Genomic DNA, 144,179 nt, shown 5'->3' on the forward strand with positions numbered 1-144,179 from the left:
AATATATTCATGTTTGTTATTTGTTCTGTTAAAGTCTCAATAAAGCATTTTTTAATTAATTTATCATATATATAAATTCATTTGATTATTATTGACAAGGTTATCACAATAATCTTCATTTGTTTTTATCTAAGGAATCACGGCTTCAACGTTGATCCTATATTTATAATTATACAAATTGAGATTTAACATATGGATATATCTTGCTGTTCATATGATTAAAATGTTCTATAGATTTGATGACTTTGAAAGCAAGGTATTTACATTATACTAAATTATTTCTTTAGAGTAATTACATGTTTTCCTTAATTATATCTTCTCTTTTTATTTTAATTACGTTGTTGGGATATTACTCACTAGAAAACTATTTTGCTCTCAGATAGTGTAGTTGGTTGTGGACTTCGAGTTGGCCATTAAGAGGCTATCCTTTGACTTGAAGTGAAAAAGGTTGTCACGCCTAAAAAATAGAGGATGACCAATACAGGATGTGAACCACATCACACATTCCTATAAGCCACATGTAACATCCCAGGAATTTTAGAATATATATATATATAATAAAAACTTCATGATAAGGTATTTTGAGTACATTTTTATAAATTTTGGAGTAGGCTTAATAAGATATATTTTTGGTTTAGTAGGAGTGCTCTTGGTGTCAATTTTCTTTTAGCCTTTGGGTTTGAAACCTCATGGAGGGAAGGAGAGGAGTTTTATTTTTGTTGTAGCCTTGGAAATATTATTGTAATGCCCCTCTAAATAACATAAAAAATGGGAGATATTTTTCTCTCTCCCATTTTTAATATATTGAAAGCGTCTGGAGAGAGAGAGAGAGTTTTGACTTTTAAAACCCTTCTTTACTCTATTCCTATTTCTATTTAAGAAAAATCTACATAAGGTGGGGAGAGCTTGTCTGATTCATCACTCGTGGGTGATTGTGGATGCTTCTATGACATTATTGGACGTTGCATCATAAGATTTTCTCCCCTTCCCATTTCCATCGATGTGTCTATTACCAAGAGAGAGGGAGGGTGGGAGGGAGGGAGGGGGAGAGAGAAAGCTCATGTCGTTTTTGTTCTCCCACCATTCTTCCCATTCTCATCATTGTTGGTGGGTGTGTATGGAGTGAGGTCCGCCGCTACTTGAGGAAGTTGACTAGATCATGACCTCTTCCTCTTCCCTTGTTCACTTTATCAAATTCTTCTTCCTCTTCATCTGCTTTGTCTAATGGTGTGCTTTATTGCTATGAATGAGAGAGCTTCAGTTTCTTCCCCTCACTTTTTTATTTTGTTGGTAAGTGATGTTTAATCCCCTTCTTTCCTTTACATCAAATTTGTGTCTATGATGATTCTCTATTTTTTTATATATTTTGAAGAGTTTTATTGATATTTTAAAGAGTCATCTAGTTATTTTTGTTTATTTGTCATGTGTTTAGTGTTTATTTTAGTGTTAGTTAGCTTGTCTTGTAAATATTATGTTTAGATTTTGTGTTAAAGTATTTTGTTTTGTTAATTATAGTTATTTTGAATTTTAGCAAACTCTACAAGAGTTTGTAAGAGGTAGAGAAGGAGAATATAAAGAATTTAATGAAGAAATTGAATTGTAATGATCACCTGCCACAGCAACTACCACAACGAGTCTGTAGTGTTATTATTTCCTTCGTTTCTATCACATGTTGAGCAATTCGAGGCAGATTTTGGAATTGATTTTTTTTCTTGGATATACACACACATAATCAGATTCAGATATAGGGCGATTGATCTTCTTTGACTTCTCCACCTAAATTTTCAGCTTCATATAATTTGTTCTTATTCTCTCTTTCAAAGAAGTCCATATCTCTCACTTTATTTCCTAATCTTCACAAAAAAAATTATGTGACTGTAATATAAATAAAGGGGAGTGAAATCATCAAAAGAGGGAGGCTCTACATTCACTTTTTCATCTTGCTCTCCCCATCTCTGACCTTCTCATCATCATTCTCTCTCCCGTGTCTCATTCCTCCATTAATGGCTGAATCATTTTGCACCTTTAGAGCTGGAATTAATGTTGCAATGAGGAGTGGCTAGGAGCTTCTTAATTCCTAAGGGAGTGATGGATTGAAGATTGAATTCATGGACTTCAATGGCTAAGTATTTCTAGACTCTAGTTGCTCTTGATTTTTTTTTTACTTGAATTTTTCTTTTCATAGTTGAATTAGTGAAGTTGTAATGTTGCACTCAAAGTGTTTGATCAAATGCCTTTGTCAATTTAGATGAGGATACTTGTTATTGGATTGATTGGTTGTAGGAATTGTTAATTTTTAATTTCAATGGTTTAATGCATAGTTTTGATGAATTATTGAGTGTTCTTGGCATTAGTAATTGTATAGTTACATTGTGTGGCCTCGAAAATTCTAATTAAGGTTAATTTGGAATTAATTCTTCATTAGGCATTGTTTTAGGTATTGTTCTAAGCCAATTAATCGATCAATAACACATTGAGAGCTTAATGATGCTAATTTAGCTCACTATATGAGTAATAATGGTTAGATTTGCACGTGTGACTTTGTTAGCTATGTTTGGGATAGTCTTGAACTACATTTGGCCAATGAGAGTAGTTCCTTAGCAATTTAATTGTTGAATGAGGATTTCTTCACCATCATACTCCTAGGGATCACTTCCATTCATTGTTGCAAACACATTTTCATTGGTTCACTATTTTCTCTTAAAACCAAAAATTGCATAAACACTAGTTAGAATTTTACTTTCATTTTAGAAAATTAATCAAACCAATTTCCATTCTCATTTATAGCACATTTGATAGTCATTCTTAATCAATTTTTAATCCAACTTGCTAGGGGATTCGACCTAGGTTGTGCCCTATACACATTAGGGAATCCACTTAGTTTAATTTGGTGCATATGTGACTAGTGTATTTCAAAAGGCCAGTTTAAAATTCAGTACCCCCCCTTTTCAAGTAAACGCAAGTCCTACAAAGTCCAAATCTATGATATCCATATCCTCATCACATTTTTCAAAAGCTTTATCACATGGGGTCTTCAAAACAGTTGCTGAAGTTTGTTCACAATCAAGGAGGGGTGCATTGAAATCACGTCCAATGACCCAAGCACCTTGAGTGCTTAACATTAACCATCTTAGCTCATCCTAACAGCATTGTCAGCTTGCATAATTTAGACTGGCATAGATGATAGTTAGGAACTAGCTCTCATTGTTAAAGTTTTGATACTAAGTTGCATGAATTGGCGATGTTTTTGCAGTGCCTCAACTTTGTTGTACTAGCTAGTATCCCATAAGCACCATATCCCTCCACTATAACATTCAGCGTCAACATAATCAAAAAATTGAAAACTCAACTTCCAATTAAATATGTAGTCTTCCTAGTAGAAGCACGAGTCTCCAGAATTGCTAGAAAATCCAACGCATAATATTTCTTTAAATCACATACAAGGTGAAAGAAAGACCTATGACTGCATACCTTTAGAATTCCATGTTATGTTATTTGGCATGTGAGAAGTTGTTTGGGTGAAAAAATAAGATGGAAATGCATGCTAAAAGTGCTTTGAGAGTCCTATTGAAAGTAGATTTAGTGGATGTAAGAAGATGGAGCTTTTGAAAAGTAGATTTACAAAATAAGATGTTATTTGACTATGATGCCCCAAATTTAATTTATTATTCTTTTATTTACAAAATATTGTTAATTCATTAAAATTATAATCATCATTTAAATAACAACAACAACAACAACAACAACAACTAGAGATCAAGTTTTTAGCATTATAAATTGAATAATTAATTATATTAATTTTTAGAATTAATGTATATTCAACTATTTATAAGAATTTTTGTCCAATCAAATTTTATATTTTATACTTTTATTATTTAATATTTCAAATTATGTTATTTAAAATTTTTAAAATTTTTATTAACCAATAAATGTTTGTCCAATTGGTTAAAGTTTTTTGAATAAAAAATTTATCATATATATTTTTTAATCATATTAATTTTTAATATTAATGTATGTTAAACTATTTATTATATGATTTTTTTTCAATATATCAAACTTTATATTTATTTTACTTTTATTATTTAACATATCAAATTTTGTGTTATTTAAAATTTTTTACTTTTTTTAAATATTTCAAATACATTACATTTTTGTAATAAAAATTATAAATCATTATAAAATCAATGTTTTTTTTAATAATTATATATTAAAAAATACATTTCACTATCATAATCTAAACAACTTTTTAAACTGATTTTTTTAAAAAATGTATTTATAGATACAAATTTTGTTACAATAACTGACTTCATTAAACTAACTTTTGTCAAATAAACTATTGTAAATTCACTTTTGACTAATGGAAAACCAAACATGCATGTAATTCATGAGGAAAGCATATTATCAAGGAGTGTTTGCCCTTCAAAAAAGAATTGGTTTCTCTATCCATAGGTTTATCACTACTCATGCGTTTCAGTTCTTGTAAGTTAACACCACCGTTATGCAAGTCCATACCAATTTGATGCATTCTCAATGTCCATACCACCATCACAGTGACCTGGGCCTTCTTTGGTATTGATCATTTGATGGTCCAAAAAATTTGGGACTTCTAAGTTCAAAACCAAAAAAAGGTTTTTGCACCATGGGCCGACTATTAGAGCCCATAACCTCTTCTTTGTTATTCTTTTTTGGTCTAAAATAAATATTTTCTTTCTTTGTTGGCCTTATTCTTAGATCTTCTTTGCATTTTGATGCCACTAGGACCCATTATTCATTTCTCTTTTTTTTAATAATTTTATTTTCTATTCATTCCTTCCTTCAATCAACCCTATCACAAACATCTATTATTTTAGAAGCCCTCTTTCCATAATCAGTCCCTTCCACACCTTTTTAAAAAATTCTTGCATGAAATTGATGCACCACATCATCTATATTCTATCCAATAAAAACATACTATGTTATCGCCAATTCAATTAAATAAAATCTTATTGTGCTTATTTTTAATAACTTTATTTTTGGAATTTCTTTTCCTGTCTTTCTCTCCCTTTCATCATCAATGACAGAAGAAATTTATATTTACAAACATACGATATAGCATATTTTTATTGGACAAACCACAAATGACATAGTATACCGAGTCCATGCAAGAATATGGGCTTTTCCACTATATCACATGTTTTCTGCCTAGCTAATTTCTTTCCCATTAAAGTCCTGCTGATTTCTTGATTTAATACATTTTTTAGAGCACTTCAAATCCTCCTTATTAAATCGCTTTGAATCTGCCTTATTAAAATGCTTGTGAAAATCTTAGTCGACCAAATTAGCTGGTCCCAAATATCAAAATTCCTCTCATAACCTTCGCTCCATCAATCATCGGAGCCACCGATACCACCATTGATTGTCGTGGGGCACTTCAACCTTCCCTCCCAAATTATCTTTATTGTTGTTTCATTACTATGAACTGATTGTTACCTAAAAATATTTTTTCTCAAATCACATAATTATTTAATTTTTAATTTTGGTTAACTTTTATGTGAAATAATTAATGTTAATTTTATCACAGTAATAAAATACAATCATAAATAAAAATTATTTAAAAATGACAATGACTATTTTATTTTTGAGAAAGACTCTGTATTATATATTGTGCCCCTTCCTCTATGTCATGGTATATATGAATTGACTTAACTTGGAAACATATGAATGCAAGTAGAAAGATGAGATGAGATTCCTTTTCTTTAGTCTCATCATGTAAAATGTTGAGGGAATTTCCTCAATTATAAGACCTAAATAGTGTAATTTTTGTTACCATACAAGCATATAAAATGATACTAAGCAGTATTTATTCTGTCTTATTATGGTAGTAGTTCTTTGATAAAATTTCTGGAGAATATTATGAGTCTTTTAGAATTTCAAAAAAAAATATTTAATAAAATTTTTTATTTTACCTCATTTAATTCAACAATTTAACTAATTTATTTAATATAACTATAATTTTTAAATGAGGGGAAAATTCAATAAAGTATGCCATATTTTTGCATATTTATTATATTTTCAATCTATGTATTACAACTTTATAAAAATACCAATATAATAAAGTAGAGAACGTATAACAAGTAAATTAAGTAAATTAAGTACTAGAAAATGAAACGAAAGCTATTAAATGAAAATATCTTTTCATCTAAATTAGCAGAAAAATTCTTGTGGGGTTTTGATTGGGTGTAACTAATAATTACATTGTTTCTAAAATTAACAAAATATTTTGTTTCATACAACCTCATTGTATAAGCAATTAAGTATCGAAATTTATTTGTAATTTAAATATTTAGTTTTATTAATTTTTTTATAGGATATCTATTTATAATTTTTTAAGTCTTTTTGTATACTTTTTGAGAGTTTTGTCATTTTTTGAATTAACTAACAGTTGAAGTTATGATTTATTAATGGTAAAAGCAACATTACATTGTCTTCAGATATCAAAGGGGGACTATTACCCTACAAAAGAAGTTTAAAATACCTTTATGGTTCTATGCAAACAACCGAGGGGCAAAAATGTTTTTAATCATTATCATCATATTTTCTATGCTATTTTATTACAAAGGTGTTCAGAGAATGCATATCGATGGTGTCACGTATTTTCTCCACTTATTATTGTAGTCATGGAAGGGGGCAATTCATCTTTTACTCTAGTTCATGTTTTTATTAGTCAAGTGTCAACTCAAATATTTATGCTACGATAAAAGACGTAGTCAAGGACCTTCTTTAGTTAAAAAAACGTAGTGCCCAGTTTGTTAATTAGAGGGAAAATTCTGCTGAAATTTTCACAAAATGTTTAACACTTTACAAACCTTATATATATATATATAAGATAGATTTATTGATTAGTATAAACTATCTATCGCTATTATAACTTAACTTTTGGATAATTAGAGCTCATGAAACATGAATTCACATTTGTATTCCTTGTCAGTCACACCCTTAATACCCAAGGTGTGACATTATCCCTCTATTCATGTCAATTTCTTGTACGATGTGCCCTGGCTTTTGTAATAGAAAGGTTATAATTTTTTATAGGGTTATAAAACCACTTATTTTAAGGTGTGCAAAATTTAGGTTTAGGCTGCTATTAGAAGAAATCAAGAGGTTGCTATAATTGACTAAGGAATGTATAAGGCACATTTAAGTATTTAACAAAGAATTTAGGTCTCTTTTGCTTGTTGGAAAGGAATTGAATGGATTGAAAAAAAGGGGAGAATCACATCTCAAGAATTGTGAAGAATGTTATTCAAAGAAAAGAGGAACAATGATAAGTCATTTTTCAAGGAAAAAAAACAAGTTCATATTCCCTTTTAACTAAAGTCCATTCTATCTTGGTACTTGTTTGTGAATAACTTTCTCGAAAGGTCCTTAGATGTAATTTTCCCTTAAAAAAAGATAAAAATATAATGATCATGACAAATAGAAGAGATTGAAAGTTCAACCAAGAGGGGGTGAATTGAGCTTTATGAGAATTTGGCTAAAAATTAAAGAGATGAGTTTAGAATGATATCACCAATCACAGAGAGTAAATAAGAGAAGCTTACATAGATGTTTATCTTGGTTCAGCTCCAACTACTTGAGTCTATATCCAATTCTTACGTATCACTTGAGGTTTTCTCCACTAACTTCACTAAGATTAGTCCTGACTCTTGGTAGCTTTAGTACAATCCCAGACTCATTAGAGTTTTAATCACTCTCCTTTACAAAAGTAATGAAATAATCTTCTTAAACTTTTCGAGTTTAAGATCCTCTATTACAAGATAGAAAGACAGAGATGAACAAAGTAAGTTTAAGAATGAATTATTAACATTAAATACTCTCTTTAAGAGTTGATATAATCAATAAAGATCATTTGTAATGAATGTAAACTCAAAAAGTTGATAAACAATAAATGAGAATAACTCATGTGCTTGTTCATGTGTGTCCTTGTTCACCATCTTCATAAATTCTCTAATTTATAGTTGAGCTTTATAAATGATTTGTTAGACTCATGAATATATACTAGTATAAAAAACACCTTTTACACTTATTTTTTACACCAATTCCGCACATAACCAGTGTAAAAACTACTTTTTACACTAGTTGTCTAATGAATTGGTATACAAAGTTGGGTATTATTTTTTAATATAAAAATTAAAAAATATGTACTTTCTATACCAGGTATTTTAAATACGTGTAGAAATTTTTCAGTTTTAAATAAATTATTGACTATCCACGCCAGTTGTTTATAATTGGTTTAGAAAGATTAAAATAAATTTTAAAATTTAATATTTTTAAAAATTAATAATTTTTCTACAGCGGGCTTTTACATTTAACAGTGTAAAAACATTAAACCTTAAACTCACCAGCTCCCTTTCTTCTTCTTGAAAGCATATATTATTTTTTAAGGAACATTAAACAAATATTTATTCTAAAAACACTACCCCTAGTGAAAAAGCAAAACCCCATCACCTTCGAAATCTCTTAGCTCCATGTATCGTGCCCCCTGCCACCCTTTGGTTCTTCCTATTCCACTTCAAAACCCCATCTCCAACTCTCCTTTCCCAAATCCGTGGTCGTCCCTCATATTCTTAGCATCATCCATTGTCTACATTGCCGTGGGTTCATCTCTCTTCTCTTGGATTATAGTGGGTTTGTAGATCCTTGAGTGCTATGGTGCAAGTTTTAGATTCTAGATTTTAGATTGGGTTGACCTTTTTGGAGCTCCTAAGATTGGGTTTGATTTGGTTAATGAAATATCTATTTTCCTTTTTCCTTTTTTAACGCCTCAACCCAATATTGATTTCAAAACTTGGTTTGATGTATTGATTACTTCTTCCTTCTGTTTTCCTATTTGACTTTTGAGGTTGCGAGTCTCTCCCATGATTTAGATTTAAAAAAAAAACATAAACAAAAAACAAAAGCAATGTTCAAAACTCAATACCCCACTTCTTTATCTATGTATCTGTAAATATATATTATGAAACAAGTAAGTGGGTTCGGTGAACACTTGTTTTCTTTGGATACACCTAGCTGAATTTTTGTTTCCGGTAAAAAGTTGATCAACTTTATATGAAAAGGAATATTGTGAAGGTTGATTTTAAAATAAATTTATTTAATGGGTATTGGTGCAATTCATAACACTAATTTGAGTTGTTAATGGCGAAAATAGGAAGAGTTGTGAGAATGAGTTAAAATGATTAAATCAAGTGCTAATGCACATTAATATCGTGGATTGAAAATATAACTCATAAAATTAGTCAATTTACTAAACTGATATTATTTGTAGGAGCAGCATGAAGGGAAACAACTCTATTTGAAATCTTGTGAAATCAATTTCCATGAGATTGTAGTAAGCTTACCTGGTAAGTTAATTTCAGTAAAATTTATCTTCTACATGTTTATTGATACGGATTTGAAAAAAACATTTATTTTAGCTATTATGTTTAACTATAAAGTTTGAGGGACTTTGGATAAGTTAGCTATAACTAGCTGGTTAGCTGTATAGTGTGGCCATGTAGCGTGTTGATCCTTTATTCCAAAAAAATAAATAAATAAATAAATAAAACCTCTAAGTCTATCCATACCATTCCCACTTAACCAAGATGATCCATTCTTTATACTGTATTTGCATAAGTGACCGGTGTTGTAATATGTAAGTTATAGTACTACTATGTATGTGATTTATGAACAAAATTTCTTATATTATTTTACCATGGTAAGTATAAGAAACTTTATAGAGAGAGAACATAATTAAAACTCAAATGCGAGTGCAATATTATTTATGATGAGTCATAATGTCATAAATGTGATTTGTGTACATATCAAAATCATATTTTAAATTGCATAACCAGATCACAAATTTAAGGCCTAGTTAATCAAATTCGTAAATTTTTTTTGCCCCTCTCAGTGCTACCAAGTGAATTTCACTTTTTTCCTTTTGTTTTATTGGTGTTATATTTATATACTCAAACTATTTAAGGCATTGATCTCCTTGACCTAATCCTTAAATCATTAAAGAGTTTTCTAAAAGCCTAGCAGCGCTATAGCCCAGCTTAATGGTCTAAGCTCATTAATGTTTCTAGCCTAATAACACACATGTTAATTTAGCGTATATATATTTTATACGAAGTGGGTAAAGTACTCATAAGTTGTAATAAAATGGGTCCAAATAAGACAAATGAAACTTTTTTATCAAAAAATTAAAAAAACAAAATAAAATTGATGGAAGTGAACATAAACCTGTTTTTTTTTTTTTTAAAACTTCTAATAATAATATGATTGATATACTCATGGCATGGCACAAAATGGGACAATGAGAGATGAAATTGTAATTTGCATAGAATAAGTTTTAATTGCTTATTCTGTTATAGTCATTGCCATAAAAAAAAAAGTAATTATTGCTGAAACTAAAGTAATCATAGATATTTATAACACTTGGATTTCAATGAATCAAAAATTTGTACAAGTTATAATTACTTGTTTCATTCAAGTCATTTCTAGAAGAAAATTAGTTATTATTTAAACTAAAATAGTCACCCATATTTACTTTTTTAAAATTGGGATATTTTAGTCATTTCTCCAAAAATCATTAATGTAAAAGAGGTCTCTATGAACTTGAGAAGAATTGTAACATTTCGCAGGACTTCATTATCATTTGCATATTTCAAAGAGATTTTTATTTCATTTTTCCAAATTTTTTCTACTAATTAATAAATCATTTTGGATAACATAAAACTCAGAAAAAAAAAATGTAAAGACACCGGCATAAAACACATTGTCATTATTCTTCTTCTTCTTGTTTTTTTTTTTTTTCGATGAAACGAAAGCACATAGGGTAGTTGGCCCTTAAATTATAAGCTATCAACTCATAAATACGTTCTAGAGGACTTGTGAAGATCAGAGCTCCATCGGCATGGCTGAGAGCCTCCTTAGCAAACTTGTCAGCAATGGTGTTAGCATCAGGACTGCACCATAGCACATTCACCCTCCTGTCTCTATGCATCATACTTTTTTGTAATTAAAAAAAAATATAGGAGGTAAGCCATCATTAAATTTAAAAAATTAAAGATAAAGAAAATAAAAAACATTAATTAAGGGAGGAAAATACATGCTTGTTGAGATACTAGAATTATTCATTAATAATATTATCAACAAGCAAATACCGTGTGAGAATGTTATTTAATGAGGTATGGATTTAGCGTTCTACACCAAGCTAACAACTCTCTTGTACTTGTAACTTTAGTTGTTGTTTATTATTATTATTATTATTTATTATTATTATTATTATTATTTCAATTCCTAGGACTCGGCATTGGTATCAATATGTAAGCACCATTATACACTCTTTTAAATTTAATCAAAGTTGAGATCCACATTATATCATAAGTCCTATTTGTTATTATATTTTTTTTAAATATAACAATGACCGACCTCCTATCTATTTTGTTTTAATTACAAAAATTTAATTGAAAAAATGCATCTGCTCAACTGCTAAGTAATTGTTAAATTATATTTTTGTAAATACGTCTATAAGTACTATTTGAGCTTGGATGCATGTCATGGTCCTAGTGAGCCATTGAGCCCCAACTCGCCTAAACCTTTTTTTTTCCCTCAAAAATTACACTTTTAAAAGATTATAAATGGTGGTTATATTCCTATAGTGTAACTCATATCAATTCATATACTAATGCACAAAGAAAATGTCACAATGATATGTCAATGGAATAAAAATAATTTACATATACTAATTTTAAAGATTTCATTGAAAATGTGGAGGTTCTTGTCTTTTTACAGGACTTTTTAATATGGCCAAAGGGAAAAGAAATCATGAAATGGCGACAATGCATATTTAACTCAATACAACTCATATATCTATATTGTGGAAAAAACAATACTCAATGATGTAGATTTTTTTTTATTAGGATTTAACTATGCCACACATTATTCTCTCATGATTCTTATAATAAAATTTGATTTTATAATCAATCAATGGTGTGTTTTCAAGTCAAGTAAACTCATGAGTCATTACCATGGAGGTAGTGGGACAACAATATATGTCTTTATCAATGTTTGATTGTAATTCATATGTCAAAGTAAACTCATTTGTGGTTATCTTTTAATTAGTGTAATTCATATCAATTCATATACTTAATGCATAAAGCAGGAGCAGAACCAACTTTTGAACTTAAGGGGGCCAATTATATTTTTGAGATCAATATATAGTGTTAATTAAAGTTTTTTATAACTTAAAAAAACCATAAAAAAATAAAATTTTTAATCTTATATATACAATTCATATTTTGTTCAGAAGAAACATATGATTTTTTAACCCGTCACTTGATCTATGACTCTCTCTTATCATTAATATTTTCTATTTTTAATTTAAAATCCAATTTCACTTATTTGATTGTAAAAATACACTAAATACATAAATTTAATACCTAGGCTTCTTCTATAATAAATAATGTAAAATTATGAACCTTTAGATATTGGTGATTTGGGGGAATATGATAAATATTGAAATTTTATAAACAAATTAAATCAATATATATGATGAAAATTCAATAACAATATTTGGCATACATAGAATAAACTTAATTAATATTATATGCAAATTAAATAACAGAAAAATTCTATATTAATTCAAATTGTTAATTTTTATAATAATTAATATTTTTTATATAATTTACTTAAAATAAAAAGAAAAACACTCATAATTATATATAAATATTAAGTATCATCTTTTTTATTAATAAAAATTTAATGTTAATTAACAAAAAAATATTTTAATGAACAAATGGATTAAATATTTTTAAAATGTGTAGAAGAATTATATAGTTTATAATATTTTTGCATTGGTGTTTTTATTTCTTATAATACGTATAATACATAATATTGTTGGAAGCAAAAAAATATTGAACATAAAATTTGGAACCACTAGATATTGATGATTTGGGAGGAGTAACAAATATTGAACATGCATAAACAAATTATATCAATATATATATTATGCAAATTTTAAAAAAATATTTGGCGTACTTAGAATAATCTTAATTAATATTTTATGAAAATTAAATAACAAAACAATTCTATGTTTTTGCAAATGATAATATTTTATAATAACTAATTTTTTAAAATAATTTACTTAAATAAAAAGAAAAAAGGCTTTTATCCGTATGCAAATTAAATTACAAATAAATTCCATATTAGTGCAAATGATAAATTTTTATAATAATTAATATTTTTTAGAATAATTTACTTAAAATAAAAAAAAAGCTTTTATTCATGCGCAAATTACATCACAAAGTAATTCTATATTAATGCAAATGATACATTTTTATAATAATTAATTTTTTTAGAATAATTTACTTAAAATAAAAATAAAAAAGGCTTTTATGTATAAAAAAAATTCAGTATCATTGTTCTTTTAATGATGTAAAGTTTATGTTAATTTACAAAAATTATTTTAATAAATTAATAAATCATATATCTTTATAATATCCAGAAGAATTATATAGTGTCCGTATATATATATATATGTATATTAATTAATATAATATGTATAGTACATAAGGAATGGGTCACCATGGGATGGAGGGTGCCAAACTAAAGAAAAAATTAATGGGAACAAGTTGTAGAGGCCTAATTACATATAACTAGGTCTGCACTTAGCGTGAAGAGAATGGCACAATGTTGGGTCAATGGAATAAAAGTAATTTCTAAATATTTATTTTAGTCATTTCATTGATAATATGGAGGTTCTATGAATTGGGGTGTTTTTTTGTCTTTCTACACAACTCATTAATATGGCCAAAGAGAAAAAGAAGTCATGAATGGCAACAATTATTTAATTTTATGAATAATTCCCCTAGTCAAGACAATTCATATACCTATATTATGGAAAAACATAACACAATGATGTAGATTTTTATTTTGATGAATTTGACTATGACGCTTATTAGTCTCTCTATACAATTCTTAGAATAAATTAGATTTTAGAATTAAAGAGTGTTGTATTTCCAAGTCAAGTAAACTCATTTCCTTGGCATATATAGAGGAATTGGGACAATATGTTTGTTGAAATTAGAGTTGTCCGTAAGATTTCTACATTTGAGTGTCATGGTTCTTTCAAGACAACAGGTCTCCCACTTGTCACGGGTTGGAATTGACATTGAGAAAGGAGAAGAAAATACGTTTATTAATTTCACATACAAATTAAAATAAATAAATAAATAAATAATTGCTCATCGAGAGATTTGTTCGCTCCAAATGTAATTTTGTAATAATTTCAATGCTCTAAAGTCAATTAATATTATTTAAATGTTACTTTTTTATTTATATATTAATGATAGACAACACCAAGGATGAATAGAAGCCACGAAAGAACCAAATTTTGAAGGGCATTTTGGTCCCATGCATATGATTTAAGGGTCAAATAACGATTGAGTGATTGAAAATGAAATACTAAAAGTTGAAGGGAGGTTTGTGTTTGGTTGTTATTAATTCTATAAGAGGTTTGTATAGGTTTAAAAGATAAAAGTGAGGTATTTGTAATAAAAGATAAAATAGAAGGAAGGTCGGTGTATTTTACCTTTTTTTATAATGAAAAATATTGAGATTCTATAATTGATGAAATTTTCTAGACATTTCCCACTCATTGACGTAGCCCTAGAAAAAGGAATTCCATCTTAGCTTCCTATAATCATGATTGAACTCAAGTCAACTTGAATATCTTTAGAGTAGAGCATGGGACACAATAATTCCCGTCTTACTTGAAAAATACCTTAGTAATTTATTATTCATTTTATTCTTTCAGTTCTCTTTCTCTTAATTTTTAATTTCTTTTTTCTACCTTTTTGTAGAAAAATTGTAGAATGAGAAATAAAGTAAGAAGTATCTTGAAAAAAACAAAAACGACACAATATTGGGGATTTTGTTTTTGGCCAACTAATATATACAGTAGATTCTACTTAGTACGGGTGTTTATAAAATAATTTCAAAATTTTCAAAGATTTACTAATTTTTAATTTCTTTTATGATCAGAGGAACATCTGAGAAATTTTTAATTTTACTTTATCAAATATACATGTTTTAATAATATATTAACACACACCAATATTAAAATAGGGTTTTTTAGAAAAAATCCATATGTCTTACAAATAAAATAAACAATTTCCCTCTGTGTAGAATGATATATTAGAAACTGAATATTAGCTAAATTATTTTTTCCAAGTTCAAATATTTAAAATATGATTTTATAAACAGGGCAAAATAAGTGTTATTTTTTGACACACGTACATACATATTTTGGATACTTACGATAGGAAAATGTTTATTTTGATTTAGGCAGTACATCATAGCATAATTGTGTAAATTTCACCTTGATTTCGGTTATTTAGTACCTTGTGGAAATATATTCTTGTACGAATAATTTTGGTTTGAGAATCAATTTATTAAAGTCACTTTCTGACCCATAGAAGAAGGAAATTTGATAACAAGAAATCAATGTTATTGCCTGGGAAAGTATGGGCTCATTTATTTCGAATTAAAACTTCCCGTTCATAATATTGATAAATGTTATTTCACCTACTACAATCAACTATAATTGAATTAAAAAATTATATTTGGATTTATTTCTGCACTAAATATAATTTTCTTTATCATGTATACATGTATCCTCGTAGTCAGCCAAGGATGGACCCATGTGTGTAAGGTAGTGAGGCAATTTTTTCCACAAGTCAAGGAGAAAATTACATGTAGTGACCATAAATATTTCATTTGCCTCCATTAAAAAATTTTGATTACCCCCACCCACTAAGAAAAGAAATGAAAATTCATGTGACCCCATAAAAATTTAACTTATTCCCTAAAAATTTATTTGACCAAAATCTTATATGTGTTATCAAGAGTTTTAGAAAGAAGGAAGAAATAATTTAAAAAAATATTTTAAAAAATTTTTAAATTGAAAATTCTATGACAAAATTTCTATACTATACAAAAGAAGTAAAGTAAGTTTTATGAAGTAAAATGAAATGTAAGATACTAATAGATATAAATTTAATGTTTTATGAATAATTATTTAGTAGTATTTAATTTTAATAAAGTTTATATTTAATATAATTTAATAAATATTCAAAATTAATTTAATAAAAATATTAATATTTCTACTAACTACACATATTGCTCCCACTAATTAATATTTTTGGGTTCACCACTGCGGTCAAGTACGAAATATGAGTTCTTCTTGTTAGACTCAACATCATGTGTCATTAAACATAATTTATATGGCTAGAAAGTATGTGCCCATTTAGTAAATCAAGTCATTTCCTTGACAGCAAGCTGAAGGTTCTATCTTTTGACTAGCGGCACAATGATACAAGTTTGTTTTTTGGACAAGCTGCACGATTAGTCAACAACAATATTTGTATATTTCTGTCAATTCATTTTGAAGATTAAGGTTGCGTAGACAAAATGGCAAAATTCTATATTTCACAGTTTATAATTAATAGAGTAAAGTATTATATATGATTTAAATTTTCTTATGAATTATTGATCAAATTAATTTTATATAACTTTATTATTTAAAATTTTTATATGAAATATTTTTTAGGTCATAGTATCCCAGATCTTTGACCTTGACGAATTTGGATTAATGAGCACCTCTTTGGGAAGTATGCTTACCACTAAGAATTTAATTGGCTCTAGATATTTAGGCCTGGAACTTGAGACCTCTGGTTAAGGTAAAACAACCCCTTGCCAGTTTATTTAAGCATCTAGTGGTGTTTTTATATGAATTATTGAAATAACCCTTTTTAACTTTGATAATCCATCAATGTTTTAAGTCACAAAAATCCCATGTTATATTCTTTTGGTAAAAATAATGGATAAATTAAAGGGAAAATGATAAATAAAACTCAGTTAAATAAATAAAACGATAAAATAGAAGGATAAAATAGAGTAGTTGTTTTAAAATCCATAAAAACTTATATTAATTGTTTTGGGCAAACATTTATAAAATGACCATGATGCCTTCAAAAATAAATAAATGATGACTTCATAGTAACAAATGACTACTTTCCAATATATTAATATAAGGGCAAATTTAATAATGTAATCAACGTTTTAATGTATATTTTTTAAATTTATGTTATTAAACAGAGGGAATGGTTGAAACTTCACTCTCCAATCCACTAATATATGCTGCCAAAACTTTCCCCAACTTTTTAATCTAAAAATCAATCGCTTTATTAGGCATAGTAATCCGTAAGAAAAATAAAAAAATAATGAAAAATAAATCTAAAACTATCAGAAAAACAATTTTATGGAAATTTTAAGTGTTTTTATGTTTTTAATTATTCGAGGACACCTTGTATTTGTCAGAAATTTAGTAGCCTATGGGTGTGGATATTTTTTGTTTTGGAATCCTCATTTAAAATATAATTTTTATAATTGGAGTCAAATTAGTATCATTTCACGTAAAAATCAACCCAAATTAAAATAAGAATCAATATGTGTATTTTTTATTATATTAAGCCTTTACAAACAAAACTATAGCTTCTGGCCAACCAAAAAAAAAAACAAAACAAAATAAAACTATAGCTTGTATAGAATATATAGATATGAAGATTTCTAAGTATACTCTCTCCATCTATACATAAAAGATTTTTTTTTAATCAAATCGCACTTACTAATAAAAGTTTGTTATTTGGTTAAGAGCTACATGTGAAGTTAATCAAATCGCACTTTCTAAGCATAAATGGTAAGAGCTCTCATCTAGAGTTAATTATAAATATAGAAATTTAGTTGGGAGAGATCTACATGTGAAGCTTACTTGTGCTTTAAAATAATAATGATGATTATTGATGAATAATAAATAACCATTATTGTGAAATTTTGTGTATCTAGTTGTTGCCACGTCTTTTCACAATTTATTGACATAGTAGAAGAGACAAAGGATTTATGAATGGGCATTCTTATATTTATTTTTTATCGTCTCTATAATTTTTGGCTTTTGCTAATGAAATTAAATATTTTCCCACAAAAGAAAAACATACACGGGGGCAATTAGGTAATTCTAATCCATGTATGTGGAGCCAGTAAATGCAATAAGCTGTTTTGCAGATAGGACATCTCGTGCCAACGTCCTTCATATGCACTTGGGACATGGCCTTCACTAGAGACACATTACATGACAATAAATCTATCCAATAAATTCTTGGTAGAGATGAAATGAAACAAGTCCTTTCTTTTCTTTTTTGCCAACGAAACTAGTGCTTTCTTTCTTGACCCTGTCAAAAGAAAATTAACGTGTAAAGAATTACAATTTATGTGTGTTTTAATTTCTTGTTTGGAGTAAAGAAATTTCTTGGAGATGAGAATAAGAAATGACGTTGTGTGTGTTTGGTTGGCAGCAATTTGATAAAGTTAACTTAATTAGTTTATTATTTCACCAAAATAATTAGATTTTTAATAGATAATGCATATATAGATATATTATTTTGTCATTTTTCTTTATTATATCAAAATATATTGAGGTTCTATAATTGATGAAATTTCCTAGACATTTTCCATATCATTGATGTAGCCCTAGAAAAGAAATTTCCTCTTATTTTTCTATACCAACGCTTTAAATCAAGTCAACTTGAATATCTTTAGCGTTGAGAAAGGGCCAGAATAATTCCAATCTTACATAAAAATATTTCTGTAATTTATTATTCATTTTATTCTTTATGTTCTCTCCCTTAATTTCTGATTCCTTTTATTCCGTTTTTTAGAAAATTTATAGAAAGAGAAATATAGGTGAATTTTATAATAAAATTTCCCATTTAATCCTGCAATTGAATATAAAAAGAAAAATTTAGAACACTTGTTTTAATCAGAAAATTTTATTGGCTCCCTTTTTTTGGCTCTAATTGTATGGACCTACTTTCATTTCATGAATAGGATCTCTCTTAGTATTCCACTTTTAATTGCACTCTCTACTAAAAAAGATTACATTTAATTATTGGACTGAATTTGAATAGTCCACTTCTTTTCCAGCCATAAATATGAATACTTTTATTAGATTCACAATTTATTCCACTTTTATTATTATTGAAGTTATTATTGAAGACCAGTACTAGCTTATCAATATATATATATATATAGCATGACCTTCTTGACTATCCACTTCAATGTTAGAGGCCTTGAACCAATTCATGATGGCGAACCTTTGGTTTCATTTTTCCTTCTCCATGTTCTCATTGCTTTGCTATCTCATGGTCTGTCCAACTTTATGTCACACCAATTTCGCCAAAAACGATGAATTGGCACTTCTTGCTCTCAAAATTTCTGTGAGAGACCCATTCAACCACTTGTCTAATTGGTCAAACTCTTCCTCCATTTGCAATTGGGTTGGGGTTACTTGTGATTCTAAAGGTGAGAGAGTAAGTGTATTGAATCTTGCTCACATGAGTCTCATGGGCACCTTGCCGCCACAAGTGGGGAATTTGTCCTCCCTTGTTGAACTTGACCTTCATAATAACAACCTTCATGGTGAGTTACCGAAGGAGCTGCTGCAGTTACACAAGTTGAAAATTCTCAACCTTAGCTATAATGAATTTGATGGGAAAATTCCAGCTTGGATTGGAAGTTTATTCGCTCTTCAACACCTGATCTTTCAAAATAATAGTTTTCAGGTTGTTATTCCTCCAAATGTATTGAATTTGTCGAAGTTAGAGACATTGGATTGGAATAACAATTTCATCCATGGATCTATTCCACTTGAGATTGGAAGGCTTCAACATTTAAATATTTTATGTATAGCAGGGAACAATCTTTCAGGAAATATACCTCCAACTATTTCTGGCTTATCCTCACTTGAGCTGATGTCTTTGTCATTCAACTCTTTAAAAGGTATGCCTTTCATAATATCAGATAAATTTATACTTGCTCCAAGTCATCTCAAACAATTTTGTGTTGGTGTTAGTGCATCTTAGGATAAGCTATTAATTACAATCTCGTTCAACCTTCGTTTGCCCAATTTTGTTCATTATTCAAAAAGAATACACAAACACACATATACATACATACATACATACATACATATATATATATATAAAGCAAATAGATATATCATAGGAGTGAAGGGAAGCTCCACTAAAGAATAATGATAATGTTTGGATTGATGGATTTGAATTTAAATTTAGATTTAAAATCTTGTATTTCAAATCTCTCATTTAAAATTCATGTAATTAAAATCCTTAGTTTGGGTAGTTTAAAAAAAATCAAATGAGAGATTAAAAAAAAAAGATATGAGAGTCATTGAGACAGACATCAATAGTGAAAACACAAAAAGAACAATATGTTTGAAGTGGTTGAAATTTCAAATGACTAGAATGTAGAGGAAATTTGAAATTGCAAAGGAAATATAAAAAACATAGATTTGGATCCACAAATTTTTGTATGTCTAAATAAGGAATTTGATCCAAATCTAAATTCTTGTTAATCCAAACACAACATAAAATAAGAGTTCTATAAAAAATCAATGGAAACGGAGAAACATGTATTGAGTGTAAATTTTTAGGTGAATTCTGTGTTTTTTCTTATTGACTATAAACATCATTGTAATTTTAACTGAGATGCATAAACAGGTGTAAGGCACAGAATTACCAGCTTCTGATTGGATGGCGACTAATGTTTAAGATGAACCACCTTTGGATCTTATAATTAACTAATGTATAAAAAGTTGTAGGTTTGTGAGCTGTATAGATTGATTAGTGTGTGGCAGTAAATCAAACATGACGCATAGGTATAAATTAACTAAAATTAAATATTAATTATGGGTTTCCAAGCTTGTGTTTTTCGGTTCCCTGAGTTAAAATTTACTATCTATCCCCCAATAGTCCTTATCATTCTGACCATGTCCAATTGACAACTCTTCGCACGCAAGAATTTTATGGATAGGGTGGAAAAAAACATTTTCAAAAGTAACCACATTTTTAGGCTATGTTCATATAAACTAGTGCAGCAATTAAAATCAAAGAAGGGTGGGAGATTTTTTTTTTTTAATATATAGATGTATACATCAACTATGGTATTTGAATTTTCATTTTTAATTTTTATTATCAATATTTTAAAAAATTTAGTTTATGATTTGAGAGAAATGTTGTTGGATATCTGATGATGTATAATAATGTAAAAATTAAAAATGCAACATATAAAAATATAATACATTAACTTTACAAAAGTACTTCAATATAAAAAACTATGTAAAGAATTTGATCATATATTAAGCATGATTGCCTTCAATGGGAAAATATTCGTGAGTAATAAAAAAACTATGTGAAGAATATAAAAACAATTAACATTTTATCCGTATTTTTTACAATATTATATATATATAATACACTGTTTTCACCCATTTTTTGTGTTATAGTTATTGTTAAAAATTCTAAATTTGTTCATATATGTTTTGTAAGTTTTGATATCTATTGTTAAAAACTTTTCATATTATTTATGATTTATTTTTAGAGTAAAATACATTAAGCTGCACAGCTTTGGCTTTTTGGTTAGTGTACTGTATTATATATATCCAACCAAAAAGTTGGAGGTTCGTACTAGCATCAAAGAGAAGAATAAAATATATTCATTTTTCTTTAATTTTCTTAATATTAATGAAGCCAGCCTATACTTTTCAAAATATACACTTTAGTTTCATTTTTTTTTTACTCTGTTGAAAGTAATTTATCAAAGATTGTCAAAGGTGAATCATGGCAATTTAAACTTACTAGCATACCCTTCATCCAAACCATTAATTCCATTCCTAACCATAACAGTCTCCCTTGCCGTTGCACGAAACAACGCATGCAACGCACGACATAATGATGCGCTTTTTTTTTTTATTTTATCCAATCATTTGGGCACCATAATAAATATTATAGCTCCAGCACACCAAAAAAAAGTACACTTCCAAAATTTATCTATTTATGGTAATGAAATTTTTGGTCCAATAATATTTGGTTACAAATTAATTAAAAAAGAGCTCAAATTAGCGGCTACACATAAAATAATTTGTTTGGTTTAAGAGCTTTATCATTGTCCTATTTTTTAAATACAAAGTCAGTAATGATAATATTTTGATCAAAATAACCCTAAAAGAATGCATTCATAAGATTATTATTGTTACTCAGTTTTCTTTTTTATCATAATCATTTTGTACATGAGAACTCATAATAATGTGGTTTTCTCATTATCATATTGCAGGAGATATTCCCAAAACAATTGGTGCTCTCACAAACATGAAAGTTATATACCTAGAGATTAACAAGTTGTCTGGGCAAATGCCAAGAAGTATTGGAAACTTGACTATGCTTCAGGAATTATATCTCAATGACAATAACTTAGAAGGTAAGCTTTCAACCAATCGTAATGTCTAGCTTTTCATCAATTTTGTGTTATTTTTGTGTGTTGTTATTGATCACGCCGTCCATCCGTCAACTATATTTGTCTAATATTTTTTCGAAATATTACTCTATTTACCTCTATTTTTCTGTTAAAAACAGAGATGAGCATATAATATTGTTATTGATTTTGCAAAGATTTGCAATTTCAATTCCATGTACAATATGGGTATTCAAATTATCAAAATTAGCACAATTTATTTAAATTAACTTCCCCTGAGAAAGTTAATGTTTGATAATCCCTAAACTACTGTTACTTTTCAAGGAAATATACTAAGATGCATTGGAAATTTGATTTTGCTTTTAAAATTTGATCTCGGTCTCAATAATTTACAAGGTATACTATTTGTAAATTGTAATTTGGTATCATCAATTTTTTGTTTCCTTTTTGTTGTTGTTTTGTCTTTTGAGACTTAATAATTATCAACTTAAATGCTAATAGCTTTCTAGTCAAAATACCATTAATTACGTGTAATATTAGAGTTGAAACATATTCATTTGAGTGATAATGTTAATATGGAGTACATCAATATTAAAATATAAAGTCTCCACATCCGTTGTTTCTCTCAAATTGTAAATAAGAAGTAAAAAATTGAAAAAAATATAAAACTTGAAACCCTATAGTTTTACCAAATTCTAAGAATCAGTCTAGAGCAAATAATGAATTATGATTCTATTTATCTCTATTTTAAGAGCTAAAAACAGAGGTAAATATATACGGCTATACACAGTGCCAAATTTTATTTATTTATATTTAAGGTGTTGGGCAAAGGTGCAAGAAAGAGAAAGAGACTTGGAAATTTCATTATTGATTTTTTTTTCTTAATAATGGTTAATAGTTCACCACGTCATCTATCATATAAGAATTCATTTGCAATATTATCACTTGCCTGGTATTTCATAGGTTCTATCAGCAAGGCCGTGTGTAACACTAGTCCATTAAGGATGTCATCTTATGCCTAAAAAATGTTCACTTATATCCTATATAATCAGTCATTCTTTTTCTTATTAAGCATTAATGTTAATTATATATCTTCATTAAGAGTTTATTACTTACTTTTATCTTGGATAACCAATAATTAATTTTTTACTAAGCATTAATGTTAATCATATCTCTTCTTTAAAAATATATGGTCGCATATACTCTGCCACAACCACTTTGTCATTTCATCTCTTCTTTTCTCTCACCCAAATCATTTCTTGCTCTACCATTATTTTCTTATTAAAAAAAATAGCTCTTGCTTAGTCGTTTCCATGGCGTGGCTTGATTGATAACTTGATTTCTCATTTGTCATTATGAAATCAACAAATCCTTTTATTTGTTCATAGGAGTTTTGCACTTCTAATAAAAGAATAAAGAAATCCAATCGTAGATGGCCATATATATTAGGTGTGTTTTTTCCTCTTTTACCCTTTATTTGTGATTGTTTTAATTTTTATAGAATTTGAAGTGGCAAAATAACAATACATTCGACCTCTAAAATAATTTCACCTCAATCTCTAAAACTCCTTCAGATGTCCCTGTCTTTGAGTGTTTCGTTTTGAAGGTTGTAGAGGACTGAACCAAGAGCCAATTCCTAATGTAATAGGTGGAATTGGATGGCCCAATCTGTTTAGAAAACCATGACTTTTCTTGTGGTTATGTCGTCATTAGTGGCTATTGGTGCCAAATATGTCCAAATTAGAGTCCTTGGACTGGAATTTTAGTTCTATCCATGGATCTATTCCACTAGAGATTGGAAGGCTTCAATGTTTAAAGATTTTATGTTTAGCAAGGAATGACATTTCAGGAAAAATACCTCTAGCTATTCCTAGCTTATCCTCACTTGAATTGATGTCATGCAACTGCTTAATAGGCATGTCTTTAATAATATCAGATAAATTCATATATTTCTATAAATCATTTCAAAAAATTTAATATGTGTTAGAATGTCTTAGAATAAACTATTTACAATATCATATTCAACATTGATTTTCTTGGAGAGGGGAATGGGATATATATATATATATATTGATTATGTTGAGTAGAGGCAATAAATGAATCCACAAATTATATATAATTTTAATTTGTTGTGATATTGGTAACTCCTTTACCATGCTTTCAACACAACATAGTGTATTAACATCATTTAGTATTCTTTGCACTGTCAGGAACAAATATTTTGCATGCTTTTGTTAGTTTTTGTCCCTTTCATTTTGCTTCTTGGAGCCATAGTGCAAGAGATACTTTTTTAATGGTTTTTAAATTTATATGATTTTTTATACGACATATGTTGTCCATGATCATCTCCATAAAGTTATATTGTATTTGTATTTCTATGATTTTCTATAATATATACAAAAGCACTCATATCAGTGTTTTTATTTGTTATTGCAATAATGCAGGAGATATTCCAAATGAAATTGCCAATCTTACTAATCGTAAAATTATGCACTTGGCTCAAAATCAACTCATTGGCTACATACCTAGAAGCATTGGAAGTTTGGTTTTGCTTCAGGAATTAGGTCTTGGTTCCAATAATTTACAAGGTATAATTTTTATGCAAATTATAATTCACTGTAGATTATTTTTTTGTTCTTACTTCGTTTCTCTTGCAACTTGAAATTATGAACTTAGATGCTAATAGGTTTCATCAAAATTCTATTAATTATATCTCCCAAAATGTATAAGTCTAGAATAAACATTTTTTTTCACAAAACAAAAATTGGATTATATTTTTATACATGATTTGCAATATTTTATAATGTCATTGAGAACTCAACATGTTATAAAGATTTCAAATATAAAAGGGGATAATTTCTGTTAGGTCTCTTGCAAGGAAACTTCCATTAAATTTCAAAGGACTTTTTTTTCTCCAACTGCTAATACATTCCTAAGGCAAATAAGCTAGTACAGTACAACTGAAACCGCAAACGACAACAAATCAACAAAACAAGGAAAGCAAGAAGGCAAAAACAGAATCAGCAACAAAATAAGAGGGATCAGCCAAATAATTTTAAGCAGTAGATGAGACAAAGGAAGTGATAATGAGGACACCCATCCTATTAGAACCAGCAACAATATGCTTGATTTTTAATTTCAAAGGACTTTAATGATATTAAAATTCAAGCATATTTACTAAATCCAATTTTAATAAAGGAAGGGTATTTTGTTAAAAAAGATAAGTATTTTTGTAAGTTTTAATTTTTAATTTTATAAAACTTTTTGGGATTTAAATGAAAATTTTATAATTTAAATTTAATTTAAAAATCAAATACAAATAATTTTAACTAAATATTGGTCCGTGTCTCTTTTTTAACTTTCCCACCCTAATATCTCTTCAAATACATACAAAAATGATACTGTACATTAGGTAATAGAAGCATAAGCCCATCACCAAGTCTATCATTCATAGATGTAACTTTTAGACCTATATATCAACACTTGTAGTATTGTACTTTTTATTTTGTTATATTGATACACACATATAATTATATAAAAAATTAATTGATAACTTTTGAAATTTTGTTGATATTTTTTCGTCACAATTGCAGTCTTACCTTTTTCTAAAAAAGGTTCTACTTACTATAACCCCCATAAATCTCAATAATAAAATATATTTAGATTAAATATTTTAAAGTATATCATATTTTATAATTAAATTTTTGGTTAAATATTTAGATTAAATATTTTAAAGTATATCATAGTTTTATATATCCAAACTATTTACTCTTTTTTGTTGTTTTCACTTAGTTAATTATAAGAATTTTAAGAGATAAATGGATAATTTGTTTCAGCTTATTTTATGAAAAAATTACTTTTTTAAAAAAATATTTTATGATTTTATCAAAGTTCGTTTAAATTTTTGAAAATAGTAAGAATAGAAAAGTAAATTTTTTATTATTTTAAGAAACTAATTTGAGAGAGAATGTTTTAAAAATGTGAGATACAAGAAGGTATGCTAAGATTTTAAAATAACTAAATAATAAATTATTTCTATAAAACAAAAACAAAGAAAGATATTATAAAATTTAAAAATAAAAAACTAATAATTACTTTTTTATTATTGTAACCAAGTATAAAATAATATCTTCTTTTTATAAAATTTCTACAAAATAATTCTTTTATAAAATCCATAAATCATAAAACTTATAAATATGTTGTTAGTGGGTAATCTATAAGTAATTTTTGAGCTTGGAGGCCTGTACTAGCCTGGGTGAGCCACTAGACCCAATTCACCTAAACTTTCTGAAAGAAAATATAAAACTTATAAATAAAAATATATAAAAATAAAACATATTAACAACATATTAACATGGAAAAATGATAATAAAATCCCCTTGAAATATAAACAGACAACCATGTCCCTCAAAAATGCCATAATTCCTTTAGAATCCCTGGGTACCTTTTTGAAATTAATGATTTCTGTTTAGCAAAGAAAAATTTGTAAACTTTATATGATATAAATTTTGGCAGTGATGAAATCTATTTAGCTATTTAAAAAATAAAAGAAAAAAATTTTACTCTTTATGGGTAAGTATGTTGCATATATCCAACACATTTTTTCCGTGTTATTGATTTTTTTTTTGAAGATTTGCCTTTCCAACTTCATGCCCTCCTCTGCGGGTATTCAAATTAATAAAGTTAGCTCGTTTTGTGCATTGATGAGAACAACTTTGCAAAAGTTTGCTTGTTCAAATTAATTTCCCCTGAGAAAGTTAATGTTCGGTAATTTTGTAACTGTTATTTTTCAGTGACATATTGATGATAATAATTTTTTTAATTTGGTAAAGATAAAATAATCCAATGTTCTTTGTAATCCTCTTTTAGCTAGCCAGACAATTTGTCACTTTAGATGATTTGTCGCAATCATATGTTCTAATCAATCACTTGTTACCTCCTTTCATCAATCCCGCGTGTTGTTCTTGATTTTCAAGTTGAGCGACTCGCACATTTGAAGAATCTTGACCTTCTTCCCAGTTATTCTGCTACTATTGGTAAGGGTTAAGGGAAAGAGAGAGTTTTTTTTTTCTTTTTTTTTTTAAATCTGAATCATTGTTGACATTGAGAATCTAAGTGACATGTGGCTGCCAAGGATATATTTTTAGTCAAAAAAATTATTTAATGAGCAAGTTAAGTGGGCATTTACATGGATGCTATGTCTACACATGCATGGGACTTAGTCACAAACTTATATTAACATCGGTATGTGACGGCAAGACACAGGTAGTTAAGTTTTTTTATAGTTTGAGAAAGGGAATGAATTAAAAATTGAGTTCATGATATCAGGTGTTCCTAAGTGAATACTTCAAAAACAAAAATGATCCTTAACTCTTTTTATTTTTTAATTATGAATTTCATATTCTAAAGTGACTCTCCCTTCTTTTCACAATGGAATAATTTTATGCCCTATAAAAAATAACTATTTTTTAATGATCTAGTCTTTTATTTTTTGTTTCCTGGCTGCATGTAACTTGTGATATTATATTAAGAGTGCAACATTGAATGCATATAGAACCAAAAAAGGAAAGAAACAAGAAAAAAGAAAAAAATTGCATGCAATTGGCACTGTAGGAGGGATCCACTTCCACGTGTCGCGGGTTATATTTTTAATTTGAAAATTTGGACAGTAATCATCAAATTATTAGTTTATGACTATTTCTCCCTGTTCATGTTTTTTTGTGAATAATAATTATAAACATCATACTTTCATAAGAACATTCCATGAAATATTTTATAAGAATTGAATGATTTGTGAAATTAAATAAAAAATTATAAACTTGAAAGATGATGCCTTACTGAGCATTGGCCTCAATCATCTTATAAAGTCATATTGTATCATTTTAACACATTGATTTAAATTAATTTTATTTATCACAAACTTGATTTTACAAAGACATCTTAATTAATTTTCTTTATTATAATTATTATTAGTAATTCTAAATTTTTTTATATATGTAAGTCTTTATGATCAAAGTGTTTTATGAATTTTGATATATATTGTTAGAAAATTTTCATATTATTTATGATTCACTTTTAGAGTGAAATATATTCATTTATATTTAATTTTATTAATATTACATAAGCCATTACATAATTTTCAGAAGTACACAATTAAATTTAATTTTTAACTCTTTTAAAAAATACTATATTAAATATTCTAAAATACTTTTTCATTTATTAAAAAGAGCATCTTCGCAATTTAAACTTACTTTTTTACTCTTGTTAAACACCATTAATTCCATTCCTAATCTATGTCACTCTCCCTCCTCCACCTTTGCACAGAACAATGCAAGTACGCAACAATGCACCTTTTTTATATTCATCTAAACATTTATGCACTATAATAAAGGAGTATAATTTCAAAATTTGTGTATTTATGCTAATGAATTGTTTTGTCCTATAATATTTTGTTGACAATTAACAATAGAGCTCGAATTAGGGGTTACATATGAAAAAATTTTGTTTGATTTAAGAGCTTCGTTATTTTTTCTGGACTCTAGTTTGTTTTGAATACAAATTCAAGAGTTAATATATCAAAATCACAATAACTTTAAAAAAATCTATTTCTTACATTTTCATTTCAATTAAACTCTTCTCTAACAAATTTATCAATCGCTCCTTGAAACGTTTCCAGAGAATTAATACTGTTTTAAATGTTATATCTTGGTGAGAACCTTTTCTAGCCAGTAACATCTCATGTTTGTGTAAATGTTTATTTAGTCTTAAGGTTATATAATTGCACTTTAATGATTTGGGATTGGTCAATACTATAGAAGAAATATAGAAGATATATTTTTTATTTTCATTGAAATTAAATTCTTCTCTAACAAATTCATCAAATTGCTCCTTGAAACCATTTTAGAGAATTAATATTGTTTTAAATGCTATATATTGAGGAACTTCTTTTCTAGCCAGTAATAACACATGTTTTTATAAATGTTTATTTAATCTTAATATTATCTAAAAGGTTTACATAGTATATAGAGACTTGTCAAAAGTAGATTTTTTTTTTGGGAAAGTTGGATTAAATGAATGATGTATAATATGTGGCTTTGCATAAAGTTTTACTGCACAAGCAATATATTTCAAATAGAGTTACTGCACATTTTCTATTAGATTATGCCACCACTTTGTGTTGTCATGATCAAACTATAGTATTTGGCTTTGGTTTCATTTGTGGCTTCCATTAATTTGTCAATCTAAATCTGTCTATAATTAATTGTTTTTGATACATTACCATATATTGCAAGAATTTCTAAATGTGAGGCAATGTTCAAAATGTGTCCGTATTTAATATTGAAGACACCAAGTGTTAATAAAACCATAATTGATTTTCTTGGTTCAATTGCACTCCACCATAATTTTTTCATTTATACATTGCACTGATCAATTTAGTTGTATAAATTAAATATAATAATAGGCATATCAACAAAGATGGATGCACTAACTAAGTATTTTTATATTAGAAAGACAAGTTAGTAAAATCTCCACTAAATCTGTTTTAGATAGTCATTTGGATGTCATATTTTACTAAAAAAAATCAACAGTATTCAATATGGTTACAAAGTTCAATATAAGTGAAATTTAACTAACACATTCCATCCTTTTTTTTTTTTTTATCATGGAGATAATCGTCCCCATATTCAGAATTTTTTCAGTAATAATTTTTCCAACAAAAGCCTTCCTTATGTCTGTCTTTTTTTGCTTCAAATCTAGTACCATCTCTTTTCCTTTTTTCTTTCCCCTGCTGCTCTATCCAACCTCCATGCCTCCTCACCCCAATCTCTACACAAGCACACTAGCACACAACATACCCACACAGAGATTCACTGGTCCCTCGAAGAAATTTAACAACATACAGAAAACACTTTTTTATTCTAAAAATAAATATCTCACATTCATTTAAGTTATTCTTGTCAATGGAGCGGCTATTTAGAGAAATCATCAACAAAACGACGATAATACCCTGCGAGGGCAAAAAGAAAAGGAAATAAAATAAAATAAAATAAAATCATGAATTTTTTTATGACTGTCATGGGTCGTAGCAAATTCTGTACTACTACCACTTTGCTGGTCCACTCGAATATTGTTCTTAAGAAACATGTCTCAAGAAAATAACTTTATCAAGCCAAAATTCACATTTTAGTTTTTTTTTTTTTTTGCATAAAGTCATTGCTCCTCAATGTTTGCAATACAAATCACAAGTTCTATCCATGCTTCTCTAGGCTCCTTGAATATATCAAAATATGATTAAGGAAAATAATCATAAACTTATTAAGGAATAATCTAAACTCCTGATTTATCAGATCCGTAAATTCTGCAGGTGTACTAGTTAACCGAAATGACATTATAAGAAATTTGTAATGACCACATCAAATTCTAAATGTAGTCTTTGGTATGTCCTCCTTCTTGATCCTTCGCTAAAGATAACCCAACCATAAATCTAATTTTGAAAAAAAAAACTGAAGTCCTTGTAACTAATTAAAGAAATCATCAATCTGCAGTAGCAGATACTATTTATTTATTTTTCACTACCACCTTGTTAAATTGTCGATAATCAATGCAAAGTCTTAGTAACTCATCCTTTTCCTTCACAAAGAACACTAGTGCTTCCTAAGGAGATGTGCTAGATCAGATAAATCCCTTATTCAGTAATTCGTGCAATTAAATCTTCAGTTCTCTTAGCTTAAAAGGTGTCATTTTATAAGGTGGAATAGAATTTAGTTGAATGTTTGGAACCAAGTCAATGGCAAATTCAATTTTTTTAATCAAGTGACAATCTAGGTAATTCTTTTGGAAAATATCAAGAAATTCTCGAACAATTGGGATTTAATCCAAATTAATGGTGGACTTATCCATGTCCTTTTTCCACAACTAAGAACCCTTGACAACCCTTCATCAATAATCGTTGGGTTTTCAAAGCCAAAATAAGGGTCTTTCTACAAAACTCCATTGTAATACAAAAGGAGTTTCTCCTATAACAACAACATTCGAAGCTCTAGTATCCTACCTCGTCATAGCATAAACTCTTAACCTTACACTAAAGAAGACTGTCCTCATTACATTTTTTTCCTTTCAGGTGTATCCTTGCCAATTGAAGTGGAAGTAACCCTAGCAAGTGAAAATGGAGATATAGGTCGGAAGGAGGTTGAATTAATCCATGACTAGACATTCACTGGATATAAGGAAAAATTCTTTCTCAAATGGCCCATCTACTTGCGCTCAAAGTGTGCACCAAACACTCTACGGGACGATCTCAAATGGTATTTCCCACAATTAGCACAAGGAATTCTAGCATAACCTAATTGATTTAGAATTGATTGAGTAGGGGCCTAACATTACTAGAATTAGATCTAAAAGCATGAGTGCTTGCTGATGGTAAACCATATGGTTTAACTCCAGGTTGTATGGTACAAATGTGAGATTGACTTAGAAATCGATAACTGTTAAAGGAAGAACTTGAAAATCTCTCATTGTTCTGTCTTTCTTCTCTCTTTTGCATTTCTTAGAAATTGCTTCTTCTACCTTATAATGATTTTCAATTCTTATAGCACTATTAGCAATTTCAGCATAAGTGACATTGTGACCCTACATAGGGCCATATTATCTCATATATATGTATATATCTACTAACAATCCATGAACAAGCTTGCTAATCCATTCCATTTCAATCGGTACCATGTGGGAGGCAAAAGAAGATAATTTTTCTAAATTTCTGATCGTACTCTACTATTAACATTCCCTAACTGCATTTTTAGAATAAAAAAATCTTCAACTTTTGCATCTTTAGTACTTTGAGATCGATATTCATTCAAAAATATAGTTTTGAACTCTTCCCATGTCAAAGGAACTCTCACAATGGAGAAGAATAACTCACAGCAGAGACAGAATAAAACATAATAATGACACTTTACAAACACTTTTTCAAAACAAAACTATACACTTTCACAAATATCTCTATGTATTTAATCGCTGCTATGATATCATTTCAATTCTCTCTTCATTTAAAGGGCAATATTAGAAAACTATTATTAATAAAACCTTATTTTTTTCAAATTGTTTTATATTTTGGGACACAAAATTCCTCCAAAGCTTTCTTATAAGTTGAGAAGGAGGGAGTATCCTTTAGTAAATTTCATAGAAAACAACATAGTTTTTTGTTTTTTAAAAGTAGTTATCTATCTCCATTTCCAACAGACATTTTTTGTTGGTTTTTATGTATTGTCAATATAACTACCTGTCTTTAATTTTTTTTTTAAGTGCTACTCATTTTTATTTTTACCGTACCTTACCATGCAATTGCAGGACTAAAATTTTTTTTTTTTTTTCCAAGTACCATGCGCATTGCAAGAAATTATGCATGAATGAGATAGATACATTTTTCAATTTCTTTCTAGAAAATTTTTTTTTACCCACCAATCATTACATTTATTTCCAAAAAAAAAATCAATTATGTGTAAGAATAATGCCTTGACTATCATTTGATTAACTGTTGCTGATGCAGATCAAAAAAAATGCCTCAAGAAAGTTTTTAAATGTTTGGAAAACCATTTTTTGAAGAAAAAAATGTAAGAATAATAGTGTGGTGAAGCTATGTCAAAAAAATTTCTCTCTTGTTTTAGTTAAATTCATTTCTAATTTTTTATTGCTTCAAACATAATGACAATCTTAGTTAACCTTAAAGATATATATATATATATATATATGAGTATATTTTTAACTTATGACATTAAAAACTTATATGCTGATTCAATTAACTCCACAAACTTAAATTGGGGTAGGGGTGGGGGAATCTATCTCATAGAGTTATATATTGTACCATCTTAACATGTTGCTTGTAGCTTTACAATTACAAGATCTATATTGCATCCACAAACTTAATATCTTAACTGTCGCTGTCAATGGCGAGAGAGGTGCCCAATAGAGCCTCGAACATGATAACCTCCAATACAATATAACTGTGGGTATCCCAAAAAAATAAAATATTAATTTTTAAATAAAATAAATAAAAGAAATATAAATTTTAGGAATGAATTACAGGAATTAAAAACAAAATAAGATTGCACAAAGTAAAAACTTAAACTCGTGCCAATGGCCTTGTAGCCGAGTGGTAAGTCAGCTTTTCTGCAAGCCAGAGGTGGCAGATTCAATCTAGCTTGTAACCTCAAGCTATTAGTGTCCAGCCTTGTAAGTTAGACATACTTAAAGTCATATTTTACTAATAATATATGAAAAAGAGAAGCCATGAACATGAAGGAATGGGCAGGCGATGCATACAACACCCCCCCCCCCACAGAGGCCAGAGAGAAAAGCTAATGAAGAGCCATCCTTTTCTGACAAATACAATTATAAATTTGCCTCCAAATTTTGTTTTCTAATCTCATGAATAACATTGACTTTCTGGTCAAAATACAATTAATTAATAGATTAGAGTTAAAAAGAACTTATTGAGTAACAATATTAAATTTGCTTTTATCTCACTTGTTCCATTTATAAATGGTAAATGAGTAATAAAAAATAGAAAATATAGAACTCCATTTACCAATTTATATTTTAATATAGCAATAAATACTATCATTACATATTAGTGTAGTGCATAAAACTTTGTTCCTATATAATCATTTTGTATGAGATTAATTCTTTAGTTCACATTCTGTCTATACAAATTTATTGAGAAGGTTCAGCACAAAAGTGCAGTGTTACAACCACACCTCTTTCCCCTTTTCACATCGTTTATTGGATATCATCGCAAACAATTTTGATAACTCTACTAGTTATTACATTACGAATTCATCTCTCTAGTTATTGTTAAATTTTACGACACTGGTGGTTGCATGTGATGTCTTCTCTCATGGAGCATCTAAGTTCATTTTTCTTCAAATTATGATGTTCTAATGAGCAACTTTTGATTTTCATTTTCACTTTCACCTTTTTTATTGTAAGTTTTGGTATTCATGAAAATTCTTTTTCCAATAATTATTTATGCATCAAATAAGTCTTTCGTCATTTTCAATCATAGTAATGCCCAATTGAGCACGTCTTCTCATTTGGGAATCGAATTTTGAGAATTTTTAGGATTTCTATTTTTTATTGTTGTAAGTGTCAATAAAATTTCGAATCATACACAATAAATATTCTCGAAGACTGTCAATTTATCAAAGCTAAATATTTTGTGTCAAACAAATATATTATATTGATTGATTTGCTAAAATTTATGATATTATTATAGATGATTGCTCTGGAATATTGTCCCCTCAACCTCAAATCTACTTGAGCCACATTTATTGCCATATAGGTAGAAATATTGTGTGAGAAACTCTAAAAGATAATCATCTTACAAATGTGAAAATTATATACTTAATTACATGTCTTTATTTTATCTTGCCTCAGCATCGAAGATATTATAAATGCATATTATGATATATTTATCTTATGAAACAAATATATCACAACATGTTATTGTCATATTGTTCAAACAATTTCAATGCATCACTTGAGACAAATTAAGTGGTACATAGACATGTTCATTTTAAAAAGAAAATTTAATCCGTTGCTCCTTGAGTCATTCTTAATTTTTTTTTTTCCTCCGGGCTACAGATCACCTTTTCTTGATGTGTCACCTGTGATTATTAATGAAAGTGGATTCAACGTTAATACCATATTAAAGGCTTATAAAATAAATTTATATATTGGCCAACAAAAGATAATATAAATGCGTGTTAATTTTTTGTTTTTATGCAAGAATAATTATTCAGCTTTAGTTCACAAAACCAGTTTAGAGTACATTAGACTTGTCAAGAGTACTCTCTCTTCCCCCCTCTCCGCTCACAAAGAGAGAAGTACTATTTTCCTTTAGAAAGTTAGTTTTAAAAAGTGAAATAAACAATACTGTATAATAACGTGGAATGTCTAAAATTTATTATTTATTATTAAGTTCAATATCATTTCCAGATAGCATCATTCTAATTTCAGTTGAATGTGGGTAAATGAGTTGTCCACTTATGAATGCTTGTGTCTCTAATAAGCTATACTTGTGTCTTACATGTAAGAAAGTTAGGTAAATTAGTTTTTTTTTAATTTCTTATAGATATTCTCCTGTTGGAGGGAACCATATTTTGAGGTATAGTTAGGCACTAAATGTAAAAATCTCACAAGTGGGGATTCAAACTTTAGTTCACTGCACTGTAAGGTGCTAGCCACTTCCACTAGACCTAGCCCTCATTAGTAGGTAAACCAATTATTTATAAAAACTATATGCCTTTGAAGGAATTACATAGGAAGTGGCAGTTAAATGTTCCACGCATTTGAAAAAATAAAGCAAAACTTACTGCGCAAATTTCAAGGCTTCATTCTCTCTTTTTATCACTACCCACTTGAAATACGGAAAAAAATATAATAATTCAACACCACCAAAATAATATTAGAGATACATTTTTTATGCTTCAAAGCTCATGTGCGATATGTTTTCTTGATTGTTATGTTGCAGGAAATATTCCAAGAAGTGTTGAAAACATGACAATGCTAGAAACGTTGGATCTTTCTCAAAATAACTTGGAAGGTATGCTTTCAACAAATAATAAGTGCTGTTGCCTAAAAGAACAAATAATAAGTGCTCCTCATTTTTCCTTTGATAAGATATTTTATGCATAAACAATCATATAATTGTGTTAGTATATTTTGTTTTGTTGCTATATTGCAAGATGAATTCCTCAATAAAAATAGGAAATGTCACAAAGCGCTGTTTGTTTTTAAATTTTTAAACTTATATCAAGCAGTTTGAAAAAATTAGTATAACTAGATACTAGATTACAAATCCATAAAATATTGTACTTTCAGTATTTAAATCCTATAAAAAAGATGTGACTTAACCAAGATTTATATGTTTTTAAATTTTTACATGTTTTAAATGGATTTTTATATAATCTGAAAATGTATAGAAGATATTTATCCACAGGCCTTTATACACTTTTTTATTTTTAATATTTTTATACATTTTTCAGCTTCCTAGACATTTTTTTTTAATCCTTCAATAGTTTCTTGTATCTTTTATTAATATTCGACGCAAAATAAGCGCAACTTTTTCTTTTTTTGAAGAATAGTTATCTATCTCCGTTCCCTCTCTCTGTTGTTGTTGTTGTTGTTGTTTTTTTTTTTTTTTTTGGGGCCAGCATCTATCTCCATTCTCCAGGAGACATTTTTTGTTGGTTTTTATGTATTGTCAATATAAATACGACGTATCTTTCCAATGTGATATACATAATGTGAAGTAAAATAAAATAATTGTGAAGAGCTGTGTGGACCATCACCATTCAGTCTTAAATATTTTTTGATCTAAGTGAAGCTCAAAAAAATATATAGTGAAAGATTAAAGACAATATATATAACTAAAAGCCATTCTTTTAAGTACTATAGTGAATAAGTATAATATTAAAAAATTAGTTTAGTATTCAACTTGTATGTTATAGAGAAAAAAATATTATTTTTTATGATCTATTCACTTTTATCATTTTTTTTTCTAACTGCAAGTAGTTTATGATATTATATTCAGAGTCTGTTACGTTGAATGCATATAGAACCAAAAAAAAAAACAAAGAAAGAAAGAAAAGAAAGAAAAAAAAAGAAACAAATTGAGTGTAATTGGCACAGTAGGAGGGGATCCACTTTCACGTGTCATGGGTTATATTTTTGTTTCAAAAATTTGGATAGTGCTCAACAAATTATGTGACTATTCTTTTTTTTTTTTTTGCTTTTTAAAATTTTTGTGAATAATTACAAACATGCATCATATTTTTGTAAGCAAATTCCATGAAATATTTTATGAGAAGTGTAGGATTTTTTAAATTAAATAAAAAATTATAAACTTAAAAGATGATGCCTTTCTTAGCATTGGCCTTATAATATATATGACGGATAATTTATTAAAGAAAAACGTAATATATAGCGGATATGCATGCCAAAGACAAGACTATCCTCCTACTTGTATATTCAAATTTTATGTACTTTAATTTATTAAAAACTACATTTTAATTAACTATACATTCAAAACCGAATGTCTTTAAGTGTTAATCCTTCTTTCATATGACAAGAGGCATTGGAAAATTAATTCTGCTTATATATCTTGTGCAAATAAATTCCAATTTCATCAGATTATGATGTGCTAAGTATTTTGTGTGCGCATGCATTGCTTTTCATATCCTTTTCTAAGCAAAGAGCAACATTGCATTTAAACTATATGTTCACACGTAGGCTACATGGAATCTAAGATAAGTCATACTATCCAAAGCTAAACAATGTCCCTGTGTATAAATCAAAACTAACAAAGGATCCAAATGCAACGTTTTTACACATCAACGCTAATAACAATTTTCTAAAAACAATAACGAGTTGCTTCTGACAACTCACAATGCATCACTGTAATATTTTTCAAATGGCTTTTTCTGCTTCATCCGAAACAAATATGTTCCTTTTCTTATATTTTGTTTTTTTTTAAACTATAGTTTTAGTGCGTTTTGTTATTGAACCATGTACCTTTTTCTGCTGTTCTTGGTCCCTACAGCATTTCCTGTTTATAATTTTGGTCCCCCTATATTTAAATACATAGATAGATGATAATGTATCACTAATGGTATTAAATTATCTAGCATATAACAAGCATTATTTCACTACTCGTCAATAGAGTTTAAGTTTTATTCCATTCATTTTTACAAATTTTGAACTCATTTCTTCACCTTTACTTTGGTGTCGTTCACCACATCAAGATATCCTATTTTATTTTTATTTTTCCTGATTTTTAAGCCATTGATTGTAAAATCTTTATTCATGTTGATCTTGAAGTTCATTTTGTCTTTGTGTAGCCAAGCATTATTTTAGTTTTTTTCCAGTTGATCTTTGTTGCTTTGTATTTTGTGATTGCTTTGTCTCTTTCTTTCTTATTTTAACATTCAACGAAATATTTAATACTATAGGGGCCATCATTAGTGCCACATAGTCATCCATCTAGGCATATTTAAAAATAGAGGGACTAACATTGTAGGTTAAAAAACTATAAAGATCTAGAGCAATAAAAACAAAGTACGTAGACTAATAACAAAACAGGATAAAACTACAGGGACCAATTTATCAGCGTTATGCTTTTCCTTGTTTCTTTCATATGGTATTATTGAATCATAACGCCGATAAATATTCTTGAAGAAATTAGTCATTGTTGAGATTTGAAAATTAATAGTTGTTGACAGTATACTGCCTCATCGTGAATTCAACCAATAATACGCATGCTACTTCATGTTCTTGTGCAACATTCATTTACCACATTTTATTTAATGTTTTTCCAAAAAAAAAAATCAACAGCTCAATAGTGTATATATTTGTTAGTATCGTTTTTTTTTTAAATGGTTTTCTTTGCATCCTCCGAAAGAACTATATTTCTGATTTTTTTTCTTCATCATATAAAAGGAGATATTTATAATGAAATTTTGGAGATGTTCAAAAATTAAAAAAATATGATCTTAGATGGTACTTTGGATATCACATATGAGGTCATGGTATAATATTAGGCAGCTTGACTGGGATAGAGACACAAGCCCAATGAGGATTATTTCTCTAAAAATTATTTCTTTGTTATAGAATCATTCCATTAATTACAAGTGATAAAACTACAATCTTTGGACTTTTAACAAAGTTAACGGTGTAATAGTATTTTATTAAAATATGTGAAAGTGTTGCAAATATCTTTAAGAATCGGTGGGAGAATGATTTTTATTATTACATTAAAGGCTATCACTATAAATTTAGTGGCTTGAGTGAATTTTTTTCACATTATTTTAACTAGTAGTAGTCGGGGGATTCTAAGAAAGATCATTTGTATAATGATGATGTAGCATGCATTACGAATACAGGTTTAGGGAAAAATAAAATTTTCAATTATTTTATGCATCATCATTTTGTTATACATCCACATTTGTAAAGTGAACAATGTTTTATTTTTCAATAGAACTAGACAATTTGTGCTGTAACTCATGCATGTGTCCCTTATGACTATAAATGTCCATCTTCTTTCAGGCCATATACCAAAAGGCATTGGCAACTTGTCTAAGCTTCACTTTTTATATCTCCAACAATAACTTGGAAGGTATGGTATATTCAACAAATCATAGCATTGTTATGTTTGTTTTGTTTGCATCTAAGTTTCAAGAAATGTTCCTAATAAAATATGCAATCTTACAAACCTATACTTTGTAGATAAGTTTCAACAGTTTACTGAATTATATATAATTGCTATAAACAAATTTTCAATTTCACATATTTTTTGTGTAGCAACAAAACCAAAATTAATTACGTTTTTTTAGCTCGTTTTTGTTTGTTCCTTATTCCAAAGATAGTTCACAGCAGATTGTGATGTGTGAAATGGACAACTGAAGCTTGTATACATAAGAAGCTTTCTAAATTAAATTTGACGATTAAAACGTGAACCATGTTCTCACCCTTTCTATACATATTCTATCTCACACAATCTTAGTATATTATCATAGTATAAATGCAGTTTAATGAATATAACTAAACAGATGGCAAAAAATAAATAGATAATGGATATTTTTCATACAATATACATGATAGATACTAAGTTGCACATTTATAGAATATTGTTCTTTCAACATATAAATCCTACTAAAAAATGTAAGTGTGACACAGGTTCTTCACAATCATTTCTATGAATTACATGGGAAGTAGTAGTTTCCTTTGCATTTGAAAAAAAAAAAAAACAAGTGAAATTTATTACCCAAATTTTAAGGCTTCATTCTCTCTTTTTGTCACTTCCCACTTGAAATAAAAACCAAAAAAAAAAAATTCAACACCACCAAAATAACATTAGAGAATCCTGATACATTGTTTTTATGCTTCGAATCTCATTTGCAATATATTTTTTTTAACTGTTATGTTGCGGGAAATATTCCAAGGAGCTTCGAAAACTTGACAATGCTAGAAGAGTTGGATCTTTTCCAAAATAACATGGAAGGTATGCTTTCAACAAATATTGAGTACTCTTGGCCAAAAGAACAAATAATAAGTGCTCTTCATTTTTCGTTTGATAAAATATTTTATGCATTAGAAAGCCTATATTTTTGGCTATATCAAAAGGCTTAGAAAATATCATAGTTTAAATGCAGTTTAACACCATAGTTCATTTTAACCCCCGACTGCACCATTTTTCTCTTTTCATACCCAATATTAAAAATATTATAGTGCAAATGCAGTTTGAAAAAATTAATATAACTAGATACTAGATTACAAACCTATAAAATATCCTACTTTCGTTATTTAAATCCTATAAAATAGGTGTGACTCATCCAAGTTTTATAGAATTTTTATATATTTTTTAAACTCTTATATATTTTACTTGGAGTTTTATATAATTCAAATATATTATTCTGCAAGCCTTTATACACTCTTTTATTGTTCAATATTATTCTATCTATTTCACTGGCATTCCTAGACATTTTTTAAGTCCTTCAATATTTTCTCGAATCTTTTAGTAATCTTCGACACAAAACAACCACAACTTTTTCATTTTTTGGAAAATAGTTATCTATCTGCATTCTCAAACAAACATTTTCCGTTGGTTTTTATGCATTGTCAATATAACTCGACTTATCTTTCCAATATGATATACATCATGTGAAGAAAAATAAAATATTTGTGAAGAACCTGTGTGGAACATCACCGTTCAGTCTTAAATATTTTTGCATCTACGTGCTCAATAAAATATATATTGATAGATTAATGACTATATACATAACCCAAAAAAGCCATATTTTCCCTTATTGTTCGATCATTAAGTGTTGAAATAAATAAGTATAATATTAAAAAAATTAGTTTAGCTTTCAACTGGTATATTATAGAGGAAAAGTATCTATTTTCTATGTTCCGTTTTGTTTTATTATTTTTTTCTTGGTGCATGTAGCTTGTAGAATCGTATTAAGAGTGTGTAACGTTGAATGCATATAGAACCAAATAAGAAAAAAGAAAAAAGGAAAAATTGCTTGCAATTGGCACTGTAGATGGGATCCACTTCCATGTGTCATGGGTTATATTTTTATTTCGAAAATTTTAACAATAATCAACAAATTATAATTATATGACTAATTTTTTTTTCACATTTTTTGTGAATAATTACAAACGTCATATTTTTGTAAGCACATTCCATGAAATATTTAATAAGAAGCGGAGGATTTTTTAAATTAAATAAAAAATTATGAACTCGAAAGATGATGTCTAGCTGAGCAATGGCCTTGATTAACTATATTTAAAACTACATTTTCAGTAAGTATATATTCAAAACTGTATGTCTTTAATTGCTAATTCTTTTGTCATATACCAAGCGGCATTGGAAACTTAATTATGCGCTTATGTTGATACGAATAAATTCCAATTTCTTCAAATTATGATGTGCAAGCTATTATTTCTGCACATGCTTTGCTTTTCGTATGCTTTTCTATGCAATACTAGTATGAGCAACATTGCATTTAAAACTAACAGAAAATGTAGGCCTGTCATTACAATTTTTTTTAAACTAAATTTGTTTGGTGAACTTGAAAAAATAAAAAAATATTTTTATTTTAAAAACCATATTTTAACTGCACTTTATATATGTTTTGGGACTAAAAATAAACCATTGCAGTACAACTGAAACCGCAAACAACAAAAGAGCAACAAAACAAGAAGAACAACAGGGCAAAAACAGAATTAGCAACAGCATAAGAGAGATCAGCTAAATAATTTTAACTAGTAGATGAGACAAAAGAAGTGATGGTGACGACACCTAACCTATTAGAACCAGCAATGACACGCTTGATTCTTAATTTCAAAGGACTTTAATGAACTTAAAAATCAAGCATATTTACTAAATCCAATTTTAATATGTAAGGGTGTTTTATTAAAAAAGATGAGTATTTTTGTAATTTTTAATTTTTAATTTTATAAAAATTTCTTGGGATTTAAATGCAAATTTTCTAATTTAAATTTAATTTAAAAATTAAGTACAAATAATTTTAACTAAATATTGGCCCGTGTCTCTTTTTTAACTTTCCCACCCTAATGTCTCTTCAAATACAAACAAAAATGACACTGTACATTAGGTAATAGAAGCATAAGCGCATCACCAAATCTATCATTCATAGCTGCAACTTTTAAACATCTATATCAACACTTCTAGTATTGTACTTTTTTTTTTGTTATATTGACACACACACATAATTATATAAAAAGTTACTCCCTCCATTCAAAAATCTAAGGCATTTTTTGAGGAGTTGGATGTTAAAAAATGTAAGGCATTTTTAGTTTTTTGAGGTGTAATCATTGCCTTTTGTCCAAAAGTGCTCATATTGATAATGACTTTATATTTATTGTAAGGTGTTTAACAAGAATAAATATGAAAAGATAGGATTAGTTTAAAAGTAGGTAACTACTTTATTGGGGGATAAAATTTGCTTAAAAATGCCTTATATTTATGAACAGAAGGAATAGTTTATAACCTTTGAAATTTTGTTGATAATTCTATAGTCACCATTGTAGTCTTACCCTTTTTAAAAGGAATAGTTTAGAAGGAATAGTTTACTTTTTTATTATTGCAACCAAACATAAAAATAATGTATGCTTTTTATAAAATTTCTACAAAATAATTCTTTTATAAAATCCCTAAATTACCTAATAATGACTTATTTTTTAATCTTTAACAAATGAACCGAAAAGATACAAAGAATGCATAATGTTAATACATAAACAGAAAGTAAAATCTGGATGGATCCAACGTCTAATTCAACGTTGGTTTATCCAATTTTGTTTCTTATCAATCACAGTCAATTTTACTTTTATTGGCCATAAACATCATTGGAATTTTAATTAAGAGGAATAAGAGGGTGTGAAATCAAATTCTGATTGGGCTTTATAGAATGATTAGGTGGCAGCATGGCATATATTGGGCTTTATTTGAACAAAAATTAATCTTCGGCATAAAATACCAAAAGAACAAGTTCAAGCTTTATCATATATGGATTCGCCAAACACATGATGACTGATCTTAAAATGTGTAATCAATTTATCTAACTGACAGCTTTTCACTCGCAAGAATTTTATAGATGGCATGAAAAAAAAAAACAATATCTAAAGATAACCAAATCATTAAGCTATCTCCATTATTTTGAATAGGGTCTGAGATGACAGTCAAAAGTGTGTGAGAGATTTTTTAAAAAAAAATATAGATATATACATAAACTGTGATGTATATATTTCAATTTTCATTTTTAAGTTTAGTGTAGATATTTTTAAAAGTAATTTACTAATGTTATGATTTGAGAGAAATGTTATTGGATAATTGATGGTGTATAATAATATAAAACTTCTGAATATATCTAATAATGTTATTGGTGGGCAATCTATAAGTACATCTGTAAGTAATTTTTGAACCTAGAGATTTGTCCTACCCTTGGTGAGCCCCAGACCTAACTTATCTAAACTTTCTAAAAGCAAATATAAAACTTATAATACAAATATATTAACATATTAACTTGGGAAAATGGCAATAAAATCCCATCTAAGTATAAAAATGACAATTAAGTCCCTCGAAATGTCATAATTCTTTTGAAGTCTCTAGGTACCTTTCTAGCATCAATGATTTCTGTTTAACTATGAAAAATTTATAAACTTGATATGACATAGCCGTGATGAAATCTATTTATCTATTTAAAAATAAAAGAAAAAATAATTCACTCTTTTTATGGATAAGTTTATTGCGTATATGCAAAACACATTTTTTTCGTGTTATTGATTTTTTTTTTTAAGATTTGCCTTTCCAACTTTGCGCCCTCCTATACGGCTATTCAAGTTATTAAAGTTAGCTCATTTTGTGCATTGATGGAAACAACTTGGCAAAAGTTTGCTTCCTTGTTCAAATTAATTTCCCCTCAGAAAATTAACCTTTCGTAATTCTGTAACTGTTATTTTTCAATGACATATTGATGATAATAATTTTTTAATTTGGTTAAGATAAAATAATCCAATGTTCTTTGTAATCCTCTTTTCGCCAGCTAGACAATTTGTCACTTTAGTTGATTTATAGAATTTCTTTTGTAGTTACGTTAAAACCATGTAAAATTTTTAAACATTTACAGTGCAATATGTTGCTTATAATTTGCATGTGTTGTTAGACTTGGTAAAAAAGATTCATCATACATGGACACTCGTAGGATTAATACGCCATCTTTTTTTGTCTTTATCACATATGTGGGAAATATTTTCAATAGATATACCTGTGACCAATTCGAATTCAATATCTGTAAGCGTTAATTTATTTTATTTTTTTTGGCAGGTAATATACCAGAAGGCATTGGAAAATTGGATATGCTTCAAGAGCTATATCTTGATTATAATAATTTACAAGGTATTTTTTTTTTCATCAAATTATGATATTCTGGCTACTACAATTTTTCCCTCTCTTTAGTTTTTTTCTCAGTATTACTATGAACAACCATGCTTTTTCTTTTCCTACATTATATTTTCTTAATAAATTTGTGTATGGGTGAAATTTTCTTTTCTAACAATTCTTTAAACATAAAAATAAGTCTGTAGTTCCGGTTGGCCAAAAAATTTTTCTTTCCGAATAAATTTAGAAATGCTGGTCAGGATATCACATGGAGCATTTTGTTTGTTCGGAAAAAAAACAAAGCTCCACTTGGAGCGAGGGAAAAGGATTTGCAATCAAAGTTTGTTATCTAATCTAATAAAAAAACAATGCATTTCTGGTGAAAATACAGTTAATTAATATACTAGAGTTGATTTACATTTATTGAGTGATAATATTAATTTAAACATCAGTTTAAAAATATGACATCTCCATCTCACTTGTTCCTTTAAATTGTAAACTAGAAATAAAAAAAAATGAAAACACGGAACTGCAGTTCCCATAGTTTTACCAATTTTAATTTTAATATGACATTAAATGCTATCATTGTATATTGTCATTGTATATTCTCAATTTTGATCTTTATGCTTTGTCTTCTGCTACTATAACGAGAAGGAGTCAATACCATGAGAAGATTTTAAAATAATTATTTTCGGTTCTACCAATTTTATTATTTTTTAGTTCCTTTTATTCAAAATATATTAAAATAATTATTTTGATACATTTTATTTTAATATTTATAAAAGGAGAATATTATAATTGATGATAATAATTAATTATATTCATGCAAATTAGTTGACGTCAATGATTTTTATCTCAATTGAAACTTGGGGCTTCTATGCATTTTGGGCCTTTGTTCGCAAATTGTTGTTCCCTCAGCATTCTTATCAGCACGTGGCAAAAGAGTGAAGAAAATACCCTATGCCACTTTTTTTTTTTTTTTTTTTTTGAGCACGGATGTGGTCGTGTTGAGGCTATTTGTGCACGGCAGAATCATGATGAGCCAAAATCACCTTTTCATCTGCGAGCGTCCTTCAACATCATCTGCAAGCAATTGACTTCCCTCATGGTTCATCCGTTGCCAGACGTAACCAATGGGAGAATCAAATATGAAACTTTGTTCATTCGCAACTTGCGGTGACTTTCAAAGGTTCATCTGTGTATGAATGAGTGATCTTGATCTGAATTCTCTTTTTTAATTCGTTTTTAGTATTAGAATAAAAAAGAAGTCCCCCATCTAAATATTAGAAGATGGATCATGGATATATAAGCTTAGAAATTATCTAACCGAATGACTTAAACTATTTGATAGAATATACTATTCTTAAGCATACTTAATATAAGAAATATAAAATTTAGGCCCTTTTTCTTCCTTTCATGCATTTTTGGCGTACCATAACTAAGTGAGGCTACATCAACTATTTTATCCTGATTTATTGCAATTACTTAGCATATTTAAATCTAAAAGTCCCCAAAAATCACGTAGATGTGGGTTCATCAATCACTTTTCTGGTGTTTCATCGGTTCTATTAATAGGGCCGTGTGTAACACTAGGCCACCAAGGCCGTCGTCTTATGTGTGAAAAAATGTTCACTTATATCCTACATAATGTGTCATTATTTTTCCTGTTAAGCGTTAATGTTAACAATATATTTTCATTAAGGATTTATTACTTACTTATATCTTATATAACAAGCAATTAATTTTTTAAGCACTAATGTTGATTATATCTCTTCATTAAAAATTTATGGTCCCATATTTTGGTGCGCATATGCCCTGCAACAACCACTTTGTCATTTCATCTCTTCTGCTCTCTCAATCAAATCGTTTCCTTGACTGCCATCAGTTTCTTATTAATAAAATATAGCTCTTGTTTAGCCATTTCCATGGGCACTGTAGCCTGATTAATAACTTGATTTGCCATTTGTCATTGTGAACCTGACGAATCCTTTTATTTGTTTATGGGACTTTTGCATTTCTGTTAAGAGAATAAAGAAAACCAATCATAGAGGGCCATATATATATATATATATATATCAGGTGTGTTTGTTCCTCTTTTACCCTTTATTTTACTTTCTACTTGAAATTGTGATTGTTAGGGAAGTGTGACTAAGACACTAGTACACACAAGAGGGACAAGGCAAGCCAGCGAGATGGCATTCTGTTGTGGCTTTAATTTTTTATAGGATTTAAAGTGGTAAAATAATAATGCATTAGGCTTCTAAAATAATTTTGTGTTAGGCCACAAAACCCCTTCACACGTCCTTGTATCTAAGTGTTCAGTTTTGAAAATTGTAGCGGACTAAACCGAGAGTTAAATCCTAATACAACCGGCGGAATTGGACGGCCCAATCTATTTAGAAAACCATGACTTTTCTTGTGTTTATATCAAATTTAGGAATTAAATCACGTAATTAGATAATATATTTTGGTGTTTTATATTAAGAAATTTTGAACCTGGACAAGTGTTCCACCCTACCTCCATAAAATAATACTTAACCCTTTGTATAGATTTTAGGTTCATCAACAATATCTAAATAATTAAAAACAAATTAATCACCAAATTAATTCAATCTTCCAACACCGCCTCCAGTTTGACTCTCTTGGTGTTCAACTTGCTAACAGAAACTATGAGGGAGGTGAAGTGAATTAAGCCGATGACTAATGACAAATAATGATATTCATCCTCCGAATTACTATATACTTATTTTGAATTAACATGGTGTCTACTTCCAAACTCGAACGAGTAACTTGCGTCTACTATATTAAGACAAGTGATCAATGAGAATAAACTTGATATTCAACTTCATGAAAAACAGGTTCCAGCTTTTGTGACAGGTGAATTTTAGCCAGTGACCCTCAAGTGCAACACCAATTCTTCTTTCTTGGTGCTCTTGACATATAATTGTACAGAAGGTTCCCGAGATGAATGATTGGAACAATGCTGATAACTCTACTAGCTAGTCATTATGTTGTGAATTCATGATTTTAGTTTGCCTTGAGAGCATTATTATTTTTCCATTTTCTTTTAAATAAAAATCCAAGAGTTATTATATCTTGATCGCAATAACTTTAAAACAATCCATTAATAATTAAATTATTTTTGTTACTTATTTTTCTTTTTTATCATAATCATTTTATATGTGAGCACTCATAATAATGTGGTTTTCTCATTACCATATTGCAGGAGAAATTCCCAAAACAATTGGTACACTCATAAACCTAAAAATTATAAGCCTAGGCGTTAACAAATTGTCTGGCCAAATACCAAAAAGTATTGGAAACTTGACTATGCTTCAGGAATTATATCTTGATCACAATAACTTAGAAGGTATTCTTTCAACTAATCATCATGCATAATTTTCCATTAATATTTTGTATTATTATGGGTCATGTGGTGCCTGCCTCAATTGCATCTGCGTGATATATTGTTTGTAAATATATTACCATGTTTACCTTTTTTTTTTTCCGGGCTTAAAAACAAAGGTGAGCGTACAATATTGTTATTGATTATGTGAAGATTTGCATTTCTAACTCCATGTCTTCCTATATGGCATATGTAATCGAATTATCATAGTTAGCACGTCTTATGCATTGCATGAAAACAACTTCCAAAAGTATACTTCCTTATTCAAATTAGCTTCCCCTGAGAAAATTAATGTTTGATAATTCTTTGACTACTGTCATTTTTCAATGATATATTGGTGATAATATATGTTGTAATTTGAGTAAGATAAAATAATCGAATGTTCTTTGCAATTCTCTTTTAGCTGGATAGAAAATGTTTTCTCGTCACATGTTTCATAGAATTCCCTATATAGTTACGTTAAAAGTACGTAAAACTATTCAAACAGTTACTATCTTGATATTTTACTCAATTTGTTTTGCCGTTAGGGTTTTGATTATTAATTGTGTTCTTATTTGGGACTTGATTGTAACTCTCCAAATATCTTACTTTATTAATACCCCTCCCATTCGATATTTTTAACCAAGTTACAGTCTCAATAAGTTTGTTACTTATCTTTAAGTTAATGTTATCTTTTATGTTTGTTCTTATTTAATTAGGGAGTCTCACTTACAAGTTCAGTTGAGTAGTTTATTGAGGGTATTTTTGAAAAAACTCATTAATTACACAATGAAAAAATAAAGATACCTTAGCAAAAATGCCTTATATTTTTTAATGGTGGGAATATATGATATTTTTAATAATTGTCATATACTTGGCACTTATATGCTGCAAATACTTGTATAAGCCGACATTTTTGAGACTAAACATGTACTTGGCACTTGTATGCTGCTAATACGTAGGTTAAAAGTATGCATATTATGTGGGTGAAATTTTTCTTTTACATATAAATGATTATCTAAAAGTAACCCATTAATTATTGTTGTTTAAAGCCATGATGACGTAAGGACGTATCTTATGTTAACCACTTTTCAGTTAATAACTTTTCATGCGTATTCTTTATGTCCTTTAATACTTAACTTTTGTCTTCACCTTTTCATTGGCTACTCTTATTTTTTTCCCTTTCATACTTAATTATTTTCTTCACCTTTCAAGGAAAATACCTTCAACTATTTTTGGCTTATCTTCACTTGAGTACATGTCTTCATCATACAACTCTTTGATAGGTATATCTTTGATTATATCGGATAAATTCATATTTATCCTAATCATTGCAAACAATTTTATAGGTGTTAGTGTGCCTTCAGATAAGTTATTTACAATATGTTATTCAACGTTGATTTTGTTGGAAAATAATTGTGTCCCTTGTAACTTGTCCAACGTGGCACTTACAGTAATTAAAAATATTAAAAATTGATTAGAATATAGATTGATAAAATAAGTATATGGACCAAGTTGCATTGAATTCAAGTATAGAGATTGAGTTACAAACTCTATGAATCTACAGGGACTAAATAATTAATTTCCCCTTATTTATATATGTAAGATTTTATTCCAATTGTTTTGTGAGTTTTGATATATACTGTTAGAAATTTTCATATTATTTATGATTCATTTTTAGAGCAAAATATATTCATTAACCTTTAATTTCATTAATATTCCTGAAACCACACCATAATTTTCAAAATATATTTATTTAATTTTTAATTCTGATGAAAATAAAGATTCTAAAATACTTTTTTTTATTAATTAAAAGGTGCATCATAGCAATTTCAAACTTACTAATATAATGCTTTCACTATAAATGATTCAATTAACTGATGTTGCTCAGAACATGACTCAAGAAGGTTTTTACATGTTTGGAAAAAAAATTGGAAAAAAAAAATATAAGAATACTAGTGCAGTGCAGCTGTGTCAATAAAATTTCTCTTCGTTTTTAGTATTGCTTCAGGCATAATTATGATTTCAGTGACTTGAAAGGTATATATGAGCATATATTTTTTTATTATGACAGTAAAGTATTATATTTTGATTCAATCAAATCCACAAACTTAAATTGAGGGAAAATTAGCAATGGCAATATAAAATATGGATAAAGTGCATAGGGAATTGGAATAATATAGTAAAACAGAAAGTGACCATGTGCAACAACCTTAATCAATTCATTCCCACCCAAAACATCTCTCACTTTCCATGTAGGGTGCCAATTGCGTGAATTGCATGCATCTGCATGCTTTACAATGCATCACCACTCTTAACGATGTGTTTTTTATATTGTCATGTACATCACAAAAGATACTGCTGAAACAATTTGCAATCTTACAAGTATGGAAATAATGGTCTTAGATGTTAATATTTTCTAGCTTTTTAAATAAATTTATCAGTACCTTTATTAGAAACATTTGTTTTTCCTTTTTGTCCTTTTACACTTGGGTCTTTTAATCATGTCCCGAGCATAATTCTAAGGAAATGGGTGATCTTCAAAATTTAAAAAATATGAACCCATTCACAATGGTGCCCATGGTTTTCTTTGCCTTGCTTTCTACCTTTTGGAGTTTTGGTGCTCTTGAGAGCAATATGGAACCATTATTTACATTTAATCCTTACTATCTTTGACCACTATACTTTAGATCACTCAGCTACGTATTTAGATTTGTGGTTCAAATGCACAAGAATTGTGTTGTGCAATTTGCAACACTTTGGTGTCCATCAAATAGAGAAGTGTTACTCTGTTTACCTCTATTTTTTTGGGCTAGAAAATAGAGGTAAGCATATAATATCCTATTCTTCCAATTTTATCAGATGTCCCCAAAGGGACCAATACTATTCTTAATTCCATGAAGATTTGCCCCTCTGATTCCATGAAAATAGAGTGGTGCATGATTATCTATCTCAAAGCAAGTACAAATATATATAGCATGACCTTTTTTATCGTCCATTTTCAATCTTTTAAGCCTCAGAGAAATCCAATATGGCCAACCTTTGGTTTTGGCTTTCCTTCTCCATGTTCTCACTGCTTTGCTATCTCATGGTCTCCCCAACGTTATGTAGTCACACCAATTTCACCAAAAAGGATGAATTAGCACTTCTTGCTCTCAATTTTTCCGTGAGAGATCTATTCAATCACTTGGCTAATTCTATATATATATGGTATAGCTCTTGAATGAACTTAAAAAAAAAATAACATGAACATGGTTGATGTTATTTTTTGAAAAAAGTCCATAAAATATTATAGAATTGTATTACTCTGTTTTTTGGACTTTAAAACAGGGGTAAGCATGCAATAGTGTTATTGATTACATGAAGATTTACTCTTCTAAATCCGTGCTCTTTTCATTTAAGTTTCTCAATAGTTTCTTTTTCTTCTCTTTATTTTCTATAATCAATTCCATGAAGATTTTCCTTTTAATTTTGATCTATCAGATTATGGGTTGTCTATGTCTTTAATTTGTAGCTCTATCTCAACTTCTCCTTTACTGTTTTTGTTATCTTATCTTCTTTTGACTTCTCTTTTCTCAATCTCAGAAGTCGTTCTTTGTTGCTTGTTTGGAAAGCCAATTTTGAGAAAAAAATCTTAAAAAAAAATTAAAATTGTGGAATGATGTTGAATAAATAATCTTTTCATATAAAGTTTCTCTAAAGTCAAAGTTATTATTTACATAATTATTATTTAAACCCTCATTATAATTTCAAAATTGGAGATAATATTTGAAATGTGTGTATATATAGATTTCACCAAATATGTAATTTCACCAAAGGAAAAAAAAAGTTGAAAACGTGAAACATCACTGTACGTATAGTCTAAATTTTTTCGTTAAAATTATGCGAAGCTCAACAAAATATGTATTAAACATTTAAGAGTAAAAGAGAATATATAAAAGCGAAAAAAGCCATACTTTATTTTATCAGTTAGCTTTAAATGTTTTAATAATGAAGTATACTATTTTAAAATTTTTTAATTTAGTGTCTAACCTGTACATCATACATAAAACGTATATAATTTTTTGCAATCTATCTTGTTATGTTACTTTTTTCTTCATGCCTCTATCTAGCGAATTGCTGGGGAAAAATGACAAGACTATGTTCCAATTTTTATATTCAAATTTCCTTTACTTCAATCTATCTTGTGGTATTATATATTCCTGTACTATGTAATTAAATGGCTGGTGGAATCTTATCTTACTACTGTTACTGGGTGATCAACGGATATATTAGATTTTTTTTAATTTTACATGTTTCACTACTAGTAATTAAGTATGACAACAACATTTTCAAGGCCAAGTCCAGAAACCAGAAATGGTATTGATGAGTCCTAAAACCAGTTTTGAACTCCCCAGACCCCACGGTAGCTTTTTGCCACAAGTCAATTATTTGGTGGAGTATTAAGTATTGAAGCCAAAAAGTTTATTATTAAAATAATTGTGAGAGACTTTTTTTTAGAAAAAAAAAACTAAAGGTATTTTGTCATTGGAAGCAATACTATTCGATGCACCGTCGAATATACATGTGAGTATCTCTCCCAATAAGGATTCAAATCTTAATTCATCACATTAAGAAAAATTAGCCCCTTTCATGAGACCTAATCCTCCTTGTCGGGTGAGTGACTTTACATGCATGAGCATTTGGGATACATTTCTTTCTTAGATGAAATGGGAAACCTTTATCTTATTTTTATTGAATCAAAGCTCTTCTTTAACAAAATATGTAAGTGCTACTCATTTTTGTTTTTATGATATCTTTTTACGATATCTTATTATGCATCAACACTAAAATGAGCTCTCTGTTTTTTTTTTTTTCCAAATTACAATGCACATGGCATGAAATTATATTTCCAGGAAAAATCATGTGCAAGAATAATGCCTTGACAATCATGATTAACTCATGCTAATTAGAACATGCTTCATGAAGGTTTTTTCATGTTTGGAAAACCATTTTGTGAAAAAAAAAATATGAATAGTAGTGTAGTGAAGATGTGTTAGCAAAATTTCTCTCATTTTTTTGTTTAAATTCATTTCTACCTTTTTTTCTTGACTTCAAACATAATTACAATTTTAATGCCTAGAAAGGTATGCATGAGTATTTTTTTAATTTGATTCAATTAATACTCCACAAACTTATATATTTTTTATTTATATCTTCACTATCTTTGATCATTATACTTTAGATCCCTCAACTACATATTCAGATTCATGGTTCCAAATGCACAAGAATTGTGTTGTGAAATTTGCAACACTTTGGTGTCCATCAAATATAGTAATTTCTCAAGGCTGAATAAAAAAAAAATCCTTTTCTTTCACAACAAGGATTTGAACAAAGAACCTCATGATAGGCTGCCAGTAGAGTTTCCATTGAACCACAAATTTTTCTTGATAGATTTACCTCAAAATTTATACAAAATACTCTTAACATACCTTACCATAAAATTTAATTCTTACTAAAATTATTGGTTTATTATTATATGTACATGCAAAATATCCTTTGTCTATAATTCTTTATTCATAAAAATACTTTTGTTTTGGTTAGCCAAAAAGTGACTTTAGTTATTGTTAATTTTAGTGACATTGGTTAGGATGTCTTCTCTTCGGCAGCATTTGAGTTCTTTTTGTTCATATTATGTTCTTATTTGCAACATTTTTAGATTATTTTCTAAGAATTACTATGAACAAGATGCACTTTACAAGGTATCAATAAGTTTGTGCATCAGTGAAATTTCCAGTTGTAATAATTCTTTATGCATAAAAATTTGGTTATTTTTAATTTTAGGGATGCTAGCTTGGGATGCCAAATTTTAGACAGAAGCGAGATATGGATGTTGTTATGTGCAATAAAAATTTTCAGTGATTTCTATTTTTGTTGTAATAATTTTGACTTAACTAACATTAAAAACTTAACTATACGTACACCCAACAGCTCATGATGCGTTACTGTCAAAATTTTCAACTTAACTATACATTCAGATTAGTAGCTTACATGCACAAGAATTCTTTACTCTGTTTACCTCTGTTTTCTGTGTTAAAAAGTATAGATAATTATATAATACTGTTCTTGATGATTCTATGAAGATTTCCCCCTCTAACCCCATGCTTTTTTGTTTTGAATCTCTCAATAGTTTCTTTTTCTTCTATTTCTTTTTCACACATTAAGGCGATGAAGATTTTCCTTTTAATTCTCTACATAGAGAGATGGATGATAGATAGATATTGAACTATCAGATTATGCTTTGTCTATGTCTTTATAGCTCTATCTCAACTTCTCTATTGTTTTCATTATCTTATCTTCTTTTGACTTCCCTTTTCCTAATTCAAAAATTGATGAAGAATAAGTTATTAATAGTTTTAAAAAATTATCTTACGTTTTACTTTCCTCTTTTATTTCCAATTTCAAGAGTTATATTTTGATCGACTACAATAAATTTGATGAGTTTGTTTTATATAACATTGTAGGAGATATTCCTGAAGAGATTGGTAATCTTAAAAGTCTGGAACTTTTATATTTAGTCTGCCCAAATTTCATCAGCTATCTTTAATATGTCTGAGATGCGGGATATTGATTTAAGTTGGAATAATTTGTCAGGAACGATTCCTTCTAATATATGCAATGGACTTCCAAATTTACAGTCTTTGGCTCTTCAAGAGAACAAATTATTTGGACCTATGCCATGTGGTTGGACACAATGCAAAGAGCTCAAAAGGTTGATATTAGGTTCCAACTTTTTCAAAGGTATGTACTACTCACTATGTCAAAATCTCTAAATTCAACCTTATCAAATATATTCTGATTGTACTTTTATGCATTTGATATTGGTATTGATCAAAACAATAAAACAAATTAGACTTCTTTATATCCTATTTTCATTTAAATGAAAATCTTTTGACAAATTTATTTATATTTATAGAAATAAACAAAATTTCGAGAGCCCGTATCAAACATGTTTTGGAAAAAATAATGTAAAATACAAATTTTGTAGTATTTTTGTTAAATATAAAATTAATTTATATAGTTTTTAAATTCTGCTTTTCTAAAAGGCCTGCATTATAGTTCGCAACCAACTTTCCAGTTTCCATCTTCCATCTTCCAACCTATATATATGCGGCAAACATATTACATACCGTTGTATATGAAGTTAAAATTTAAAACAAAATGTATGTAAACATAGTAAACGACATTACCTGATTGTACCCTTGTATATGTGAACCTCAACGACGTATTTGGACAAAAATAATTGTGTGCGTATAGATATATATATATATATATATCAAATTTTCTGTTCAATTTTTTATTTTCAACTTACTTGTACAGTCTTATCAAATATCAAACTCTTTGACACAAATTAATTTTCTTTATTTTGTGAAAACAATAATTATAAGAATATTTTTATTTGTTAAATTGAAATCCCCTGAGGTGTATTTACGTAAATTTGTTGGAAAGCTTTTTTTTTTTTTTTAAAACGGTGTTAATGTTAGAGAGTGGATCTGGAAAATTGTTCAACTCCATCTATATTCCTTTTATGTTGATCTCATTTTGTTCACAAATAAAACAACCCCATATCCTGCAAATAAATGGGCTATAAAATCAGGTAATAATTGAGAAGCTTCACGTGTTTTAGAAAGAAAAAGAAGGAGGGTGGAAGAGAGGGAGAGAAAAAAATAAATAATGTTCTAATTTTTAATTATTTTTACAAAAGAGAAATTATTTTTAATGAATCATATTATATTTATAAAAAATAGAAAAAGATCTATTAAACCTATTCTAAAAATTAAAAATTAAATAAGCAAAAGCTCAATAGCCCATGTGTTACTATCTATTTTTTCCTTTTTAAGAGATTTTTCTGGCATCTTTTTAAATAAATATATTGCCTTTTTTATTATCATTTTCAGTTGTTCTTTTACCATATTTTTTGGAGATATCCTAATGAAATTGTGGAGATCATGGAAATTCAAAAATTATGTTGCCATATAAATTGTTCAAGAGTGAGCTCTTGCTAGGATCTCCCCCCACCCTGCATATTAAACACCTCGTCCTTTCTTCCCTTCCAGAAGTTCCTTGCATTGTCTCCACAAAAACAACTTTTTGTCTTATTCTCACACAAAATATATAGACACAGACACAGAGCCTTACTTTGATTACCGTATGTTAGGTCATCATAGAATACTTATTAGTCTTAGGCCGGTGCCTAAGCCCAATGAGTATTATTTCTATTTCTTTAATTTACTTAAAAATGGTAAAAATAGAATCTTTGGATTTTTAACAAAAATAACAATGTAATAATAGTATGTTGGCAAAACTAAAAGTGTCAATCTTTAACAATGTATTAAGTTAGCCAGCAATGATACTTTATTAATGAAATTTATAGATTCATTGCTCGATTATATTTATAAAGCATGAAAAAGAATCTTGAGGGCATTGCACACAATGCATCTAGTAGTTATATGTTGTGCTCTCTGCATGCAAGGGCGGTGACAAGTAATATAATGTGAGTAAAACATCATTCCCATAGAGATTTGTTTAAAAACAATGATCAAGCAAAATGCTCAATAAATTCATTTAGGTTGAGAAAAAAATAATTAGGTGAAGCTGATTTTGAAAATTATATTAAAATTAGAAAATAAAGAAGGGTTAATGAGCAAATAGGACCTTGAACTATTGCTCAAAAATTACCCTAGATGTTGAACTCTAAAATATGCAAAATAAACCCTAAACTTTTAAATTCATGGCAAAATAAACCTTGATCGTTAACTTTTTAGCCGTAACTATTATAATACCCGTGTGGACAGTATTAGTGCTAAAAACTTTAATGGTTAGGGTTTATTTTGCCATGAATTTAAAAGTTTAGGATTTATTTTGTTTATTTTAAGAGTTCAGGGTCCAGGGTTTAAGGCAATTTTCGAGCAAGAGTTTAGGGTCCTATTTGCTCATTAACCCAATAAAGAAAGGCAAATGATTCTTGAACTTCAAGTACAAATTGAGACTTAGGATTATTTATCCTCGTTATGTCTCATAACACCAAAATTACCTTCTCTCATAAATGTTGTTAATAAAAATAAGTGCTAATTTAGAGTTCTAAAAATACTTGAGCAAACTACCTATCATGCCCCAAAAAATAGGGTGTGACTGGCATGAGATAAGCACATAAAACTCATATCACTTAAGCCTCGATTCTCAAAAACTTCAAATTTTACACCACGAACACGTTAACAGAAGCAATAGGATATTTTTAAAATACTTTTCATGAAAACATAAGTTGAGAATTTTGATAAAAATTTTGGCAAAACCTTTCTAAAAAGAGGACTTTCCGAATTTTATAAAATAACAAAGGACAACAACTTTTCAAATAAAGGAGCTCCACTCCTTACCAACAAATATACAATCTTATAAGAAAGACGATGATCCTACCTATAGCCTACATGAAACATCTAGGACCAAACCATGGAATTAATACAAAGTTAAAATTTATATCAAATGAGTTTTGCCTAAAATAATTTTTCCGCTTCATTTCAGTATTAAAACTCCTCAATGAACACTAGAGATATAGGTTTAGTTATACTATCTAAGGCTAAAAACATCTTTCTCTAGTGAATAACATCCCAAATTAAAGGAAATAGAAGAACAAAATATGAATGGGATAAGTATGAATTTAACTAAAATAGTAATTTAGAACAGTAGGAGTGCAGAGCTTAAATTAAATAATTTCATTTAAACACTTAATCCAAAAACATTCTCATATGATGATAACACAACAATCAAATTCCATTCATGAAAACAAACTTGTTTAATAGGATTGGTTTAAAAATAGTAATTTCCAAATATTCTTTAGTAGGAATTTATCATAATGAATAACAAGTATGGGCACAAGTCCACGAGAGTAAATAACTAATCAAGCATGGCTAGAAGCCACAACACAAGGGTGGACATATAGTCGACTAAGGTTACTAACCAACAAGTATGAACACACAGTCTATGAGGGTGAGCAACCAACAAGCATATCTTAAATTCATGAAATAATCAAGCGTGGCTAGAAGTTACAAAACAAGCACAAAAAAAGTCACAAGGCATAAGCACAAGAAACAGGTGTGAGTACTATGCTCACAAATATCTAGCTAGCTAGGATTTAACCATGGCACACTAAGGGCTAATGAAACTTTCATTAGCAACTAGCATTCTAAAATCAGTCCTTTAATTTAAGCCTATCATGCATGAGTCTTAAAATCAATGTTTTATCTATTCACTTCATGTCATCATGAAACAATTTTTGAATAATCTCCCATGCATAAATTGTAATGATAAATCATTTTTCAAACCATGAAGTCAACAATTTCAACATAATAGTTACTTACGGATACTAACTTGAAAAATAACTTCAATGCTTCGATGAACTTTTAATATAATGGACATATTTCCAAAGATAATAATCATTAATAAAATTAAAATCACAACATTATGAATATATATATATATATATAACCAAGCTTAATCAATGTTTGTCGGAAGAATAATTTATTAACAAACTATTTGGGATGCCATTCACTTACTGATGCATTCTACAAAACATATTCAAATTTAACTGCTTTCATGATTTGGACAAGACTTACTCCCTCCTCAATTTCCAAGTACCCATAACAACACCATTATCATTCTTTCATAATATTTTTAACACTTTATAAAGATTTACAATACTCAGTTGATGAAATTTGTCTACCTACTTACTTATGATTAGTTATCTTATAACTATGAATATTAATGTTCAAGCATCAACTTAACTTCCTTAAGTTATTTATAAAATAACTCTCAGTAATCCAATGGACACATTTACCATTAAATTTTCATGTCAATTGGAAACAAAATAGATATGGAAAAAAATAATATTATATAACATCAACATAATTCATCACATTAGATATAACTTGGCATATCATCAATGTTAATATGTACACCGTACAATGCAATCCATCAATCTTAAAAAAAAAAAATCTCATCATTCCCCCTATTTTAGATGCTTAACGATTGATTTTAATAGCCCAACCTTTACACTACAATATATATATATATATATATGAACAAATTTCACAGCTTCCAAGAGTGTTACCACTTTATGTAAGTCCAATTTCATTACTCCCTTCATCAAGCACTTTGTAGACATCCCAAAAATTAACATAAGAACAACCAACTTAGTCCTTGAATCATCAACCAAATACCCTTTCTCTAATTCTATTTTCAATCTTTATTATATAAAATAATTGCCTCCTATGATAATTTAATCAATAACAATCAATTTGCCATGCTTATTTGCTACCAAAGACCCACATCTACCTTTTATGCATTTTACCAAAGACTTTGTAGGCATTCAATGATTAAACCATAAAACAATCATCTTACTCTTTAAATTCCATCTTCCAATAATTTTTAGTTGTTACTATTTAAATTTATCATGCTTCTCAAATTCAACACCTTTCCAATAGTTAATTTAAGCTCAAAGAACATAAGATCTAAACTCTAAGAACACCAAATGCTCACGTCCACATCATCTACAGTAGCTAAAAAGAAAGAAAACCCATAACTTCAGCCATCAAACACACATAACATTAGCAAGGTAAAGGATTTGAAACTCCTCACCTCAAATTACTCATGGCGAGAAAGGGAAGGAGCTCATGATGTTGAATAAGGGAGGGGAAAATCTGTCACCATAGGAATGAAGAAAGAAGGAGAAGAAGTCGATAGTAACCTCTAGTGAAGCAACACTAGACTCATCCATGCATAACCTTACCGGCGATGGAAACAGGAAGAGAATGGTCTAAAAGAGAATGTTGTTTTAGGAGGGATGATACTCGTTGGTACTGGATTCAATTAATGCACCATTCAAGGCAAAGGCAACGTAACAAGATTGCTTTGACAAAAAAAAAAAAGATTCTCGAGGGAGAAATGAGAGATATTGTGTTCCACCATAGAGAATCTTTTTCTTTTTTTCATTTCAAGGAATGTGTTGAAGGAGAAAAATGGATCTAGAGAGGTGATCCAACACACCCACCCCATCGCACGAAAGGAGAAGGAAGAAGAAAACTCTAGCATGCTTTTGGCCACTGGCGATTGACAAAAGGGAAGGCTGAGAAGGGAGATTAGAGCAGACGCAAAGGGGTTTATGGTTTGAAGCTCTCCCCTCACACAATCTCTGTCTCTCCCCATTGCTCACGAAAGGGAAGAGTAAAAAAAAAAAATCAAGAACTTCTCTTTTAAAAAAAAATCTGGAAGGGCATTATGGTTACTTAAGCTAGACAAAAACTAAAATAAAATCCCTCTTTTAGCAAGAGAGAATTCGAACCCTAAACCTTGAATTTGATGATGCTAGCAATTACCGCTAAGTTGCCAATTTAACCTTGATAATTTAACTTCAAAAATATAAAAATTATAATTAGAATACATTATCAATTTTAATTTAACTTAAATTTCTAGGTTGTTACACTATCTTAAGTAATGTACAAGTGTCTAGTTAAATTAATTGCCCAATCTCTTATTATAATTAATAAAACTCAATTTTAAGCATTAACTCTAATGTAGCTATGTAAGGCTAGTAAGTATATATATTATCTTACTAACAAAACCATTCATTTATCATACAAACTTTAAATTCTCGCATTATTTTACCCAAGTTCAACACCCATACTTGTCACACCCTAAAATTAGAGGATGACTGGCACAAGGTGGGAATTATTTCACACATTCCATAAGCTTTAATTGATTTTTTTAATAAATTCCTTCTTTTCTTTTCTTTTTTGAAATTATGATATAATTAATAATATATGCATTATAACAAAAGTTTTAATATTTTTATAAAAATTTTGACAGCACCTCACTTGCATATAGAATTTCCTAAAAACTCTACAATACAATTTTACAAGTAAAATATCACAAATGTCAAGAGCACAGCTCCATCCAACAAACAAATAGAGTATAACAAGATAAGGACCCTAACTATAACCTATGTGGAGCACTTAGAATACAATTTACAAAAATATTATTTCATTATTAAAGTTTTACATCAAGAGAAAGCTTAGATCCATAGCTCCTCTACTTCCGATCAGTAATAAAAACATCGATGATTAGCATCAGCTAATGAGTCTGAGACCAAAATAACTTTCTAATGAATTATGTCCCAACCATAACATTTTGTAGAATCAAAATGAATAAAATACAATATTTATATAAATTAAATGAGAAAGTGATTCTATATAACAAATTTTTAAACCTGAAACAAAAAGTTCTATATGTAACTTAACAAAAACATTTAAATCTATAATGACAAAGTAGCTTAAACATTTGATCTTGACAAATCAAAGTGATTAAATAAATAATAAATAAGAATAAAAATATTAACTAATTGAAAACCATTAAATATAAAATCACCAATTAACTAAAAATTCATATTTTTGGAGATTTATCAGAACAATTCACAAACATGGACACACAGTTCATAAGGGTAAATAACCAAACGTGGCTTATGCCATGAAAACAAACGTGGACACACAGTCCATGAGAGTAAATAACCAAATGTAGCCTAAGTCATGAAACAATCGTGGACATACAGTCCACAAGGGTAATACTAACCAAATGTGGCTCGAAGCCATGAAAACAAATACAGGTATGAGACCTACGAATAACAAACATGAAAACAAAGCCCATGATATGAAACTAGCTAGTCGTAACCATAGTGTGCCAAGGGCTAACAAAATTGCTGTTAGCAACTAGTGTCCTGTATAAAATTCCCTTCAAATTTATTTTCAAACATGCGAGAAAATTATCACTATAAAAAAGTATAGTTCCCATTTTCAATGTCAAACTCACATGAATAGTTTTGAGCATAAAAAAAACCTTCCAAAATAAAATTTCATAACTAATGTCTATGTTTGGCATTTATTGAGTAACCTAAAATAACCAGAGTTGATAAAAATAATCTCATCAATTTTGAAAGTATCCTTAGTAAGGAAAAACACATACACATGCCATAATTCAAATATCTTTTAACATCTTTTTATAATTTTCCAAGATAAAAATAAAAATAATTTAATTAAAAAATATTAAATATGCAATATAATTGTTATTAAATGATCTATGTAAAAAAAGTATCATAGAAAAAATTTTATTGATAAATCAATTGGGACACTATCCACTTACCTAAAGTTTTCTCAATGTACAATGTTCTCCTCTTACCACATTAATCGATTTCCACTCCTTCCAAACTTCCTATAGAATATATTAAGGTCTTAATAAACTTCTAACAATGCTCAAAAATTCTCTTCCAACATTAATACCTCCTCTCTCTCTATATATACAATGACAATAAATTTAAAACTTTGGAACCAAGATCCACACAAAAGTTTCTACATAGACATAACTAATTTTTCAATCCACTCAAAAGAACTTGTAACATTAAAACCTCTTATTACATAATCTATCAACAACTAATTTCACAATTAAATTTCCTTTGCAACCTTCAAATTAATTCATAGATCAATAACACATACACTAACATACTTTTTGTAGGAACCAATGAAATTTCAGAAAAATGCAAACAAAATCAAGCAAAACACTTCTAATAAGCATTTTATCAAATACCTTATGGGCATTAATCATTAAGCTTATATTACCCTTTTCCTTTTTAATTTGACTTCTCTAAAATTTTACAATACCAATATTATAATCAATAATCTAATCAATTTCAATTAAAACTCCAGCCTACAGCATCATTGTCATCTTCTTTTCTTCATATTTTGTTTGCCAAATTTCATTTCCAGACAACAATCAATTCAATTCAGGAAACAATACTATTCTTCCTCCATCATACACGATCAATATCTTAATTAAAAGAAAGACAATTCTAGATTTCAACAAACCGACACAATCACACAAATAGAGTCTAAACGATGGAGGGAAGAGAGGTGAGGTTCACTCACCGGCAGAGCAAATGAGGCTGGACCAAGGAAAGGGATAAATCAATGTTGAGGAAGTGGCCCAAACTCATAGCGAGCTCACACACACAATCTAGCGCCAGGCAGAAAAAGGGAGAAGATCGAGGCTCTCACCAGCCACACATGCACGTCATGGATGCAAAAGAGGGGAGAATGATCAGGTCTTAGTTCAGAGGATTAAAGACTGAGCAACGGCAAAGCATGCCTAAGCACTTGCCGGTGGTGGTCTGAACCACGATCGAAGGTTGGAGAAGACGCAGAAGAGTTTCGATCTCTGACCCTCTCTGCAGCTCAAAACAAGATCAAAGGAAGAGGAAAAGGAGAAATTGTGATTTAAAGCCCATATAAGGCTGGAACTCTCTCTCACAGACACGTCGACAGCACTTGGAGATGGTGGGGGAGGAAGGAGAAGACGGGAGAAAACGGGTTAAGTTCTAGACTTCTTTGCTTCCAGAACGTGATCGGGAAAAAGGAGAGGAAAATAGAAATAATACGTGAGCTCTCTCTCTCCCCCCCCCCCCGCACACACAGTACCGACTAAGAAGAAGCGAGTCAAATAAAAAGCTGATGGAGAAAATTACAACACAAGACCCAAAGCTAGTTGGGAACACGTCAAAAGAAGACCCTATCAAATTTTTATTATTACAAAATTTTTAAAATAAAAAGTAAGGCCACTTTTAGTACTTTTCCATATAAATAAAAATAAAACTAACATTTGGCTAAAGTAAGGTTTAAAACTTTAAACCTCCATATGTATAATCAGTATAAATTCTACTAGGCCACTACTCTTCATTTGTCAAAAAAAAAATTATAATAAATAAATAAATAAATATCAATTGGAAGGGAATTTATTTAATTTAAAATTTAGGATCATTACAATGCTAGCCCTCTCAAGCATCACCTAAATGAACCCAACATCTAAATAATGGCCAAAGACTTAGAAGCATTAATAAAATAGTAAATTAAACATATATATATCATTAATCACAAAAAGAGAGGAAGAACTTAATGTTAATCTATACAAGAGTTTAAAAAAATACAAGAGCAATGAGTTTAGCTACTCATAAATATTAATAAGCTACAAACACACAAAATATTCACGGCCATATGAAATTACAATGAGAGAGATGGAGAAGAAAAAAAGGAACTGAAGAAATGGAGCTTCAATTATCTTTAAAGTTTTAACTCTTGGACTTAACTTATCCAAAGCTTAAACTGTGATGACCCTAAATTTTTTAAATTAAATAATTTATCTCACAATTAATATTTTATATAGTTATTTTAGTTCTATAGCAATTAGAGAGGGTTGGCTTAGTGGAACTCCAGAGTTCTAATCCTCCTGATGTAATAACCCATGAATTGTAGTAATATTCAAAATTATGACAAGAGATTTTTTTTTCTTATTTTTTGTTTATAAAATTCTGCGATAAATTTATTAAGATGTTTTCTTAGCTTAGTGGAAACTCTACTTGCTAAATAACCTTAATTGTTGGGTTAAAATCTTCTCTTTGCATAAGTGTGATATTTTATTTTGCCTAGTCAATGGAACTACTTGAATACCCTTAAAAAAAAGAAGAAAAATGAGAAAAAGAAAGAAGAGAAAAGGAATCAGATGCAAGCACCGGTCATTCCTCTACCTCTTCTCCTTTCCCATTTTTTGAAGGTCCAAAGCACAAAGGGGGAGAGAGATCTTCAGTTCTCTCCATCACTGCTATCAATCACAAACAAGAGAGGGGAGTGGAGAGATCTTCAGCCATCCCCTTCACCTTTCATCCTTCCTTTGTTTACTGGCAATTGGGTGTGTGTGTTGTTTTGTTAGCATGTTCATCTCCCCTGTTTTGCATCGTTAGATCCTTCCTCTTTCTTGATATAGCATTCGTTGTTATTCCTTCTTGCCATTCGACCGTTGCTGTAGATTACCGTTTAGTAAGTTCTTTTCCTCCCTTGCTCGCTTCGTCTTTGTTCTGGTGTACATGGGAGGGAGAGCTTCGCTTCTTTTTTTTTTTTTTCGTTTTCCTTTGGCATGATTTACAGTGAGTAAGTTCAGAAACACTTCTCCCTTGGTACTGTGTTCGAATGAGTGAATAGCATTTTGGTCTTTCATTTCTATTTTGCTTGCGGTGGTGCGTGATGGATTTAGATCCTATTACTATTATTATTTGATTTAAATTTAATTTTGGTAAAGAAATGGATTTGGGAAACAATAAATTTAAATGATGATGATTGAAACATTGTTGGGAAAGGGATTTAAAGAGTAAGATGGTTGTTACATGGTTGGAGTTTGAATGCACAATGTTTGAGTGAAAATTTTATACAAATGAGTGATTAAACTTGACTAAGTTAATCATAGTTAATTTTAGTGTTTGGATCACTTGTTTTTGTAAGATAAATAAATGATTGTGTCTGTGTGAATATCATATGGTTATTGGAGGGATGTGTCTTGAAACTTTGTAAGAATAATTGTTTAAGGATCAAGATGGTTAGTACGATTAATAGTTAAGTAATTTCTCACATATGTTTATTTTATAAAATATTTTTTTACTTTATTTTCGCCTTTAAATATTACTTCTACTATCATTGAAATGTAATTTATTTTTTAAGAAAAATGATTAATCAAACTTATAAAAATAGTAAATAATAATTGTTATATATGTAATATTTATATCATATACGGGTTGATAAATAATTAGTTTGGGGTGACATTGTTGCATAAAGTTGTTTGAGTTGCATGACATCATCGGACTTTATTTTATATGGATTAATTCTGAAAATAAAATGAAAAGAGAATGTTGAATATGCTCTCTGGTGATTAAAGAGTGCTACAAATAAAGCTTGAAGACTGAAATTAGAGATTCAAGCACTATTGGTACTCCTCTGTAGTCTTGACACTACACTCCCATCATAGACCACCTGTCACAGAGCAACACGTCATCTATATACTGAAATACAGCACAAACAAAGGCCATCTTGAGAAATCAAAGTTATATCTTAAAGTGACCATCGTTACTCTAAATTTTGTAGGCTTAACCTGCAAGTCTGAACTAAGAATGGAGATCGATGTCAAGGCTCTCTTCAAGTTAGGACAAAAAAAGCCAGCGAGTCCAATGAAGCATTTATTTCCTCTCATTATTCCTAATAATAATCATTTTCTCAATTGAGGTTTGAGAAAAGAAAAAGGAAATGGTCATTAGTGAAAAAGAGGTGGGATAAAAAATGGCCTTGAAGAAGTAATCTTTAGGGTTCCAAAGCCCTATCTCGCAATGATTTTTGTTGAGTTGACCCAATCTCTCCATGATACATGATGCAAAAATGTAAGGGCTAAGGGCTAAGTTTCCACGCTAGCTTGACTTCTCTATAGATCGACTAGTTATTACTTGTTCCTCTCTCAATTTATCTCATCTTCCATATTCTTCTAAACTATTTTTGTTATGGATTATGGTTATCTATCTATGTCAAATTCGAGTATTGTCAAGTTCAATTGGTAAGGGCTAAGTATTACTTGTTCCTCCCTCAATTAATCTCATCTTCCATATTCTTCTAAACTATTTTTGTTATGGATTATGGTTATCTATCTGTGTCAAATTCGAGTATTGTCAAGTTCAATTGGTAAGGGCTAAGTATTACTTGTTCCTCCCTCAATTAATCTCATCTTCCATATTCTTCTAAACTATTTTTGTTATGGATTATGGTTATCTATCTAAGTCAAATTCAAGTATTGTCAAGTTCTCTATAGATTGATTAGTTCAATTGTTTGATGAGTTGACCCAATCTCTCCATGATACATGACATAAAAATGTAAGGGCTAAGGGCTAAGTTTCCATGCTAGCTTGGCTTCTCTATAGATTGATTAATTATTACTTGTTCCTCCATCAATTTATCTCGTCTTCCATATTCTTCTAAACTATTTTTGTTATGGATTATGGTTATCTATCTAAGTCAAATTTGAGTATTGTCAAGTTCAATTGGTAATAGCTATCTCAAAGATGGTTATACATTCACACAAATTCAAATCCAAAACCTCATGTTTAAGAAATTATGTACAGTTCCTTCTATTTCACTTGTTAATTTCTTCTAATTAAACTTTCCTCTACATGTGACTTTCTACTTTGATAATTTATTATGATTTTAAATTATATGTAGCCCATGACTTGACTTTTTCAAATTTAAATTCTATGCTTATGGAATCTATTATTGTTGATTTTTATAATATTATTTTAATATATAAAAATTAAAATAAATAAAAATTTATTTGTAACTAGTTGAACCATAATCTAACTGATAAATTATGAATTTATGTTATGACAGGTTTTGTTACCAGTTTAAAAATGCTTAATCGATATTCTCTAAGCAAAGTATCCTTGTTTGGTCTCTTCTATTCATGGGCTTCACCAGGGACTCTCTGAGATGAATATTGTCTGCAATTGCAAGAAGCCCAAATATTTTTGAAGGAATAAAATAGAAGGGACAAAATAAAGGTTTTTCAAACAAGAACAAGGTCATTATGATTGAAGTTAACTCGTGTATATATATATATATATATAATATGTGTATGTATATTAGTTTAAAGTAGCTTATTGGCTTTTAAATTTTTTTTTTTAATTTGGTAATTATATAGACATAAATTATGATATTAGAATATATTTTGTCTGAAATTAAATCATAAAAAGGCATATAAATGATGAATCAGGTGATCCCAATAAATTTCATTCTGTAAAGTAAAATTCTTTGATATTATATATAATGTAAAACAAGGCGATTGATAATGTCTTCTTTGCTAAAATTATTCCGATAAAAATTCAAATTCATATATATTTGATAAAATCTCATTTCGTTCAACAACTGCATTCCAATAAATGCATTTATTTTAAGCCAGTGTAAATAATCGAAAAGCGTTATTGTAAGTTGTTACCCAACCTTGCAACAATTATAAGTGAAGGACATTAAATTATTGACATTAAATCATTGATAAGATTTGAACCTAAAAGAATTATTGATGAGAATTTGAATAGCTCAATTTTCAAATTAAAAAAGAGAAAATTGTACAAAAAATTTCCTGAATTTTGAATGCTATGCAAATGTAATGTCCTCCTAAACGTGAAAAATTTACACAAAAAAAAAATCTGCTTAAACTTCTAAGTGTATGCAAGTAATACCCTATCATTAATTATTTTTTTGTTTCGCAAATGAAGCACAATATCCTATTTACCATATAGTCCCTAAATTTTTTTTTTTCAAATAGCTTTTTCAAAACTTCGAGTTATATATAAATAGTAACCCTTCTAGATTTTATATCGTGAATAGAAAAATTATGTGTTATATTATATTCTTTCATTAAAATAATGGATAAATCATTACCTCCGTTTCGTTAAATTTTACTGGTCCTTTTAGAATAAATTTTTGTTACATGTTAAAGTATATTACAAGTTTTTTTTTATTTCAAAGCAATATTTAGTAATACATTTTTCAATTTGAATCAAGGCATTGTCTTTATAAATACCAATTGCATTTGATGAAAAAAATAAAAATAAATTTCTCTTGACACTTTTCAAATTAAAGGGACTAACGTTTCAAATAAAAGAAATAGTAAACCATGAAAATAAAATATTAAGACTAAAAATAAGATACAATTAAAATACAACGATTTCGAGTGGTATTTTTTCATTAATTTTTTGAGTGGCATTAAAAGTATTATGATTAAGTGACCCTTTTAGGAATTAAGACATAATTTCATTTTCCTATACTTGTATAGTCCAACTTTTTTTTTTTGTTGACAAAACATTATCATTAACTAAATTTTTTTGATGAGGACAACTATACAAGGAGGTATTAATTAAATTGTTATTTCAAAATATGGAAAAATAAATACTAAAAAATTACATATATTGTAAAGGCATTAGTGACAATTGAAGACTTTAAATTATTAAATTGCCATGAAAGGATCGTGGTCTTTATTTGTAATTAAAAATAAATAATTACTAAAATAAGTTAATTGTGAATGCAAATAATATTATTTATGAATAGATGGAAAGTCAATTGTGAATGAATAAATAGTTTTATGAATTTATATAGCATGGCTTTTGAATTCCATGACAGTCACTTGTGAATTTTAGGAAGTTCAAAAGCTAATTTATAAAAGTTCTGTTGTGAATTAATTGATAGTTTTATAAATATATGCATCACTGGTGATTCAAGGATAGTCGACTATGAATTTAACAAATATTACTGTGAGTATATGGAATATCAAATGCAAATAAATATGAATAGTCTTAATTGTAAATGAATAATTTTGGGACTCTCATATAACTGACTTTCTATAAATTCATCGGTGACTTTCTAAAAATTCACAAGTGGTAAATCTCTTTAAATTCATCAATGATGATACATATATTCACAAAACTATATATCAATTCACAATTGACTTTTCATTTATTTACAAGTGACCTTCCTTAAATTCATGATCAACTTTCCTTAAATTCATAAGTGATCTCATTTTCATTATTTCAATAATTAGAAATATTTAATTGCAAATAATGACCTTGTGATTCCTTTTTGATATTTCAATATCTAGTTTTGAGATTTTCAATTGTCATTAATGTCTTTACAAGATTCTTAATTATAATTTTTCCAGACTTATATGTGGATTTATTATATATTGTGTGGAAACCAATGAATGAGTTGTGTTATTTAACTCTGTGTGTATTATGTATGGAGAATTATGTATATATGGGACCAGATATATCAGAAAATTAATTACTTACAAATCTAAATACTAAAATTTAATATGTGAATATAGAAATTTGAGTTGTAATTAAATGGATTGAAGAAATAATTTATTTTTTTATTTGAGATCTAATTGTAATTCTTTCTATCATGCATTATGTAAATTTTCTAAAATTCTATGTTATTTAAATTTTATGTTAAATTTTATATTAAATATTAAATGAATATTAATTGAGGAGAGGAGACCTTCCATAGATTAGAAAGTCCGAGTCAATAAGACATTGACATGTCAATTAGACAATGATAGATGGCCATTACTCTTTACAACTAATATATCTTCTGGATTCAGGACAATTTATTAGGACACAACTTGATGCGTATTGCATGAACTTTTTTTATAATATTACAATATTTATTAAAAAAATTAAACCTCATTAACTTTATCTTAAAATTTAATAAATTTTTATCTCTATCTCTAATAAAGATAAAAAGAGTTATTTTTAATAATTTTCCTAATGTTTAATAATTAAGAGTAGAAAAGTAAAGATAAATATAAAAAATAGTAAAGTACCTTATAAATAATACTTAAAATTAATTTTCTTTTTCTACCCTAAAAATAAGATCAAAGAATATCTAATAAAATAATTCAAATCATTTAAACTTTTATATGAATTTAATTTTATATAATTTTGTTATATAAATTATTGAAATAACCCTTTCCATTATACATGTACATATAAATAATAACCTGTCAAAATTTTAACTGTTCATGAATAAATAAACCCCATATTATATTATTTTCTTTTAGTAAAATAATGGATAAATTGAAAGCTAGTTTGTTATTTGCATAGAAGTTTAGGGAGCTCAATATAAAGATTTGGAAAAAGGGAGTATCTTCTTATTACTCAAAGTATACATAGCTGTTATGTATTTTTTTTAATGAGTGAGATAATAAGGGTAATTTTGCAATAGTTGTTGTTAATGAAACATTATTTTTATTAAAATATTATATTTTAAGATATCAAATTGTCACGCCCCAAAATAGGGGGTGACCGGCACAGGATGTGAACCACACATACATCCCGTAAGCCACAAATTCAAGGTTTATCTCATTTAATTAAAAAGTACTCAGTTATTCATTGACATTTTAATACTATTGATACTAATTATTCTAATAATTATTTTAAAATTTTGTAAAAATTTTGATAGAACCTTCTCTGTAAACAAGATCTCCCAAAAATTCTGTATCACAAAAATTTTCCTTAAACATTATATCCATCAGGAGCTCGGCTCTTTCCAGCCAGCAAACAAAATGTATAATAAACTAAGGATTCTAATTATAAGTTATGTAGAGCACCTAATCATATATCTCATAACATAACACATAAATTTCATATTTACATCAATAAGACATATTTATAGAACAAGCCTCCATTCTGTTTTGCAAACATCCATCATTGGTAAGCAAGACGTACAGCGTTAATTATGCTATCTGAGACCAAAATAATTTTTCAGTGAATAACATCCCAACAATAAATAATTTAACATGAATAAAAAGAAAAGTTTGAAATAATCATGTAAGCTAAAGAAACAACAATTTTCATAAAAAAAATGTATAAACTTTAGAATAAAATGGCTCTATAAAAATTTGAATAAAATCTTAAACCATTGAACTATCATAGCAAATGTTAATATCACTTGATTTTAAAAAGTCACCTAACTAAAATAAATACTTGTAAATAAATTACTAAATAAAAACCAATGGGATATCAAATCACCAAATAATCAAATTTATAATCATAGGGACTTATCAGAACAAATAATAAACGTGGACACACAGTCCATGAGGGTAAATAATCCAAATATGGCTTGTGCCACAAAGATAAACGTGGACATACAGTCCATAAGGGTAAGTAACCAAATGCTGCCGAAGCCACAAAACAAACGTGGACACTTAGTCTATGAGGGTAATACTAACCAAACGCGACTCAAAGCCATGAAATCAAACGTGAGTATAATGCTCACGAATAACCATCCCTCTATGCCGCGTGTGTTGGCCATCTTTATACAGAGCATTGTACTTAGTCTATGAGCATTGTACTTGATTTTGTGAGCATTGTACTTTATCACGTGTTTGAAAATGGTTTTAAAAAGGGACTTTATATAGAGCACTGGTTGCTAACAGCAGTTCCATTAGCCCTTGGCGCATTATGGTTCACCTAGCTAGTAGGGTGCTTATAGGAGTAGCACACGTGGAATAGACAAAGAAGATGGAGAAGACCGATGGAGAAGGTAGAGAAGCTTGAAATTTCTAGATCCAAGATTTCCCTCCCTCTCTCCTCTTGTGCTCTGTTCTTGACAGACAAAGGAAAGGAAATTTAAAGAGATGAACTTTATTAGGAAAAATTACAAGAAACCCAATAGATATTTTCTAAAATTGCACAAGAGGTAAGGGCATTTTGGTAACTTCATTCTATGCCAACAAAAATGAAATTTCCTCTAGTATAGGTAAGATTCAAACCCCCTACCTCCAAGTAACAACTGACATAGTTTCGACTGAGCCATTACTCCCTATTTATTATATAGCTAAAACAATAAAATAAAATATCAATTGAAAGGAAAAAAAATCATTTAATTCATCTTCTTTTTTAAAAAAAAAAATTTAGGGTTATTACACAAATCATCTCAAAAAATATCTTATATATCAAACAAGACAAAAGGAGTACATTTCTTAATTTGTATAGATGTCTTTTCACAATTCATTGATGATGCAATTAAAGCGACACAACGAATTTTTGAATGGGCCTGACCTCTATATATACACACACGTTTTTCCTTATCTATATAATTTTCAAAATTAAGAAAAAAGGATTTACAGATGATAGCCATCTTGATCCTATCTTACATTTCCCTAAAACAAAAAACATGAGAACAGAGCTTACAACAATTAAACTAGCTAATAATTAGCCATAATGCAATAAGGGTTAATGGAATTGCCATTAGTAACTAGTGTTTTGCATATAATCCTCTTTTAAAATCAACTTTAAACATGCACAGAAATTTTCCCAATTAACATATTATAATTTTATTAACAAATTCCATCCATAACTTTATCCAAGGTGTTTTGCATATACTTTATTGATTCAATATAATATAATTTCACATAACAAATTATCTATTAAATTAAAAGTATCCAATAAAGGAATTATTCCTTGATAAATGTCGTTTACTAACAATAAAATAATAAAAATGGCATTAATAAGTTTTATATAAGAATTTTACTGGTAAGTTAATTGGGACACTATTCAATTACTTCTAGAGTTCCCACGTATATAACTTACTTCCAAATAGATCTTTAGTGACATTGCTTTGTCCTTAAATTCCTAGTATTCAAGTAATACCATTGTTACTTCCTCAAACATGCTTTACCATGTAAGCTCTTTAGTCCAAACAATTTAGAGAAATAAAACAAAGAAAACTTTCACTTTTATTTTTCTCAATATTGCATCAAACATCCCAAAGATATCGCAAAAATGAATATATAAATAGCAATTTGGTTTTTGAATTACCAACTCAAATATCTTTTCAAAAAAACCTTTAAGTTCTACTTTAACTTTCATTGCAAAGAACAAATGTCTTTCAAGATTATTTAATCAATGATGATATCATTATCACACATATTTTTGCCCCTTTAAATCCAAAATTCATCTTTTTCAAATACTTTATCAAATACCTTTAGTTCACACAATATTTAGACTATAAGACCAAGTTCCTTTTCCTCTTCAATTTCTTTCCATTAATGAAACTTCCAACTTCTATAAAAAAGAGTTGTTTTCTATAAATTTTTGAATTGACAATTAAATTATCACACATATCTAGTCATCATATTCCAAATCCTCCTAATAGGCATTTCATCAAGCATCTCACAAGCATCCACTCTCAACTAATATCCAACTTCAATTCTTCAATTCATCCCAACAATTTTTCTCAAAATTCTCCAACATCAATATTTGAAGTAGTCTAGCTTTCCAAATTTCATTTATCTAACAAAATCAAATCAAACTCAAATAAAATTCAAGTCCACACTACTTCATCATACCCAAAAGACTAAAATGTCAATTCACTTAAACCTCTTTTCAAAAATTCGAACTTCTTTGGATTTGACCGTAGGAGGATAATGCTAGTGTGTATATTTATGTATATGGGGTTGAAAATTATCGTGTGTAATAGCTTTTCCCATTCTACTGAGTTAATTATATAGGCTACAAGTAATATATAGTTGAGATTTGCTTTCTGACCAGCATTTGAAAAAGGGAAGTTCAATTCTCCTGTATTTCCTGTTTGAGTTCTTCCACCTAGGAGTAACCGTATCATCCAGAATTGCTGACCTAACCTTTTAATTAATATTCAACCACCAACCACTATATCAATCGGGTTGCTTTTCGAATAATATTCTGACAATTTGTTTTTCTTAATATTTTGATGGCTTCAACTCAAATATTCATGATTTATCAATTCTTATGTAGTCGAAGGTCATTAAAAGCAAAAACCCAAAAAAGGGGGGAAACTTGTGAGTATGAAAGTTAAGGATAAATTTTCAATTTTGGAAGTTTAAAGTTATACATAAATGTCTTTAATTTTTTTTTTGAAAAAATGCAGTACTTATTATTATTTTTTTTTTTTTTTGTGTGATGGTGTGCAGTGCGTTCTTCTTTCATGCACTGCATGATAGATGATGATTTTGATCCAACATTCCTCTCAATGACTCATCTTGGAGCCCCACCCAACTGTGTGAGAAACTTCAGGTGCCTCTATATATATATGTATATCATATATAAACACACACACACACACACACGTTTACTTGATTTCTGCTGCTACTTTTTCATCACATTTCATTCATTATACGTACATACTATGGTGCATTGTTGAAGACACTAGCAGAAAGAGCAGCATGGGATTTCCGCAGAGATAACGGGCTGGATTTAGGAATGAGTTTTTTTGGTTTCTCTGGTTTTTAGGAATGAAACAGAGGATGGTGGGCTGGGTTTTCTTTTTTTGTTTTTTGTTTTTAACACAGATATATCTTCATTTTTCAATTCGGTGTGACGCATCTGTGCGCACACAAGGACACCGGACAACAGTACACGTGCAAGAAGATCGCGAAGAGGAAGCTCACGAACAAAGAAGACATCAAGGACATGAGGAGGGAGGTTCAGAACTTCAGATAATGCATCATTTGGCAAATCGAAACGGCCAAACATGGTGGAGCTGAAGCGAGCGTTTGATGATAAGCATTCAGTGCATCTAGTGATGGAGCTATGCGCTGGCGGCGAACTGTCCGATCGGATTATCGACTAGGATCATTATTATATGGAGTGAACATGCATCAAATGAAGAAGAATGAGGATGAAAAGGGACCATTTAGCATATAACACATGTCAATCATTTGGTCAAATGAAATTTTTAAAGGTCAACATTTTTTATAGTTAGAATTGGGGCAAAATTCTTCGGGATAACATTGCTTCAAAAGAAAGTTTAGAATACCAAACCACTTTGAAAAAATGGTTCAGGGATAATTTTGCCCGTTTAACCCTATTAATTATGTGTTGAAGCAATAGAAGCTCAACAACTAAAAATATTTCAGTTCAATTATGATAGTAAGTTTCAATCATTTGGGTCTTTTGGTTTGTTTTCTAACAGAGGACTACATCTTCGGCCTTTTTTGGGCTTCATGACATGGGGTGTCTCTAGTTCAATCAGTGGGTGGTCCAGCCAACGAAATCTTCAATTTGAACTTTTATGCATATCAACATCTACAAATCATATGAAGATAAAATGCCAAATATCTATTTATTGGAATCTTTGCAACCAAACCATACATAAACTTAAAATGAAATTTCCATAATTGCTGCTCGATCTTACTTTTAGAGATAAACACCATGACTGACTCATACTGTATTATAGATTGCCCAGAAACCTCCCCATAAAGCTTAAGCTCATTTTTGATATTGTACTCTCATGGGATTTAGCACTCTCAAGGATTAGATTGTAATTAATGTCATCATTAATTCCAAATTGATATAGATTATTGAGGGGCCTTTAATTGTGATCCATGAAAGAGTCCCAACACGCGCGCGCGTGTTGGATCAAACAAATGAGGGTAAGTAAAAGCAAGTGTTCAACAAAATGATATATCTCTTTTTAAGTTCTCTTGCAAAGGTTGCTAAGCTGGGTAATTTTATATTTTTAGGAAAAAAAAATAGAAGCAATTGTTTTAAGTTTTTGCATAGATAATAGAAGGACAATACATAAAGGTGAAATAGGTTACTTCCACCATTGAACATATATCAATAAAGAGCAACACAAATGATCACATACATACTTCCATCACTAATGATTCTTGGCAATCTTTGGGGTTGGGGTATCAAAGAATAGCCTTATCCTTAGTTCATTGAGCAGTTTTCTTTTTCTTTTTTTCTTTTTTAAATATAGATTGACGAGTCTTCTAGTTAACTAGTAGTGTTGTAGCCTAATGGTCTAGACGCATTCGATCGAGTTTCTAGCCCAAATAGTACTTGTTCATAAGTTGTTTAGTCAAGACAACTTAGATTTATAAAGAAAAAATTCTTAATTAAGGCCCATTAGAGTGGCTAGCCCAATAACTCTTTCTTATACTTATATATCCCTAGTGTAAGTGCTCAATAATTGGCACAATAATGTAGATCCTTTTGATTTTTTGTTAGAATTTGAAATTATCTAACAATTATTATAAATTCGATTTTATAATTGGATAAAAATAGGTGTTGTTTTACTTTCAAAAAAAAGGACAAATGTATTAGAAACTACACTAATCATTAAATCAATTTAGCCATATTGGTTTACAATCTAGTGGTCAAATAATAATCAAACTGTACTAGTAAATTTTATATTCTTAACTTTTATTTATAGAAAAACTAAGTTATTAAATAAGGAAGAGTAAAAGTAATAACAAAAATATAAACTAACAGGAAAATTAAAAAAATTGATTAAGATAAGAAGTAAAGGTGATAAACACAGTTATATTTTTGTTATATGAAACTGTGAAATAACTCCTACTCCTCCAACTGGATCATGAATAGTGTTACTATTTCTTGTTGCATAACAAAAATGGAAGCAGATACAAATTTCTATATATATTGGATTTCATTTTTTTATATTAGTTAGTTAAAATTACATATTAATTATTGTTTATAATTAGTTAAAATTACATTATATTCAGTAGAGAGCTTTGGCCTCATCTCATGCATCATCATGATCCGGGACTGTTATGAATATCATCTTTATATTATCACTATCATAGGAGTGTTTTTATATTACTTTTGTATATATTTAATTAAGAATGTTTTGGGAATAGTTACATTATCTTTATATTAAAACAAAAGGAGCAAGAATTACACTTAGAGAAAGACCCACATTCTCCTTTTGTTGTAGCCAATTATCTTTATTATCCTTTTTGCTAAGCTTTCTTTATTACAGTAAATGATTTGTCACCTAAAAACATTTTTCTTAAATCACAAAAGTATTTCATGTTGGTTCATTTTTATGTGAAATAATTAATTAACATTAATTTTTTCGCTGTAATAAAATACAATCATCCAATTCAAAACCATCCGTGGAGGAGTTTTTTCATCAATATGTTGATGATAATATGGATTTTCTCAAAATGTCAGCCTTTGAATTCAAAAGAAATTTAAGAAATGGTAGGTACTGACACAATTTTGCTGAGACAGCGCACCATCATGCAGTTTTTAATTGTTGCAACAATCAAGTAATTTAATTTAATATTTTATGTTCGTAATTATTTGTTAGCTAATAATAATTCATATAACTCGACAAACTTATACTATTTTTCTCTTTTTAATTATATTTCTATAGACTGAACCATACAGAATTCATCCTCTTAAAATGAATTCATCAACCAATTCCTTAATTTGGCTTCAATTTAAACAACCATAAAACTTTTACTCGTTCAAAACTTGTGTACCATCATTTTAATACTTTTGAAATTATAAGATTAAAAGTGTATATATAATATATATTGAATTTTGATATGATTTGACATATATTTGTTTTTGAGAAAGTATAAGTTTCTATGCCTAAACTTGTTTCTCAATTCTCAATTCAATATTCCTTAAACTTTGATTAAGAAAAGCCTAATTCTTATAGTTTATTGACTTAGAAAAGCTCAATGCTAATGTTATTATTATTATTTTTTTTTTGATATGGCACAGCTCAATCTCTATAATTCCTTAACTTAATAAATTACAAGGATTAAGTTGTATTAGATGAAAATTCAAAATTAAATTGATAATCAAGAGAATGTTTAAAGACTAACAATTATCTTATCTGTTTACTTTTAAAATAAGTATTTTTCCTAAAATAAAAGAAATACTAAACTTTAGTCTAACTTTGTGGGCGTAGCAAAAAACTTGATTCACCTCGAAATTTTAGCATGTTTGAAGCCTTGATAATTGTAATCCTATTATAAAATTGAAAAAGGTTAGGTAGGTTGAATCTCAAAAGCAAAAAAGACCAGGAAAAATTGACCACAAGGACCAAAAGACTCAAATATTTAGACATAAGTCCCAAATGCAGAAATGAAACTTACAGGGGACTAAGGTCTGGGATCAACAATTTATTTTTTATAGAAAAATAAGATAATATCTATCATTTTCCGACGCTGATCTATTGAAGTCGTTCAGGAATCTTTAATAACAATCTTTACTCTGGAAACAAGTGCAAGGAAAAAAAAATACGAAAGGGCATTTTGATATTTTTGCTGGAGAAAAATATTATCTTTCAAGGACCACGATCCCCTACAGACTTTATTTCTACATTATTTGGGATGCTTCATGCCCAAATATTTAATCTTTTTAGTCCTTACGGCCAATTTTCGAAGAGATTACACAGGAGAACAAAGACGCTTGAGAACAATCAACATAATAATCAAGCATTTTGTATCATCATGATGATCACAATTCAAATGAATATATTAATCTTTTCTTCTACTTTGTTTCTGTTCCATTCTGATTACTTTGCCTATATTAATTATGAATGTCATTTGTTGTATTTACATTATCCTTATCTTAAAACCAAAGGCGTAAGAATTACGCTTAGAGACAGACCCACATTATCCTTTCAGTGTAGCCAATTATCTTTATTATCGTTATATTAATATTATTGTAAATGATTTGTTACCTAAAACAATTTTCTCAAATCATATAACTATTTATTTTGGTTTAATTTTATGTGAAATAATTAACATTAATTTTTTCACAGTAAAAAAATACAATCATAAATATAAATTATTTAAAATTGATAAGGACTATTTTATACTTTTTTTGGGCCAAAACTATTTTATTCTTGGAAAAACTCAATGTTATATGTTGTACCCCTTCCTCTACGTCACATGATATATGAATTGACTTACATTTAGAAATATATGGTGAGTAGAAACACAAAATGAATAAGTTACGTACTCGTTCTGTTTTATTATGATAGACTTTCTTCGATAAAACTTTTGACGAATTAAAATAAGCCTTTTTAGAATGTTAATTATATCATGCGTCATTTCGTCCTCGATTCCCTAAATCGGGGGTAGAAAAAAATGGGTCTAGGATGTCTTGAAAGGTCATCACATGCCATAGCACTCTTTTTTTTTTAAAAAAAAAAATTCTTCTAAATAATGATGTAAAACTTCTAAAACCATCCCATTTCAGTCCATTCCAAAGAAAAAAAAAAACCTTCCAAGTACTGTACCTTAGGTGGGGAAAAATATTAGAATCATAATTTTTAAAAATAAAAGAATAAATTAAAACATAGTATGAGAGACTAGCTCGTTTGATAAAATTTAAACTAATTTGAGGATTAATTTATTCTTATTTAACTATATGTACATGTTAAGTCATCAACATCCTATATTTATTATATTAATTTGAGAGTCAATTTGTGTTTTAAAGCTTAAAGAACTAATATGATAATTTAATAAAATGTATGGGGTCAAATTCATAAAAATTAAACTTGAGCAGTGGAATCAACAATTGAATCAAACTTAAAGAACTAAAAGTTTGATTGTCCTAAACTATTCTCTATCTAAATTAGAGAAAATTCCCACTGGGGTTTGGATAGAATGAAGCAAGTAAATTTCATTATTTCAAACATCAACGAGATACTATGGTTGAATCCATTATTATCACATAAGTAACTACCAACACATTAATAAACTGAATTTCATAGATTGATACTTACATTCACTCTTCAAACATAATTTTTTAATAAATAATTAAAATTCACAGCCCTCATACATCAAGATAATCACAATTTTTTTATTTGTTGACAAATGCAAACAAATAAATAGAGGTCATTTATTGATATTTTTCAATAATTAACTTTTTTTAATATTCTAAGATAACAATTAACAATTATTTTTGCATAAAATAATTAACGATTATTTGAGCAGAGTAATGACCAATAAAATAATAAATAAAAAATTTCTTAGGTTATATATAATATTTGATCAATTTACAAACAATCATGGAAATTAAATTGTCCTTGGTCTTTTAGAGGCTACCAAAATCTATATAAAAAATAATTTGATCAAGATATAATTTAGAGCCAACATTTTTCTCTCCAAAATTTTATGTCATACCCACAAACAATCAAGCCCTTTTCCCTGTTATCTATCTTGGTCTTTCTTCAATTCTTCCAGAAAAAACAAAAAAACAGAGAAAAAAGACTCTTTGTCATCAAGAAGATTCAATGAACTTTCTAATTCAGAAAATATAAAGTAAAATATACTAGTGAAATTGACAGCATTTTTTCTTTTGTAATTAAAAATGATATGATGTTTGGTCCATGGATCCTACTAATTGCACTTGTTTAAAATCTCAACTTAATTCCTTGAAGGTTTCGAATATTTCAGCTTGCATAAGATGCATATTACTATTATAAAAGGTGATAGTGCCAATGAAGATTAGTTCAATTGGTAAGGATTTGACCTATAACCTATAATGTTGTAGGATCAAATTTTCTTGCTGATAGGAGAATCTTTTTTGTCGGTGATCTATAGATATCTCTATAAACTCTCTTTGAGTCTTGAGGTACACTTGGCCCTAGTGAGTCCAAAGTGCCAACTTATATAAACTTTCATTCATTAAAAAAAAAATAGTACAAGGCAATAATGAAGTTTTGAAATTAAACGAAAAAAGTTGAAAAAGAGACCTAGAAAAAGAAACAACATAACATGTGCATAAGAAAGTTTTGATCCCCAATTAATTAAAATTCTTAGGATGCTTCTTGGAAGGCGCATAATGCAGTTCAATTATTGTTCTTGTTCTTTTTTCTTTTTTGGCCAAGAACAGAGAAATTCATTAAGCCACCAAAGTTATAGCATAAGAATAATGAATAAAAAACAGCTAAACAGAAAATTTAAGGGTTAGGGGGTTTTAAAACCAAACCTATACACGGACAATCCCTTTAACAAATACTTGATTGCTACTATGCTAGTTGAGTAACAAGATTCAGGAGGACCTTAATCTGTAACCAGGTTTCTCAAATTTGACATTAATTTGTAACATGCCTTCTCTACTTTTTTAAAAAAGCAACATTGACAATTTGTAACCTGCCTTCTCTACGGGTTAAAGGACATTTGTGTACTTTAACTGTTTCCACAAAAGCATATGATATACTAGACTTTTTCGGTGTCATGTTAAATTCAAATAATTGAAAATAGTACAATGTTATTTTTATTGCTAACAAATATTAACTTTGACCATTAGTTGTCTTAGGAAATTACAAATACAATCATATAAGTGAGTCCTTTAATGGACATTATATGGACAATTCAAATTATTACCAAAGATTATTATTTTGCCACTGCATTAGTAATCAGTTTTAATTTATTTTTTATTAATTTATATGTGAAATCATATTTATTTTTCTCTAACATTCAAATAAAATCAGAAATGTGAATTACAGGATATTTATTTGTTCTTTTTTGATTTTTTCTCTAATTTTTGATAATTTTTATGTAATTTTCTTGGTTAGCTAATGATTAAAGTTAATATTTGTTAACAGGGGAAACATTAATTCATTTTCAAAGTATCTATATGAGAACATTATTAGTGAGCAATCTGTAAATACCAATGTAAGTGCGTTTTGAGTCTAGAGGTATACTTTGGCCCTGATAAATTCCTTGGAACCATACTTACCTAAGCTATTTTGAATAAAAAATTTAGATAATGTCATAATGGTCATCTTATTTTTCTATGCAGATAGATAATTTCAAAGTCTAAGTTAATTCATGTGTGCAGGAAAAATGGCTCAATAATAGAAGTAGTGGGATAAAAATAATATATATATATATATAGGACTTTTTATTTTTGAAATTTAAGGTTGCATATAGAAAATGGCACAATCATAGAAGTGTTGGCTCTTGTTAGTCGGTGTCCACATTTTTCTTTGGTCTAACCTGCTCAAGTACTCATATCTTAAAAAAAAAAATGACACAATAATGAGGATTTTGCTTTTGGCCATGCTGTAGATTCTATGATAGAAATTGAATAGTTGGTGTATATTATTTTTTGTCAAGTAAAAATGCTTAAAATATGATTTGATGAATGGAGTAAAGTTAGTGTTATGTAAAACAATAACCATCATTCAAATAATAATAATAATAATAATAATAATAATAATAATAATTAATTTTCCGATTCCCACGCATGTGTGCATGTATTTAACTCTGTAAACACTTTGTTCTATTCTTATCATCTAAGCTATCCTAAGATAAAATATATTAATTTTTGGAAAAAAAAAATAAAGGAAGGAAAAGAAAGAAAAGAGAAAGAGACAATGAATTTTTTTATGTTGGGCCTTCGCATCTTTTTACTTGTGTCTATAATTTTTGAAGTCAAGTAATGTCAATCATGCATGGAGAAACTTATTAACCAATTCATATAATTCCATTTGGCACATTTCTTGAATGACCATGAACAACTTATTGATTTTTTATGGCGCAAGGGAAAAAAGAATCTCATGATCATTTTTATTTATGTTCATTTATTTCCTTGTCAAGTCAGTGTATAAACCCACGACGTAAAGAGAATGGTACAGCGGTTAAAATAGTCTTTGCTAAAACTAGAATCTTCATATTATATTTTTAAGAACTCACATTTATGATTGTATTTTATTATTAAGAAAAAAATAACATTATTACACGCATGTAAATTAATAAAAATAAATTAAAAATGATTATTGATGCATCGATGCTACCGGTTTTTTTTCTTTCTGACAAATGTTTACAACTCATTGATGTGACCGAGGAAAACATATTCATGGCGTTAATATAGTGACACAATAAAAGTCATTGGTTAAAACTGTCCATAATATCCATTGAAGAAACACACACACACACGTATGGTTGTATTTTATTAAGGAGTAAAATAGATATTATTCACATTTACATTAACAAAAACTAATTCAAAAGTTATCACTGACTTATATGTTAACTTTTTTTCTTGCAAAATTATTGACTTATTTTGTTCATACTAAAAGTAATTCTATAATTTCAAAATGCCTAGATATGCGGATAATGACTAATAGGGATTGGGTCTAATAAAAGGAACTAATCTCTCATAATACGACAAATCAAAATTGAAAATTTTACTAAAAGATATGCCCATATTTAGTACCCTAACTGTGTCTCAAACAAGATTATCTCAATTAAAAAAGATGCAAGGATAATGAAAATGAAGAAAGCATCTTACTCCAAGCGCAAATAATTTTGTGCGCTTTTTTTAGGGGAAAAAAATCAATCCTAATTAATCCTTCAAGGGCATTGGTAATGTCGAGCAAGAGAGATTTTTTCCAGCTTTCTTCTTAGAGAAATTTTTTAAAAAACATTAAATAATATATATTATTTAAACCTCTCTTAAAACTTAATTAATTAGTAGTAATCATTTTGATCATCACTGTTTAAAAATTCATTCTTAATTATCATTTTTTGTATCTTAATCATTTTGGTGGAAAAAAGTCCTCACTAAAAACCTTAACTCGTGACTTTTGTAGTTATTTTTTTTTTTCGTAGTGACACTGATTGCTTTCAAGAGTAATTTTCTGATAAGGACCCTTACAATAAATTGATTAATTGGTCCGACTCTTCTTTCATTTGATAGCAATATCTACTGAGGCTATGCAATTGTAGAAATCGTGTAAAAATTTTACAGCTCATTGATATTACACAAAAAAAAAAATCTCATAATCTCAATTTTTTTATTTTTACGAAATAATTTTGTTTGAAATTTTGGCATGCATAGAGTTAAAACCAATGGCTAAAATTGCTCCATGTATGTTAGCCTTAGGCATGATTCCCACCTCAGATCAAATTCTCGTAACTGTCATTTTCTCTTTTCACAGAAAATGACAGTTACAGCCCAGTAATAGTATTTAATACAATTAGAGACCTCAACTTTGCATATTACATCCCTTCAGAATTAATGGTTAAATTTAATAGTTTATAGGCCGAACAAGTGAAGACTTGCTTGAAAATGAATATATTTTTCTTTCTTACATAAAAAGAAATATTTACATCATATAAGTTCAACTTTATACATATACAATTACAGTGTGATATATAAATATTTCTCCTCATATATAAAAAGATAAAGAAATATGCAATATATCAAATGAAATTGTAGAAGTAGTTCACATAAAGTAGCTCCAACCACTTTTTTATTTATATATTAGTGATAGACTATACCAAGGACGAACAGGAGCCACAAAAGAAACATCTTATAAAGGGCATTTTGGTCCAATGTATTGACTTAAGGGTCAAATAGCAATTGTGTGATTGAAAATGAAATTCTAAAAGTTGGAGAGAGGTTTGTGTTTTGTCATTATTAATTTTATAGGAGGTTTGCATAATTTATAAAAATAAAAGTGAGGTATTTGTAATAAAGATAAAATAGAAAGAAGGTTGGTGTATTTGACTTTTTTTAATAACGAAAAATATTGATAGTCTATAATCGAGAAAATTTCCTAGACATCTCCCACTCATTGATGTAGCCCTAGAAAGAGGAATTTCATCTTATCTTCCTATACTCATGATCGAACTTAAGTCAACTTGAATATCTTTAGAGTAGAGAATAGGGCACAATAATTCCAGTCTTACTTGAGAAATACCTTTGTAATTTCTTGTTTATTTTATTCTTTGAATTCTCTTTCTCTTAATTTTTAATTCCTTTTTTCTACCTTTTTGTAGAAACTGTAGAATGAGAAATAAAGTAAGGAGTATTTTGAGAAACAGACACAACATTGGGAATTTTGTTTTTGGCCAACTAATATATACAGTAGATTCTACTCAGTACGGGAATTTATAAAATATTTTCAAAATGCTTCATTAAAAAAATTTAAAATTCATTTGCTTTCTTCAAAGATTTAATAAATTTTTAATTTTGTCATAATCATAGGAACATCTAATAAATTTTAAATCTTACTTCTATCAAATATACATGTTTTAATAATATAATAATGCACACCAATATTTAAATATATTCTTTTATAAAAAATCCAAATATCTTATAATTAAAATAATCAAAATTCTCTCTCTCTGCCCCCTGGTCTACCTTATAAATGAGATTAGAATGAGTATATTAGAAATTGAATGTTCGCTAAATTATTTTTGCCAAATTCAAATATTTAAAATATGATTTTATAAATGGAGTAAAATAAGTGACATTTTTTGACCCATAAATATTTTGGATATTTATGATATGAAAATTTTTATTTTGACCTAGGTTGTACATCATAGCATAATTGTGTAAATTTTATTTTGATCTTGGTTATTTAGTAGCCTGTTGAAATATTTTCTTGTAAGAATAGTTTTGGTTTGAGAATCAAGTTTCTAACCCATTGCATAATTAAAATCACTTTCTAACCCATAGAAGAAGGAAATTTGATAACAAGAAGAAATCAATGCCCATATAGTATGCCAATTTCATTGCCTAAGAAAGTATGGAGCCATATATTTCGAATAAAAGCTTCCCATTCAAAATATTGATAAATTTTAGGGAGAATGACAGAGAGGTATCAAAATAATCAATTAATTTAACTTAGATCTCAAGTGCCAAATTTCAAGGATTAGCAAGTTCAACTTTCAATTTTGCAACTTCATTGTGATAAATTTATAACTTGTTTTCCAAATTTTTAACATAGTTGAAGAATAAACAAATTTATTTTTCCTGTTAAAATTTGTTCATAAAGAATTAAGAAATTACCATTTTTCATAAACAAATTACTTATTCTATGAAAAAATGGCACAATTAATGAGATTATTTGTTTTGAAAAAAGAGAAAAATTGACCTGTCTTCTTTTAAAAATTTGTTCATTGTTGACAGGGTTAAAAATAAAAAAGAATCTCATCACTTTCCCTCACATCATATGCTCATAGTTCGCTTATAGATTACAATAGTTAACAATTAGAGCAAGATAATGAGTCATCAAATGTTTTTTCAAGTTAAAGTGTAAAATTGGAAGATTATATTATCTTTTTGTCCGTCACCTTATAATCAAGATCACTTTTTATTTTTGTAAAACACATATAAATAAGACAAGGGTAGTATATTTTAAAGAACTTATGTTTATGATTATATTTTATCATTATTGGAGAAAAAATATTAGTTCACATATATCAATTAATAAAAATAAAATGAAAATGAATACTAATGTATTATATTACCAGTTTTAAACAAAAATTTAAGTAAATTGGATTATAGAAGTTGTCCGATTTTAGAGCATGCTTTATGGTCTCAAGCAATGCTCACAAATATAACTATAAATACTTATAGATTACCTTTTACCAAACTCTACTTCAAATTACTATGTAGGTGGATCCTATTTAGTTGGATCACCCTTGTTGACCTCGATTTGGCCATTTTATCAATAATACTAATACCAAGTAGAGTTAGTATGAGTGGTAGGAGCTCTCATCTAGAGTTAATTATAGATATAGTAATTTAGTTAGGAGAAATCTACCATTTGAAGCTTATTTGTACTTAAAAATAATGATGATGATTATTGATGATGATGACAATAAATAACCCCCATTGTTGAAATTTTGTGTATTTAGTTGTTGCCCTGTCTTTTCACAATTTATTGACATATTAGAAGAGACAAAGGATTTATGAATGGGCCTTCTTATATTTATTTTTTTTGGTCATCTTTATAATGTTTGTTAATGAAACTACATAGTCCCCCCCCCCCAAAAAAAAAAACCAGGGACAATTAGGTAATTCCAACGATCCATTTGTGTGGAGCAAGAAAATGCAAAATAAGCTGTGACAGTGATTTGGCATCACGTCTTCGCGGAGAGAACATCTCTTGCCAACATCCTTCATACGCACATGGGACATGGCTTTCATTACAAACACAGTGCATGACAATAGATTCATCAATAAATTTTTGGCAGAGATGAAATTAAACTAGTCCTTTCTTGCTTGACCCTGTCAAAAGAAAATTAACGTGTAAAAGAAGAATTATAGATATATAGATATATTATTTTTTCATTTGTCCTTATATAAAAAAATACTGAGGTTCTATAATTGATAAAATTTCTTAGAGATTTTCCATCTCATTGATGTAGCTCTAGAAAAGTGATTTCCTCTTAACTTTCTATACTAACGTTTTAAATCAAGTCAACTTGAATATCTTTGGCGTAGGGAAAGGGCCACAATAATTCCAGTCTTACTAGAAAATACCTATGTAGTTTCTTATTCGTTTTATTCTTTATGTTCTCTCTCTTGATTTTTTATTCCTTTTTTCTTCCGTTTTTTTAGAAAATTTGTAGAATGAGAAATATTGGTGAATTTCATAATAGAATTTCCCAAAAAATAAGGTATAAAATCAATTGAATATCTATAAAATATATTAATTACAATCTCAAATTCATAACCATTTCGATCTCCATTTGTATATGTAAATAATAAAGGATTTTAAAAATATTACATTTTTTCCGACAAAGATATTTGAGCATAAATCTTTTTGGTGGGACCTGCGTGCGAATAAATCTCATGCTTAGTATGCTTATTTCTTAGAGAAATCTCATTTATGTATTGTTGTACATATATGTAACAGAATTACGTGGTAAGATTAGATATACACTTTTATGATTTTGAGATCTCTGTGATGAAGCCATTATCTCATTTTTCCGGCTCTTTGTAATGGTTAATCGTTGATTGATCATAGTGGCCATTGTTTGTAAGGGATTCTCATAATTGATTGACCAATTAAACTGTATATTAAATCATCTATGACTTTTCATAATCAAAAGGGCACCACGAATTTATTTTAACCATGTTTAGTTTTGATCACTTGTTTTAATGTGTAAAATGTATTGTCTCCCTTCTGTTTGACTCCCTTTATTTCTTATTACCTAGAACTCCCTTTATTTCATGAATGGGTCCTATCTTAATGTCTCACTTTTAATTGTATCCTCTATTAAAAAAACGTGACATTTAATTCTTGACAAGAATTTGAATAGTCCACTTCTTTTCCCACCACAAATATGAATACTTTTGTTAGGTTCACAATTTTCCGCTTTTATTATTATATATTGAAGACCAGTTCTTATATACAGCCTGAGCCTTTAAGCAATCCAACATGGCGAACCTTTGGTTTCATTTTTCCTCTTCCATGTTCTCAATGCTTTGCTATCTCATAGTTTGCCCAACGTTATGTCATGCCAATTTCACCAGAAATGATGAATTGGCACTTCTTGCTTTCAAAATTTATGTGAGAGACCCATTTAATCACTTGGCTAATTGGTCCAACTCTTCCTCCATTTGCAATTGGGTTGGGGCTGCTTGTGATGCTAATGGTGAGAGAGTAAGTGTATTGAATCTTGCTGCCATGAGTCTCATGGGCACCTTACCCTCACAAGTGGGGAATTTGTCCTCCCTTGTTGAACTTGACCTTCATAGTAACAACTTTCATGGTAATTTACCGAAGGAGTTGCTGCAGTTATACAAGTTGAAAATTCTCAACCTTAGCTATAATGAATTTGATGGGAAAATTCCAACTTGGGTTGGAAGTTTATTTGCTCTTCAATACCTGATCTTTCCAAGTAATAGTTTTCGGGGTGTTATTCCTCCAAGTGTATCAAATTTTTCAAAATTAGTGACCTTGGATTGGAATAACAATTTCATCCATGGATCTATTCCACTTGAGATTGGAAGGCTTCAACATTTAAAGATTTTACATATAGCAATGAACAATCTTTCAGGAAATATACCTCCAACTATTTCTGACTTATCCTCACTTGAGCTGATGTCTTTGTCATTCAACTCCTTAAAAGGTATGCCTTTCATAATATCAGATAAATTTATATTTTCTCCAAGTCATTTCAAACAATTTTGTGTTGGTGTTAGCGCATCTTACGATAAGCTATTAATTACAATCTCTCGTTCAACCTTCATTTGCCCAATTCTGTTCATTCTCAATCACAATCAAGTTTGTTGATTATAGCAAATAGATAATAGGGGTGAAGGGAAGCTCCACTAAAGAATTATGATAATGTTTGGATTGATGGATTTGAATTTAATTTTAGATTTAAAATCTTTCATTTCAAATCTCACATTTAAAATTCAAATACTTAAAATCCTTGGTTTGGCGAGTTTAAAAAAAATCAAATGAGAGACAAGAATGAGAGATTAAAAAAAAAAAACGAGAGTCATAGAGACATAAATAGTGAAAACATGAAAAGAATAATGTTTGAAGTGGTTAGTATTTCAAATGATTAGGATGTAGGAGGAATTTGAAATTATAAAGAAAATATAATGAGAAATAGATTTGGATCCATAAATTTTTATATACCTAAATGAAGAATTTGATCCGAATCTGAATCCTTGTTAATCCAAGCACAACATAAAATAAGAGTTCTATAAAAAGCCAGCGGAAACGGACAAACGTGTACTGACTGTAAATTTTTAAGTGAATTCTGTGTTTTTTCTTATTGGCTATAAACATCATTACGATTTTAACTGAGATGCATAAAAAGGTGTAAGGCAGAGAATTACCATCTTCTGATTGGAGGGGGATTGATGTTTAAGAGGAACATGCTTTCGATCTTAAAATTAAATATTTTTGTAGGTTTATAGGCTGTATAAATTGATTAGCATGTGGCAGTAAATCAAACATGATCGCAAGGACATATATTAATTAAAAATTGAATATTCATTATGGGCTTCCAAGGTTGTTTGTGCTGTTCCTTGAGTTAAAATTTACTATCTATCCCCTAATAGTCCTTGTCAGTCTAACTATATCCGATTGACAACTCTTCGCACACATGGATACGGTGGAAAAAAACATTTTCAAAAGTAACTACATTTTCATGCTATCTTCATTTTAGCCAGCACAGCAGAATCAAAGATGGGCGGGAGATCTTTTTAATATATAAATATACATACATCAACTGTGGTATTTGAATTTTTATTTTTAATTTTTATTATCAATATTTTAAAAAAGTTATTTTATGATTTGAGAGAAATGTTGTTAGATAACTAATGATGCTTAATAATATAAAATTTAAAAATGCAATATAAAAAATTTAATATGTTAACTTTACAAAAGTATTTCAATATGAAAAACTATCTAAAGAGCTCAACCATATATTGAACATGATTGCCTTCAATAGGAAGATATGCATGAGTCATTAAAAAAACTATATGAAGAATATAAAAACAATTAGCATTTTAATAATTTAAGAACGGTAAAGGTAAAAACTCAACAAAGTTAATATTTTATTCATATTTTTGTATAATATTTTATACAGATATATGATGCACTATTTTCACCCGTTTTTTACATTATAGTTATTGTTAGCAATTATAAATTTGTTCATATATGTTTTGTGAGTTTTGATATATATATATATATATATTGTTAAAAACTTTTCATATTATTTATGATTTATTTTTAGAGTAAAATACATTCAGCTGCACGGCTTTGGCTTTTTGGTTAGCGTACTGTATTCTGTATATCTAACCAAAAAGTTGGAGGTTTGTACTGGCATCAAAGAGAGGAATAAAATATATTTTATTTATCTTTACTTTTCATAATATTAATGAAGCCAACCCATACTTTTCAAAATATACACTTTAGTTTCATTTTTTTTTAACTTCGTTGAAAGTAATTTATCCAAGATTCACAATTTAAACTTACTAGTGTACCCTTCATCAAAACCATTAATTCCATTCCTAACCATATCACTCTCCCTTGCCTTTGCACAAAACAACGCATGCAAAACACGACATAATGATGCACTTTGTTTATTTTATCCAATCATTTATTCACCATAATCAATAACTACAATTCCAGCATGAAAAAAGTACAAAATTTATCTATTTATGCTAGTGAAATATTTGGTCCATTAATATTTGGTTGAAGATTAATTCAAAAGAGCTCAAATTAGCGGTACACATAAAAGAATTTGTTTGGTTTAAGAGCTTTATCATTTTCCTATTTTTTAAATACAAAGTCAGATGTGATAATATTTTGATCAAAATAACCTTAAAAGAATACATTCATACAATTTTTATTGTTACTTTTTTTTTCTTTTTATTATAATCATTTTGTACATGTGAACTCGTAATAATGTAGCTCTTGCTTAGCCGTTTCCATGGGCATGGCTTGATTGATAACTTGATTTTTCATTTGTCATTATGAAGTCCACAAATCCTTTTATTTGTTCATAGGAGTTTTGCACTTCTATCAAAAGAATAAAGAAATCCAATCATAGATGGCCATATATATTCAGTGTGTTTGTTCCTCTTTTACACTTTATTTGTGATTTTTTTATTTTTATAGAATTTGAAGTGGTAAAATAATAATACATTAGGCCTCTAAAATACTTTTTCCTTAGGCAGTAAAACACCATTAGATGTCCCTGTCTTTGAATGTTTGGTTTCAAAGGTTGTAGAGGACTAAACCAAGAGCCAGTTCCTAATACAATAGGTGGGATTGGATGGCCCAATCTGCTTAGAAAACCATGACTTTTCTTGTGGTTATGTCATCATTGGTTGCTATTGTTATCAAATATGTCAAAATTAGAGATCTTGGCTTGGAATTTTAATTCTGTCCATGGATCTATTCCACTTGAGATTGGAAGGCTTCAATGTTTAAAGATTTTATATTTAGCAAGCAATGATATTTTAGGAAAAATACCTCCAGCTATTTCTAGCTTATCCTCACTTGAATTGATGTCATACAACTCCTTAATAGGCATGTCTTTAATAATATCAAATAAATTGATATATTTTCTCTAAATCATTTGAAAAAATTTAATGTGTTAGAATGTCTTAGAATAAGCTATTTCAATATTTTATTCAACATTGATTTTGTTGGAGAGGGGAATGGGATATATATATATATATATATTGATTATGTTGATTAGGGGCAATAAATGAATCTATAAATTATATATAATTTTAATTTTTTGTGGTATTGGCAACTCTATCGTTATGCTCTCAACACAACATAGTGTATTAACATCATTTAGTATTCTCTGCACTGCCAGCAACAAATATTTTGCATGCTTTTACTGTTTTTGTCCTTTTCATTTGGGTTCTTGGAGCTATAATGCAAGAGATACTTTTTTAATGGCTTTTAAATTTATATGATTTTTTATACAACATATGTTGTCTATCATCATCTCCATAAAGTTATATTGTATTTCTATGATTTTCTATAATATATACACAAGCACTCATATCAGTGTTTTTATTTGTTATTGCGATAATGCAGGAGACATTCCAAATGAAATTGCCAATCTTATAAATCTTAAAATTATGTACTTGGATCGTAATCAACTTGTTGGCTACATACCTAGAAGCATTGGAAGTTTGGTTTCCCTTCAGCAGTTAGAGCTTGGTTCCAATAATTTGCAAGGTATAATTTTTATGCAAATTTATAATTTACCATAGATGATTTCTTTTTTCTTACTTCTGGTCTCTTGCAACTTGAAATTATGAACTTAGATGCTAATAGGTTTCGTCAAAATGCTATTAATTATATATCCCAAAATGTATAAGTCGAGAAGAAACTTTCTTTTTCTCACAAAACAAAAGATTGGATTATATTTTCATACATAATTTGTAATATTTTATAATGTCATTGAGAACTAAACCTGTTACAAAGATTTTAAATATAATAGGGGATAATTTCAGTTAGGTCTCTTGTATGGAAACTTCCATTAAATTTCAAAGGACTCCCCCCCCCAACTGCTGATATATTCAAATTATATACATAGTGCATATACATACTAAAGACAAGACTATGCTACACTTTTTATATTCAATTTTTCTATACTTTAATTTCTTAAAAACTTAATTTTAATTAACTATATATTCAAAAGTGTATGTCTTTAAATGTTCATCTTCTTTCACATACCAAGATGCATTGGAAATTTGACTATGCTTCAATAGTTATATCTTAATTAGTGCCAATAAATTATGATGTGCTAACTTCTGTGTACGCACGCATTACTTTTTATATGCTTTTTTATGCCATTGCTTTGAGTAACAATGATTTGTTTAAAAAAAATACTTCAAAAATGTTCATCATAAATTTTTATTTAAATAAAAAATTATTGTTAAAAATTTGCAGATCAATTCAACAACTTTAAAAAAAATACTAGAATATAATTTTTGTTTGAATGAATTACATAAGATTTAGAGGTAAAGAGTTTTATGTATTCCTTAAAACAGAAAAAAGAAACAATACCCAAATTTTGAAAACTTTACTCTTTTTTTTTTACTTTCTGCTAGCATCACCTCAACTACAAATAAAAATGGCACACCTATATGTATCACCAAAACTAACAGTGGATTCAGATGTAATGTTTTCACACATCAACGCGCATAAAAATTTTCTAATAACAATAATGAGTTGCTTTCGACAACTCATTATAAGTTACCGTAATATTTTTTAAATGGTTTTCTTTGCATAATTAGAAAAAACTACAATACTTTTCTTATATCTTGTTCTATTCATTTGGGAATTTTGAACCATAATGTCAATAAATAATCTTAAAGAAATTAGTCATAGTTCAGATTTCAAAATTATGAGCTCTTAGACGGTAAGCCCTCTGATCACGAATACAACCAACAAATTTGAATATGCTCCAAGAGTTAGATCTCAGTGTAAATAATTTACAACGTACACCTTTAGCAAAACATAGTATAATATTTTTAGTTTATTCATTGAATAATATCGAAATTCCTTTCATCTAAAATTGAATGTAATTTCACCAAAAAAAAAAGAATATGTAATAGACTTCTAAATTTACAAATGCTATATCTTCAAAAGAATAATTAATTATCTAGAGCTCTGCCATATAATTGGATGCAATGCAAAGAGCTGAAAAGCTTACAGTTAGAATACAGCTAATTCTTTATAAGGTGTGTGCTACTAGAGAAGTTATTGGTTCAACATAAAGCATTTGTTTCACAAACATTTCGTGAAACTCAACCTTTTGTTTTGAGTAATTAAATTTATACCCATTTTTCTACTAAAATGATTTTTTTAAAAGGTCATCTTGTAATATTGTTTTCTTAATTGTTGTCATGCCCAAGTATTGTATGCCTGAAAGTTAAATTCTCTGATGCTAATATCTACACAAGCACTATAATTGCAAATGCAAATTTCCAATTAGATTATGTAACCACTCCTTGCCGCCACTACACAAATATAATATGTGTTCCTTGATGTGCACAGTTTTGAGTTCCTTATTTTTTTTTAATTGGTCAATATAACTGATACTTCATAGAATGTTGGCAATCTTAGATGATTCCCAGCCTTTAATTTCTTAACTAATATAGACCACATATATGGAAGCATGCATTTTTCTTTGCCACCACATTTTTTTGTTTACGTACTTAATAGCTTAAAGTTACCTCTGCATCAGCACATAAAATATACGAATCAGGAAGGAAAGCTTTCCAAGACCAGTCCCAAAAACCAGCATATTTGACCTTGCAAATGGGTTCCAAAAAATCACAAAACTTTTAGACATCAAACCAAACATCGAGAGTAATATACATACAAAAATTCAACTCAGGATCCCCTAAGTACAAATAGAGAAAAATCAACAAAATGAGCTGTTAGGAAGACAGAATGCTTCGCAAACAGCTCTCAAAAGTCAGAATACTTAACTAGGCAAATAAGAAATAAAAAAAATCCTCAAAGTTGTCTACCAAACAAGATCTTACTAGAACAAAAGTTGTCATTAATGAAACAAGTATCATGAATTTAGATTCCCTTTCTGTACATTACAGACCCCAAGTTGCAGCAAAGACGAACACTAAGATAGCAATCACAATAACAAAAAATTGTTCAACATTATATATATGACACTCGATGGATTGGTAAACAACATGCACAAGGAGCAATAAGCCATATAAACATGTAATTCTCAACATATGAAGTAACGATCACACATGAATTTATCACACCAAAAGTATAACAAATCAATTTTGACCACCAAGAAATCAAGAGGAGTTTGATAAAAAATAGGAACAAATTAACCTGTAAGGAGTCAAGATTGAAGACTTGCTCGGTCAGCACCTTCTCTGTTTCTTCAGCACCTATCTTTGATATTTCCTCGTCTTGCAAAATTTCCCATCTAATCGGCAAAGTAAAGCGCAAAGTTGCTTTATGAGGCTTACGTGGGAGATGGATTAATCAGAAGAGAATAGAGGACTAGCCATTTTGTCTATTCCAGGATGTTAATTTTTCTTTTTTGGTAAAATTTTATAGTTAATTTTTCTTTCAGGCCATATACTAGAAGGCATTGGAAAGTTGGCTATACTTCAAAATTTACATCTTGATCATGATAATTTACAAGATATTTTTTTTCAATTTATGATATGCTAGCTTCTATATTTTATTTTTTTAGTTTTTTTAAATATTATTACTATGAAAAATAAGCATTTTCTCTTCATATTTTTTCTTTTGTTTATAAATTTGTGTATGTGTGAAATTTTCTTCTTGTACAATTCTTTATGCATAAAAATAAGTATTTAGTTATTTTTAAATTTTAGGGATACTAGTTAGGATGTCATGTGGATCAGCATTTTGTTAGTTTGGAACAAAGAAAGCTCCAGTTGGAGTGAGGAAAAAAAGATTTGCCACCAAAATTTCTTCTCTAATATCATGAATAACAATGCCTTTCTCTGTCAAAATGCAGTTTATTAATATATTATATTAGAGTTGAAATGTACTTATTAAGTGACAATATTAACATCAATATTAAAATATGAAGTCTCTATCTCACTTGTTCCATTTAAATTGTAAACAGAATTAAAAAAGTAAAAAATATAGAACTTCAATACCTATAGTTTAACAAAATTTAACTTTTAATATGACATTAAATGTAAGTTAATGAACAATATGTACTTTATTGTTCATTTTTCACAATTTTTTGGTTTGAAGTTTATGTATTCTTGAAATTTCTTATTTCATAATTATTTATATGCATAAAAATAAGTCTTTAGTTACTTTCTATTGTAGTGCTGTATAGATTGATTAGTGTAGCCATGTGGTATATATCGGGCTTTATCTGAACAAAACATATGATGTATATAAATTAATCAACCATTTGTTAAGGGCTTTTGAGGGGGTTTTTTTTTGTGCCATGAGATAAATTATTTACTATCCATCTCTCTATAGTCGTTATAATTCTGAATAATCTTAGAATTTGTATTACCCTACAAGTGTAATCAATCCATCCAACCAACAACTTTTCAACCGCAAGAATTTATGAATGTCATGAAAAAAATATTTTTAAAAGATAACTATATTTTTAGGTTCTCTTCATTTGAATTAGGGATGAAGTTAGAATTAATCAAAGGTGGGTGGGAGATTGCTTAATTACACACACTCACACAAACTGTTGTATTTATAAAATATTTTTTAGTTTTTAAACTTTTTATGAAAATAATTTTCGTGGTGACAAATTGTGGCCATAAAAAGTAATTATATAAATTATTTTTAATTTTTTAATTATTAAAAATACTTTTGGCAATGATTGTTTGTCGCCACTAAAAATAATAACATAACTTATTTCTTATTTTTTAATTATTTTTTATGAAAATAATTTTGGTGGTGAGGGTTTGTCACCACTAAAAATAATTAGATAAATTATTTTTAATTTTTTAATTATTTGTTTATAAAAATACTTAATGTTGCCGCTAAAAAATAATTACATAAAATTTTTAATTATTTTTTTATGAAAAAACTTTTGATGGCAACAAAGTGTCGCCGCTCAAAGCCATTACATAATTTTTTAATTTTTAATTATTTTTTATGAAAATGCTTTTGGTGGTGATAATTTGTCGCCACTAAAAAGTAATCACATAAATTATTTTTTATTTTTTATTATTTTTTATAAAAATACTTTTGGTGGCAATGATGTTGCCACTAAAACTAATTACAAAAATTATTTTTAATTTTTTATTATTTTTTAGAAAAATAGTTTTGGCAGTGAAGATTTGTCACTGCTAAAGTAATTACATAAATTATTTTAAATTTTTAAATTATTTTTCTATGAAAGTAATTTTGGCAGCGACAGTTTGTCATCGCTAAAAATGATTTTTATCGGCAACAATTAAATATCGCTGCTAAAAAGGGGTCTTCGATAGCAACAAATAAATGTTGCTACTAAAAATTAACTTTTGGTGTCAACTTCAAAGGTCTACTTTTAGCAGTGACTTCTAATTATTACTGTCAAAAGTAAAAGTCACTGCCAGAAGTAGACCTTTGGCGACAATTTTTTTATCGTTGGTAAAAATTGCTGTCAAAAGCCACTTTTTTGTAGTAAGACAATCTTAAAAAAATGTCATAGTGCAAATGCAGTTTGAAAATATATATATATATATATATATATAACTAGATACTAGATTACTAATCTGTAGAATATTCTACTTTCTATATTTAAATCCTATAAAATAGGTGTGACTTATCCAGGTTTCGTATAATTTTTATATTTTTATATTTTATATGTTTTACTGGGATTTTTATAATCCGAAAATATGTAGAAGATATTGCTTCACAACCCTTAATACACTTTTTATTCTTTAATATTTCTATATGCGCTATCCGTGTTGTTAAAAAATGTAATTATTAACGTTTGAGAGGTTGGGTGTACATTTTACATTTTAATTTTCTGATCTGTAATTATTCTGTTTTTCTCCAAAAGTGCTCATAATAAATAAATTATTCTATAATGCACACACATAAAATATACTATTGAGCGACTTACTTTTGATACATATTTAGCTATTGGATTGGGACCGAGACATAAGCCCAAGGAGGATTATTTCACAAAAAAATTATTTTTCTGTTCTAGAATCATTCCTGTATTTAAAAAGGATAATATTGAAATTTTTTTATTTTTAACAAAGTAACAATGAAACAGTGTTTTCTTAAAATATATGAAAATGCTGGAAATATCTTTAAGATTCGGTGGGATTATGTTTTATATTATTACAATAAAGGCTATCACTATAAATTTAGTGGTTTGAGTGAATATTTTTCATATTATTTTAACTACTGGTAGTTAAAACATACATGTTACAAGTATCTTTTCACTCCAGATAGCCAGCCTTACGGGGGGAAATCTAAGAAAGATCATTTCGATAATGATAATGTGGAATGCATTATGAATATAAGTTTACGAGAAGTGAAAATTTTCATTTTATTATAATTCCACATTTGTATAGCAATGTGTGATTTTTCAACAGAATTAGACAGTTTGTGCTTTAACTCATGCATTTTCATTTTATTATAAATCCACATTTGTATAGCAATCTGTGATTTTTCAATAGAATTAGACAGTTTGTGCTTTAACTCATGCATATGTCCCTTATGACTATAAATGTCCATCTTCTTTCAGGCTATATACCAAAAGGCATTGGGAACTTGACTAAGCTTCAATTATTAAATCTTGATTACAATAACTTGGAAGGTATGATGTATCCAACAAATCATAGCATTGTCATGTTTGTTTTATTTGCATCTAAATTACAAGAAATATTCCCAATAAAATTGGTAATCTTATAAGCATATACTTTGTAGATATGTTTTAATAATTTACTAAATTATATATAATTGCTATAAACAAATTTTCAAGTTCAGATGAAACATAGTCTTTGATATAAAATTTGAATGAGGAAAAGAGAAGTTTATTCAGGTTCTATATCATCATATATACAAATATACATGGGCCGAGACTGGAAACAAGGGCCGGTCTACAAGTTAGATTTGGTAAAAATGATTCATCATATATGGACACTTGTAGGATTAAGCCTTTTTTCTTGTGTCGTTATCACGGACCTGGGAAATATTCTCTATAGATATATCTGTGACCAATTTGAATTCAATATCTTTAAGTGTTAAATTTTTTTGTAGGTGATATACCAGAAGGTATTGGAAAATTAGATAAGCTTCAAGAGCTATATCTTAATCATAATATTTTACAAGGTAATTTTTTTCATAAAATTATGATATTCTGGCTACTATAGTTCCCCCCACCACTTTTTGGTTGTTTTCTCAGTATTACTATGATGAACAACAATGCATTTTCTTTTCCTACTTTTATTTTTGTTTATAGATTTGTGTGGGAGTGAAATTTTCTTTTCTAACAATTCTTTAAACATAGCCAAATTTAAAAGTTTTTGTCTCTCTTTTAACTTTCTCACTACTATGTGCGTCTACCAAAACTCTTTAATAGTTATTAATGCATGATATATATATATATATAGAGAGAGAGAGAGTATAATCAAATAAATTTGTTTTAGATAATCACAAGCTTCTAAAAGTCTTAGGTAATATACTTTATGGATTTTGCTTCTAAAGGTTGTAGCGATGTCATAAAGTTGACATTTATAAATGAATATATATATATATTATGACTAAGAAAGCTTATATCATAAATTTGTCACAGCATATTCATTTGTTAAATGTTAGAGGATATATAACAGTAATTTGAACATGTTACTTTAGAGCCCTTAGCTGCACATTTAGTGGTCCTTAAACATGTTCATTTAAAAAAAAAAAGGAGAATTAATCAGTTGCTCCTTGAATCATTCTTAAGGATTTTATTCTTGGCCATGGATCACCCATGTGTCACATGTTATTATTGATGAATGTGGATTAAACATCAATGCAATATTAAAAGGCTGTAAAATAAATTTATATATTGGCCAACAAAAGATATTATAAATGCGTGTACCCATTTTCTTAAATGATTTTTCCCTGCATCATTTTTAATAAATAACTTGCCCTTTTCTTTTCATTTTCATGTATTCTTTTACCATATTATTTGAAATATTCGTAAAGAAATTGTGGCATGGAAATTTAAAAATTATGATCTTAGATACTAAAAATCATGATAATATTATATAAGTTGTCTTGGAGTAAGAGTCCATGCTATGATCTCACCCCAAAAACAGTTTTATTTTAGTTTAGCAAACTACTAGCTCTTATAGTCACACAATATATATATATATATATAAACTATGGGGACTTACTTTGGATACTAGATGTTTAGGTCATGGTGTGATCTATTGGACAAGGGTGAAGATGTAAGCCCAATAAGGATTATTTCTCAAAAAAATATTTCTTTGTCTTAAAATAATTCAATTAAAAATGATCAAAATAGAATCTTCCTTTACTATTTTTGCCATCGTCCTTTGACTTCTCTTTCTCAATATGTCCGGTCCTTGTCAAGCAACTCCATTTTGGTTTTTCACATCATAACGCCTTTTTTTTTTTAATATTTCATAGATTCTCTTTCTTTCAATGCTTGTTTGGAGAACCAATTTTTAGTTCATGTTCATTTAATGTAGGACACTTTGTATAATTTTGTTCGTATTTGTTTTCAAAGAGTACTCTCCCCCACCCTCTTCTCACACAGAAAAATATGTTTTCCCTCTGGAAAGTTAGTTTTAAAAAATGAAATAAAGAATACTATGTAATACCGTCGAATGTCTAAAATTTATTACTAAGTTCAAGATCTTACTATAAAGTACTATTCTATGAATTATGTAGGAAGTAGCAGTTAAATGTTTTATCTATTTGAAAAAAAAATAAAGCGAAATTTACTACCCATATTTCAAGGCTTCATTCTCTTTTTTATCACTTCTCACTTGAAATACAAACAAAGATTATTCAACGCCACCAAAATAGCATTAGAGAATTTTGATACATTTTGTTATGCTTTGAATCTCATTTACAATATGTTTTCTTGTGTAAGGTATGCTTTCATCAAATAATAACTGCTCTTGGCCAAAAGAACCGATAACAAATGCTCTTCATTTTTCCTTTGATACAATATTTTATGCAAAAGCAATCATAAATTTTTTTTTGTTAGTACATTTTGTTTTGTTGCCATATTGCAAGATGCATTATATTCCTAAAAAAAAATTGGTGATGTCACAAGGCACTGTTTGTTTTTAGATTTCTTAATTTTACTAAGCTTTTTGGTTATATTAAAAGGCTTAGAAAATAACATAGTATAAATGAAGTTTAACACCATAATTTATTTTAAATCGCCACTGCACCATTTTTTTGTCTTTTGGTACACAATATTAAAAAATTATCATAGTGTAAATGCAGTTTGAAAAAATTAATATAACTATATACTAGATTACAAATCTATAAAATAGGTATGAATCATCCAAGTTGTGTATAATTTTTATATATTTTTTAAAAGTTTATATGTTTTACTTGGATTTTTATATAATCTGAAAATATATCGAAAATATTGCTCCACAAGCCTTTTATACACTTTTTCATTCTTTAATATTTCTCTATATATGTTATTCAGCATCCTAAACATTTTTTTTAATCCTTCAACATTTTCTTGTATCTTTTAGTAATGTTCAGCACAAAACAAGCACAAGTTTTTCTGTTTTTGAAAAATAGTTATCTACATTCTCCAACAGATATTTTTTGTTTGTTTTTTATGTATTGTCAATATAATTATAATTTATCTTTCCAATATGATATGCATCATGTGAAGTAAAATAAAATAATTGTGAAGAACTTTTGTGGACCATCACCGTTCAATCTTAAATATTTTTGAATATATGTAAAGCTCAATAAAATATATATTGAAAGATTAAAGACTATATACATAACCCAAAAAGCTGTCCTTTTCTTTTTTGTCAAATCATTACGCGTTGAAATAAATAAGTATGATATTAAAAAAATTGGTTTAGTATTCAACTTGTATGTTATATGGAAAAAATATCTATTTTTTATGATCTATTTAGTTTTTTTTTTTTCTGGCTGTATGTGGCTTGTGGTATTATATTAAGAGTGTATAACGTTGAATGCACATAGAACCAGAGAAGGAAAAAAGAAAAAAAAAGAAAAAAAAAGAAATTGCGTGCAATGGGTATTGGCATTGTAGGAGGGGATCTACTTCCACGTGTCATGGGTTAGATTTTTATTTTGAATATGTATACTGTGATCAACAAATTATAAGTATATGACTATTTTTTTTTTTCATTTTTACATTTTTTTGTGAATGATTACAAACGTCATATTTTTGTAAGAACATTCCATGAAATATTTATAGGAAGAGGAGGATTTTTGAAATTAAATAAAAATTTATAAACTTAAAAGATGATGGCTAGCTGACCACAGGCCTTATAATATATAACAGATAATTTTTCCAAAAAAATCATAATATATAGTGGATATATGTACGACAAGACTATGCTCCATCTTTTATAGTCAACTTTCCTGTACTTTAATTTCTTAAAAACTACATTTTAATTAATTAACTATATTCAAAACCATATGTCTTTAAGTGTTAACCTTCTTTCATATACCAAGAGTCATTGGAAACTTAAATAACGCTTATCTTGATGAGAATAAATTCCAGCTTCATCAAATTATGATGTGCTAACTATTCTATGTGCGTGTGCATTGCTTTTCATTTGCTTTTCTATGCATTACTATGGGTAACATTGCATTTAAACTAGATGTTCACGTGTCTATTACATGGAATCTAAGATTAATTAGTCATACCATCCAATGCTAAATGATGTGCCTTTATATAAATCAAAACTGACAGAGGATACAGATGCAATGTTTTCATACACCAATGCTAGTAACAATTTTCTAAAAACAATAACAAGTTGTTTCTGACAACTCATAATGCGTTACTGTCATATTTTTCAAATGGTTTTCTCCACATCATTAGAAACAACTACATTGCTTTTCTCATACTTTGTTTATTTCAAAAATACAACATTGGTCCCTATAATTTTAGCAAGCTCTGTTAATGAACCATGTACATTTTTTGAATTGTTCTAGGTCCCTATAGTTTTGCCAATCTACAATTTTAGTCATTCTATTTTTAAATATACAGAGAGGGATGATAACGTAGCACTAATGGTTTTAAATTATCTGTCATATACTCGTCAAATAGAGGATAAGTTTTATTCTGTTCATTTTTACAAATTTTGAACTTGTCTCATCATGTCTACTTTCGTTTCGTTCACTACATCGAGATACCCTATTTTTTTTCTTGATTTTAAAGCTATTGATTGAAAAATTTTTTTGTTAACGTTCATATTGAAGTTTATTTTGTCTTTGCGTAGTCAAGCATAGCTTCAATTTTTTCCAGTTGATATTCCATACTCTATATTTTTCCAGTTAACGTTCATCATTAGTGCCACATAGTCATCCTTCTATGCATATTTAAAAATAAATGGCTAACATTGTAGATTAGAAAAATTATAAGGACCTAGAGCAACAAAAACAAAGTACATGGATTAATATATAACAAAAGTTATGGGTGTTATGCTTTTCCTTGTTTCTTTCATCTAGCATTGTTGAACCATAACATCGATAAATATTCTTAAAGAAATTATCCAAAATTGAAATTTCAAAATTAAGAGCTCTCGACAGCATGCTCTCCCATCGCGAATACAACCAATAAATATATGTGTGCGCGCGTGCGTTCATGTTCTTGTGCAACATTCATTTACCCCATTTTATTTAATGTTTTTTCAAAAATAAAATAAAATAATGAACAACTTAATATTCTACATACATGTTTGTATCATTTTTTTAAAATGGTTTTCTTTGCATCCTCCGAAATAACTATATTTCTGAATTTTTTTCTTTATCATATCAAAGGAAATATTTATAATGAAATTTTGGTGATGTTAGAAAAATATAAAATATGAGCTCATATGCTAATAAGCTTTCATCAATTGTCTTTAATAAATAAGTGGGAGTTGCCAACTAAAGTTTGTCAACAACCACAAGGTCATAGAATTAAATACCGTTACCGATATGAGAACCTTGTTTGCAGCCATTTGTAAGTACCTCTGTAAACACTTTTTAAGCCTAGAGACATGCTTTAACTCTAGTGAACCCCCGAAATCCAATTCACCTAAACTTTCTTTAGACAAAAAAAAAATCTGGAAGTTGAATTTTTTTTTTTAAGGTAAAGGTACAAATTTGGCTACCAACTATTTTTTCAGGAGTACTAGATAGCCTATACTATCAAGTAGTGCAAAATAAAATCCTCAACTTTTAAAAATGGAGCATCCAATAGCCTACCATTAATTGCGCTCGATGGACATTATGTGGCTACAAATAACACATGGCACTCCACCTCAACATGTGTAAAGATGCAAATTTAGCTATGAATTATTTTTCAAAGAGCACTAGCTAGCTTCTATTGTAAAAAATGGACTATCCAACACCTTCTTATCAATTTTGACTATACACCATTTATTTTTAGACTTATGAGATTCACAACATGTCAATCTCTCCAATATTCTTGAAGCTTAATTATACTACACATGTGAGAAGCTTGATTCTAACTTAATTTGGCCATAAATTATTTCTTCTACTTTGTTGGTATCATCTTCGTGAATATCTTTAGATAATAACTCTTTAAACCCCTTCCTATCAAGCTAAGACTAAGAACAAATGCAAAAAGATTGGAGAGATTAATGCGTCGTAGGTTTTATAAGTATGAAAATAAATGATGTTTAGTCAAAATTGATGGAAAAGTGTTGGTGGCCTCTTTCTTTATAGTAGAGACTATCCAATGCTTTTTGAAAAATAGCTTGTGGCAAAATTTATTCCTTTACACATGCTAAGGTGGAGTACCATATGTCATTTGTGAGCCCTACATAATGTTCGTCAAGTGAAATTAACGGTGGACTATTGGGTGCTTCATTTTTTAAAGTTGAGAATTTATTTCACACCACTTAATAGTCTAGGCTATCCAGTGCTTATGGAAAAATAGTTGGTGGCTAAATTTGCACCTTTACCCTTTTTTTGTTAAATAACAATGACACTAACTTGTGAGGATGCATGGCCCCAAATGTATCTCATGGATTTTTAAAGTTTAGAAAAGAACGTTTTCTTTTAATTTCATTTCAATAAATTATTTCATCAGAAATTGATGTGACATCATTTGCCTTCAAATAGATTTTAGTGGATATAAATTGTATAAAAGCTGTCTTCATAAAACAAAACAATTGGATAAAAAAAATTCAAAAATTAAATATATAAGGTATATATTCCTATACAAAGTTACCCTCACTTTTATAGATGCCATTAACATTCAAATATTTAAAAAATTTATGAAATCAATAAACTTAAAAAATACTACAATAGAATTTTTGCTTGAATGAATTACATGCAATGTAGTGGTAATTTTTCTTTTTAACGCATTCATTAAAACAAGAAAAGAAATAATATGTAGCCAAATTTTAAAACCTTTTCCATTTTTTCAATTTCAGCCAAAAAAATAAAATACAAGAAAACAAAACAAAACACAACCGTTACTCTATATTGAAGTAGCAGGCGTGGCTAGAAGCTATGTTCTCACACGTACTACATTCAGTACAATTTTTTTAAAAAACTATGTTTTTTTCTATGAACTCTAAAAAAATAGAGAAAAACTATATTTTAATTCCATTTTATATATGTTTTGGGATTGGTATTATGAAACAAATTAAAAAAACTTAATGTTAATCAATGAAGCGAGCCTAAAATTCAGCTGGATCACATTATTGACCCAACATTGAGGTGAGTATCATATATTTGTCTAATTATTTAGATATTTATATTTTCTTTTTGCTTAATTTTAGTATTGAGTTAAACGAACTTTACCTAAATCTAAAACAGTAATTTTCTTTTCAGGTTCAATCCTCCAGAAATAGGCAATCTTTATAAGCTCAAGCAGCTTATGTTGGCCCATAACAAATTGAGGGGAGCTATTCCGCTGGAAATTCTTAACATGTCAACTTTGCAAGTGTTGGCACTCCAAAATAATTCTTTTTCAGGTAGCCTTCCATCAGATTTTGGTTGTGGCCTTCCCAATCTAAAAAAGCCATATTTATGGAGCAACAAACTTTCCGGAAGAATCCCAAATACTGTTTCCAATGCCTCTAAGCTGACCCTTTTAGAACTGTCAGGAAATAATTTCATAGGGGTTTTACCAACTACACTTGGGGATTTAAGATACTTGGAACGCCTTAAAATAAGTGATAACAATTTAACCACATCAGATGCTTCCAATTCTAAAACCAATATTATTACCTCATTGACTAATTGTAGACGTTTGAAAGTTCTGGTCCTCTTAGCAAATCCATTGTATATAAAACTTCCTAAGTCCATTGGAAACTTCTCTGATTCTCTGCAAACGGTGGACATTGTTTCTTGTGGTATTAATGGTAACATACCATTAGAAATAGGGAATCTTGCCAATTTGATTAGTCTTTCTTTGGATAAAAATGTTTTGAATGGACCAATTCCAACAACAATTGGCAGCTTACAGGCTCTTCAATTTTTGAGTCTTGAAGGAAATGACTTGCATGGCCTAATTGTTCCAGAACTTTGTGAAATCAAACCCCTTGGCTGTTTACATATAAGCCAAAAGAAATTTTATGGAGCAATGTCACCTTGTTTAGGAAATATTTCATCTTTAAGGGGACTTCACTTGGGCTCTAATAAATTGTCATTAGAGATACATTCTTCCTTTTGGAATTTGAAAGATATATTGCAAGTAAACTTGTCTTCAAATCATTTTGGTGGTTGTCTTTTATCGAGGGTTGAGAACTTAAAAGTTCTTATCTCATTAGATTTTATCTCGAAATCATATTTCAGGTATCATTCCATCAACTATTGGTGGCTTGCAAAATTTGCAGATTCCTTTTTTTTTATCACATAATGAATTGCAAGGATCTATTCCTAGATCACTTAGGAATTTGCTAAGCTTAAAAAATTTAGACTTTCCCAAAATAATTTGTCTGGGGAGATTCCTAAATCCTTGGAGTTTCTTATTGATCTTAAGTTTGTCAATCTATCTTATAACAAACTCCAAGGAGAGATTCCAAATGGAGAAGTTTTTAAAAATTTGAGTATTGAATCTTTTATGATGAATCAAGCTCTTTGTGGTCCGCCACAACCTCGAGTGCCTCCATGCAAAAAAGGAATAGGATAAGGATTGCTAATAAAATTGCTTTTATTGAAATTCTTATTACCCATAACTGTGTCAATAATTTTGGTTGTCTTAGGCATTATCCTTTTAAGACATAAACAACAAAATTCAAAGGGTCTAGTTGAAAGGGATTTATCTAATTTTGGAGTGCCAAGAAGGATTTCATACTTTGAAATCCTAGAAGCAACCAATGGATTTGATGAGACTAACATACTTGAAAGGGGTAGTTATGGCTCTGTGTTCAAAGGAAAGCTTTTCAATGGAATGATAATTGTAGTTAAGATCTTCCATTTTGATTCCTAGGTAATGTTTGAAAAAGAATGTGACATATTGCATAATGTGTGGCATTGCAATTTGGTGAAGGTTAAAAGTTGTTGTTCCAATGTTGATTTCAAATTTTTGGTAATGGAGTTCATGCTCAATGGGAGCCTTGAAAAATGGTTATATTCTCACAACTATTTTTTAGGTTTTCTTCAAAGGTTGAATATACTGATAAATGTAGCAATTGCTTTGGAATATCTCCATCATGGCTTGTTAGCACCAATTGTTCATTGCAATTTGAAGCCAAACATGTTTTATTGGATGATGAAATAGTTGCTGATGCGAGTGACTTTGGAATTTTCAAAATTTTAGATAAAGGGGAATCTAAGATATACACTCAGAGATAATACTTACTGTTGGCTATATTGCACTAGGTAACGATATATATCTTAGCATATGAATTCATAAAAAACTTATTACGCATATATTGTCACTCATTATTCAACTTAGCAATATTATATAAACTTAGTGCATGACAAATTAAATAATATTTATTTTAAATACTACATAACTTCTTAAAACATATTAACGTTATTGATTTGATTCAATTATTAAATATGTAGTTTAATTGATGAACTACAATTTATCAAAGTTATCTATGCCTAAAACATGGTGCCTTAATTCTTCTATAAGGAGAAATGTTCTTGGAAATTTCCTTTTAATTTTTTTCTGAGATAGGCTCTTGTATTCAAATAGAAGATGAAAGAGATATTTTATGAATTTTACGATCATTGAACTTACTTTAGTTTGATCTTTTTATATGTATATACAATTCTTAAACTAATTAATATTATAACATTTAGATGAATTTGTATTTTGAAATGTGTGTCTATGGTATGTGCACGCATGTATGCCTTGATGTTGGGGCTAGGTATATGTGTGTCTTTGTTTCTTTTACATAAAAATTCTTTTGCATATGATCATAAAATTTTCCTATCAATCTTTAGGGATAGTAAAAATTTACATTTTACAAATTCAAAGACTATAACTAGGCAGCACAACAAAAGTAGATATGTATAGCTATGGAATTATGCTATTAGAAGTGTTTACAAGAAAAAGGCCTATAGAAGATATATTTGTCCTAGGATTGAGCTCGAAGAGATGGGTAAGTGAGTCAATGCCACATGCAGTAATTCAAGTCATGGATTCAAATTATTGCAAGGAGATGAACATCATATAAATAATATGTTGACATCTACATCCTCTATCTTTGAATTAGCCTTCAATTGTTGTACTAATCTTCCAGAAGCACGCAGCAATATAATTGATGTTGTAGTATCATTGAACAAGATCAAGGCCAGGTTTATGCATAGGCAGCAGCATCATATTTAAATCAACTTTGACATTCATACAATTTGTGTGGTTAATTGTTCTCCATTTTTTTTATTGTCTACTTTCAGAATATGTTGGACTCATCATTTATTATATACATGCATTTATTTTCACTCAAGCATCAAAATATGTATTGTGGAGCATATAGGTGGATTCATGCTAAGTTAAAGAATATATTTAGCTCGCGAACAATGATACTTTATTAGTGAAATATAAAGATTCATTCCTCTAATGTATTTCTCAATTATGCTTGAATTTGTTCCTCAATTGCTGTTTTACGTGCTTTTGGTTCTTGGCTCTCTGGTATTCTACCTAATAATGATATAACAATGAGAATCATTATATAATTGCAAACTTAAACATGAAAGTCAAAAGATAAAACACTTGCATCCTCTTCCCTATCAATTCATCCTTATAGCAACCCATTTGGGATTTTGTTTGTGTCTGATGCTGAGCCAGCTTTTTTTGTTCATCACAGATAATCCTTTGTCTTTCTTACCAGGTAATAATTTGTGAAACAATATAATTGGCATGATATAAGGAAAAACACATGCATACACATTTATGACACCTAAGAAATCACATATTAGAGATCGAGGTGGAGTTTAATTAACAGGGATTAGATATGATGAATGTCTCCAAGTCAAAGTAAACTCAAATCATGTTCCCAAAGTTTTCTGTAATAAAATTTTAGCTAAAAGCCCAATGCCTGCCTCTCAACTAAGCTGTTCCTAGCACACAAAATATTTAATTGTAACATTAAAAATACATCCCTTAAGGCACATGGTTCTATCCAACTTTCTCATGATAAAAAGCAACCAGGGCCAAACAAACAGAAAAAAATAAAACAAAATTTATAATATTTTCATGTGAAGTTGAAACCCAGAATAGACGCCAGAGCACCATTATCATCCATCCTTGAGCATCAGCAAGATCAATTCTTGACATTGAGGCTCTTATGAAGTGATATAAGAGGAATAAATGAATTGATCCCTTTGCACCTTTCAAGCGCCCATTTTTGAAGAGAACACAAAATCAAAATCCAATTAGAAAAATAAAACGTAAGAAATTTATAGACAAATATGGCTGCGCGTGACACAGTCCAGATCAGCACTGGCAAGGAGGGCAAGCTGTCTCGATAATATATAAATATAGACACGTGAGAAGACAACCTCAGAAACATTGTCCACTGGAATGTGTACCTCCTTGCAATGATTGATTTATTAGGAAAAAAAATGTAATTCCCCTAGTAGTCTATATTATGTTTTTGTGACATGATTTTCCTATACCTTTTCCTTAACGAGCCTCTTCGCCTATATATTTTTTTTAATTTGTTGACAAATGCAAACTGTAGACTAGCTGGCTTCATTTGATTTTGTTCTATTTTTTTGTTTTTAAAAATTATTTTTAAAACAAAACAAAAAGAAAAATCTGGTTAATTATCTTAATTTGAAAACAATTTTAAATTTAAAAAATTGACATGTAGTGGTGGTCGTAATGGTTAATAATAGTGCCTTATATCTGATTAAAAAATAATGGTGACTTATAATAGTGGTCGGCCATAATCGAAAACAGTTTAAGCATAAGATGAAGTGTGCTTTAAAAATAAAAAAATAAAATAAAAACAACTCTAAGATGTTTTCACCTTTTGTTTTAAAAACAAAAAATGAAAATAGTTTTGAAAATATTTAAATCCAAAATACTTATCTGAACAATTTTTTCTTTATTTTTTGTTCTTGAAAATAAAAAATAATTTTTAAAAATAGAAATCAAGCAAGCACTAGGCTCGATTTTCATGCTAAAATTATTTACAATGTCAAATCATGCATAAAACTCATAAAATAATAAATTCACCATTTCATATTTACTTCTACATAGTTATAATAGTTAATAAACATAATAAATTATATAGTTACCTCAACCCTTCTGTTCAATAAAAAAGGTTACTCATGTCCCACAATCTTATTCAAGTTTCTCTCGCTATCCAACTCATAGTATTCAAGAATCTATACAAAATTGACAAACTAAAGTCAATCTTACCATTGACAAAAGTACCAATTACCACAATTAACCATCTAATTGCTACCACTTCCTCTTTTCATACTTGTTCACGCATATTATGGCTAATTATCATTCACTACCAACACTAACCTTTATCTAACCCAAATCCTCTCATTATTCTCTCTCTCTCTCTAATTTATGTAAATTGAGCCTACGGCTTCAAAACTTTATCGTTCCGATTCAAACTAGTCATAAAGTGCTAGTTTAATCCTAGAGGACCTTTCTATTACTATAGGGTAAGAAATCAGCTCCTTAAAATTTTTGAATTCAATTTCTCAATAGTTAAAACTAAGAGAAAATAGGATAGAATCAGAGGTTAAGGTAGTACTAGACTTATCTAATAAGTAACAGGTTAAAAATGTCATCCTTTTTCTCGAAATTGCTTGTCGTAGCAAAGCTTGGCTTTCCTCTCCACGTTTGACCTCTCTTCACTTGATCTCCCTTCTGTTTTCACACCTAGGACACATCCCACCTAAACAAGTTTTTGCACCATGCACTGTGTCACACCCATCCTCCACCGTAGCAGGTGGCACAGTGAGAAAAATCCTTACTATGCTCACACGCTTTACACCAAGACCTCATTCTTTCATTCATATCTGTTCATATAATATCCCAATGAGTCAATATAACATTCCATTATCCAAGGAATAATCTCACATTAAACCACTAATTCATTTCACATCAGTAATTAATGTAGGATTAGGAATTCGAATGTTACATAAGCCCAAAAAAAAGACTATAAATACATGCCACAAAGACCAAAAGGTCCAAATATTTGGATATAAGTTCCAAATATAGCTATAAAACTTGCAAAGGACCATGATCTTTGATCAACAATATATTTTTAGATAAAATGAAAAAAATGAAAGTCTTATTAATGATCTATACTTGCAAAGCCATTTAGGAATCTTCAATAATCTATACTTGGTATGAGTGTAGAAAATAGGAAAGGTATTATCAATGATATCTTTTAACTCAATGGTATCTTAAATTGGGATATTAGATTTAAAAAGTTTTCTATCAAAATAATAAAATATAATATATAAAATATATAAAATTAAATATCTAACACAATTATTTAAGATTTCTGAGTTATATTGCTCAGTTTTCTCAAAAGACTACAAAGGAGAGCAAGGACACATGCGAATAATCAACACAATGACAGTATTCACTCAGAGTCAGTGTTAAAGAAGAAATACACCTCACATTGTGGTTTCCAATAAATGGACAATGAGATTAATATGGAGGAGGAAGAGCAAGAAAGTAACAAAAAGCAGGTTCTTCAACCACATTCCCATAATTCAACTTGCTTTTCCTTCAACCTACGTCTAACGTCAATGAGTATTGAAGGATAAAAACTAAATATGTAATGATTATAAATTTGAAAATAAATAAATTTCTCTCCCAATTAATATTTTATTTAATTGCTTTAATTTTATAGTGAGTGAAGAGTGGTAATTTAGTGGAACTTATACCAGTAATTTTTTTGAAGCTCCAGAGAAAAAAAAAAAGAAGAAGTTTGATTTTATTTTGTTTTAAATTACAGGAAAATTGTGTCCTTTTTTGTAATTTTCATTGTGCCTTTTTGTAATTTTCCCTGTCCTGTTTCTCGTAGTTTCCCCAATTATCTTTATGTTCGTATTTTTATTTCTCTCTTCGGTGCGTTAAAAACAAAGCATTGCATTTCTCTTTCTTCTTAACCGACATTTTCCTTCTCGTCCATCGTCGAATGCTCCAGAACCTAGGTAGAGAGAACCTTCGATCAACCTTCATCCCCTACTCGCCTTTTTCGTTCTGATTCAGTTTCCGTTGTTCATCGTGAGTTCACCGTGAGTTTGCTGCCGCAATAAGTTTGTTGACGATTCGACTATGAGTTTTTCCCTGTTTCGCACTGCAAATTGCTCACCTTTGTTAGTTATGGTTCAGCTTATCCATCCTCTATTTATCTGCATTGCTGGCTATTGTTCTTCCTTGTTGCTTTGTGTGTGACAGTTCCTCCTTTTTTAGCTTCACATTGTCAGTCTCTTCTCCTCCTTACTGCTTTTCTGTTATGTGGTGCTTGGTTGGGATGAGGAGTTTCGAACCTTCCTCTAGTTAGCTCTATGTACATGTGAGTGTGTGTGATATAATATTGTTCGCATTGAATTTTTTAACCCCTGGAATTCTGCTGCTGTCTGCGCTGTGTAGGAAGAAGGAAGTTGAAATTTAATTTGGAAATTTATATCAAAGTCTGACAATGATACATATGGGTCAGAACTTTTGGAGCTAAATTGATTTTCATTTGGATTGATTATTGCAAAAAAAAAAAATTGATTAGGATGAGAACGGAATGGAAGATCTTAGACATGAAATTTGGATATTGGAGCCTATAAAATGTTTGTCAAAATGCATGTTGGAAGGAATTATTGATTGGGTACTTTCTAAAATTTCATTAAAAAAATTCCTTTGGAAACATAACTAGTTTGGATACTATTATCTTGTGAATTGAGTTTAGCTAAACCTTCTAGTACTAAGGATGACATAATGTTGATGTGGGTTTGAGTCCTGATTAAGTTTGATTTAGTTATTGGCTACCATATTAATATTATAAAATTTTTGAAAGTGAATTTAAAGAGGAAGATGTTAGTATTTGTTTGAGGATTAATGCCCATAAGGTGTTTGATAAAATACCCTTTAGAACAATTTTGCTTGAAATTAAATTCACTAAAATTTCATTCAATCCTTAAAAGACATAACCAGTTTGACTACTATTATCTTGTCAACTGAGCTTGGCATTAGCTATAAAAATTTAATTGTGAAGATATTGTGCAATCAATTGAGTTCTTTGAAAATAATATACTTTTAGTATTTTGACAAAAAGTTTAATATGAAATTGTATTTTAATTGAGCATTGAGCTATGGCTTTGATGGATTTTTATGTGTGGAGTCCCAATTTTAAAATTTTAAATAATTATATATTTCATATTGAGTTCATTATTGAGTTTATTGAAAGTTTATTTAAAATCTTAATATGATTTTTAGGGTGTTGGGAAAAGGAAAAATACAATCAAAGTTTAGAGGAAAATTTTGCATTTTCAGAATTTCAGGTAAGTGAATAACATCCCAATCAATTTATAAATTAGAAATTTTCTTTATCAAAATATTCTTTTAACAATTTATAGATATTATATATTTCTCTTGCATTAACTCCTTTTTTTAATTAAATTGTTTTACTTCTTAGAGTCATGACTTATACTTTTTGGATTGACGGAAATACTTTTACAAATTTTAGTAGTCTAGTATTTGATAAATCCAACTATAAAAATTAGTGAACAATTTATAAAATATTAATTATGAATTTTGATATTTAGAAAGATTGATGTTTGCATGGTTCATGTGAGTTTGATATTGAGAAGAGAAATTATATTTTGCAAGAGATGGTTTTCTCGCATGTTTGAAAGTGAATTTAAAAGAGACTTTATACAGAACACTAGTTGCTTATGGCAGTTCTATTAGCCCTTAGTGCGCTATGGTACACCTAGCTAACAAGGTGTTTATAGGAGGTGCAAGCCTCATGCGATGGCTAACGCACGTCGAACAGAGGGATGGTTATTTCGTGACTTTGATTGTGTTTGGTTACTTACCCTTGTGGACTGTGTGTTCACATTTATTTCGTGACTTTGGCTGCGTTTGATTACTTATCCTCATAGACTATATGTCTATGTTTGTCTTTGTGGCAACCGTGTTTGATTATTTACCCTCGTGGACTGTGTACCCACGTTTGTTAATGGTTCTAATAAGTCTCAATAATCATAAATTAGATTATTTGGTGATTTTACATCTCATTAATTTTTTTAGTAATCTATGTGTAATTATTTATTTTGTTTATTTGTTTTCTTGAAATTACGTAACAAAAATATTTAATCTGATACTTTAATGGTTCAAAATTCTATTTAAAGTTATATAGAGCCATTTTATTTCAAAGTTTATTAATTTTTAAAAAATTGTCATCTCCAACTTGCATAATTGTTTCAAATTTTCCTTTTATTCATGTTCAATTATTTATTGTTGGGACGTTATTCATTGCAAAAATATTTTTGGTCTTACATGGAAAGGCTCAACTTGTATTTCAACATGTTCATTGTGGCGTTTTATCATTCAAATGGAGTGAAAGAATTACTGTGGCAAGACCCATTTGATGTAATTTGAACCTCGTATTAAATCAGTGGTCTGACCCTAGGTGCTCCACATTGATTATAGGCAAGATCCTCATTTTTATTATAAGATTGAATAATTGTTGGTAAGGAGCGCAATTTCTTTGTTTGTATTATTGTTGTTCTTTGTTGGTGATAAATTTTGGGAAGTCTCATTTTTAGGATACATTCCTTTAAATTTTTTATAGGAAATTTTGAATTTTGGTTGCATGAAAAATATAAAAAATTAATTAATTAATAATAATAAGAATAAAATATCTAACAATTCTGTTTATATATTATGTGTGTTTATTGTTTAAAAATTTAAAATTTCTTTAGTTAAGGCTTATGGAATATAAATTTTGCATGCATATTTTATGTTGGTCACATTTTATATTTTGGGGCGTGACAAAATATGAGAGAGAATATGAAAAATAAAGTGTTAGGTGGTAGACGGATGTGCGTGTTGTGATGGATCTCAGCTACTTCTTGAAAAGAGATCTTGAATGTTTATGTACAGATTTTTGGAATTCATTATTTTTTATATTTTTTTAGTTTTAAACAATGTTACTTTTAATTGAAGTCATTTTCTAGGGTAAGTCTTTAATATAAATTAAGACAATGTCAGTGCACCTAAAATTACTTTCAATAATATCAATATACACAAATTCATTGGAACTAAAGAGAGGCTTTGGAAAAAATTAATAAGATAGAAAAATGTAATTTCAGTAGAGGAATCACAAGTACAATTATAAGAATGTGCCTAGCTAATTCCTACAATTTTCATTTCGTCCAGCAAGGTATCTTGGTTGATGTTTGCGGAAGTTTTTGCTTTTATTTTGATTCTTTTATATTTTAAACTAATTATCAAATACTTATTTATTTATTAAAACAATTATTGCTATATTTATCATTGCCGAACGTTTCTATAATGTTTGTTTTATCCTTTGCTTCTGTAATTCATTGTGGTTTTTATCAAATTTTCCAAAAAAAAAAATTTCTTTCTCCCTTGGGTATTAGTTAGAGCGGTAATTTGGATCGAGCCCAACAGGCTAGCCTGAACCCACCCAAAAAATGTCACGCTAGGCTTGAAAAAATATAATTTTTATGTTCGGGTGTATTTAGGCAAAGCCCGGTCGGGTTTGGCTTGGCCCAAATGCCCAAATAAATGTTTTTTACAAAATATATAAAAAATAATAAATATTAATTAATTATTTTAATTTTAGGTCATTTTATACTAAAATACCATATATTTGAGTCTTATACATAATTTAAAAATCAAAAAATATATTTTATTTTTTTTGAAAATAAAATAATTAATTTTAAAGTAAAAAATTTAATTAAAAATGATTTTAAAAATAAAATTTGGGTAGTTAGGCCATCCAAAGGAATTCACGCTGGGCTTAGCTATTCAAGCTTTTTAAAGAGTCCGTCCTATTTGGGTTCAGGCCTATTCAGGTCAAGATTATTCAGGCTGAGTCGGCTTGCTTGAATTCTTAGCTCTAGTATTAGTACCCTAAACTTTACTATGAAGGTTGTAATTAATCTCATCACCACCAAAAACGGTCATTTTTTTAACATATATAGGACTTTTCTTTTCTTTTTATTTTATTTTTTAAAAGCAGGTGATGAATTATAAAATAGTCAATATATTTTATATTTATTGGTATAGCCTAATGGTTTATGCCTTTCAAGGTGGCTAGTCCAGTAGTTTTATGTTATATACTTTATTTAAAGGTTCAACAAACTGTACTGATGACCTTCATAGTTGTAATTCATCTCATCATCGCAAATAAATAAATAAACAAATAAAAAAATGGTCATCTTTTGACCTTTTCCTTTCCCTTTTTATTATTTTTATTTTATTTTATCAGAGCAAATGATGACTTATAAATGGTCAACATACATGTGCTATAATTCAATAGTCAAGGCCCATTATTGGAGTGGCTAGCCCAATGGCTACATATATCCCTCCCTAGTGTAAGTATTCAACAATTATAGCACAATGTAATGGAAAGAGAGTGGAATCCAAGTTGGCTAATTGGAAAATATCTAGGGTTTCCTATCTCCAACCCAGGAAAACCCACAAAGGTTTAAGTTTATAATATAGGGAGAATCAAATTGAAATCTCACACAAGGTGTTGTTAATCTTCTTAATTTAGTTGTCAATTGATCTTATAGTAATTAATTTTCTTATGTGAGATTTCAATATAATTCTCTCTATAATATAAAGAGTGAAATCCAAGTTGGCTATTGAAACACTAATTGCCTCTCTACTGAGGGGAGAGAAACTCTTATAAAATCAATTTTAACAACTATACCTTTGTCCAATGCAGGTTGCTAAATTATCTCTTAGTGTGTGTAATGCAGCAGAAAAAAGAGATTTTATCTGGCGAAGCAATCACGGTAGTAACAATATCATCCTATTAAATGGGACTGTATCAAGCAGCCAAAAGATTTGGGGGCCTTGGATTCCATAATTTAATCTCCCTCAACAAGGCCTGCAATACAAAGCTTGCTTGGAATCTTATTTCTTATTCAAAAGGTCTTTGGGCTGAGGTATGGCAGCAAAAATATATGTTGCATAATGAACAAAATCTCCCAATAGTTAATAAAGGTGACTCACCTCTATGGCATTTCATTTGTGAGCAAAGGGAGATTGTGGAAAGGGGAACCAGATGGCATATTAGAAATGGTAATTCTGTCAATTTTTTTTGATGATATTTGGCTTCTATAAGGGACGAAAATCAAAGATTTTTGCGCAATGCCATCAACACCCAAAGTAGTAAAGTGGGTGAAGTATGGCACATGGGACTTTCCAAGGCTTGTGGAGGTCATCAATCACATAGTTTTGCGGCATTCAATTGCGACATTGCCACCAACCCAGTACCTGGGGGAGGATTTAATGGCACGGAATTCAAGCTCCATGGGCAAGTAAGTTCACATTAGGGAGTGCATATGAGATGATTGAAAACATTAATAATGCCCAGTATAGCCCAATTTATAATTTGGGAATGGTGGGGGGTGGAAAGGATTAGATTTTTATGTGGATTGCTTTCCATCAACTAGTGTATGGAGGAGTCAATGAGCACAAAGTGGGAAGGAAGATATTTTTCATATGCTTGGAGAATACCATTTTGCAAAACAAATCTAGTGTAAACTTGTTCATCCACATTACCTTTTTGGAATTCTTCTCTACATCATTCATCTTTGAATCTGAAAAGAAAATTGTGCTCCTATTTCTTTGCTACTTTTGGGGAGTAACATTATGGGAGTTATGGAATTGGAGGAACGAATTCACTTTCAAACCAAGCTTCCAAAAACCATTCCCACTTCTATTATTATCAATTCATGGAAACATTTTGTGATGGATTCTGCTTCTAATTCCTGTGATGAAGAACATAGTATCATCAAAAGCTGGTCCCACGTCCAGCACAACGGTATAAATTTAATGTTGATGGGGTAACATCGAGTGTTGATAACAAAGCTATCTATAATGATTTATTAGGTGATGCAAAGGGTGAATGGATAGAACTTGTAATGACCCTTAAAAAAGAATCTCTTAATGTATATTTTATTTAACTTAGTTTTATGATAAGTGAAAAGTAGTAATTTATTAAAACTTATGCTAGTAAATTTTTTTTAAAAGTCCAAATTTCGAATTCTACAAAGAAAAATTTTAATTTTATTTTGTTTTAAATTATGAAAAAATTTTGTGCTGCCCTTTCTTGTAATTTTTTTGCACTCTTTCTTAATTGTTCCATTTTCTCTTTAGATCAGATTTTATTTTTGTGCGAAAAGAAAACAGAACTTGTGTCTCTCATTTTTTTTTTTTTTCCTTTTCCCCATTCACTGACAGTGTGCTCCTCCTATCTTCACCGTCAGATTTCTCTCCTCACAGTCAGACTTCCCTCCTCCCATTAGCCTTCTCTCCTCTTCTCGCTGAAGTTGTGCCGCCGTTGGGAGTTTATTTTTCATTGAATCTATAAGGCCCTCAAATTTATTTTTCCCTTCCTCCATTTTTACTAGTCGCAGCTACAACTACTCTAGTTTGCATATGAATAACAGGGGAATGATAGGCTTGTATATTATCAAATGTTACGTTACATAAGATTTTCCTTAAAAGAGAATTTGAATGTCCAAGTCTAGATTTTTTTAAAATTCATTTTTTTATATTTTTCATCTTTAAACAAACTTAATTTTAATTGAAGGCTTCGTTTAGGGTAAATTTTTAATATAAATTAAGATAATATAAGTGAACCTAAAGTTGTTTTCAATAATACAAACGTAGACAAATTAATTGGGATGAACGAAAAAGCATTGGAAAAAAAAATTGAGATAGAAAAACATAATTTCAATATGGTAATCACAGGTACAATCATTAGAATAAAACATTTAAATATTTATCATATTTTAGTTAAGAGATACTCTTACCAATTGAGATAGAATCCAGCCTTTATCAATTGAGGAAATATGTCTGGGGAAAGAGTTTTTTTCCCTCTAACTTATGAGGCTTTCCTCATTTTGTCTTTTTTCTTGCTCCCCTTGGTTGTCTTGCTGTCTCTTTCATCCTGCTTCACTGACCTTTCCTTTCTGCTTTTTGGGGTTTCCTACGTGTCTTCATGGATTCATTTAAGGATTATAGATTCATGGATCAAAATTATTGTTGTTTTATTCGTTATCTCTTCGCTGAAGTTCATGACTCAATGAGATTTCATCCATCAAAATTTCAGGCTTACATCCCAAGCAGGTTTTGGGAGCTAAGAGACGAAATTTATGTCATTCAGTCTTCTCATAACTGTTTCTCATTATTCTTGAGATGTTTGTTTGATTTAATCTTCATGTGGAATGGTGTTCCATGGGTTTCCAATGGAAGTTTGGTAATTTTACAAAGATGGAAGCACTGCCAGTGATGGGCACAGAAAAGTTCATCAGGGGGCAATATTTAAACTAAACATAAATATTAATACTTTTGAAGAAAATATAAATCTAAATATTAATTAAAGTAATATATAAATAAATTAGTAAAAAGTTTAAAATTATAAATTAATTTCATTTGTATCAAAAATTTATTTTTATAAAAAAAAAATATAAGACTAAACAATACCTTTAAACATGCATACTTGATAATTTTTTTTGGAAAAATTGTAATTTTAACTGAAAGCTAAGGGAAACTTTTGTTATTCTAGTAGGAGCAATTGCTCCCTTCATGTTCAAACCTGGATGGGAGCCATTTCTTCGTCTTCAAGATGTTTCTTTCTCACAGGTTCCTATATGGATTAATTTACATGGTTTACCGACAGAGTTTTATGCAGAATCTTTTGCTACCTTGATTGCCAACTCCTAGGGGACTTTCTTATCCTTTGATGAATCCAGTATTATGAATTCTGTTGGATTGCGGATCCGTGTTTTTTAACATATTTCTCAACAACTAAAATTGCAAGGAGTTCTCACCTTTGCAGATGGGAATGAATATGATTTTACTATGTACTAATCAACATGATTTGTTTTAACTGTCGTGAAGTTGGCCATGTTCATCAGCAGTGTCATCGATCTGCGTCTTCTTTATCTCTCCCTTTTGCAAGATCCTAGTTTTTTAGACATTTGCAAGAGGTATCGATTAAGGTGGTTTTCTATTGGTTGCTTTTAGTTTATGAGATTTGTGATTTGAGGACTAAGGGGTCCAACTGGGCGAATAATTTTCATTTCTACTTTCAAATCTTCGTCAACTTCAAATGCTTCAGGTTCAGGTCTATGGATTCTTTAGTTTAAGATCAGAAACCTCTGCACCGACTTAAATAACACGAGTCATGATTCATGGTAGCTCTAGCATGTCTTGCTGTCTAAAGACGAAATCTTGCGATTTCATCGACGGTTCAAATTTGATGCAAAAGAAAAGGACTAAGCTTGACCATGATGATCTTTTTCACTCACCATCTGATCGATTATCTGATCAAGTTTTCCAAGAAACAACTACACAGGTGTTAGCATTTCATCTTAATTGTGGCTTTTCAACTTAATGATCTTAAATCATTAACATCATCAGCCAAGACTTTCGCCTATTCACAATCTTTTTTTTCTCCTTCACTTTTTACCACTCTTTGTTCTACTTTCTACCACTTAATGCATGCAAGTGACTTGGATGGTAGTCAACCGAGTTCAGTCTTATTTTAGCTTGGGTTTATCTCTGCTATGGTCTCGTCTTCTTCATCTTGGGTTCAGTCTAGGGACGATTTTTGCAAAAGGAGTTTCTCTCTGTTTTCAAGGACAGAAACAGAGCATGCTCGCGTTGCCGCTGGGTTTGACGAGGCTTTTTCCAAAAAACCTCATATGCATGCGTGATACTTTTGGGGACCTTCATGAATCGCGGCAAACATGGAGGTCCAACATCTGGAGCTGCGTCTTTTGCTGAGAACATCTGTTTGATCTTCGAGTCTTTCATGTTTAGTTTTTTTACTGTTATGTTTGTCTGTTTGGTATGTTTAATTTGTGTGTCACCTTGTTCTGGGGTTGTTCTACTTTCGGGTAGATAAGTTTTTAAACAATCACAAAACCAAAGCATATATATGTTGAGCTTTGGATTCTCAAATCCTACGGGATAGTTTTCACCGAATTGATTTTCAAAAATCAACTCTGAAAATAATTTCAGTACTACATTGCTCGTGTGCTTTTTAAACAGAATTTAATACCAGCTTTTGAACTGGTTTTCTACTTGACTGACGTAAGCTCCATAACTTCTTATCTGCATGATCAAAAGTACAACAATCCAGGTCTTTTCGTTTGTCAGGGGGTTGGTCTCTGGTTTTTGTTGCCTATGTTTGTTTGGATCGAGTTTGTACATTTCAGGCTTGTTTTCTTAATGTTGTCTTTTTCTTTGGGCCTTTGGAAATTCCCTTCTAAGGGTCTTTTATGTGGAACCAATGTTAGTGTTTATTACATAGATGAGCTCGGGTAGTTCACCATTTCTAGATTGTTTATATTTAATCTGGATGGTAGAAATTTATAGCTTTTTATTTTTATTTTTTAAAATTTTTTTAATGAATATAAAATTGAAATTAAAAACAATCTCTTAATTGTTAATTTTTTTAAAATAATTTTTTATTTGGGAAACACCTATTGAAAAACTATAAATTTGGACCATAAAAATTAAATCTAAATAGTTCAAAGGCCAGCTCTTAATGCTCATATGTATGATGAGCACTAAATGTGGTTCCATTTTATGTTTAATGATATTTTTTAAATATACTCTTATCAGTTAGTTCATAATTAATACAACACCCTTGAAATTTAATAAAATACTAATGATACTTTTTTCAAAAATGCACTTATCTCTTTCACTCTTAGCCAAGATACTGAAAATCAGATCAATTTTTAAACCAATTGAGGTAGCAATTCAAGGTTAGTAATTCAGTCGATGGTCAACTTAAGATTAGACTTGTCATGATTAAAATAATTAAACTTAGTCCAAATTTTGGGTATAAAAATATTTAAATAAAAAATATTAATCCTAAGAATATTATATAAAAATGCTATTTTGTATATCATAGATCTTTCACAAAAATAAACGTTAAAAAAAAAAAGCATGTTATATACCTACTATTGAACAAGTGACACAATGATGATGTGCAGTTTTTGTTAGAATTTGAATATGCTCCACATTCACTAATCATTATTATTTTTTTATTTTTATAATTTGATGAAAATAAGTGTTGTTACATAAAAAATTAGCCAAAATTAAATTAAGAATAATCTTTGAAATACTTTTACATCAAAATAATTTTTCAATTCAACGTTTTTCAGGTATATTGTTTTTTCATTTTAAATGATAACTGAATCTATTGATGTTTTATAAATGAAGAAATTTCCTATACATTACATAGCTTATTGATGTTACGATTAAAGAAAAAGATTTTTATATCATCTTTCTACTTACATCAAGGACAAATGCAAGGGAGGGCCAAAAGGGTGTTCCCCCCGCGACTTTTGGAAGTCACCGCTAACAGTTTATTTTTTTATAGTGCCCCCCCAAATTTCACTATCCCTTGATTTTTTTTTATATTTTGCTTATAAAAATTAGTATTCCTCCCATATCTTAAGTAGTTTTTAATTTTGCCCCTCACGTACATGTTTCTGGATCCATCACTGCTCACATGTCAAGTAGAGTCAACTTATATATCGTTACTAGTGTGGAGAAAGGGGCACGACAATATAGCCCTTCTTAAAAGTAAAATAGTCCTTCTCAATTGCTTTATTAAAAGAATTCACATTTATATTTTTTGTAATTATTGAGGTGAGATGAATGTTAATTATTTTACATAAAAATTTGTCAAAAAATAAATTATTCCATATTTTTGCAAAAAAATCAGGTAATTAATAAATCATTTAAAATAATATATTACTCAGAAAAAACATAAAAAAAAAACATAAAACGTATTGCCATTATCATTATTTTCAAAATAAAACACATAGTGACTAATGGGAGGAAAATACATATTTGTTGAGATACTAGAATTATTACTTAAAAATATTCTGAAAATACTTTGGTCAAAATAATTCTTAAATCATGTTTCGCTAGCAGGGAACGGATCCCATGTAGTGGATTTCGCACAATGGCTGATAAACGGGGCAGTACTCTCCATGTGTTTTACCCAATGGCTGGGAGAGAGAGAGAGAGAGAGAGAGAGAGAGAGAGAGATATATATATATATATAAAGGCTTCTAATCTGCAAAGCACACGATCGTGTTTATATTCTTTTTAAAGTATATAATCATGTTTATCCAGATTTATAGTTTTTTTTATTTTTACTTTTATTTTATATTTATTAAAATAAAAAATTATAAAAATTATAATAAATGTTAATATATCTATTAATCACTAATCTAGATAGTACATATTTAATTTAGATTATCCAATTCAATATTAATTTTTAAATTTTTATGAATTGACCATTTAGACATACTTGGGATAGATTGGATATAATGTTAAATGTTTTTATAATTATTAGGTTAAAGTATACCTTTAATTCTTTAATTTTGTACAATGTATCATTTTCTCTTAATTTTATAAATTTTTTAAGTTACTTAACCCTAACACTATTAGTTTCATCTAAAAAATCTTTACATTTAACTTCTAAAAATTGATAAAACATTGTCAAATATTGATATATTAAGTTTACTTTTTTTAATAAGCACTATTAAGCTTGCTTTTTTAAAATGACAATAATTGATATAAAAAAATAATTATTTGAAACTAACCGTATTAAGGTTAAATGATAGAAAAGTTATTTTATAAAATTAAGTGGCTAAATTAACCTAATACAAAGTTAGAGGACTACAAGTAAACTTTAGTCTAATTTTTATAAATTCTTATTTTGATAAATACGATATTAAATTTGTAAGTCTAGGAGTAAATCTGGGATATTAAATTTATAAAAACATTTATATTAAATTTGAACCATTCAAATTAAATCTAGATTGTCCATATGAGTGATCAAGTTGATTTATTAAAAAAATTTCTATTTATAATTTTTTTAAAAATCATTTCATCCAAGAAACAAAAAAATTACAATACAATGGCTGCCATTTTGAATTAATCATGAAGTTTAAAAGAGTCAAAATCAAAGTGGATAAAACTGATTGTGTGCTTTACAAATGAGAAGCCATTTTATACACCTCTGTCTTCTTAAACCATTGGATAAAACTCACGACGAGAATACAAAAGCCATTGCATGGGATCTATTCCCCTTATTAGCATGTTCAATTGATTATCATTTACTGATGCAATAATTAATTATCCTTTTCACATTCATCAATTAATTATCATTAAGTAAGAAGGTATGGATTCAGCACTATAGAGACCAAGTTAACAACTCTTACATATATATATATGTATGAATTTGTGTCATGTCCCAAAAATTAGGCATGATTAGCATGAAATATATGTATAAATATATATCCCTTAAGCCTTGATCAAGAAAAATTCTAATTTAACATCTTTATTCATGTGAAATAGGATAGAAAATCATAGTAACATTTTTCATATAAAAAATTTATAATTTTTGTTGTAGAAATTTCAGTAGAGCTTCCTTTGTAAATAAGCCCTACTAAATCTCTACAACAATTATTTACAGACGAATTAATAATACGGAGCTTTGCTCCTTGACAATAGACAATCGATATAAATTTGTAAATTAGAATCACATCTATAGTTAATGTGGAGCATCTAAATTATAGTCTGAAAAGAAAGCACATAATTGAATATATACATCAAAACAAAACACGCTCAAAATAAATATTCACCGAGCTTAGTGCCAAGCCTTTTAATGATCAGCAGAAAGTTCAACGTCAACTAATAAATTTGAGGCCAAAACATTTTTCTAGCGAATAGCATCCCTCAAAAATAGAATTTAAATGAGCAAAAATAATAAACTCAAATAATTATGTAAAATAATTGAAAAGATGATAATTCAATATAATAAAGTTAATAAGCCTGCAAATCTTAATCATAACCATAAAATCAAAGTAAATTAGAATTACTTTATTCAATCATGCTTGAAGAAAAACAAATTATTCAAATGTAAATCAAAGTAATACATTTACCAGCTAAAATCATTGAAAATTCAAGTACACCAATGAATAAAACTTTAGAATTTTGAGGGCTTAACAGAACAGGTAACAAATGTGGACACATGGTCCATACGGATAAATAACTGAATGTAGTTTATGCCACGAAGACAAATGTGGACATACAGTCTATGAGGATAAGAAACCAATCGAGCGTAAAGCTACCAAACAAACATGGATACACAGTTTACGAGGGTAATTTAAACGACCTATGATGCAAGAGATACTTTTTTTAATGGTTATTAAATTTATATGATTTTTTATACAACATATGTTGTCTATGATCATCTCCATAAAGTTATATTGTATTTCTATGATTTTCTATAATGTATACACAAGCACTCATATCAGTGTTTTTATTTGTTATTGCGATAATGCAGGAGATATTCCAAATGAAATTGCCAATCTTACAAATCTTAAAATTATGTACTTGGCTCAAAATCAACTCATTGGTTACATACCTAGAAGCATTGAAAGTTTGATTTCTCTTCAGGAATTAGATTTTGGTTCCAATAATTTACAAGGTATAACTTTATGCAAATTATAATTCACTATAGATTATTTCCTTTTTCTTACTTATTATCTCTTGCAACTTGAAATTACGAACTTAGATGCTAATTGGTTTCGTCAAATTGCTATTAATTATATATCCCAAAATGTATAAGTCTAGTATAAACTTTCTTTTTCTCACAAAACAAAAAATTGGATTATATTTTCATACATAATTTGTAATATTTTACAATGGCATTGAGAACTAAACCTGTTATAAATATTTTAAATATAATAGGGGATAATTTCAGTTAGGTCTCTTGGAAGGAAACTTTCATTAAATTTCGAAGGACCTTTTTTTTTTCCCAACTGCTGATATATTCCAAAGGCAAATAAACCAGTATAGTACAACTGAAATTGCAAACAACAACAAAGCAAAAACAGAATCAGCAACAACACAAGAGAGATCAACCAAATAATTTTAACTAGTAGATTAGGCAAAGGAAGTGATGGTGAAGACACCCATCCTATTAGAACTAGCAACAGTATGCTTGATTTTTAATTTCAAAGTACTTTAATGAAATTAAAAATCAAGCATATTTACTAAATCCAATTTTAATAAAGGAAGGGAATTTTATTAAAAAAGATGAGTATTGTTGTAAGTTTTAATTTTTAATTTTATAAAAATTTCTTCGGATTTAAATGCAATTTTCTCATTTAAATTTAATTTAAAAATTAAATACATATAATTTTAACAAAATATTGGCCCGTGTCTCTTTTTTAACTTTCCCACCCTAATATCTCTTCAAATACAAACAAAAATGACACTGTACATTAGTTAATAGATGCATAAGCCCATCACCAAATCTATCATTCATAGATGCAACTTTTAAACATTTATATCAACACTTGTAGTATCATACTTTTTATTTTGTTACATTGATACACACACATAATTATATAAAAAGTTAGTTTATAACTTTTGAAAATTTGTTGATAATTCTATTGTCACAATTGTAGTCTTACCTTTTTTTTTAAAAAGGTTCTATTTACTATAACCCCCATAAATCTCAATGACACAATATATTTAGATTAAATATTTTAAAGGATATCATATTTTATAATTAAATTTTTGGTTAAATATTTAGATTACATATTTTTAAGTGTATCACATTTTTACATATCCAAACTATTTACTCTTTTTGGTTTTTTTCCACTTAGTTAATAAAAAGAATTTTAAGAGATAAGAGGCCCGTTTGTTTTTACTTACTTTATGAAAAAATAAAATTTTTCTTGAAAAAAAGTATTTTGTTATTTTAACAATGTTTGTTTAAATTTTTGAAAATAATTATAATAGAGAAGTAAATTTTTAATTATTTTAAGTAGCTACTTTGAGAGAGAATTTTTGAAAAATGTGGGGTGCAAGAAGATATACTAAGATTTTAAAATAATTAAATAATAAATTATTTTTATAAAACAGAAATAAAGAAATATATTATAAAATTTAAAGATAAGTAACTAATAATTATATTTTTATTATTGTAACCAAACATAAAATAATGTATGCTTTTTATAAAATTTTTACAGAATAATTCTGCTATAAAATCCCTAATTTATTTAAGAATGACATATTTTTTTAATCTTTAACAAATGGACCCAAAAAATACAAAGAATCCATATTGTTAATATGTAAACATAAAGTAAAATCTGGATGGATCCAACGTCTAATTCAAAGTTGGTTTATCGATTTTTGTCACTTATCAATCACAATCAATTTTGCTCTTATTGACTACAAACATCATTAGAATTTTAATTAAGAGGAATAAGCGGTTAAGAAATCAAATTCAGATTGGGGTTTATAGAATGATTAGAGTGACAACATGGCATATATTGGGATTTATTTGAACAAAAATTAATCTTTGGCATACAATACAAGAAGAACAAGTTCAAGCTATATCATATGTGGATCCACCACTAAAATAAATCAAACATATGATGACTAATCTTAAAATGTGTAATCAATTTATTCAACTGATAGCTTTTCCCACACAACAATTTTATAGATGGCACGGAAAAAAAAAACAATTTCTAAAGATAACCACATTATTAAGCTATCTCCATTATTTTGAATTGGGGCTGAAATGAGAATAAAGGTGGGCGAGAGATTTTTTTTTTTAAATACACACACACACACACACATAAACTGTGGTATATATTTGAATTTTCATTTTTAATTTTATTATCCATATTTTTAAAAGTAATTTACTAATTTTATGATTTGAAAGAAATGTTGTTAGATAATTGATAGTATATAATAATATAAAACTTATAAATACATCGTTGGTGGGTGATTTGTAAGTACATATGCAAAAATTTAATCATTTAGTTTATCAATTTTGAAAAAAATATGGAGAAGAAAAAAGTAAAAGATATTTAACATAAAATAATATAATACATATTTATACATAAATTATATACTTAATAATTTTCATTTTAAAAATAAAAATAAAATTTAAAAATTGGTCACAATGTATATAAGAATATTATTTAATATTATAAAATTGTTTATTTTAAGTTCATTTTCCTAACAAAAATAATAATTACTAGTAAAAAATAATATTTTATTAAAATTATAATTTAAATATTCATATAAATCATTTTTTCATATTAATAATTGAAAATAAAATAAAATATATGTATATCTTTTTAATAATATATTATTTGATATATGTGTATGCAGTTACATATTATATATTTAATTTTGCATATGATAATTGCATGTGTATTTCAGTTTAACTGGTAAAGAAGCGAAGCTTAAGGCTTGGAGGTGGAAGAGAAAAAGGGTCCAAACCTTGGCTTTATCATATTTTGTAATGAATATGTGATGTAGCATGTGGTAATGACCTAACGCATGAGGTGGCTTGAGGAGGCACACATGCGGCAAGTGACATGTGTGTGTGGCGGTGATGTGGCACATGAGGTCTCTTGACGAGGCACACATTGTGGGTGATGTGGCATGAGATAGTGGCATCGCACATGAGGTAGCTTGAGAAGGTGTACACATGGCATGTGACCTGGCATGAGCTGGCAGGGTGATGTGATATCATCTATCGAACACGTGGCTTGTGATGTGGCATAAGATGGCAAGTGATGTTGCATCATACTTTGGCTTTGCCATATTTTGCAATGAATATGCAACGTGGCACATGGTAGTGACATGGCGCATGAGGTGGCTTGAGGAGGCACAAGTGGCAAGTGATGTGGCACGAGATGGTTGCATAGCACATGAGGTGGCTTGAGGAGGTGCATACGTGACGTATGACATACATGAGCTGGCAAGGTGATGTGGCATCATTTGTCGAATACATGGCCTATGATGTGGCACAAGATGGCAAGTGACATTGCATCATCTATCGCATATATGGCAAGTGATGTGGCATCACATGATGCACACGCGGCAGAGTGATGTAGCATAAAATAAATTATTATTTCTCAAAAAAGTTTTAGCACGACAAATGCTGCCCCTAAAAGTCTTTTTAGTGGCAACATTTATTACTACCAAAAATACTTTTAGTGGCCAAAAACCTTTGGTGGCGCTAAAAATATACTTATTGTCACTGCCAAAAACTATTAGCGATGATTGTTATAGCGATGGCATTTTAGTGGTGAAAAGTTGTCGCTAAAAACTTTTAGTAGTGACTTTCAGACTTTTGGTAGTGATATTTTCAAGGATATCCTTGAGCACCAGCAAGATCAATTCTTGAGATTGAAGCTCTTATGAAGTGATATAAAAGGAATAAATGAATTGATCCCTCCGTACCTTTCTAGCGCCCATTTTTGAAGAGAACACAAAATCAAAATCTAATCAGAAAAATAAAACATAAGAAATTTATCGGCAACTATGGCTGTGCGCGACACAGTCCAGATCAGCATTGGCAAGGAGGGCAGGCAACTCTATTGGTAATATATAAATATAGACACGTGAGAAGGCAACCTTAGAAACATTGTCCACTGGAATGTGTACCTCCTAGCAATGATTGATTTATTAGGGAAAAATATATATAATGCCCCTAGCAGTTTATATCATGTCTTTGTGACATGATTTTCCTAAATCTTGTCATTAACAAGCCTCTTTGCCTGTATATTTTTTAATTTGTTGACAAATGCAACTGTAGACTAGGTGGCTTTGTTTGATTTTGTTCTATTTTTTGTTTTTAAAAATTATTTTAAAAAAACATAAAGAAAAATCTGTTTAATTATCTTAATTTGAAAATAATTTTAAATTTAAAAAATTGACATGTAGTGGTGGTCTCAGTGGTTAATAATAATGCCTTATATCTGATTAAAAAAAATTATGGTGACTTATAATCATGGTTGGCCATAATTAAAAATAGTTTACCAAATCAAATGTAGTGTGCTTTAAAAATAAAATATAAAATAAAAATAACTCTAATATGTTTTCACTTTTTCGTTTAAAAAACAAAAAATGAAAATAGTTTTGAAAATATTTAAATCCAATATACTTATCTAAACAAGTTTTTTTTTTTCGGTTCTTGAAAATAAAAATAATTTTTAAAAATAGAAATCAAGTAAGCACTAGGTGATTAATTTTTATTTTTATTAACTTTCCTACATTTCTTGGTAGCTCGTTGATCGATAATTACCTCCCCTCCATGGACCTGCATTTCCTTTTTTTAATAAACAAGGAAGCCACGGAGTGGCGTAGTTGCAAACACATTAGCATCTTTCAAGCACTCCCTTTGTAACACACACACACACACACACATTAGAGCTCATGAAGAACGTGGTTTATTTTTATTCACAGCATGAAAGCCCAGCATCACTGAGTAAAGACCCCATTTGGCTAGAAAGTCCACGGCTTGATTAACCTTGCGCAGCTCAACTGCCCATTCTTTGTTCAAGAGAGATTCTACAGTATTGTAACAATAAGATCATGGTCATGATGATCATGGCTAACCTCAGTACTAAGAAGCACTCCAAGTCGTCATATTGTCTTCATAGAATCATTTAGAAAGATAGGAAATGCGTAGACTGGGCCCTTATAGGCGTGCCTTATATGAGTTTAAGTGCATAAGCTCAATTATTCCAAAATTGATAATTTTTTGAAGTCTAGCTCTATTCAAATTACTCAAGCTCATAAGCCTGTTTATATATGTTTTTAAGATTTTTAAAAATTTAATTTTTACATTATAATATTTTATTTCATTAATTTTAAATTATAAACATATGTTCTAAAGTCTAAATTTAATTTAAAAATTAAAAATATTTTATTGTTTAGGGGTAAAACAAAAATAAGCCTAAATGGGCCGCCTGAGCTCGAGTTCATTTTTATAGGGCCTAAAAGGGTTAGGCCTACAAGCTCATTTATCCTAAAATTTCTTGACTTGTCAAACTTGAGTTCAAAAAATACATTTAAATGGACGGCCTATCAAACCCGATCTGTATTCTTGACTTTAGTCACATATTAGTCCTTAGTATGCAGTCATGTTTATTCCCAATGAGAAGGCACCATCAGCGTTTAATTTCAACTAGTCCTCGTGGGGTGGTTCCCATCCTAGTCGTTTTCTCCCGTAGGCCATTGAACCAAACTTCTCATGCATCAGCTTCACTTGTGCATCTCTCAATCTCATAGTTTCAGTCATAGGCTTTTGTTTTCATGACCAATGCATGTGCCCTCCACATGCGCTTCCCTGGCCCTCGGTGCCATTAACTTGGACCAACCGACCATTTCTCCCCATTTTATATGGAAAAAATATCAGTCAAGGATCATGGTAATTAATTTACACCAATCATTTTTAAATTTCACTGTTGTTTCTGAGTTTTTAGTTGAAATTAATTTTTTATGTAAAACAACCAAATTACCCTTTGGTTCTTAGAAAATCATTTGATTATTTTATGTAAAAAATTAATTTCAGCCAACAACTAAAATTTCAGAATGTTGCTACATTATTGATATAAATTAATTACAATGGTTCTTAAATGATATTTTTACTTTTATATGCCTCTATCTGACGCTCCGTTCCTCATCGGAAATCCACCATGCCTCCCCCTTTAGATCTCTTTGGTGATCTTATGTTTCACCAAACAGCCACCGTCTGATGGTAAGAGCCATGAAGCTGTGGCGTCCATATTTATTTAATAATTATATTTTCCATGGAATATGGATCTTGTGATCCGCACCGTCGATGTCGATTGTAGGGTCCACGTGGTTGATTTCACTCGTAGGGTCATTTTCGTCTCTTCATTGGTGTTTGAAACCTGCGGGATTGAGGAGCAGTGTCTATCTCGTATTCTCATAATAGGTTTTGAAATTGATTTCGATGATTATTTTATTTTGCACACAATATATCCGAAATTTCTCAATCAAATTTAAACATATAGTTAGATTGAATAAGGAGCAGCCTTATTAGTATAATTTTCGTTTTTATCAAGAAGGTTTTAATTCTTAATTTTATTTTAATCAATGCAAGCTGACTTTCTTTTATTTAACCCAAATCAACATTCATAGCTGTTAAAGGTAGTCGATAAGGCCATGTATAGTAGGATTATAAGATGTGTATTTAGATAAATTTTTGTATGCACCAGTATACTGTGTTTTTGTATCTTATTAAGTAAAATCATATATTATGAATATAAATTCTTTTTATTATTGATAATAATAAAGAAATTGAAAAGAGACTCTCATAGCTTCACTTTTGACTTGACATGAATTTTTAATATGTACGATTTTGCTAATATATTTTTTATTGTTTGTCAATATAAGAATAGTTTGGATTCTTGGGAAATGCAATTGTATTTCACTATCTAGGGTTTGCCCTATAATAGTAGTATATAGTACTTGAGAGTGTGACAACACATGCTACTAGAATATTCTAATGAATACAAAGAATAAAAGAATGAAATAAAAGCCCTAACAGAATTATTTAGCAAGCTCGATCTCGTTGGTCTTATGCTTCTTCATCTTGGGCTTCTTCTTGGGCTGACAGTGTGTGACTTGCATTAACTCTTGATAGGCTTCTATATGATGTCCAATATTTCCCCTCAAATGATAAGGGAAAATTGCTAGTCCAAGTTTGCTTCGAAGTGAAATAAATTTGGAGGCTAATAATGGTTTTGTCAACTAGTTTGCAACTTGATCTTTTGTTGGAACATAACAAATAGCAATGTTTTTCTGCAGCACATGATCTCAAATAAAATGAGCATCAATCTCAATGTGCTTGGTTCTGGCATGAAACACAGGATTTGATACAAGATAAGCAACACTTACATTGTCACACCAAATGATAGAAGGTCCAGTGATTTGGAGACCAATTTCAGTGAGAAGAGATCGAATCTAGTCAAGTTCAACAGTGGTATTAGCTAGTGATCTATATTCTGACTCTGTACTAGAGTGAGCAATAACATGTTGTTTCTTAGATGACCAAGAAACAAGAGAATTTCCTAGAAAGACAGTATAAGCACCTATTGAACGTCTATCATTAGGGCAAGAGGCCTAGTCAATATCAGAATAAGTAGTAAGAGAGAGGTGATAGGATTTTTTATGTGTAAACTAAGGTATGTGGTGCCTTGAAGGTAGCCTAGCAGTCGTTTAACTACTTTCTAGTGAGATTCAGTAGGTGTTTGCATGAACTGACTCAATTTGTTGACATTGAAACTAATGTCTGGTCTTGTGTGACATAAATATTGAAGGGCTCCTATTATTTGCTGATAGAAAGTGACATCATAAAAGGGTGGACCATTAAAATTGAAAAGATTCTTACTAGTAGACAATAGAATGGAGCAAGGCTGAGAGTCATGCATATTGCACTTTTGCAAAATACTCATAGCATATTTCCCCTAATTCAAGTACAGACCTGTCTTGTCCCGAAATATTTCAATACCCAAGAAAAAAAATGATCACCAAGGTCTTTAAGAGCAAACTTGCAATGCAAATAATGAACAAATTTGTTCAAACTATCAAGATAGCTACCAATGATAAGAATGTTATCAACATATATCACAATAAGAAGAATTTGACTCTTATTTTGATAGAAAAATAAGGAGGTGTCACACTTACTATTTTTAAAAACCCATGAAACAAGAGTATCCTTAAGTTGCTCAAACCAATCTCAAGGAGCTTGTTTTAGACCATAGAGGGCTTTAGAGAGTTTGCGAACATAAGTATGATGCTTAGAGTCAACAAATCTAGGAGGCTAAATCATGAATACATTTTCCTTCATAACACCATTTAAAAATGCATTATTGATGTCAAGTTGTCTAATGGGCCAGTTAAAATGCACAGTAAGGGACAAGACAACATGAACAGTATAAGGTTTAATGACAGGACTAAATGTTTCTGAAAAATTTATCCCTAGTTCTTGATGAAAGCCCTTGGCTACTAACCTTGCTTTATATTGTTGTAAAGCACCAAATGAATGAAACTTGGGCTAGAAGTCCCATTTGCAGTCTACAACATTATAATGTGACTGTGGGGGAAACAAGGACCAAGTTTAGTTATGTTGTAGAGCAGCATATTCCTTTTTCATTACAGCAAACCAATTTAGAGATTTAAGAGCTTGTTGAATGGTTGCTGGTTTTAGCTCAACATGTGGATATGACAATTCACCAACACCAATATATGGTTCTTTTATTTTACAAACTCCTGCCTTGCCACAATTAATCATATGATGGGTATTTGGTTGAGATGATGGAGCAACTATAGAAGTTTCTGAAGAGTAATTTATAAGAAAAGAAGGCTATAAGTTTATTGGTCAAACTGAGCCAGACAAAGTAGGACTATCAGGTTGAATAATTTCTACTTCAATACCCTGCATAATAGTCTCTTCATCAGTATTGATAACAAAACAAGTTGGAGAATGTTCAACAGATTCACTCTCAACAGGATACTCAAGAAGCTGTGTTTTGTCAATGTGTGTGGCTGAGACCATTGAGTTGAAATTACTGGGTGAAGATGAGTGAAGGAACCTGAAAATGGAAAGGAATGTTCATCAAATACAACATGTCAAGATATATATCCTTCCTTTGGTATTCATGCATCTATAACGCTTATGTGAGCCACTATAACCCATAAACACACATTTTTCACTATGCAATTGTAGCTTGTTCTTGTTATAAGGTCTTAAACAAGGATAACAACTACAACCGAAGATCTTTAAAGTATTAATGTCTAGCTGTTTGTGAAACAACAATTTGAAAGGAGATTTGTTCTATTAAATCCTTACTTTTAACACTTTCCCTACACAACTAGAAGTGATATAATTTAGGAAAAATGGAAAATTCAAGCCCATAAATTAAAATTCACAAATGAATATATGGTTTTTGTTCATTTGATAAGTCTAGAATTTTTGCTAAACTTTAAAAAATTATAACTAAATCTATAAAGGTGGTACGAGGATACTCTAAAATTGTATTGAAATCTGGTAAAGTCCTTTATATGATGAAAATATATTTTTAATCTTTGTACGTTTCCAACAATATGGTTACTTTGTTTCTAGAATTTATTCTACTCCATAACTTGAAAAATTCGTAAGTCAAGGTTTACACATCCAAATGACCTGATTTAAGACTTTTACGAAATCGTTACATGTCTAGTTTTCTCATAAAAATTATCATGACCATTGAACTTGATTTACTATATGATAAATAATGAAACAGTAACCTTTCTTTGAAAAAAAGGCCTATTTTGGATAGCACCAATCATGTATGTTAAAATCATGATTTCAAGGCTAGATTAGGACACCAAATTGGTCATCATACATAGTGGTGGAGCCAAGATCCTAGGTCAGGAGGGTAATGATGGAGCTAGGATCCTCAGTAAAAGGATGATATTTCTGTCTCTTCCAAATCAAATATTTCTCTTTTCTTCTTTCTTTCTTCCCTATCTAGCTTTCGATTGTAGATTTATAAGTGCAGCAAGCTAGTGAAAAACATTCACCCAATTTACTCTTGAGTTTTGAATATTCATTATTTATCATTGCCTTTTTTTAACTAGTCCCTAAATAGTATTCAGAATAAGGAACAAGTCCATTTAGTTATAGTAGATTTTTTCTATTTTTTAAATAATTAATAAATAATATTGGTATTTAGGTATAGTGAACTTGTGGGCTAACATTCATGAGGCTAAATTAAAAATTTGAATAGATCATACATGAACACATATCACTTATGCATGCCAAGGTCACATCATGAATTTGCATAGCTCTGGGAATTACTTATATATCTTTCATCTTTTAGCAAAATAATGCCATAGGAAAATCATCTCTTCATTCACTTTCCTTTGCCTTTTGTTCTAACTCTTCTTTTGGAGGCTTATAACCTAGCATGGTTAGTGCATGGGGGTGATATTTGAGAGAATCTCTATAGTAAACAATACCATTCAAACATATAAGGCAAAAGTTTCATACATGACATATGCTTGCATTACATAACTTCAAAACTATATATATATATATATATATAACAATATGTTTACACACTCAATGTTTCATGTGTCATATATGGACCATGGAACACTTGAAAAAATAGCTTCAAACACTCATTCATGATTCATATAATCAAGAAAACAAATGATACATATCATCATACCAGTATAAATATCAAACATGCAATGAAGGGTAAATTTGCTACCTTTAACTTTATTTTTTCTTCTTTGATCCCTACTTCCATAACTTGATCCCTCATGTCTAAACCTCCAATTCCTTTTCCATGATACTCATTGGTCCTAAATATATGCCATAGAATATTTATGGGTCAAGATGCATTTTTATCCTTGAATTTTTTTCAAAGAATACTGGGCACCTTGTACTGATAAGAATGTCAATGTTAACTCTAAACTATTTTTTTGAAAAGAAAAAAACCCCTTGTGTTAGTTAGCTATCAACTTTGCCATTTTTTACTGATGTGACATGTACGTGGGGCCCATGCATAGTGACAGGTAAGACTCTGATCATATCTTTTGGTGCTAATTTACTTCTAAACTCTTTTTTTTATGCTAAGCATCCTAAAGTTTTTTTCTATAAGTGTTGGAGACCCTGAAGTCTTGTTAAAATAAAATTTAATAAATATTATGAAAATATTAAATATTTTAATATTTAATAATTTAAATATTCTTATTTATAAATATTTATTCAAAATTTATAAATTATTTTTTAAATATTAGCGTCTCAAACTAGTTTTTTAGAAACTTATAGATGACCAGTCTTCCTCCAAAATATTACACCACCTAATTTAATATTTTAAATATTTATGATATTTTTCAATTTTGTATTAAAAATGAAGGGATTGAACTTCCAAATTAACAGAATAATTTTTTATGCTCATCTCTCCATTATTTTCTTGTTAAGTAATTTTTTTAGTAATACAATAATGGAACAGTTGATGTTTTTTAAAATAAATATTTTTGTTGGTATATTGTTAGTCCTGATTTGTCATGTTTTTTATTTTACCCTTAGCACTACAGTACACAAAGTTTATTAAATTTGGGTGGTGCTATATTTTGAAGGAAGTGTCATTATAGTTGACAAAAAAATTACAGAGAAAGACTTAAAAATTTAAGAAATTTAACTAATATTAAAAATATAGGTAAGTTCTGACTCACATGAAAAGTGTAACGATTTGGGCATTGTCTTAGAGAGAGGCTCAAAGATTGATATATAAAAAATAAAAAGTTATTTATAAATTTATAAAAAATATAGTTTGAGTAGTTAATATTTAAAATAATTTATAAATTTTGGATGGAGTTTTATAAATAATAATATTTAAATTATTAAGTATCAAAATATTTAATATTTTATGTTTATTAAATTTTATTTTGATAAGATTTTAGGGTACCTAGTGCTCCTAGAAAAAGACTTTAGAGTGATCAGTGCTCTTGAAAAAAGAGTTTAAAAGTAAATTGGCACCAAAGGACATGGTCAGAGTCATACTTATCGTTATGCATGAGCCCCACGCATAGTGATAGGTAAGACTTTGACCCATGCACATCATGTAATAGAAAATGGCAAAGTTAGTAGCTGACTAACAAAAGGGGTTTTTCACTCCTCAGAAAAATAGTTCAAAGAAAAGATTGTCCTACTTATCAGTATAGGGTGCCCAATGCTTCTCAAAAAACAAGTTCAGGGAAAAAAATGCATCTTAACTTAATATTTATTACAATTGCTAGAGCGATTAATCACCTTGTCAACACATGACAACTTACTCTTTATTTAATTCTTTTTTTTTTTGTATGTTAAGTTTTCCCATGAACTTTCCTAGGCATAAAAATTCTTTTACCATCATTTTCCCACTCAATTTTTCATAAGAAATTCATTTTTAAACTCAAGTTGACAAATTCAACTTCCTTCCCCTTAAACCAGCCTTGGCAACAATTATGGATATTTGAGCTCCTAGATTGTGCTTGCTTCCAAGCTATTTTCATGCTTCATATTTACAAGGCTCAAGGCTAGGTCTTAAATCATATTACATGAACTTAAACATGATTAAATTAATTGCTTTATTTTGAAGAAAATTTTATAGAACCTCACCTTAAATTTAAGGTTTCCAATTTTGACAAAATTTGCTAAACACTTGTTCTGTCATGCCTAAGTCTCTTTCAACATCATTTCCATGGTCATAACATCATCAAAATCCTAAGGTTTCCTCTTCACAAAAACAGGGTAGCAGAACAACTTCATGAAAACTTAATTAAATTCCAAGATAATTAACTCAAACTAAAGCTTGTGCTTACCTCTCTCCTTTGATATAACTTTCTCTTTGATTCTCCAATTCTTGGCTGCACCAAACTCCTCCTCTCAAGAATCTTAAACCATAGGATTATTGCTTTTGAAGGGTAGAACAACTTTTGTGATTGAGGTAGAAATGTGATTTAGATAGTGATCTTCCTTGATTTATCTTTCCTCTCCCTAAATCTCCTTTTTTGCATGTTGAAACTCTCTCGCTCACGCACACTCTCTATCTCTGCATTTGATGGCCAAAAATAAGCATATGGGAAGTAAAGGAAGTTTTAGTTTAAAGGGGAGAAATCAACTTGATTTAATAACTGGTTGAATTCCACTAATTGGCAAGATAACCAATTGTATTTTTTATGTTTAAATTGGCAAGGTATCATTTACAGGGGGCGAAAAAACAATTCTCGTCCATTAATTTGAAGCCCATTAGACACAGCACTTCTCCCTCCAAAATTGGGCTTGGATTCATGTTATTTTCTATCCATGGTTAGCAATATTGGTATTTTCTTGCCCTAATAGAATTTATTTTATAATTAATTATTTGGGAAATTCTTAACAAATAAAATTGATATAATTAATCCAAATATTTCTTCCTTTGATATACTAATTTTCTTATATTCTTTCCTAAATTTTTAGTAATTTTTTGTAGTTATACTTTAAGACCCAAAGCATTCATAAATGTTTATATCATGAAATAAATATGATGAAGAAGACATGCCTTAAATTCTATACATTTGAATTTTGGAGTTATATTAACATTACCGTTATTTTTAATTTAAATATAATGTAAGGTCTTTTTGTGCATACTTCAGTAAGTCATCTGACGACGAGGTAGAGTCATTGAAGACATTACTAGCTGTGAAGTCTATTTAGTTGAGTTAACTTGAAGCTTAGCCATGTAATATAGTTTGATCTTCTGCTGCATGCAAACTGTATCCTTAATAATACATTTTTTTAAAAGAAAAAGGAACTGTTTCTATTTTTGGTTAAGAAAAAAAATTTCTTTGTAACAAACGAGAGAGAATAGTGCTTTTATATACGTTGATTTGAGATTATTAAAAATAAGGGCATAGTATTTAGTGCCAAATGTGTAATGTTTATTTCGGGAAATTTCCGAGCCCTTATAATTTCCCTTAGTTTTCAATTTGGTCCTTGGAGTTTTTCCTCTCTTGTATGCTTCTCCAAGTTTTAACAATGTGAAGCTGGAAAAAAAAATGAAACTAGAAGAGAAAAATGCAACCCAAATGGTTTTGCAAGGTTAAAGTAATATTTAATATATATGTGCATGCACGCGTGTTTTTTGTAAGGGCTATATTCTGTTTACCTCTCATTTCCAAGACAAAAAAAAAAAAAAGTGGTGAATATATAAAAACAAGTGATGATCAATGTTGGTTTTGATAACTCTAAATGTAAAATTATAAAATTTAAATTTGAGAGAACAAATAAATGAATGATGCAATTCTAAAGGACTAAAATTTCATTAAAAATATCTTTTAAAAAGTAGTCCAAATTAACTATTGTCAAAAAAAAATTCAAAAATAATATTTAACTTTTAAGAGTTTCTTAAAAGAACTTATTATTTTTCACAAATAGTAACCAAATTAAACATGCTTTGAATTGTTCTCATCATTAAACACTCTCTCTTTGAGGTTCATTTTATCTTTCTTTTTAAAAAAAATGAATTAAAATACACTAGTGTTTTATGAATAGAGAGTGCTTCAGTTAGTTATGTCATGTCAGCTTTCCATTCCCTTCAGCCAATGGTTTTGTAACTTAGTAGCATGTATGATTTCTTATAAGTGGGAGATTGCAAGTTTGATCTTGTTTATAAAATCAAGCTGCTAGTGCCTGTCCTTGTAGTTCAAAAAGCTTTCCATTTCCCTCATTGCTCATCAAGTGGGTTCTGGAAACTTTAGGGATTAACAGTGGTGATATAACAAACTCTAAAGAGTAACACAGAATGATTTGAACTATAACGACCAATTTCAAAATTTGGTAAAACTATACAATTAAACTGAAGTTTTAATTGTCCCTTTTTTCTGGAAAAATATAGCAGTTTAGTTACAAGACAAAAGAACAATTCTCTTGTTCAGCCTTTCAAGCAAAGAGAAAATTCATTGGAGTCTTTTCACTCAATCTCTTTGAATCTCTAGGTCCAATTGTTTTCAAGTAAAAAGAAAATTCATTGCAGTCTTTTCATTCAATCTCTTTGAATCTCTTGGTTCAATTGTTTTGCAAGCTCTTAATTATTTCATCTTGGCAAGCAACTCAATGATGTTCATGAATTCTGTTTCCCTAACTTTTGTTTTTGATGCCTTTAATTTGTACACTGATGAACAGAAACAACATGGTAAAGAAGATAAATATACCATATTTCAGTATTTTTCTTTGAATTTCTATGGATTTTATAATAGATAATAAAAATTATCTTTATGATGTTATTTATTATTTTGATTTTTATGTTTGAACTACTATTGTAAAGAGATTTTTTTTTATGAAAAAATGAAAAATGATAATTAAGGATCTTATAAAAAGATTAATATAAAACGAGGACCTTCAAGCTATAAATAAGAAAGTTTAAATTATAATTTTCAAAATTTTGGTTGAAAACATATTCTTATTTTGCATAATTCTCTTCTAAATTTTTGATACAATTATCTTATAAATTATTTACTTATAGTTCTCCCAGATGAAATTTCATTGTAAATACTAAGACAAAATCCATCGCCCAACTGGTTTAAGCCCATAACAGTACTTTTGAGTATGTCCTTTTGGGCCACTTTGATTTTTTATGGCACCATATGGACCCAGTTGTAATCTGCAACGCCAAAAATGCACGAACTTGGATTCTCTGGTCACGATATTGATTACACGGGTAAAATCCCCTATTTCTTTTTATGTAAGATTATAAAAATATTAATTTTTTATAATGAAATTCTAATAATATATTATTAAATTGTGAGTATCATACTAGTTTAAAATTTTAAACTAAGTATTTAAATATAATTTATTTTTAATATTTCATTTGTTATGGAGAATAACTTCAATTATAAAATAAAATTCAAATGGAATTTAATAAAAGAGTTACATTTGTTCCTCCTAGTGCATGCGCATGTATGGTGAATTTTTTTAATATAAAAAAGTACTTATAGATTGCTTACCAAAAAAATCATCACATCAATAGTGAAATTTGATTTTCTAGCCATATAAATTGTAGGTCAAATTCTTAGTAATTGGACAAACATTTGTTCGTGCACGGTGTGCTTTGGTATGAGCATAAATCAGACAAAGAGTTGTATTTCATGGAGATGATAGAGGTGAAGGGGAGGGCTCCATTCTAGTGGTATGAAAGCGTAGAGAGAAGATCTCAATAAATAAATACTCCCTCCAATTTCCTATATAAGTCACCTTCTAAAAAGAATTAATAGTTTTTTTTATAAGTCACTTTGTATCCAAAGATAGTTCATTAATTACATCTATCTAATTTTATCTTTTTGCAATTTTCTATGGGTAGATTAATAGTTAAGAGTTTAAATATGAGACACAACATATTTTTTTTTTAACTATGATGCATTTTAATAAGAGTAAACATGAGAATATCTCTTTCTGTTTCAAATAAGGTGAATAATTAAACTTTAATTCTCTCATTAATTTTAGTAAGATAATTAGATGTAACTTATTTAAAATTAAATTATTTAAAAAACAAATAAGTCAATCAATATGTATTTTTCTTAAAAATAAAATACTAAACGTTAGTCAAAACTTTACCATGGTAAATATTATGTCATTATAAAATTGAAAATGGTTAGGTGGGTTGAAGCACATAAGTTATAATGCCCTCATTGACATTACCATACAACCCTCCACACAATCTACTAATCAATTTTAAATTATTTATTTTGAAAACTTTGGGATCCTATATAAAATATTTCCAAAATTATTTCATAAATTACTCAAATTATAAAAAACTTACACAACGGAAGCAGTATGCAAGAGTGCATCAAAGAATAAGAAAACATATGTGTTTAAATTAAATTAGGTCAAAATAGGGGTTGTGCGCCATGGCGCCTGTCCGCAGCTCATGCCACATGCGTTGTGGCATGTGGCACAGAGACCACAGCTACCCATTATGTGCTATGCATCGTGGTATGTGGATACATGCACCGCGATGCACACACCTAATTCTATTGTCACTTAGTGATTTTTGGTGCAAACTTTAAATGCACGCCATTTTCACATCTAATGTCCGATTGGGATGGTTCAAACGTCCACATAAAGCTTGTTTCAAAATCTAACGAATGACACTAGTTTCATTTAAATCTGACATCCCATTTGAAAATTGAACACTCAAGTGCATATTGACCATTTTAAGTCAAAATTTGTCACTTAAGCATCTCCAATCAAAACCAAAATTCATTGGCCACTTCTAGGGCCTTGACCATATCCCAAAGGATAATACACACCTAATTGACTAATCATATAAATAATATAACACATATATACACAATTGGCCTGTAAATTGCCCATTACACATAACTTGGCAAAAAATTCACAATTTCATTTAACTCTAATCCAAGGCCAAATTTCCACATACATATCAAGCATTCCTTATATCCACACATATCGTATTTACATTCATCCACTAACCCATTCTATCATTTCATCATTGACATATATACACAGGGCTAAGGAACTAAAAACCACCAAACGCAACATTCACAACCTTATGTACATGTACTCGGTTCCTATGGCAACTTATACATAAGCTCATGACTAATAATATAAAAATTCATTACATCAATTCTTACAAAAAAGGCTTTAGTGAGAGGTATCAACTTAGCCTATGTCTTTCCCCTTTGCACCACTACTACTAAAACCTTAAAAATGTA

The 144,179-nt window shown here is 28.9% G+C and overlaps 2 protein-coding genes across 2 annotated transcripts; both read left to right on the plus strand.

Moving 5' to 3' along the window:
* Window positions 1-19,217: 19,217 nt before the first annotated feature.
* LOC129314031 (leucine-rich repeat receptor-like serine/threonine-protein kinase At1g17230) lies at window positions 19,218-75,207 on the plus strand. The gene is made up of 7 exons (XM_054957411.1): window positions 19,218-19,911; window positions 22,261-22,404; window positions 24,843-24,986; window positions 31,520-31,576; window positions 35,927-35,998; window positions 74,679-74,781; window positions 75,057-75,207. Exons 1-7 carry the CDS (start codon window positions 19,218-19,220, stop codon window positions 75,205-75,207), a joined length of 1,365 nt encoding a protein of 454 aa, XP_054813386.1.
* A 13,462-nt stretch (window positions 75,208-88,669) lies between these two features.
* Window positions 88,670-120,779, plus strand: LOC129314032 (leucine-rich repeat receptor-like serine/threonine-protein kinase At1g17230). The gene is made up of 8 exons (XM_054957412.1): window positions 88,670-89,363; window positions 92,810-92,953; window positions 98,958-99,029; window positions 99,473-99,544; window positions 106,390-107,212; window positions 118,171-118,366; window positions 120,166-120,312; window positions 120,699-120,779. Exons 1-8 carry the CDS (start codon window positions 88,670-88,672, stop codon window positions 120,777-120,779), a joined length of 2,229 nt encoding a protein of 742 aa, XP_054813387.1.
* Window positions 120,780-144,179: the final 23,400 nt, after the last annotated feature.

Source organism: Prosopis cineraria, unplaced genomic scaffold (assembly GCF_029017545.1).
Source record: "Prosopis cineraria cultivar Desert tree isolate PC_DT_omini unplaced genomic scaffold, ASM2901754v1 PC6, whole genome shotgun sequence".
NCBI lineage: Eukaryota > Viridiplantae > Streptophyta > Magnoliopsida > Fabales > Fabaceae > Prosopis > Prosopis cineraria.

Excerpts from the sequence above, each read along its gene's own strand:
- LOC129314032 (XM_054957412.1), top strand. The coding sequence starts at position 88,670 with ATGGCGAACCTTTGGTTTCATTTTTCCTCTTCCATGTTCTCAATGCTT. Across the intron at positions 99,030-99,472 it reads TGATTACAATAACTTGGAAG|GTGATATACCAGAAGGTATT; the intron begins GTATGATGTATC and ends ATTTTTTTGTAG. Across the intron at positions 118,367-120,165 it reads AATTCAAGCTCCATGGGCAA|GCTTACATCCCAAGCAGGTT; the intron begins GTAAGTTCACAT and ends TCAAAATTTCAG.
- LOC129314031 (XM_054957411.1), top strand. The coding sequence starts at position 19,218 with ATGGCGAACCTTTGGTTTCATTTTTCCTTCTCCATGTTCTCATTGCTT. Across the intron at positions 31,577-35,926 it reads AAGTGAAAATGGAGATATAG|GAAATATTCCAAGAAGTGTT; the intron begins GTCGGAAGGAGG and ends GTTATGTTGCAG. Across the intron at positions 35,999-74,678 it reads TTCTCAAAATAACTTGGAAG|TGCGTTCTTCTTTCATGCAC; the intron begins GTATGCTTTCAA and ends GATGGTGTGCAG.